Raw genomic sequence first — 144,179 nt, forward strand, 5'->3', positions numbered from 1 at the left:
ATGATGGAAGCAACAGTGTCAATACCAAACTGTGCTGAAGAAGTCTTGGACTGCAGTGTCTAATACATCACCAATCATGCAAAAAAAATGAGTCTCCACAATGCCTCCTCTCCAACAAAATGCCTCCGGTAAACAGGAGGCATTTAGGAATACCTGCTCTATTCCAAGGCCTGGGTTGGGAACAGTTGGGGATAAGAGTTAATGGAGAACGCCTTAGTAATGTTGCGATTCACAGGTGATATTGCTAAGTCACTGAAGAGATGAACTGTAAAGCAAGATCAGTGAGCAGAATGGTGGGTCTAAAGAATTAAAAGAGTATAGACACCCAACTTTCAGGTGCTTGTTTTTTGTTTGTAATGATTCGTAAGGCATTGTTAAACATGGATTACCACCTGGTATTCTTCTATAAACGGTAAATAATTTATAATCTCATTTCTTTCTCATGCTGTTTCCGTCTCAGTTTCAATAGCCGAATGAGGACTGTGACGCCAACATGTGCCTACAGTTCACGTGAGACATAAAAAAACTGCAATATAATCGCTGCTTCCACATTAGTTGTCATTCCAGCTCTTGAGGAAAGCTGGCTTCAGCACTGCAGTAAATTATAACGATGAAGCAGCGATTATATGGGCGTTTTTCGATGCCTCACGCGGCACAAAAGCACTCTTTGACGTCGCCGCCATTGTTCGGCTGTTGAAACCGAGATAGCATGGCAGAACCAAATTACAAATCATTTAGCGGCCGTGGGCAAATATTACATGATTCATGTGTAGAAGTATTTTCCACATCATTATAGAGAAGAAAACATGCGACCACAATTACGTGCCTATACTCCTTTAACATGAAGAAAACCAAATGGAAAATGCTCTTGGCCATTCCCTCCATGCAAATGCTGTGTGGTGTATAATATTGTGACGTGGTGGCCGGCCAAAGAGTGAGGCGCGATCAGCGATGGCAGAGATATGATTTGCATGGAGGGAATGGCCGAGTGCTCTGTACCGCGCCACTGCCGGCTTTGTCGTCTTTGTCACAATATTCCTTTTTTTTCATGAACATTGTCACATGTGGGAAACTCGGTGGTGTATCATCGTTTGCGTAAGAACTTAAGGACACTGACAAGTTCCCTAGGCAGCCGCTGACCACACACCATACTTGGCAAAATTACTTTTGAAAAGTAATTTTTACATATATACAAGTTTTATTCTCCACAAAGAAGTGGAAGGAGGCGGAGGGAAAAGCCGTACATTTGCGGCTTGAAAAATCCTCCGCCCCCTTACAGTGCATACAGCAGCAGAGCGGGACAATAGACAGTCACATTTTTTTTGTTGCAAAGAGGCAGAAAAAAAAATATACAGCCCTATATCGCATCACAAAATAAAATAAGCCTAAATAAGAGTTTCAATAGAACACTGGGTTTGGACTCCTGGAAAAACATTTTTTGTTTTTGAAAAGTAAACAATGCAATGTAATTGACCATAAAGATAGACCTGTGCGTTCATTCACAAAAAAGAGTATGAGTAGCAAAATATTTGTACATATTGGGAAGAGACATATTGGATACATCAGCGCCTTCTTTTTCTGCAGCATTCAGTAATCGCGGAAGGTTATACCGGAGTGTTTGTTGTCCATAGGCAGTACGACATTTTGGAACTTTCCATCGTTCTGGAGTTCTGGTGCTGTAGATGGGATAATTGGGTTTTAGTTCTGCCATTTCAGTAAAAACTGTACTCTCTCGTTGGACACTTAAACGGTACTGCCTGCATAATTTGTATTCGTAAATATTTCTTACTTTCAATAAATTAAGCGAAGCAAAGATATCTGAAGAAGGCGCTGTGTATTCAACGTTTTCAATTATTCGTACTATGTTTTTCTGTAGCCTTTCAAGCTTCAACAGATTAGTTTTTCTTGATGTTCCCCAGACTAAATGAGAGTAGTTTAGGTGGGAAACAAAGAGAGCGTTATAGACCATTAGTTTAACTTTTTTTGGAAGAGTATAGCGGTTGCGATTTAAAATTTCAGTTATGCAGCTCAGTTTGCTGATTAGACTGTTTACATGATCATTCCATTGTAAAGTTGAAGTAAAATATACCCCTAACACCTTGACAGTATCTACCACATCAATGGCTGCGGATCTAAACATTACGGTTCCTTGTAACGAAATTTGTTTACTTTTTGGTCGAAAAATTACCACCTTTGTTTTGTTTGCGTTAAGTTTTAATTGATTGCTGGAAATCCACGAGTCCAATTTGCGCAGAAAAATATTTGCTTTAGTAATTCCTTCAGCTTCAGAACGTCATGGCACCAAAGCACTCGTGTCGTCGGCATATATAACGAACTTGGTATCTGAGCAGATGTGTACAATATCGTTAATGTACAAATTAAATAGGACAGGGCCTAAAATGCTACCCTGTGGGACTCCTGAAATTATTTTTTTTCTGTGAGAAATGAAACCATTTATGTCGACATATTGAAATCTATTTGATAGATAACTTTGGAGCAGGGCCAAAACATGTCCCCGGATACCATAATGATGCAGTTTTTCAAAAAGGATAGTATGACTAATATAATCGAAAGCTTGGCTAAAATCAACAAAAATACCGATAACAATACATTTCTCTTCAAAATGTTTTAGAATATATTCCTCCTTACTTTGCTAGAAATCTCACAGCAGTAATTAAATTACATTGCAAATTACTGCTGTCAAAATGTAATGACCTGACATTGCAATTACCTGCCTTAAGTAACGAAAATTACTTCTTAGTTTTGATGCTAAAATGTTGCGCATTGGTCAAAGTGCAAAATTTTTATTTTTTTGTTTGCACCGCCGCTGAGCTTGAAAATGGGCGTCGGAAATTTTGCCCCTTTTTAGTCAATTTGAACAGCCGCTTTGCTGATGTAGATGAGTTCTTTGTCATATCAGTCTACAATCAGAAGTACATCGTTCAATGTGTAATATGGTCCCACCATCCTGATTTTGAAGAATTTGTCATCCGCGTAAACAGCGGGAGTGCATTGACTGCTTATCCGTGCATCATCCCAGAAGTGCACAGGGGCGGGAGAGGCTGCCAATTCTGCTGTTCAATCGATTTTTTTCTGGAGGCAAGTTAGTGGAAATACATTGCATGTCGATGGGACGCTGTTGCCTGTGTTGCCCTTGAGTTAGAAATAGGGCCTCAAATGAAGCCACAAAAACACGAAAACTCACGGTCAACTTTCTGAGATGTGTCAGTTGAGACTTCTTGTCAGTGCGGCGATGTCAAAGTACTTGCTCAAGCACTCGCAGTACGTCTGCGCGAAGGTGTCATATGACATGCCTTGGTGATGGAGCTCTCCTGGTCGCCATGCAGTGCGTTTGTATGTGAGACCGTATGCAGTGCAGGAAGATGCGTAGCAGTCCTGTGACTGATATGCAGACTCTTCACCAAAGCAGTGCTGACGCCTGCACGCACATCACCTCTCGTCCGCGTGCGCCGCTTCCCTGGGGTGCTGGCTATTACTGGTTGCGCGCTTTTAAGGCACAAGCCTTAAGTGGCACATTAACATCGATACCCGGCGTCGTCGTCGATGTCCAGGAAAAGTGGTACACAACCCCCAATTAATGACATCATCAGCAAAGAGAAAAATTTCTTCCGAGGGTGCAGAGAATTGAACCAGGAGCCTTCAGATTGCGAGGCGATCGCGCAACCCATGGGCCACAACACCGCGTTGCTTCTTGGCAAATAATGGTTCATTTAATGTATGTGTTGCCCTATGACTCTATGCTAATAAGTAGGTGTGTCATTAGAAAGGAAGGAAACAATATAAATTAAAAAGTGAATGTTTTTCGCCTTCAAAGCATGGAAGTAGTCTCAAGTGCCCTCCGTAATTTATTCTTGCTTTGGGAGTCGCCGTGGTGGCACATTAGTTATATGGTGATCGGCTGCTGACCCGAAACACTGTGGTTTGATCCCGAGTGCAGCAGTCTCATTACGGTGGAGATGAAATGCTATAGGCTCCTGTACTGTGCGATGTCAGTGCACGTTAAAGTACCCCAGGTGGTCAAAATTCCCGGAGCCCTTCACTATGGCGTCCCTCATAGCCCGAGTCGCTTGCTTTGGGACGTTAAACCCCGATAAACTGCATCTTTACTTTGTATATGCTCATCTACACAAACGTGAGGCCAAAGCATGGCATATACGAGAAGCATGGATTTGGTATGCAGCGAAATTATTATTGCTAGTAATTAATTGCTTTTCCGTGAAGTTACTGTTTGAAAGTAGTTAATTACAATACTAAATTACCAGGCCGCAACAGTAATGAATTACATTAGAAATTACCGAGAAAAGTAATTTAATTACTGTAATTTTATTACAGTAATTTAATTGTTGACTAGTCTGCCACTGATTTCAAGGTGATTGCACCCTGCTTTTCAATGAATGCGAAATCCTGACATCATAGCGTCTGCAAATGGTACGAGACAAGGCCTTTTGATTTTTAAGGCAAAGGTTTGTGCCACCTTACCTTTATTTTTTTCTCTCGCCCGCCTTTTTCCCCTTTCTATTTTTTTGGATGTTATGAATGCAATGTTTTAGCAACAAGCTTGAATTAGCATCTACGAAAAATTTTTTTGCTGTTCTGCTCGTGATTGCCTCTATGTCCAGGTTTTGCGCCATTTCCTGGTCCCTGGCATTTATTGGCACTTTCACTTCATTCAAACTTTTGTGAATGTGCTGGCACAAATTTTGAAAAGTTCCTTTTCTAGCACTTGCAAGTTGTTTTCATATTTTTTTTCCATGGGTCTGAAGTTTCATGGCACGTCCAGCCCGTCAACTATTTCTTACCGTTTTCAGATACTTTGTCCCGTTACACTTGTGCATTGTGGAACAGCCGCAGCTGCTCGTAAGATGCTTTGTGTCCTTGCCTTTGTGCAGGGCAGCAGCGGCGTCTTTTTCGCAGCGCTCAGTTGCATGTGGGCAAAGCATCCAAAAATGATGACTAGCTTGGCTGGCATTTTCTCTAGGTCTCTGAATGCATCATATGGTCAGAATTTGGCAACATTATAGACATGTATACCAGGAAATCGTTTCAAAAAGTTATCCAGGATTTGTATTGCGAATAAAAATTGCACAACACGCATAATTTTTAGTTTTGTGATACTGCAGATTACACGAACCAAGAACAGAACAGCAAGGTTCTACTGTATTTCTTTGAAGGGCTGTGACGGTTTTAAAGTGTGTCTGGCAACCTAGAATTGTCAAGAGGAGGAATTTCGTTTACCTGGAAAAATCGGCGAGTTGTGAGGGATACCATCAAGAAAGTGGTCAAGTCTCGGAAAAGGGCAGGCTGAAATTAACGCAGAGGTCTGCTGCGAGTTTTAACGATACTGTGAGTGTCCAGCACACGTTCCGTTCTTATTGGCATGACATATTTTTGCTTCTAATGAATATTAGGCATGGCAGCCTGTCTGTTCTAGCTGTCTTTTTCTTGTCTTCAATTAAGTGAGCATTGTATATACTGGTTGGTTCTTTACAGGTTGCCACACTCCTCATTAAATTTGGTCTGGTGCATATGAATAGACACAGCTACGTTCAAAAGTATTTTCTCTGGAATAAGCCTTAGTCATAGTAATGTGCAGAATTCATGCACTTACAGTATACTGATGCAAGGTGCCACGCCACCCCAGTGTGGCATCAAAATCGATCTGTAAATCTTGCTCTCAGGCCTCGTCAATCTTGCAGGCTATTGCAGAAACAAATAGAGGCTAGTTTCTCAGCGGTTCGAGCTGTGATGACGAGGTCGTAAAAAGCTGTTACTTTTTGTGGAAATCGCTTGGCGCTTGTCCTGTAGCATTGCTGCTATCGAAAGGGATGCCGGAGTGTGCCTTCATTGGAAAGGCAGTAAAAGGCAGTGCTTCTCAGTGATGAGCAAACCAACCTTTGTCAGCCCTCTTGTTCAAGGGTTCCTTCTTGAAAGCCTCAAATATTATTTTGCAGTACAATGAGCAGTGTATGAAGCCCCTGAAAGCATGCAAAGTGTTCCGTTAAGAAAATTTCCAGAATTTTCTCAAAGTAGAGTTTGTTCCTTTTGTGAAAGCACATGTAATGTCAGCACATATGGCCACCACTCTTATGAACCATTAAAATAAAAGCAAAAACTTGTGAGCATAAATTTAACAAACTTTCAAATTTAAGACTCCGGATCACCCAGGCAATTTTCATCTAGTGAGAAGGGAAACAGCTGCTGAAATTCCTGCACAGATTCCTAGTTGAAATGTGCCAGCATCTGTGGGTCCGTTACGGGCAGGGATTCCAGTGTGGTGAAACCCATACAGAAGAGTTAAGCGGGCCATGTCCCGACAAGAATGCTGCATCTGGGGCATTCCACAGCTGGAGGTGTCACAAGGGAGTGTGGAAAAGGTCGTCTTGTTAATGCTCTCACTCTTCTTGTAGCTTGAGCTGCTGTTCATCAATTTTTTGTGTCATTAATGTTTCTCAACAATGCCACATCACTTCATACGCCTTTTCAGTGTCTGAACTGTGACAAGAGTATCTCCACCGCAGCCGTGGCCTCGTGCTTGAGTGCTCGCCTCGGCTACGGGAGGTCGTGGGTACGATTCTCGCGGCCTCCGGTCCACCAGCCAATTAATCCAATGGGAACAGGCGGCCCCCGGCCTAGTGTTCGGCTCTCAAGGGGTGCACTGCGTGGGAAGGATAGCCTGCACCTAAAAATTCCCGTAAAATGTGGGCACAAAAAAGTCTCCACGTGGTTAAATCCCGCAGTCCAAAACTCTCGCCTTGTGCCAGTTAAAAAACTTACAACGTTCACTTCTTTAGCCTCAAGAGAGATGTGCCATAGCTCTCTCAGCTCCCAAACCCCCTTCGAGCAAAGTGCAGCGGTATTTGCTTGCTACCGTTGTGGCTGGCTCACAAGCGCCGGCAGGTGTGCATGACGGGTTAAAAAAAGATGGGCTTCTACCGCACGAGGTGGATTTAGGGTTGCTTGACGGCGGAACTTATCTCTGATCCGTCAAGGCAACGGTTTGGTCGAAGACCCTTCTCCCAAGCATCTCACCCTAGATGAGCCGAGCACCATGGCTGGGAAATCTTAAAACCGGTGGGTACCCGGCAGCACTGGGAATCAAACACAGAACCTCCCGAACGTGAGGCGGATGCTCTACCACAAGGCCGCGCTTCGGTGCTATGATCTTCGCCAAAAGGCCGAGAAATGAAAAGCCGAAAGATTGTCGTTCGGCAGCTTACAAAGTCAAGCTGTCATGTTTTTTTCCTGAACACAGTTATGGCTCAGACTAATTGTACCATTCTACATGATTATCCCTCATTCATTGAGATGCTCAATAAGCTTTAGGATGCGATAAATTATGAAGAGGAATGAAATGTTTCTTTTCGTCACTGCATTTTGTGCAAACATGTTTGTATTGTAATTTCAAATATCTGTTTTGTAATTGGAACTACTCCAAAATAAAGCATATCGCAGTACTGGCCGGCATTTCGAAAGGCCCTGATATGCACAGCATGTGTACGAGAGCAGGCGATGCAGCGGTCCCTGTGTCACTACTCTTGGAGCCCACATGACCAAGGTTGCTGCTCTTCCTCGGGAGTGACGTCATAATGCACCCCTGCACTCAGAAACCGAAATCGCTCAGTATAAATAATGCGATAATATTTAATGTGCATATTTGAATTGCAGAGCACGTATCACGCGCCGGGTGGGAGTATGCAATGTTTGAAACTAAGAACACTCCTACCAAAAATTTGATGTCTCCGCCCCTTTAAGGTTTTGGGTTTAGCGTATGGAACTTGTGACCTCCTGTGTGCCAGCGCCAGAAGCCTTTCATAGACCCTTTCGTTGTTTGTCTTGACTATTTTTATTCATTCTTGGTCTCTGCCTTGTACACACTTATTTTTCTGTGTGGTTTCTCTGGCACATCTTGAACAGTGTTCCTTTTATCCTTTTTTAAGGATCTTTCTAATGTCCATACGCAAAGCCACTACAGGAGTGCGTGGGCTGCTGCTGTAGCCTCCATTTTTTGTTTATTTGTTTGTGGGTTTCTCTTAGTGGTTTATTAGTTGCATTCCATTGTTCTGAGCTTGCATATCATGCGCCATTTCCTTTCCCCAAAAACCAATTTTCATTTGTTTCCATTGCGTTTCGCCTCCATCGAAACGCGGCCGCCGCGGCCGGGGGGCTATGCGTTGTCACTGCATATAAAAGATCTCCAGGTTGTCGAAATTTTTCCGGAGCCCATCGAAAGGCATCAAAACTGCCGTGGACCTCCCCCCGTACACATTCACCCGGAAAATTCTTAACATGGGGACTTCAAACACACTAGACGAGCTCATTAGACTACCAGAGTAGCACAAAAACAAGGACTCCTGCGTAGCCATTCGGGGCTAAAAATACTAGAGAAGTTAGGCTTCGAACCTCGAGCGAAGCTCGGACACAGACATAAGGAACAAACAGACGTTTCCCAACAGACATAAGGAACAAAAATTTGACTGTGCTTTAGCTCGGGTTAACCCTAGCTGAATTGCGAAAGTTTCGTTTCCTCTGCACGTCGTCTACACAGCGTCTCATTCCGATGCTAGAACTCAAACCGGTCTCCCGCAATTGAAGAGTCACTCCGGGACGTGGCACGACTTCTTCTAGCCGCATCTTCGTTACGACGCTTCTCGAGTCGCGCGGCGCGTTCTTCTGGCATCTCTTGAGCGCGTTCTCTCTTCCTCGCTTCATTCTGTCGTTGGTGCGTCTCTTTCGCGCTCTCCATATCGGCTACAATGCACTGAAAGCGCATATATATATATATATATATGTATATATATATATATATATATATATATATATATATATATATATATATATATATATAACCGCCGCGAGGCGACACCTCCTCTCCCTCTACCCCAGCGGAGCACACCTGGTGGAGCGAGCGGCGACGGCAGCATCGTCGACGGCGGCGCCATCTGTTAGAGCGCGGCTGCGGCGTTGCTAGGCGACGGTGGCTCAAGGTCGTTCGTCCGCCATCGCACAGGGCGCTACGAGCCGAAATGGCTCGCTGGCTGGTGTAGTAAAGCTTTCGCTTTAAAATCAAAATCCCACCAGAACCAAAGAACATGCATCCGGTACACCATGAGGGTAGAGGAAAGGACAGAGCGAAAGCTCTATAGAAAAAATTTCTAATGGCCTAGCTCTGTTAGGATATACGTAGCGAAAGCGCGGAGACTTCTGCATCGAAAGAGTGCATTCCCTAGATGCCCCTTTATTCATGGTCAAAACTTGTGCCCTGGTGGCGGACTGGTAGCGTCCCTACCTCAAACGCCAAAGTCCCGGTTCGATTCTGAGCCTCGGCACAGGTTTTATCTTTTTACTCAGTGAGTGTGCGGGGGAGGGTTCAGTGGCTCCCATAGATGCCTCAACCGTACACGTTGGTTAGCGGTTAAGAGCAGGCTCTGTGAAGGCGCGTTTATACTACGACGTACTACGTGCGCTGCACGGCGACGTCACGTCAGCCAAAGCGAGACCCTCTATACTCCAACTGCGTTTGACCGCCGAAGCTTTCGGCGGCTGGAGACTCAGTGCACGCCTCTATTTCGCGCCGAGGGCGCCGCTGCCAGCCGCCGCCCGCCCGGCCAGACCGGTTCGGTCCCGCGGCGAGGTGCGTGTTGTGACGTCATGTGCCTTCTCGGAGCATCGCCACGGCGAAATCGCAAGTTCGCGGCCAGTAAAGCTTTAGCTGTAAAAACTAGCCAACAGACAGGACGTGGTTTACACGGAAGCGGCGGAATACTAAGGCAGAACAGGTTTCGTAGCACTAGCAACCAGGGAGGGTGGAGGCCGAGTCTCATGCTGCAGCACCCGACAGTGGGACGCAACAGCGGCTGAGGAGGTAGCCATTACGCTGGCCTTAACTCAACAGAATGGCCGAGTGATTATAACTGATTTCAAATCGGCTATCCGCGGAACAACAGTGCAGGTAGGGTATCTGCCGAAACAGTCAAAATTCTGACTGCCGGCCCGACACCGGCAGAGCTAATTAACCTAATCTGGACTACAGCCCACGAGGTACTCCAAGGAAAGGAGACAGCGCACGCATTGGAAGTTGTAGAGGCATCCTTAAGTCCTGAATTTGCATACGCTTGCAGAAATTCCGCTCCTCAAACCTGTCTGCTATGTGCTCCGTCGTGTAAAAGTGATCTCTCGTTGGAATCGCATACAGTGAATGTCGCACGCAGCTAGGGCTAGATGATGATGATAATGATGATGATACCAACTTTATTTTCCACCAGATAAGGAGGCCCCCTACTCCCCCTCCCCCGCACGCAGGCCTGGGTGACGGGGCCGGGACCCCCGCGATTAGAAGCAGGCAAAGAGGTGTTGACTCCTCGCGGCTTCTTCCGCCAGGCGGATGGCTTGTTGCTGTGGAGCATAATAATAATAATAATAGGTGTTGGGGGAAAGAAAATGGCGCAGTATCTGTCTCATATATCCTTGGACACCTGAACCGCACCGTAAGGGAAACGATAAAAGAGGGAGTGAAAGAAGAAAGGAAGAGAGAGGTGCCGTAGTGGAGGGCTCCGGAATAATTTCGACCACGTGGGGATCTTTAACGTGCACTAATATCGCACAGCACACGGGCGCCTTAGCGTTTTGCCTCCATAAAAACGCAGCCGCCGCGGTCGGGTTCGAACCCGGGAACTCCGGATCAGTAGCCGAGCGCCCTAACCACTGAGCCACCGCGGCTGGTCACAGCGAGCCACAGCGGCGGGCTGATGAGCAGAGACCTCGCTCCGCAGCAGGCCTGGCTTCCCAGGTTTCTCTTAATTTATATATATTTGCTTTAGCGCCTTGAGAGCTGGCGTATTCCCAGATTATGTGGTTGAGGGTCTCTCTCGTCCCACAGTGCTTGCACTATCGTTTTCTCTCTCATCTTTCTGAACATGATATGCCCTGACCGTGTTTACGAAGCTCCCAGCTTGCAGCCCAGGAAGCTGTCGGAATTTATCTGAAGCCCTCTACAACGGCGCATCTGTCATTCTCTTATCTTTCACTGCCTCCTCCATTCCTTCCTATACAGACCGGTTCAGGTGCCAACCGAGAAGTGAGACAGTTACTGGTCCTTTACTTTCCTCACAGCTAATTCGGCCAGGTTTCCAAACGCGTAGCGCATCAAAAACGTGCAATACAGTGGCGGTGCGTGGCGAAGGCTAGCTACGAGACATGCTGTTGACTCCTGATGCGCGTGTGAATGTAGCACGTGTGAAAGCCGTGGTCTCACGCTATAGATGGCGTAGATTCGGGAGTGCAGCTGGATATGTGAGACAGTTACTGCGCCGTTTCCTTTCCTCAAAAACCAACTTTCATTTTCATTTTTCGTGAAAATCGGGCGAGGTCAAAACACAAAACGGAGCAGTTGCAGCAGGTGGTTACTCAAAAAGCCACATCCCGTATTTATACTGATTGCTTTTGAAGCTGCTCTACCTAACAGCTAAGATAGCAGACTAAGGTGTTGTTGAGTTGTGATTCAGCTGTGTCAGTGCGCCACATGCCTGTAACGCCGCGCTTCATCAACGCGTACATTTTTTCATTCCCTTAGCTTGCAGTCACTGCGGGCCTCCGGTCTACCTGGAGAGCTCTCAGTGAAGCACCGAATTCCCCCTATTCGCGTGCCACCTCCCCCTCCCCCGCAAGCAGTGGCAAAGGCGCAGGAGGCACTGGCTGCTTGACAGCCCAGCTGTGACGGCCGAAGACACCTGGCTTTGTTAAGCGCAACAGGAAAGCATGCGAGGCGCACACAACGAGCACGTGGTGCCGCTTGGTCTTAGGCAGCATTCCCACGGCGGCGGAATGCGAACCACCTCGGAATGCGAACCACCTCGCATTCCGCGATGGGCCCCTTTTTTGGCATGCTCGATGGCACCGAAGCGTCGCGGGTCTCCGCAGTCTCACATTCCTGCGGCGAGCCAGTGGATTTGTGGTCCCGCCAATTAGCTGGAAAAAAAAACGCTCCATCCTTCGAGAGGCGACGCGCGGGTGCGGCAGGCAAGGGGAAAGCATCAAGCACTAAGGGCGAGAACTCTCCCCAGGGAGAGTTTTCAGAATGTTTTCTGTATGTGTTTCTTTTTTTTTCTAGCCAAGCCCCGGGCTCAAAGTTGGGCCCAACCTTCAGGGGCTGTGGCTACCTCCATTGGTTATCGAAGCTTAGGGCGGGACTCGAAATATGACCGCCCAAAATTCTTTGTTTGCATAAGCTTTCTTATTGCATGTAAAATCATTGGAGGGCAGTCTTGTCTAGTTGAGCTAGAGGCTCCGTGCAGTGGCAGGTAATTCTGCAACCCTATACTCTAACCTCGCGTCGATGAGTAAGGGCTTGCAGAGAGTGTTTCTCTGTGTGAGAATATTCTTTGTCAGTTACAGCTTGACCGTCTGTGTGACTCAACTTGTAACGCAGTTTGCCCTTGTACATCCTGTAAATATATTTCCTCTTTGTCTCCATCATCTGGCGTCAATCATCGTCTGCTCCTTCAACACCGTCGAATTCAAGTTTGGAGAGGTCCGGTGCCCCTCCGAAGAAACGCAAAAAACCATCTTGAATTTACTATGCACAACTTGAATGTATTACCTAGTTAAAGAGAAGTTACGCTCACAACAAGCGCACATTTCCATGTTCTCTAGCACGGCATGAAGGAACGGCTGCGGTATCAAGCTCGAATTCGATATCACTACAGTGTCTTCTCATAGACTACCTAGCGTTAATAATAATAATAATTGGTTTTGGGGGGGGAAAGGAAATGGCGCAGTATCTGTCTCATGTATCGTTGGACACCTGAACCGCGCCGTAAGGGAAGGATGAAGGAGGGAGTGAAAGAAGAAAGGAAGAGAGAGGTGCCGTAGTGGAGGGCTCCGGAATAATTTCGACCACCTGGGGATCTTTAACGTGCACTGACATCGCACAGCACACGGGCGCCTTAGCGTTTTTCCTCCATAAAAACGCAGCCGCCGCGGTCGGGTTCGAACCCGGGAACTCCGGATCAGTAGTCGAGCGCCCTAACCACTGAGCCACCGCAGCGGGATACTACCTAGCGTTGCAGGTTTCGTATTCAGTGTAACAAGTTCTATTTGGATGAGATTGCATATCCTGCACAAAGAAAAGCAATAAGGCCGAACAGGCGTTGAAGTTTCATCTTTAGTGCCAGAAACGGTCACTTAATCCACTGTACTCGAGTGCTCCTTTTGTTCACTGCCTGCAATTGCCTAGTGTGAATGCTCTTGTATCGTGTCGCAGTTTCAAATATAGATAAGTATACAAATTTAGGCATCCAATAATGCGAGTCGCAGTAATTTCAATGTTTTTGTAGCGAAAGCAACAGTATGCGAGTCAGCAGCGCATTTCGGGTAGCGTCGCTAGTCAGCGCATGCGCCACTAGGGCGTTCCGCCGCTGCGGCGCGGCTTTCCTCAAAATTCAACTTTCTATTTCCTCTTCCTTCATTTCTTCTTTCCCTCCCTCCTTTATCCCTTCCCTTACTGCACGGTTCGGGTGTCCACCGACATATGTGAGACGGTTGCTGCGCCATTTCCTTTACTCAAAAACCAAAGAAAACAAGTGAGCCGCCGTCGTTCTCGAGATTCTTTGGCGTTGACAACGTTGCAGAGGCCATTCATTTTCCCAAAAGGCGCACAACTGGCTCCCTGGGTGAGTGGATAGCTAAACCTCGCTTTCATGTACGTGGAATTGTTGTCCAACTCCAAAAACCTGCTCTGATAGCGTTCCGCACACTGGATATACGCAGCGCGCCCACCCTGGCAGGTGGCAGGTAATGACATCGCAAGAGGTTGGTCACCCAATGAACGCTGCGGCGTATATAATGCTTCATATTCCGGAACCCTCCACTACGGCACCTCTTTCTTCCTTTCTTCTTTCACTCCCTCTTTTATCCCTTCCCTTACGGCGCAGTTCAGGTGTCTGCCGATATGTGAGACAGATACTGCCCCATTTCCTTTCCCTAAAAATGTTGTCAGCGCTAATGCATGCAGCCTACATCTCTCTATCACCACGGCAACGTATTTCAAAGAGCGATTAACGGCGTACACTGGCCCAGGGAGCTAGCTATGCGCCCTTTTTTCCTCAAAATCTAGAACGTTGTCAACGGCAACGCCAATGAACACAATGAAAGCCGAGAGATTTCGCTTTGCATATCCTGGATTAGCTGAGCTAATCCACATCCATTTTTGACGGACGGGCATCAATTTTAGATGCATTCTTGACACCAATAGTGTTGTACAAGGGCTTGACAGGGGCTAGCAAGCTGGAAATCTCTTGAACCTTGATGCACGGCTCACAGTTTTGTTGGACATGGCACCATGAGTCGTCGCCAGAAGGCTGGACCGCGCATATACTGTGGCTCGGGCGCTTTCTGCTTGCGTACCTTCTTACAGCGTACCTACAGACATGGCCACCGGCCAGCAATGCTCCCGCTTTCTTCCCCTAATTTTGAAACAAGTCGACCGTGGCATCTTGATCTCCACTCAAAGACTTCTCGATTTCCACTCGCAACATAAACACTTGCGTGCAGTGGGGTCCTGGGGGGCCTATGGTGTGCCCTGAATTAAATGCAGTTTTTCTTTGATTTCCTCATGCTGCACAAATCGCTTTCGCACGCGAGCCTATCACGTGCTCTGCGCGCTTCCCTGGTTGGCCGCAGCACGGTACGTGGTGGGCGCTGAAAGAACTATATCGCTTGTGTTGCTCAGTGGAGGGCCACGTGTTGCGCCGTGGCCTGTCAGATGACCTGGCAGACACAGCTGCGAAACTTCGAGTTGTCCAGTGGACAAACTTCCAAACTCCGCCATGCCCGCTTGGTATGACGAAGTGCAGAGTCAGTACCAACGCCTCATTGTACACGCCTTCATCCCTCTCCGCAGCGGCAGGGCGTTGTCGGCGTCACCCGTATGCCCGCCCCGAGATGGTACGCTTTGCAAGATGCCGCTACGTTCAAAGCTCGTGGTCGCACGGTTAATAGCATGCTGTGTCTTCGCAGGTTTCGAGATTCGGCGGGATTACTTGCCCATTTCGAGGATATATGGCGCAATGAGACGCCCGAAGATGCCGGGGCTATCGCAGCACATCCAATGATGACGGTGTTGCGGCAACTGGCCTCTGATGTGCGTGATGCGCTAAGTGCACTTCCCACTACAGATGAGATGAAACCTCTCCTAGATTCTATGAAACTTATATCGACTCCTCGTCGGGACGGGCTACGGGTTAAATTGTATTCGGCGTGCTGAGACAGACTGGGTTCGCCTTTAAACTCCGTTCTGCGCCGATGCTTCCAGTGTTTTGATATTCCTTCCAGTTTACGAGTTTGACGAGTTGTCCTTATCCCAGAACGACACACGGAGTCCCCTCTGCCGCAAAAGCGAAGGCGAATGACACTTGTTAACGCTGATTAGAAGGCTTCTACAACCATTGTGGTTCGGAGCTTGATGGGTGAGACGGCAACGCTCATCGGTAACCATTAGGCCTGCTCTCCGTGCGGGGAAGAGAAATTCACTGACTGTCGTTTCTTACACGTGACAACTTCGACTACACTGAGGGGCAGTTGGCAAGCGATCTCCCGGTTTTCTTGGAACAGGAAAAGGTGCTTGCGCTCCTCGCACGCGGGTGCATATTTTGCGCCCTTCAGGTCTCCAGGTTTCCTGTAGGTCTCCATCAGCTCGTTTGCACGGCGTACGAGGGTAACCACAGCACTGCGCTTAGAGAGGGTTCGGTGAGCTCCCCTCCCCCGTCACTCGTGAGGTAGGGCTGTTCCGTCTGATCTCTGCTGTCCGCATTGACCTTAGATCCTACCACTGTGCCATCGTTAAAAACCCTGGCGTGCACGGCCTTCAGCTCCCAGGCAGCATGACAATAAAGGTAACGGCTTTTGGGGAAGAACATATACCACTTTATTCGAGAGATGTCGCATGTGGGGCCTTCGCATGTCGAAACGCCTCCTGTCGGGGCTGCTGCAAAACGATTCCGATCCCGCTTCCACCGCGCTAGCGTAGGATGCAAACATGGGATGCGCTAGCGTGGGATGCCCAGCGAGCAATGTGGCGACGCCCAGGAGGCCGTCAATCGAATTGTCTACAGCAGGGTGTCTGGCGCGGCCCTCAACTTTAGCAAAAGCCAGTATTTGATAATTGGCCGGGCCGAAGTCTGTCTACGGCCCGTTTCACATGTTGCGACTAGAATGAAAATATTCGGCGCAGTCGGTCATGCCGCGGATCAAGTGCCACTCCTCCCTGCGTCTGCGTCGGCTGCTGCGCAGACGCGTGGCACGGCGCACCGTCGCGATGTGGCCCGCACTGTCACCCCCGCCGACTACAACTGTAGGCTACATCGAGGGTGCATCGAGTCACTGGATACGTTTTCACTCAGTGACTGTATGCGTCGAAAAAAGCCATAGCTGTGCCTTAATTTCGACCATCTGGGTTCTTAACCGCAAGAACTGACACCGGGCAGCACACGGGGGTTTTAAGCGCTTCGGCTGTCATGAAACGAGGTCGCCGCTGCGGCCATTCTACCCTGCGTGCTCGTGCTCAACACTCTAAAGCCGTAAAAACTGAGCCACCGCGACTAGACACTAGACACATTTAGTTGGGCGTACGCAGTGAGCTAGCCTACGCAGCGACTCTGCGGGAAACGACTTCGCATGCGCAGAACGCTATGTATCTCGCAGCGTCTGACGGGCGTACGCACGCTACAAACCACAGCGTGCGCACGCAACGGGCACAAGCGTTTGCGGGCAGGTAGGCTGGAAACGCTTATTGGTCAAAAAAACATGACTTCACATGTGTGACGTGTGACGTCATTGGTCAAGTGATTTTGAATGACGTCATGTCCGATTAGGACCAAAAATGCTTTCCTTGAATTTTTTTTTAGTTCCCAACATTTTCAGAGCGCGCGCGTCCTGCTCTCGCTGACATGCTTCTGTCCGGAATGGCGACAGTGTCCCAACGAGGGTCAACATCAACCTGATCGCGGTGACCGTGACACATCATGACAATCCTGATCGTTATAGACGTTTCAGCGTCTGCTACAAGGTCTTCACTAAGCGGAAGAACATGCTGCAGCATATTAGAATTGCCCAGAAGTTGGAGGCGATAGGAGCTTTCCGTAAGTGCGATCAGTTCAGCAGCGGGCTGCAACGCTGGAAAATTTGGTTCGTCACTGCTGCGTAGTACACCGATTCCCTGCCGAAAGTCTGCGACTTGCCTTTGGGAACGACAAAGGTAATTATTTCTATATCGTGTATGAATTTGCAAACAGTCAGCTGGCTGTGACGTCCCTCAGTCTTTTTTTTCTTGGGGCAGGGGGGGAGGGGTCTTTTTTGTTCTTGAGCAAGTTTGTGCGAATGTTTGCAAGCAAACTTTTGAATGCAAGCAAACTTTGCACTCTGCACACTATGACGTAATCTTGCTGGTGTTGGCATGGCAGTGAAAGAATGACAGGCTCAAGATAGCGAACAATTCTGAGAGGAACGCTTGAGGTTTTCTATCTTGAACTTAGACTCACGTGGTATTATCGCGAGAACTTCCGCTTCTCATAAATTGCCGGCTACATTTAGGAAGAAGTCTAGGCCACCACGCTTAGAAAGAAAAGTGTGGCTCCTTCCTGTGGCGCCACATTTGCTTGTAGACACCGCAAATAAATTTTGTGTATGGACACCTATCAAAATAGAATAATCAATTAAATAAGCTTTTTTAATAATGGAAGAGTGTAATATGTAGGAATCTATGCTTTGCTTCATTTTCTGGTTATGAAAACGATTGTCAAGCGCTTCGGACGAATTTATAGTGTAAACACCCACAAAGCCACACTGCCATGAAAACAGCTGCAGTGCGTCTGCGGTATGATTTGCCGGAGAAAGAGGAAGGAGCAACGTTTTTCTCATATAAAAAGTATTTGAGAGACACCAAAAATGGAGACCCGCGCGCTTTCTCCGTACTGTACGTAATGAAAACAAGTATAAAGGAACGCCACAGCTAGGCTTCGGAGAGAACGAGTAAAATCATATGGAGCGGCAAAAGAGGGAAAAATGACGGCCATAAAGCATAGCCGGCACTCTTCGAGAACGGGCGCGGGCAAACGCCAGGACGCTCTTAATGACCAGCGAGTAAGCGACTTGACAGGCAGTCGAGGAGACCGACAACAAGCAGATGCTGCTTTCGAAGCGGCCGCCACACTAGAGCCTCAAACCAAGCGCCCGGCCAATAACACAAACCAAAGTAAAACTAAATACACGGGGCAGTATGTTCGTACACCGTAACTAAATACAAGATCCCTCTTTCCTGAAAAGGCATTAGAGTTCCCCCCCCCCCGCACATCGCCGCCGTCATCCTCGCCCTGAGTGCTACTGCGACGCGCCTCCTCACTCGGACCGTGAGTGATGGCTGCGTTAATGGCGAAAACGTCCCTGAAAGCGCCGCACGCCAGGGGCTGCAGTGCGCTCAGCCAAAAGAGTAAAAGCAGCCCCGCTTCCATGCTTTGGGTCACACCTGCGAAGTTCAGCGTCCGGGCACGCGTCGTTCCGCCGTTTTCAAACGACGCCATCGTTAGCTCTGCTGAAGGGCGACCTGTTGCATGTATACAGGGTCACCGGCGAGCATGTGTATCGAGCCGTCTTGAGATGGGTGTCTGTTTCTTTGATCTCTAGAGAGATAGCGACACGGAGGCAGACAGTGCACAGGGCATCTTGTTTTCGCCTTCGTCGCTCGCTATAATCAGGATACGTTGGTACGCCGGCCACCGAACCGGCAACCATAGGGAATGTGCATTCGGCTGAGTGCCCCTCTGGGTTGAGAGGCCTCGCCACAACGGCGGCAGCCAGTAAATGATTCCGACCACCTTCCCACCGGCCACATGTTTCCCAGCACGTGCATCTTTGTACAATGAGAAACCATTTGGGTGGATCCTTGGCAAGCTCGTCTCCGGCAGAGTGGCGTTGCTCTATCTTCTGCGGGGTAAGCGTCATACACTAATAAAAATGAATCTAGCCCAAACAAGCATCGGCCTTACAAATACATTAAGAGCATTGAGTTAATGTTCGACCAAACAAAAATTAACATTGCTATAATGTTTTGGTGCTACCTGGAAAATTCACAAATGCAGAGAGAGAAGTGGTCGAGGAAAGGTAGGGAGGTTAACCAGTGAAATGTTCCGGTTGGCTACCCTGCACTGGGGGAGAGGGATGAGGGGAGCGTAAAAGAATAAGTAGAGAAATGCGGTCCGTAGCAAGCACGACAGGCAATGACACAAGCACTGTAAGTAACAGGCCGCCGCAGATGTAGCCAGCACACCTTGACGGCTGCCGACTGCTGCGACCTGAGTGGAATTAACAGATCGAGGGCCCTCCATCACAAGGCTGCGCTGACGTTTCAGTCTCAAGATAGGCTGCTCGCCGTTGAAGCTGATAATGTTGATGACAACGTAAGCATCGGACTTATTCTCTGAAGGATGAGGCTGGAGGATGCGTTGTGCCAGCTATTGGACAACTGCAAGCACTGGATTCAACAAATACAGCATCTGCAGTGCATTATGTGCAGCTGGCATGTGCATGCTGAAAAGCAGCACACGCATGGCATTCACGATTGGCTTTAGCATTGCAATCACTTGCTCGTCTGCGACCTGGTCCGGTTGCTGATCTACTACCCGACCAGCAGCAGTAGGCTCAACACACTGGGTGCGCGGTGCCGGGGTGGGTGCTTCGGTAGCGATGGCCAAGTCACTTGCCGGTCCCGGTCTTGGACCGGAGTTGTGATTTGTGCTTGATTAGCAATGGTCTTGGGACTCTGAGTTCGCAATACCTGCTTGGTCACTGCGGGTGTGTGTAGCTCAGGCAGGGATAGCCAAGGCCCGTCTGCGACAGCCGTCTGTGTCTTGCCAGTCATATTGCTCCCAATCCTTAAAGTATTATGCGGAGGGGCAGGACAAGTTGCGGAAATTCTTGGAAGATCCTTTCCAATGCTCGTTACACTTTTAGAAGGTCTGTGACGAGGGCGACGACGTCGTCGCACCTTAGCGGCAGCTTCTCTGTGTCTGGAATTGTCTCGTCATTTGTTAGAGTGTCGCACTTTCCCTTGTCAGGCGAGGACAATCTTTTGAGGCAGCGTCATGACGGCCGCGGCAATTGGCACACGTAAGAACTGTTGCCCGGCAAGACTCGCCGCTGTGTGGCTGAGTACACCGCGGGCACACGATGGGCAAATTGCCCACACTACTCACGTGTCCTATCTTTATGCATTTCCGGCACTGGAGAGGCTCGCGTCAACGGAATCATGCTCGAACGCTGTAACTAGACAACGAGCTCACATCCTCTACTGCGCAACAAAATCTCATCTTTCATCGTCTTCTTGCACACTGTAGGAAAGTACAGCGCTCGGCTCGAACCAGTTACGAACGTTCTGCAAGGTGTATCCATGGGCTTCCATTCTGTGCATGACCACATCACTGAGCTGCAACGTATTTTTCGCGGCCACCGGACAAACGCTGTAGAGTTATCTTGCATCATGAATGCAGCAAGGGAGGCAGCCAATCACTTAAATGTGGTGATACCTGTACCAATACAAGTCTCTCGTCAGGCCCACCGAGAGAATTACGGTTTTCAGTCGCCGGAGGAATACTAGCGTGCGGCAATATATGTGCCATACTTGGACTCACTGCTTATTTAGCTCGTCGCTTTTCTGAAAGCAATGAGAGAAGCTTCAAACTTCTCCAGCTGCATCCATTAAAAATGAAGCACTTGAGCCGTGTTGAGTTCGCTGTCCTCGCCGAAGAACTCCAATGCTTTTACGGCATCAACAACTTCAAGGTAGATGCCATCTCTTGGTGCGAGATGTGGTGCAACAAAACTGGGGAGCCATCAGAAATAACTTACTGCGAGCTTCTACATCAGGTAAAGACATTATTACCCGGTGTTGCAAAAGCCATTGAGGTGGCCCTGGCTTTGCCAGTACTGAATGTACGGTCGAGCGCTCCTTCAGGACAATGAGGAGAGTGAAAACCTGGCTACGCTCAACGATGACAAACAACAGGCTGGACGGCCTTTGTCGGATGAGCGTGCACCGAGAGCGTGTAATGAAGCACAGAAATGACTTTATCACCCGTAGCCGCCGCGGTGGCTGAGTGGCTACGGTGCTGTACTGCTGACCCGAAAGACGCGGGTTCGATCCCGGCCGCGGTGGTTGAATTTCGATGGAGGCGAAATTCTAGAGGCCCGTGTACTGTGCGATGTCAGTGCACGTTAAAGAACCCCAGGTGGTCGAAATCTCCGGAGCCCTTCACTACGGCGTCCCTCATAGCCCGAGTCGCTTTGGGACGTTAAACCCCCTAAACTAAACCATACCGACTTTATCACCCGTGTCATCACGCAATTCACCCAGAAAAATCCGAGGCGTCTGCAGTTGCTGTTCAAGGAAGACTGAATGAGTGGCTGTAGTTGCGTGTTTGTGAACATGTTGTGCAGTGTGCTGGTCATCAATTCAGCAAGACTGAGCACTCTTCTCCACGAAGTGATAGTATCTTTTTGCATTTTTTATTCAGACGCACCGGATTTCTTGTAGCCATAAAGGAAAGAATGGTCAACACAAGGAGCGTGTTGAAAACGGTCAGAGAGGCAGCCAGTGTTTAGCTTCTAGTCACTCGAGATCAGTGAAAGTTAGGACCACGAGAATTTTCATATACTAAGCGTGGCGCTAGGTGTAGAAGAGCCTTTTATTTGCCGTCAAGTTCTTCTGAAGGAGCTTTAATGTTAGGGAAGGTCAGTTTCACCTTCGCGGCACTTCATGAAGCTTCATGAAACGAACATGGAGGCAAGATTACTAATCACTTTTCAGTCGAAACGCCGCGCATTCAAAATACCCAGTCTCAAATGCCCTGTACTGATTAAACGGATTCTCACAGATTTCTTTAAAGAAAACCGCATAGCTTGCTCGTACTGCCGAGGTTTATTGCTATTAGGCTGTAAAATAAAGATGACGTCTCGATATTTCTAATATTTTTGTTCATGTACTCTACGCGTATAATAAAAGCTCACCTAAAACATACAGATGAGCGGTATGTTTTAAGTAGCCTAAAAAACCAAACATCAACCTTTCGCGTCCCATTACCAAACGCAGCTGAAATGCATGCAGTGACGCACTGCTGAACGACTTGTCCCAACACAACGCTGTCTGATTCAATTGCGGTATTGAGTGACTAATGCAGAGTAAAACAAATGTAAAGCATAAATGTTGTTCACCCTCATTTGAGCTGCCAGGAATACAACTGACTATTCACGCATAATTATAACCGGTATATACGCTTTAGTTTGGGAGGGGGGATGTTATTGAAGGAAGGAAAAAAAATTGAAAGTTGGGGCCACGCGACGCGTGCAGTAATTTCTCTCTGGAACGAGGCAATGGTCTCTGCGCCGCGCTGGGGGAGGGGGAAGGTAAAGGAAAGAGAGTAGAAATAGAGGGGTACGTGCTCGCCGAGGCGAAGTCGCAATTCCCGCAGTCGAGCAGGGAAGGGAGGCCGAGCCGAGAGCAGAGCGCCGATGCGCACTCGGCTGGGTGATGGAGCCGACTGAGCTCGCGGGGGGCGTGGCTTGAGGCGCGCGGACCGCAGGGAGGCGCAGGCTTCTGGGCCAATGGGGAGGCACCTGAATGGTGGTGTACCGCATAAGCAGATGGCGGGCAAGGAATTTGCGCGCAAAGGAAGAAGTAGGATGCCACGAAGGGGATGGGGGCATGGAATGCCCGTAAAGAGATACAAAGTCGACCCAAGGCGGGAAGGGGTGGCGAGCGAACCAGCCCGACGGCAAGAGAGCGGGAGGCCACGGGAAACGAGGCGCCCGAAGGGGCGAAGCGGTGGCGGCAGAAGCGGATGAGTCCGGGGGTCCCTGCCCATGAACAGGACAACGCAGACTACCGCCTATCGACAGTGTAGGCGTGTCAATGCACCCCACCCCGTGTGTGCTGACAAGTTCGGCCAACCCCGTGGAGCCCACGCCACCACGAGAAAACCCACAATACGAGCAGATGGGCGGTTCGCTCGAGTAGGGAATGCCTTAGAGGGCGGACGTAAGTTTTACAAGGAAATGCAACAAGAGAGGCGCAAAAGAGAAATTAGAGGGCACGAAGTGCGCTCGAAGGGTGGGGGTCTGATGGACACAAAGAAAAAGCAGGCCGTTGAGGCGCGCCGAAAAGGGCGAGGTGTGAACACCCGCAGGGAATGCCTTGACGGCAGGAAAATTTGGGAGTACCACGTGGGCGGATGGCAGGCAGTGTAGTTGCGCGCACTGAAGAAAGGGAGCGAGGAAATCTAGAAGAGAGTATAGCCCCGTGCGAAAAGAGCGCGCGAACAGAATCGCAGCGTGGCGAACGGACCGGGAGGGCAAGTGCAGCGAGGCGCCCGACGGAGCGAAGCGGTGGCGGCAGAAGCGGATGAGTCCGGGGGCTTCCCATCGCGAACGCGCAACGCAGACTACCGCCCTTAGATAGCGAAGTACGCGTGCACGCACCCCGTGTGTGCCGTCAACTGCGGCCAACCCCTGGGCGCACACGCAACAACGAGAACGCCCGGAAAATGCGCCGAAAAGCGGACTGCCCGCACGCTATAGCCACAGAGGGGCAGAATTGAGATTAGAAAAGGAGGGCGACTGAATAAGAAGCCGTGAAAGTGGAATGCGGGAAAAAACCGCATTAAGGGGGCATAAGTAGCGCCCGAGTGAGGAAAGCGGGCCGGAGAGGGGCGCGGGTAGGGGGAGTAGAAATTACTCGCAAAGGAGTGCTGTGAAGGCAGGAGAATGAGAGCGGGCCAGAATGGCGCGCGGGGAAGAGGGTATTAGGAAGCCCCGAAGGACAAAGTTGCCATTGAGGCAGGAGGGGAAAGCAGGCACACGAGGTGCGCGCGAAAAAGTCCCCGTTCGTCCAGAATCCACAGGGAGATGTCCGAGCAGCAGACACACGCGGACACAGCACCGTGGTAAACCGTTCGAAGGAGGAGGGAAAGTCTGCTGGGTAAACCGCTGCAGTGCAGGGGCGTAGGAGTTTAGCTGATGTAGGACCACAGAATATGAGGCGCCGCAAGGTTTCTTGGGTTTCTTGAGTAATCCAAGGTAGCGGGCCGAAGTAGGGCGCGCGTAGTGGAAGCGAGGGCCTCGGAGGACGCCGACGGGCGAGAACAAAGGGCCTGGTGAGAGACCCCGGCCGCCGGCGAGTGCACTCGCCGGCGGCCGGAAGGAAACTCACGCTTTAGATTGGGCTCGTTCTGTATAATATCACAGAGAATTCAGTAAAACATGACGTTAAAACTCTGCTTATTCGGTATAATAAGGTTGTCGCTAAAATAAAAAGAAAAACTAAGTGTCTTTCATTTATTTTTTAAGTAAAGAAGCACAAACGAAAAAGTAGACAAAAATCGTGACGTATCTGCCATATTGACAGTTGGGAAATTACCGGGAAATCAAATGGCCAGAAACACGAACATCGTCTGAACAGGTTAAAACGCTTGTATCGGCATGCGCAACAAAGTTGGTCTGGTAGATCACGGGAATGTGGGGCAAGCGGGTTTTGATCAAGACCTGCACCACTGCAAGCTGACAACTGCAGCGGCCATGCTGCGCACACGAGCTGCCCGCGTCGAAACAGCTGCTACCATCTTAGATGTGCACCCGCATCGGGTTCCTTTAGCAAAATGTGTTAAATACCGCTAAGGAAAGCTACTGCAAGCAAATCAAAAGCGCTTCAAAGCACTAATGAATCGGGCTGCTGCTCAGGTGGCGCGGAGAAGGACTGTAGGTAAGATGGCGGCTTGGTCGCTTCCGGTAAGCGCATGCAGGCGCAGTGCGCTTTGTGAAATCGGTCTAATACTTTTTGCCGGGCGCCGGGCGTAAAATGGACAGCAGAACTTGTGGACCAGTTGGACTATGTGGGGCCGCCTTTACTGCTGTACAGGCTCGGAAGTAAGCGGCGGGTCCTGGTACCGCGCGGTCTCGGCATCAGCGCACCAACGGCGCTCACTCCTCTTGCCTTCTACGCCGCTTCGGGAAGAGATGTTTCCGGGTGGGGCTTGACGCGCCATGAGTGCATCCAGACTTCGTGCGGCCCTCTGTTTCTCTGAGTCACCGCTGGGCATTCGGCAGACGGGCGCGCCTGACCCGAAATCGGCGGACGCCCTTTGTAGCAACCTACCGCACGCGGAGAGGGACTTCCGGTGGCGCGCCGAGTGGGGCATGCTCCCCACCAAAGACAGGCTCCACTCCTGGCGCTTGGTTCCAGACTCGCGCTGCATGAACTGTGCTCAGGCTGAGGCACAAACAAATATCCTTGAAGAGTGTGTTGTGGCTAGCACATTGAGCCGTTTAGATTCACGCGCTTTTTCCATCCCTGTGTCGCGCGAAGGAAAAATAAATAGCTGTTGTTTAGCTCTGGTTAAACCTGGAGTTACGCGATAGCTGCAGCTGGCCGAGTGCAACTCGCTCAGTCGAATTGCAAAGTCAGTCTTTCGCCGCTGTGTTTAGCTTAGAGTTCCTTTTCCATCTTCGTCCCTAGACATGGATTCACCCTCTCCCCCTCTCCACTCCTCCCCCACTCGCTTTCGCCGGCGCGCCACGCCGCCGGCAGCTGCCACGGCAGCCATAGCGCCGCTTGCTTGCTTGCTGTTGTTGTCAGGAAAAATGTAGAGGAAAGTGCACAGGCCTGCCCACTAGCTCTAGTTGAGCCACAATCGCTGCCACGTGCTGAAAGTAGGAGAGTTAAAGATAGGAGAGCAAAAAGTGATAGAAAAGACGCGCGCTTTTATGCCCCAGGCCGATACCGGAGGCAATGCAATACCAGGCCAACCTGTGGCAGAGGTGAAGCAAGCTTCCAGCACTCCGCCACATTTCCAAAAATGAGTTTAATATCTTGGGCCCAAATGGGACCCGTAGCAGATATTAAATCAGATATTAAATGCCAGCATAATGCTAGCTAGCAATGCTAGCATAATGTACGCGCGCGGCGCGCACACCAGCTGCGTGCTCTGTCTTCACTCCGCGCATGCGCACAACTGACGAGGCCGCCGGTGTCTGCTCTGCCGTCGGCACAGCGGCGAGCACACCAGCTGCGGGCTATGACGTCACTGCGCATGCGCACAGCTGGCAGACCAGTGGTGCCACGCTGACCTCGCGAAGTGGCTGGCGTATTGTAGCTATCGCTAAAAAACCGCGCGGGAAGTTCGAGCCTCTTGACGCGGCTCATCGGTCTGATCCTTTGGAAAAACAGGAATGCTGCCGTATAATTGCGCCAACCACGTCGGCTCATGTTCCTGATGGTAGCACGTCCATCTCTCGGTGATTTTATGGGGCTACCTAGATAGCCAACTCCTTACCCTTGGAGAGCAAAGCTTCCTCCGCAGGTGGTTGATGCCACACATCAAACTCAGGAAGGGTGCCGTGCCACTAGGGGCAAGATATTAATCTATGCATTTGCTACACTTTAGGCGAACCCTTTCTCTCAATTGCCCTGTAGGTTTTTACAGCTAATCTTGTTTGGCTTGTGAAGTCACAGGCCTGCGTCTCTCCTTGTTTATGTGAGAGCTCAAAGGACCATTGACTGCGCAGAATTCAATATGCTCTGTGGCCGGGGCTCCCGCGGGAGTTTATTTCATTTTCTTTCCTTCATAATGTATGAATGAAGTCCATAAGATCTGCTTGCACAAAGTTGTGATTTTTGATTTCGAGACTTTTTCCTCCTGTACCGCACTACCTCTGCATGCCCCGTGTCCTCTGTTTGCTCGACTCTTATTTGAATCCTTGTAAGCTACGTATTCGTGTTTTTCAATAAATTTTCTTTATCTCTTATTTTATTCCATTACGTAACCACGTCAGTTACCGCGGCAATCACTAGGTTACGATTTGCCATTATAACGCATTACCCAGGGTTACAAAACGCGAGAAGTAGTCTCACGCTCTAAAATCACGGGCATTGGTCCGGCAGATGGTGCCCAGAAAGCAACCATGGAGGCTGGTGGGCCTGGGAGGTCTCGTGACCTTACAATGTCCTCACAGCCTGCCAACCAGATTGTTAGCAAACTGCCTACCGTGGCAGGTGGTAGTTAAATTAACTATTGGTTGCTCGGAAAGAGCAACCTATAGCGCACAAGGCTCAAGAACATGGAAGCGCCTGCCATCGTAGGGCAGTGGTGGATCGCTTAACCGCCGCACCACTGCGCCAGGAGGAGTATGAGGACTACCAGGGGTCTGTGAATGTAAAGTAGAGAATGACCGCTTGCATATATGGGAAGTAATCCATTACGCTTTCGCGTTACCTGTCTCTTCAATTTTTTGTTTTGCCGAAACAGATGGCGCCTGGTTGCAGTTAAAAATTTGTAGCTGGCCATCAGTAACCGTCATAGATTCAGTACATGCTATGATTAACGCGACTAACTGATTGAAGCCCATGTTTATTCCACATTAGAATGCGCCGAAGGCGCTACGGTGGAAGGGAATGTTGTTAAGGAGAAGGGGTAAGGCTGCCTCCTTTTTATTAAAACTTCCTGGAGGCAGCTAAGTGGAGGCTGTGTGCCTCTCGAGAGCGTTGCGGAGCCGTTCGTCAACCAGCTACGCCTCAGAGTCATGGATGAACACGAGGAGTGCCCGCCAGAGCTCGATGGCACAATCTGGAGACGAGGTATCGGGGCAGGCCCAGGTCCAAATAGAAGAAGTCCACGGCTCCTGCTTAAACGTGGCCAGCACTCGAAGGCGAGGTGGTGTGTACAGAGGACATTCCCAGAACAGGTAGTTCATATTCGCACCGCAGTTGCACCTCGACCAGGAACCAGATACAGGTGGCATCCTGCCGTCCCAATGAAAACGGTCCACCAAGATAGGATTAAGAATGGTGCCTGTTTGAATCCGCCGCAGCAGGACCGATTCTCTTCGCGTGAATACCACCAGAGCAAGCGCAGGTATAGAGAGGGGGTTGCCCACAGCAGTGAGGAAGGCGGCGCAAAGTGGTTTCGTCACAGGCCTCTCCGCGATCAGATCTGCTACCTCAGGTGGGGTAGCGACGGAACGAGGAGTATCAGATGCGAGAGAGATCAGCGCGTGCTATACTCTATGAGCCTTCTCGTTTCCATGGATACCGAAGTGCGCGGAAAGTGCGAAGTGCGCATGTTACCGAATGGATGATTACATGCTGACCGCGTTCGCGAAGCAGGCATGCGTTATGCCTTATGTTCTGCATTATAGGGTCCATATAAAGAACGCTGGCGCATGCCCGGTAGGCAGCTTGAGAGTACGTGCACAGACGACGGTGAATGGGTTCAGTTTCAGAAGAAAGTGCGAAAGCCGACTGCAAATAGTCTAAAATGGCCATTAGTTTGGCTCAGCTACTAGACTGCGCTCCTGCCGATGTATGGAGGGGGGGGGGATCGGCCCTTATTCTCTGTTGTCTGGTCGTACCACGCAGTCGCATAGCAAGTGTGGCTGCTGCCGTCTGCAGGAAGTGCAGCGTCCGTGTACAGAACACGTTCAGTTGAGGGGAGTGAGCGCCGCGCCGCATTCGCAGATGCGCATCGATATGTAGTGGAAGTGGCTTCCCTTCAGTGAGTGGCGTGGTTTCCTGCTGTGGCGTCTTGCTCGGCAAAGTGGGAAATGTGTGTACATGGTGCCTGAGGATCCGCCTGCGTTTGTGCCGCGAAGTCGCGTTTGGTGCGTGTGCGTGCGCATGTCGAGGAGCTCTGAAGGGTCATTGAGCTTGCTGAAGCTCTTGAGCGCATCAAGGCGTGTGTACCCCGAAAGTCCTCTGACAATGTAACTGGCCTCATTAAGTAAGCGGTCAAGCGCGACACTCCGTACAGTTAACAGGATGATATGGCAGCCCGTACATGATGCGGCGACGAGAAAAAGTATTGTTGTGTTTAATGGCACGTAGGCAGCTATGGCCATCATGCGCCAAGCACAAGGTATAGAAAATTTTTCTGCAGAACTTTATAAAATTTGCAAAAAGTGATTGGTGGTGTAGACGGCCTAAAATGTTTGTTTTTCTACCTAGTGATGCCAAAGAAAAGACAAAGCTTTAACGAAAGTCGAGTAACCTCTGCAACTATCATTGCATGTGCAAGGACGTTGAGGCTCCCAACCAATCGAATAAAGACCACAGCCTTCTTCTCAGAAATGAGAAAACAGCTGAGGTGGGGTTAAAAATGTCTCTTCTTATAAATTACTCAATATTATCAGATCTACAATTTGTTGAAAACTGCTGTCTTTAAAAACATAAAAATATGTGAAATGTGAGCAAGTGCATCTTCACCTAAGAGTGGAATTTCACCTAAGGGTGAAATTGCCTGTGTTCAGTGTAAAAAACTTCAAAATACATTTTCCTCAGTGTTCCAAGTTTTCTACATGAAAATAAAACATGGTTTATGGTTAGCTCATCTTCGCATAATTCACATTTGGGCTTCTCTTATTTCGTCAGTAGGAAATTATGTGTTAGATGTGTGGGTGTTATACGGACACGGCAGATAATCACTTCCTTGAAACGCTCTCAGCGGGTGCAGGACTTCCATTCTCATAAAACTGGTTTTACAAAGTGTATATTGTAATTCGCTTCATTGTCCCAAGCGGACTGCCATTTTTTGCTTTTTTTACAATTTACCGAGTTCATGCAATCCCTAAAGAGAATATTTTCTTTTTTATTTGCTTGCCACGAGCCTTTGAAGCGCAGAGTTCTGCTCTCTCGTTGTGTCAATTCCGAGATGACTCGGCACCCAGCAAAGTTTTATATTTTTTCCTTGAGCTATGACTTTTGTTATGTTGTGTATGATGTCACCGTGCATCGGAGTGATTGCATTTGTTAGAGTGGAGAGCGGCAAGTAAACTGAGAGAGTGTGTGTAAATAATACTGTTTCTGAGGTTCTCATTCAGTATTTTTCTTGAACTATGACTTTTGTTATGTTGTGTATGATGCCACCGATCATCCTTCTCTTCATAAGCACATCATTTAATACTATACTTGCCAAATGTCTCATTGTTTGTACACCATGAAGTTACTTTGAATGGCACTGAGACAAAAGTAAAAAGAAAGGAAATCAGAGCTAATGCGACAGTGCAAAGCAGACGTTCAGAAGAAAAGCCGTGCGCGTTGTTGCGCTAATTAAGGATTGGTCGGCAGCGTTCTGAAGGTCACACGTTCCCCTATGAAATGGAAACGGCCAAAAACCATATTTATATTTGGCTATGAGGCCTTAGCATGCCTGAAATGTCATCATAACACGTAGGAATGTAAATTAACTATGCTTTATATAAACTGCTGCAATATACTGGAAATCGAAGCCATGACCCATGGGTTGCAAGTCAGATACGCTACCCCTAGGCCAAAGAGGCACTTTCGTTCTACTTGGTTAAGGAAAGAGTTCGAGTGTCTTCATGTGTTTCACGTGTTCTAGTGTGCCTGCTTAAGCATGCTAATGAGTATGTGTGATTAGAAAGAGGCGTTAATTACGAAAGATTGCAGCAAATAACCATTAACGCTGTGGCGTCATACCCTTAAGGGATAGCTTTAGCGTCACCCTATTTTTAGCACGTTGCCTACAAGGTCCATTCGGCGGTGCCAGTTTCCTAATTACTAATAATTTTGCGACGACTGAGTGTCACTGGGTCGGACGCGCCAAGGCAGAATGATAGCTTCGCCTTACGGCACTTGGACAAGACTTGTCGCAGTAGCGGAAATACTGATGTCCGAAACCACAAAATCCGCACCAGCGCTGGTAGCGCCAGTTTTAGACGTGTTCGCTATGCGTGCTTCTCATTCGAAACTTCCAGCATAGAGTTCGATTAACAACACACACATATACCTGATCAGATGTTTAGGGGAATCCACCAAGGTGGAGTATATTTGTAATAAGGGTGCATTACTCACTGGCATCCACCCATGCACAGCCATACGACTACAAAGAAAAGCTATACAGCGTTCTCAGGAACTTCGCGGTTGAAGAAAAATTCGTCCTGGTCCAGGGTACGAACCCGGGACCACAAATTAAGCGGAGAGTCACTCTATTACTGCCGTTTCGAGCATGTCGAATCCCCCCGTCCCCCTCTTTCGCTACCTCTTGCTCGCGCCTCCGCTTCGGTCCTTCCCCAGTGCTTCCTACTGCACCACTACTCCTGGCTGGCAGAAGTGATGACGGAGAAACGTTTCCTCCTGCTTACAACCTTAGCAGACAGGATGCCGAGCCACCGAGTTACAGCCAGCGTCTGCAGCTCAAGTCGCCGGATCTTATCGCACTCTTTTGTGGCATAAGAAGTTTTCGGAGCATACAATGCCTGGTCACATAGCATCTCCAAGCCGAGTGCCACAACTAGGCTTCCTGTAGACAAAAGCACACAAAACCAAAAAGCACGCATATAAAGAAGCATAAACGCAGCCAACTGTTCTCCAGTTTCTGTTTTGGCATGCTAGAAACACGATGCTATTCAACTACCCCACAATAACAATGATGCTTGCACTGCACGCCTGATTTTACAAATCTTACAATGATGATACAGCTCTCGACAAATCAGTCGCACGCTAACACAACTAAAATTCTAGCAGCGATGAGAAACTATAATTAATATGATTTAACTTTTAGAACGAGTACAAACTTTCCTTTCCTTTATTGATCCATCTTTTTCGACGTTCCCATCGTAGCGCTTCTTGACGTCATCCGGGAGTTTGCGCCATGTTTCGTCCGAGAAGTATGCAGGCTTCCAGCGATAGTATTCTCCGGTGGGCACTTCTGATAACAAAATCAATAGAAACGGAAGAGCATTGATAAATGTCGCACACGAGATTAAGTGTTTCCTTACATTGCAAAAAATACGCGCGCAATGCGGCCCTGATGATAAGCCGTGCCACTGCTTCCTGGCAGCTACAGCTTCTCAGTCAACAGTGAACCTATGCTGCTGCAGTGAAGCAGGGTAGAGTCCGAGCGGGAATCTCTATTGAATATCCAACCACATGCAGCCTTTCTCGCATGCAACACTCCTGTGCGCTTATATCGCTATGCATGACCCAATCCTTTAAAGGACACGAGCTCACATGACAGTTCCCGCAATGAAGACGACAGCAGCACGGTAAGGGGTTGTCTGAGGAGAAGAGGTTACGAACAAAGGAAAGCCGTTTTAATCGCGGGCACCTGCGTCTACCCTGTGGTAGTTTGACGGAGAAAAGTGTTGAAAATTGGAGCGCCACAATATCTGGGAAACTCAAAAACCATGCACACCTTAGGACGTATGTGCTGGTAACGCTTTCACCAGTCATCTTTCAAGTGGCTGCTGTCGACACACAAAAATGTGGAGCGTAAATGGCATCAACTGGATCTAACTGCAATGATGTAAATTTCAGACATAAAGTATACCTGCTGTGCACTGTTTACAGCTAAGGAAGCTCTTTTGATGCATGAAGTGTGCATTGTTATAAATCAACAGGCCTCGTGGAGAGAATAGTAATTCTAGACCTCACTCTTCTGAAAATTCGGACTTACACAGACGCTACAAAAGCCCCTGTACGGAGATTAAAAGCAGACCCCATGTGCTCTAAAATTTGGACAAAGGCTGCACCGGTAACGGCGCCACATCGCCACCATTACTTCTCCACCTGCTTGCTCGCTTCCGCGCCGGTTTCTGCTGCAATTCATCGTTTAGATTGAATACATTTCAAACCTAGCGCTCGCCTTATTCGGCTCGAGCGCCGATGCCCTAGCCCCGCCTGTAGGAACCAAGTGTAGTCTCTCACATATCTAATGTGTGGTGCATGTCCGTAGCATTCCTTATAAGCTCATGCCGAACACAACCAAGGGAGGAGACACGGAGAGGACAAGAGAAACAAGTGTCCCGCCTTTGCCACACGCCGCGAGCTACCGGTAGCAGCTTTTCCGGCAAGCAGACAAAGCGATGATGTCGATGATTACAATGGCTATTAATGTCAATAAATATCATGAAGATAACAGTACTGCTGGATCATGATGGCGTGTATTGATAGATGAGTGCTTGTGCAAAGGGGCTCAGAATGCGATTTCGCAGCGATAGCTCTTAGTGCCAATTCTCTCGTTTCGTGGCATGCAGATGTGTCCTCACAGCAAGACATATGAAATCATTTAAAGAGCGGCAATACTGTTAGAGGCGCGACAGGCGACATCAGGGTCGATATAAAGGCAAGCTTTAACTGCGCATCGTCTAATGTTATCGACATGCTTCCATGCTCCTCTTGTCCGAAACAATATATCGGGTAAACCGGGCAATCAATGAGCGCCAGAATAAATGTCGTCGAGCTGACAGCAAGGAGCCTACAGAAGGCAAAGGCTGAACAATTTATTCATCATCATCATCAGCCTGACTACACCCACTGCAGGGCAAAGGCATCTCCCACGTCTCTCCAATTAACCCTGCCCTTTCCCAGCTTCATCCACACTTTGCCTGCAAAATTCTTAAACTCATCCCTCCATCTAACCTTCTGCCGCCCCCTGCTACGCTTACTTTCTCTTCGAATCCACACCGTCATCCTTAAGGACCGGCGGTTATCTTGCCTGAACCGCGCCGTAAGAGAAGCGATAAAAGAGGGACTGCCAGCAAAAAAGAAGGGAGAGGTGCCGTAGTGGAGGGCTCCGGAATAATTACGACCACCTGGGATTGTTAACGGGAAAGGAGGGGCTGACAGAGGAAAGGAAGGAAAAGATTGGTAGTGAAGGGCTCCGGAATATTTTCGACAACCTGGAATCTAACGCGCACTGACATCGCGTTTGCCTCGCCGTGATGGCTCAGGGGTTAGGGCACTTGACTACTGATCCGGAGTTCCCAGGTCCGATCTCGACCGCGGCGGCCGCGTTTCGATGGAGGCAAGACGCAAGGCGCCCGTGTGCTGTGTGATTTCGGTGCACGAAAAGAAAGAGCACGCGTCTGTCGACTGGTTCCAACTGGGGCACTAGCACTGCTACAATAGTGCGGTCGAGCGGCTGGCAAGAAATCGAAGCAGCCACTGTGCAATACAGTTTAAGCGTCAGAGGCATCTCTGGGAGTCCAATGTGCGCTCATCCATACGGCAGTGCCATAATCACCACAGGCGAAAAACAGGATACGTTTCAACTGTTTTTTGTTCGCCTTACATACCTTCCAAGCGACACGAACAGATTAGTCGAGGAACAAATTTTGTTTCAGCTGTGGATGCCTGATTTCCGGTTTCACACGGATTATTAATGCGTTACTGCAAACGGAAAGGGCGAGCGATGTCCGTCATATAGTAAGTGGCAGGTGGCCCATCCGCCACATCGCTTAGCCCAGAAATTCTGTGCAAGCGCAGGTTTAAAGGATTGCACCTACGCACTTTCCGCCCTGGTGGTTTAGTGGATAGAGTGCCCGGCTAATGAGCCGGATTTCCCGGGTTCGAACCAGACCGCGGTGGCCACGTTTCGATGGAGGCGGGACGCAAAGGTGCCCGTGTGCTGTGCGATTTCGGTGCACGTCAAAGATACTCAGGTGGTCGTAATTATTCTGGAGACCTCTACTACGGCACCTCTTTCTTCCTTTGTTCTTTCACTCCGACTTTTATTCCTTCCCTTACGGCGCGGTTCCGGGGTCCACCGAGATATTCGAGACAATCACTGTGCCATTTCTTTTACTGAAAGACCAATTTTCAATTTTACCCACGCACTGATCCAACGTAGCATGCATGACGCGCAGGTGGAGGCGAGCGAGGCGTTCCTCGGCGAGCTACGCTCCCGGAAGCGCGTAGCCCTGGAGTTGTCGCTGTTCGGCTACGCCTACAGGCTACGCAACACTGGGAGCTACGAGCTGCGAGCCAGCGTCCGTGGACCCGCGCCCCCGAGACCGTTCATCGACGAGCGCGGGCTTCTCGTCTATTTCGAGGTGCTTATGTCACGTCTTTTCTACGCAGCCACCGATCCTGGTCGTCGCCTTGGCCACTGATCGCTTCTTCGCACGTTTCACAATACCACCGCAAATGGCACTTATCATCGATAGATATACAACTGAACCTCGTTTTAACGAAGTGGTTCTTCATAGCCCATATTGACCGCGCTCCCAAGGAGAATCGCCAGTGCTTAGTTGTATTCAATTTTTCGCTATAAACCGTTTCGTCATAACAAGGTTCGACTGTCACTTTCTAAAATGGCCGTAGAGGATCTGTGTCCAGGAGGGTTTCGTTTCGTCCGGTCTATAATTCGGCTAAGATGCGTGCGCAACGGTAGTTTTCCTTGCACTGTCAATTCTAGGGCTGATATAGCCTGCCTTATGGCAAAGTCACTTCTCTTCACTATGTAGAGAGCATAGGAGAGGTGAATATGTTAAAGCGTTGTCGTTGTTAACGCCGCCATGCTTGTTTAGCCATATTATCCGTGCGGTTGGAATTACCGTAGTTAGCGTGCTTACCGTACGGCGCGGTGCTAAACACTGTATTACCAGATGCAACCATAATAAACGTGCTACAGTTACACACACTCACGGCGCTTTTGCACAATGTCTATGCACACAAGATGCCGACTGACCACGTGCATGCGGTGCACGCGTGCGCAGATCTGCCTCGAATTCAGCTCCGACCTATCGGTGCCACTGTACAACAAGGGAGCCGACTGCAAGATCGCCGTCAACCGGGACAAAGGACAGTGGATTGGCTACGACAACAATGCCACCATTCTCAACAACGTCTGTGCGCGTATCCTATCTCGCAATGTTTCTGATTTGCGAAGCGTCGCACTCAATCTACTGCTTGCCTGTAAAACATATCCGTGAAGCACGCCTTGAAAATCAGGGCGGCGCATGCATCAGCACATTCCGGAGCGGTGGCTTGCACTCACGTCACAGGTAGTGGCCGCCGTGCTTGAGACCACGTGTACAGCGAAAACCTACACAATTCTTCCCTTATCGTCACCTGCATTCTGTAACCTATACCCCGTGCTCTTTACCCCTGTCTTGTTATTGTAGCATCTGAAGTTCCGCAACGCAGAATTACGGCCATAAAGCTTTCACGGACGTATGCTGGAGCAGCTGTTCAGGAGTGGAATTACCCTCACGCACTATTGCGATATGCTTAAGCTGGGTATAGACAAAGTTATGTTGTCACGTCGTCTCTCACATGACCAATGCATTGCTGACACGTTGATGCCACATCTCATAACTGAAAGCGCAAGTCACTGTGCTGCGTTCACGGCCTGAAGGTACGTTTCTGAGTTATACGAGCTTTAAAGTAAGTCCCAAACTCTATACTATCAGCCATGAAAAGAAGGAAGCTGAGGTGGAAACACAAATAAAACCAACATATTACCTCCTGGAGAGTAAATACAAGCGAGGTTGATTAAGATTTCAGCAAAAAGTTTTCGCACCTTCGAAATTAATAACAGGAGCCAGCATTGAGCTTCCCCTGGCTAGCAGCTTCTTACAGTGCTGTTTGTGGCTCAGTTGTCTTGTTTGCGTCTCATTTCATGCTACGAGGGACACTGCAGTGGAAGGCTCCATAAATTCAGGCACCCTGGGGTTCTTTAACGCGGCCCCCAGTCGCACAGCAGACGGTTTACAGCGAGAGCTGTCGGTAAAAAGACCACCAAAAAAATGGCGTCGTGCGCCGTCCACACCGTTAACCACTGCGGAAGAAAGAGAGGCACACCACCTTCCGCGCTCGAGGCGGCTGGCGAGACGCGCTTTGAAAGTTTGCGGGAGAGGAGAAACGGCGCGTCAAGAACAAGCACTTCAGAAGATAGAAGCGAGAAAGAGAGCGCTGTCGCCACTGCACGGGAGTAAAACAGACCGGAGACATTTCCAATCATTACAGTGACCGCAGTGGTGTGCTGTTCGTAGCGGAAGAACCGGTGTTAATGTGGAATGAGGTAAACGCACGGTACGATCGACAGCGCATTCAAAGCAGCTGTGGGGGTGTAAAAACACTTCATGACAAATGAAGGTCATGCACACGTTAAGTTGTACTAGTTACACACACCATTTAAAGAATTGCCGTTTACGCTGAGCTGCGAAAATTTGGACACCTAATCGTTATAAGCTGTGACAATGCGGGAACATAAGGACCTCACTGTGAGGTGCCATGCATGACTTTGCACCTGCCAGCCGTGGCATAAGACAAGGTTCTTCCAACAGCGGTCATCTTGCTGACTTTCTCACCTCTCCCCAGGAAAAGGAGAGGGTGATGCTCATTTCTGCACTGCCGTCTGCCAACAGTGGCATGCCGCAGCTGTCTCTTCTATGTTCTTGGCAGGTGGCTCTAGCATATGCTAAGCTGCCAGTTTTTACCTTGCTGGTCCCAAGGTGTGACACCATTGGCGAGTGCGGGGACATGGGACTCTTATGCTATCCATAAAAACGCTAAACGCAGCGGTAGCTAAACTTTGCACATGGCTAGTAAAACCACGTGCAAGCACCACATGCGTGAAACGGGCTAACAGCTGCCACAGAGTTTAGCGTTTCTCACCTTCATTTAAATGCGGTCGACACAGCTGGATTCAAAATCGCAACCTTGGGCTCAGCAGCCGAGGCCAAAGTGAGTGAGCCGTCTGACGGGTACGCCTTCCGGGTTTGTGGTGTTTACGCCTGCTAGGCAGTTAATGGTCGACAAATACCGCGCAGGTGCTGTTCGCCAAGCGAATCCTTATGGGCAGTATCGCCGTGGTGACCGTTGACATGGACGACTACAACGGCAACTGCGGCCAGCGCAATGTGCTGCTGGGACAGCTGCACAACGCGCTCAACGAACTGGACCGGCCCATCAAGAGGCTATCGGCGAACCTCAGCCCGTCTGAGTCAGCGTCGTCGTCAACGACCGCACCCGCCGCGGTGGCTCAGTGGTTAGGGCGCTCGACTACTGATCTGGAGTTCCCGGGTTCGAACCCGACCGCGGCGGCTGCGTTTTTATGGAGGAAAAACGCTAAGGCGCCCGTGAGCTGTGCGATGTCAGTGCACGTTAAAGATCCCCAGGTGGTCGAAATTATTCCGGAGCCCTCCACTACGGCACCTAATTCTTCCTTTCTTCTTTCACTCCCTCTCTTATCCCTCCCCTTACGTCGCGGTTCAGGTGTCCAACGATATATGAGACAGATACTGCGCCATTTCCTTTCCCCAAAAAACCAATTATTATTATTATTATCAACGACCGCCGCGTCCCAGAGGACTGCTGCTACGCCGAGCACCCAGATGATTCCGGTTAGGCCCAGAGGGCACATGACAATCGCTGGGTTCAGCGACCGCGAGAAGCGTTCACACTGCACAGGGATTCATTCAACTGCATAGGGCCTCGCTTACATCGTGGGCCAAGATTGAATAAATACCATGTGGATGTAAAATAAAAGTTTTACATTGAAGGCAAGATGCATGTCGGTCTTTGTAGTATGCTGGCGTGTTTGAATGTATCCAGAGACGATTCATACAGCAAAAGCTGTCTGAGCAGATGAACAACGAGATTTTACACCCGTGCACATTGTAATAACGAGTACTTTTCTTCACTGACGGCAGACGAGAAGGGTCTGCTAGCAGATGGGGGAAGGCTACTGGCCACTGCCTTTTTATGCGCCCAAAATAGACAGTCGGTTGTGAGGCAGATGTATTGGTGTACTCCAGACTGTTTTGACCATATGGGGTTTTGCAGTGTGCACGGAAATATAAGAATACAGGTGCTTTTAACGCGATAGCTTTAGGGAGTTCATGTGGCAGAACATTCGACGTCGGCATTGGCCACAGTAAGCGAAAAATCCCCAGAGAAGCAACTTAGAAGGTGGGTGGGTCCGCTAAGTCATGTCACCTTGTGGCGGCATCACAACATGCCCACAGGACTGTGCACAAACTGCCCACCGTGGCAATTATATTAATTATTGGTCGAGAGAGGCTGCTGAGAAGAGCAACCTGGATCGCACATATCCCACCAGTGGCAGCATCGGCCTTCACAGGTTAGTGGCGCATTGCGTAACCTCTGCCCTACTGCGCCAGGAGTGGTATGAGTACTCCCAGGGTTCTATGAATGCTAAGTACAGGATGCCCAGTTTTGTATATATGGGGCATTGATCCATTAGCTTGCGCATTATACCTTTATGGTGAGGCTTGAGTGCCCCCCGGTTTTTGAATATATTTTTGCCTCATTTGAAATATGGTTATTGCAGCTGGGATATAACTCTCAAACATTGCCGCAGTGGTCAGATAGTACAGCAACCAAAACCTATGATCATACATGAGAACCTTCAACAGTATTTATTATACTTGCAACAGAAGTTGCCATCGATACTCTGATGGCAGTATCATGTGCAGGTTGGTTTGCATCCGCCATGTTACAGCATGTTGCATCGCTTAGCATTTATGTGCACCACGCAGGAATGAACAGGAGCGCTATATGCACTGTTAACATGCGCAATGCTCAAAGTAGACAATGGACCAAGCACCATGTTCATGTTCCGAAATGAGATACCGTAAACAAGTCATTTTTCTCAAGGTTAATATTTCACACATTCAGGCAAACTCACGATACCGGAATATTTCGAGAGTGCTAAATTTTGGAAAGGATAAGTGAGAAGCTCCTTAGTGCTCCGTTTTACCACATTATTCACGGCAGCAATTTTTTGCAATGTGCTGTTTATGTGATTCTGGACAAAACGAGAAAATTAGGCATTCACAGAAATTAAAGGTGCACAATATAGGAATCTGAACTCGTCTTTTTATCACGGGAACTCTATCTACACATCCCGGGCATTCTTAGAAACTTTGATCGGATTAAGCGTCCCGGCTCCCCCCTTTTTTTGATCTTAACGCGCTAAGTAGGCGGAGTTAACCAACGCGTCGAGTGCCTTTGAGTGAGTACAGTGGCAGCTCACTTTCGCTTTTATTTAGTTTTTATGTTTTTGTGAATAAACAGTTTAAGTCACAGACAATATACCCGAAAATTAGGCCCGCGGAAATAAAGATACACGTGGACTCTGATTTACGTATCACTCCACCAATGCCAGAGAGACAAGCCGCCGCGGACTCGACGCGTTAGTTGACTCCTCCTCCCTACCGCGTTGAGTTCAAAAAAGGCGCGAGCCGGTACGTTAATTCCGATTTAATTAGGGTAATTGGAAGCACAGGACAATAAATAGAAGTTTCTAAGAATGCCCAGAACGTGTAGATAGAGTTCCCGTGGTAAAAAGCTGAGTTCAGATTCCTCTTCAGTGCAACTTTAAATCGTTTTACAACATAACAGAGGCGAATGGGGCAACTTGTCCCTAACGGTGCTAAGTAATCTCTGATCTTTATGATGATACTCATGGATAAAGCTTGAGTGTGCCCACCCACTCTCTCAGCACAGACAAGAGCCAGAACTTTTGCAAAATATTTTTATTCCCAATGCATGGCGAATGGCTGAACAGGCTTAAGCAATGACAGGGGACAAACCATCCTCCACACCACCGTTATCTTTGGTCAGCGCAGATTCATAAAGGTCTCTTAGAGGAACAGCCAGACTCTTAACCGAACAAACCAACACCACTATATGAAATAAGGGGCAAATACTTTACACAACAAACGTACATAGAAGACTGTTTCATGATTAACAAAAATATTGGTGTGCTCATAAAGTGCATAAAATATCACAAACACAACACAAAATGTTTGTATGGAGCCCATTTAGCTCATGTTCATTTCAGTGGCATGCAGCATAAGAGCAAAGCTGTCACCACTCGTGTATGTGGCATTCGTAGTTGCATGTCAGCCATAAGGTAAACCATCAGTAAAAGCTTCATCGCTCACTCTTTCAAAACTCCTTGCAAGGCTGGAAACCTTCCTCACAACCAATTCATTCCCTGTCTCCTACTCCCAAGCCTGAGTTACCACAGCTCGGACTCCTTGTCGGCTGAAGGCACTTCGAGCACGCATGGAGAGTCCGTCAGCCTTGCTACCCGCTCCCCTTCAACCACATCCCCAATGATCCACGCTGGGTATCCCTCCTGCTGCTCACTTTCTTAGCATTATGCTTTGGCATTCTCCTTTGGAAGGCACATCAGCAGACCACTCGAGAAAGGGAAAATGCAATTCACTAATGCCATACATTTCAACGGTATAAACTGTCACTGCAACAAACGAAATAAACTTGAAATAAAATTGCCGCTGTTTTGCCGCAATTCCTCTATTGCTGCTAAATTGCTGCAATTCCTGTGTTATGATGATAAATATATTATTATTGCACTCCACTCCTTCTCTACCGCCACAGGGGCCTTTTAGTTATTGAAATAAATAAATAAATAAATAAATTCTATATCCTAATATATTGGCAAGAGGATTTGAGAAAACACCCAAAATGATGCTTTAACACGTTCATTGCATCTTGGGTGACCGGTGGGTGATCCAAGATACTGAATCGCACGATGAATCCGTCGCTATGCTCTGATTTATCAAAGAGCCTGTGGAAAGGACACACGCCACGTCGCTGTAGCCATTTATTGGCGTTTCCAGGAAGTAAAAAAATTGCCAAGTAAAAAAAAGTTTGCAACAATAGCACTAAGGGCAGCGTTATCTGTGTGAAGACAAGAAATTTTCTCTATGTGAAGCCTCAAGAAGTGCCAAAGACCTCCCTACTCTGCCCTCCACAAGAACCATGCATCCATCACCAACCCGCCTGCCTCCACACACCAGAAGCCCATGCAGCAGCAGAGCAAAAAAGCAACAGTAAAATCAAATCCAAAGACACAGTGGGAAAGTCAGCTGCCCTCCAGAAGCATCGCGAACCGGCCACAGCCTCACCATGCCCCCTAGCTAGGGGGCTGCCAACCTAGACACCTTCAAGAAAAATTCTGTTGCCGGTGCAAAGCATCAAGGCAATCACTCTAGTGTTCCACCGATGGCGTTCTTCTCCCGCTCGAACGCGAGCAAAAGCACCTCGCGGAAAGACGGGTAGACAACGATCTCCTTGAGGCGCTCCAGCGCCCAGCGGCTCCCGGTGACCATTAGCTGGAGAAACCACTCGTCCATACGGTCCGTCTTGAGGTCACACTGGATGTCCTCAACGCCGGACCAGTCCATCAAGATCTTCTTGATGATGTCCTCGTAGCGGCGCAGGATTTCGAAGAATTCTTCGTCTTCCCGGTTGATGTAAATCCTGGGGACAGCCAACAGGTTGACAGACTACTATTAACGCATTTCAGGATACTGCGGTGAATACAAATATCGATGCACTGCGAGTAAGGGTGCTTTAAAAAAGCTGTAAATTCGCAGGTTGGATTTGCGTAACATGCAGTGGCTGTTTCTGTTAACTTCCTCAATAAATGGCACTGAGACGGCGTATGCCGATTTTATAGCACTTCTCCAAGCATGCAGGTAACGTACACACGTAACAAATGGCAGTCACAAAGCCTGCCAATTGGGGCTCATGGCACGGTTCGTTAGCGTTTCCTTAGAAAACACCTCAAGGAAAGCATGAAAGCAAGGCATTGAGGAGGGTAATGAATATAGACGATTATCGCCGATTGATGCAATATCTGATGACTGTGCGGTGTATTCCCAAGCAACAAGGCCTCACCAATTGGCCTACATCTTTGCTCTCCTTAGACTCCTTGTGAACTGCGTAAGCATGTAGCGGTGCGCACGGAAAAATGTTCACAGACTCACGGACGTCTTTCCTGTGTCAGTGGTGTTCTACGTTAAGTTTCCGTAGAACATGAGCACAACGTAAGCCCTCAACAAAGGTGACGCGAATGTTTAACGACCAATTCCGGGTTTGAGTCAATAGGAGAGAGGAGCATTACTGGTACAGAATTCCCAGCAGTACCCTTGCTCAAAACAGGAATCGATACCTCCGCTGCTGCCTGGAAATCTTTAGAAGCTGTCTGCTACGTATTTTGATTGTTCTCCCCTTTAAAGGGTAACAGAAAAAATTCTGTCAGTTTCTTTGCCTTGAAAGAGGTCCGCAGGCCTAGTAATCATGACAGTGAGCTCGACCCACCGCTGCACAGAGACAATAATTATTTGCAAATAATTTTGTACAGGCAGTTTTAATCTCCATCTGAGGCTTAAGTGCGCCTCGATGTCAGGATTGCCTGGCCAACCCGGACATATGCATACCTGATGATGTCGGCGACACCGGAAAGCACCAAACACTGGTTGTTCACAGGTTTCACAGGCGAGTTCGGTAACGTCACAGCGTTAAGGGCAAATGCACCTTGACGTCACTGGATTCATTCAGTTCTTCAAACGACGTCACTCCTGTTTAGAAGAAAGGTGTGAAATATACCTGATCAGCTCTGTGGAGGGGCACCCCTCGGGTGCCCTGCGCAGGTAGGCAAGGTTGCCGGACATGGAAAGTCGGTTGAGCGTGATCAGGGCCAGGTGTCCCAGCCGGTAGCGGCGCCGGCACTCCTTGGAGATCACCTCCCCGTCGCTTCCGCCCTGGAAGATCTTGAGGCACCATGCGCACGCAAAGCGCAGGCACAGGATCACCAGCTTGTGCGGCGGCATGTCCCTCGAGATGGAGCGGGACACCTGTGATGGGAGGTGAATAGTGAGCCTCCACCGATAACTCCCCCACGCTGAGGATGGCACACAATATTTAAGTGCATTTATCTACGAATACGTTTTTCTTGGTAGAGCGATGACATTCGCTTACTGTGTTACCACATAGAGTCGCCTTCACTTCATACTGGGAGCGTGCGAAATGTCTTGAAGGAGCATGTAAATACCCTCTCAGCCTACTTAAGCTCTCGGGATTTTCACAAAATAAACCTCAATCCAGGTTACGTGCCCAATCGTGCACATTTCCCGGTTGTTTGAAAAAAAGCCGAACATAAGGCAGGAGAAATCGTCAGTGTAGAATGACTGCTCGTTATTACTCAGTTATGACAGCGGAGACGTACTATCCCAGTCGTGATCGTACCAGCCGATTGTCTAATGCAGGTGCGTCTACTTTACCGCTGGCCAAGTGCAGCTCATCCGGTACATGCGCAGTACATGGGTGCTATGTTAAAACGTTATATTCATACCACACAACACAAATTGGCGCCTATACCGAGTTACAAGGTCGTCATCATCATCCTGGTAGACCATCGACGCAGCTGTGATATCAGAACACGAAACAAAATGCCACCACTTCGCAAGCTTCCCATACAACAGCACATGGCGCCTCCTTTCAAAGCTGCCACATGTAGCTGTATGCTACGTTTATGTTTAAAAAACAGACTGAGTTTTGTTCAAACAGGCGAACCACATTGCTGCCTCTACCCCGCTTCTTACGGCCGTTGGATGGCGAACTCTAGCCAGCAAACGGCGATGCAGAAAAGAGCCTTATGCACGAAGCACATAAAGGAGCCAAGCCCTCTAGCTTGTAGGTCTACTCTTTGGTCTCGTAGCCCAGGAAATCCACCCAACGCAGCTTTTTTGCTGGCATCACGCACCTTAAAACAGGCCTCGCGCATGATACTCTTGTAGACGCCCAACTCCTCTGTGTTCTTGACAAAGAGAAACTCGCGACTGGAGTCGATCCATTCGTACATGAGCCTGAGCAGGTTGGTCAGCACCTGCGTGTCGCCGTGCTGTGTGCCGTCCTGGTCGCCGCCACCAGGGTGCGGCAGGCCAAGCAGCAGCGCCCCGAGTCGTTGGCAGAAGCTGTTGCGCGATGCCGGCACAGGGAGGCAAGAGGACGTGTTGACCACGATGCGCATGAGCACATCGTACACCACCCAGGGGAAGCTCTGGATGCCACCTTCGGAGGACTGAAGCTCGTACGTCACCTGCTCCCCGACACAGCATAATACATTTACAATGTGTCTTCCACAAGGTGTTAGCCTTAAACTAGTCGCCGTAAGGTGTTCAGTATGCAGTCGCGTCGAACGAAACACGCCGAAGCAAGACCATGGACCTTTGGCAAAACATGCATCGCAGTGAAATATCTTCAAAAAACGCTGAAAATTTTGCGGAGACACTGCACCTCCACCTTTAAAGGCGTGATGTGACATCGGCTCCTTTTGCACACGCAGACACGCACACTCAACCGCAAATGAAAGTTAATTTGTAATACAGATATATCTCCTATCTTGCATTGTGACACCGCCCGCAAGCTTAACACGATTTATCGAGCGTGTCTCTTCGAGTGACATCAGCACCGTTAACGACGATAGAGACGGCAGGCCATCCTATGGCCACCCGTTATCGTCAGCCGCTGCAAACACACTGTGCAACATGGTCTCAGACATAACGGCCAACGCTCCGTGGCACTGGGGTCAGTCCTCCAAGCCACATGCTTCACCATCCGCGTTAAATCTGCGGGTGCTGGTATTCCTCCCTGAGATGTTATTTCGGCCATTAAGTTCTACATATGGCTAAATAACAAAGCGAAGGACAAAGAAAGTGAAACGACTACAACACCGTTGTCAAGATTATAAAGCGGCAGCCTTTATCGTTGCGTTCATGAGCCATATCTTTTTTCGGCTCGTTTGTTCGAATGACCAGCTTCCCTCCATATGCACTGACGATAGCACAGCTGAATACCAGATTGAAAGCGCAGTACGCCTCACCTGGTACCAGGCGGAGGCCTTAAGCTTCTCGTGAGCCTCGTCGAGCTGCTCAGAGAAAAACTCCTCGCGCGTTCGGCGCACCACATGCTCGACCTGGCTCTCGAGCACCATGGCCATGTCCGTAGGGTCGTTCTCCTTCATATATTTGCTGAGCTTGGACACAGCCCCGGAGAAAGCCTCGCTTTCGGTTTCGATCCGGTACGACTTCAGCAGTGCCCGAATCTTCTTTGCATACCTGGAGCAATGAAAAAGGATGAAGCACTGTCACTGAACTGTGATTTGTGACTGGAAACGAGGAGGAAGAAGTTTGCTTGGCTGATGTGTTTTGCTGGCAGCTGCTGTTCTCTGGTTCTCCTGGTGGTTCCGGCTTGTTCATCATTGGTGAGCCCGCACTATGTGAGGGGGTTTTGGCCAAGGTGTAGGTTAAGGCACAGTTCATGTGAATCTGAAGGTGCGTTTTGCTGAAAGATGCCGTTGACCTCCCCAGGTGAAAGGTTGGCAGCTTGGTTTGCCAGCTTGCCAGCCCAAAGCCTGCCGCTTGAGTCCTTCCAAAAAATGGCATTGATGCAATTCCCGTGGTTCTCGTCCCAATCGGTGAGGGTGCAAACAAAATGAAAACCCCCAAACTAAGTCAACAGGAGCTAAGACCATTGACAGTCCATTATCTGCAGATCTCTGAAATGCGTCAATTTGGCCATTCAGGCATTGTGTGCAAGCCCTCAGGCGCCTATTGTGTTGCTAACTTGCTTTAGTGCAAAATTTCCAGCTCATTGCCGGTGAAAGCATTCATTCCTGAACAGCTTGCATGTTTCAAAGGTATCGTACGTGGTGTTGACCCAGCACCATTTCTTCACGAAATTCTAGAAGAATTTCCGGATGCAGGACTTGGGGTTCCTTCAGTCTACCGCTGTAGTAGAGAGGCAAATGGCTCACGTCTTGCTGCTGAATCTGTAATAACAACTTTTGCTGGCTCTTCCTGCCCTTCTGAACTAAAATCTGGCCAATTGTTTACCTTGTGGACCCACTAGAACCCCGCACTCTTCAATGCATCAACTGCTCTCGGTTCGGGCATAGCGGCAAAGCATTCAAGTCGGAGACCCCTTGCCGTTTATATGGAGAAGGTCATTCTGCTGATAACTGCACCTCAGAGCAGCCTCACTGCATCTGCAGCAACATTCACTCAGCTGATGATGCCAATTGCGCAAGACGTAGTGAAGAGCGCAGCTTGTTGGACATTATCAAAGAGAACCGGTGCTCTAGAGTCGATGCCTACGCTGCTCTTAACAGGAAAGTCTCATACGTTAGTCATGTGCGCGCTTCTGTTGGGGAGATTGAGTCCAACTTGACTGCCTCAACTGTGACCACAGTGTAAAAAGCCCTAAATGATGTGGTTGAGCGAATGCTGAACACATTTTCTGAGGCGGTGGCTCAGTTTGTTGTAGTTCAATCTGTGTCACCATCAACAACCGTCCTTTCAGCAACGTCTGCATCTGTTTCAGCTTGTGCAGGACCACTCAAAATCACCTCCTGATGCACCTCAGGTCCCACCTAACATCTCTGTTCCTAGCAGTGCATGTCGCACTGACACCTGCACACAGATGTCGAAATGTCGTGCCCTACGCTCAAGCGCCTTCCTTCCTCGTCACTAATTCTAGTTCTCCACAGATGAAAGCTAAAAAAGGACCACCCAAACTTCTTCCCCATGTTTACATCCTTAAAGAGACGGTTTCTACCTCTTCAATTGGTCAATAATCATGGCAGGTATTAAAGTGTTAAAATGGAATTGCCGATCCGTATTGTCTTCTCTTCCAGATCTAGAAATACTTATTCACAAACATAAACCTGATATATTGTGCTTCTACAAGAAACTTGGTTATCATCTTGTAAATCGTTTTAAATGAGGAACTTTCGAGTTTTCAGGTCAGATCGAAATGTTGGCAGGGGAGACGGATTGGTAACCATGCTATATAAACATTTGTGTCATCAGGCATCTATCTCTAAGAAAATTCTCCCTGACTGTGACCTTCTAGCGATCAAAATTTTATTTCCGCATTGCGTCGATATTACAATTGCTAACCTCTATTTTCCTTTAGGTGCACAGAGGACAGACTCTTTAGACAGCTTGGTGACAGGCACAAGCAGTGCAGCCATCGCAGGGGATTTTAACTCTCACCATGGTGACTGGGAAGTCGTACTGATTCCTGTGGCAAGCTTCTCTGGTCGTGGCTGTCTGCAAATTCTGTACGCTGCTGCAATTCTAGAGAAATAACCTTTATGCGAGGGGTTTCTCGCTCTACCATTGACTTAACAGTATCAGCAGGTAGGCTAGAGGTGACTGACTGGTCGACAGAGGATTCGGGTACATCTAGTGATCACCTTCCTATAACATTCACTATCCAGTTATCTCCGCTCAAAGCTAGTTGTGTAACCCATAAAATTGTCAACCACCATATCTATAAAAATCTGACGTCTTCCTCATTTAACTCTATAGTACAAGCTGGGAAGACAGAGCTCAGCAGACGGTTTCATTTTTGTAAAATGCAGTAGACCTCTCAATATTCGCTGTACCCACAGCAGTCTCTAATAAACAGCCGTCTCCTTGGTGGACAGAAGAAAGTGAGAAGGCCTATCGTCGCAGAAAAGGGGCCTGGCACCGGCTATTCTGCAACCAGAGTCCAGCTAACTGGTTTAGTTACAAATTCTTCTCAGCATCTTTCAAAAGAACAACTGCAAAAGCCAAGGAGGAACATAACCAAAATTTAAACACATAACTTTCAAATCCTCGCAATCGGAAGGCCCTGTATAGATTCATGGCGCATAACAAGAGTTCAGCAGTATCTCTCCTCACTAGTTCAACAGTGTTATCACCACAAAGGCTCAGGAAACCGTGGAGCGTATTGCTCAGGGATTGCCATTACGCTTCCAGATGCAGAGAAACGTCCCTTTGTGCACAATCTCACCATCTTCGGATTATACCGAGGTTGATGCATCAGAGCTCCTCTCAGTCCTGGCAATGTTGCATCCTGCAGGTCCTTGACCAGATGGTGTCACTGTTGGTACGATTAAAATTTTACCCCAAGATTTTACAAGCGACCTCTTAGATATGGTCAATGCTTCGTTGGAAAATGCATCGATTCCAAACATTTCGAAGACAGCGGAAATGATTTTATTCATGAAACATGCAGGAAAAGGATACGTCTTAGATAATGTTTGGCCAATTGAGCTGACTTCAAACTTAGTCAAATTATTAGAAGGAACAGTGCACAGTCACTTCACAAAACATATTCATGACGTCAATGGTCTCAGCTCAGCCCAGATTGGCTTTCGCCGCGGATGCTCTATATGGTCCGCACATGTGGATCTAGAGAGCAGAATTCGGCTTTCGCTACACAGAAGGGAAGTTTCAGCTTTGGGCACTCTTGATGTAGCACAGGTCTATGACAGCGTAGAACATACTTTTTTGCTTAACAGACTTGCTCAGTAACAACCTCCAACCTACATTTATGCGTGCATATCTGAATTTCTCAAGGACATATACCTTTATTGCACTGAGTGAACCCTATGTTCTAATACATATTATCAATGAAGAGGTTTTCCGCAAAGATCGGTGCTATCCCCGCTGCGTTTTAATATTTTGCTCAGTGGCATCAACATTCGTCCTGATATAATTCGTCCATTCGTCCTGATCTGTGATGTATGCAGATCACATAGCTTTTTTCGCCTCGTCCAGGGATATTCATTTGCTTTACCAGATTCTGCAGGGATATTTGGATGCTCTTAGAGTATGGTTGCAGGGTAATAATTTAACCCTGAATGTAGACAAATGCAGCGTTTTGGTATTTCCTCCAGACACGCCTTTGCACATTTCATTAGTCCATCACTCTAACCTGATTCCACAAGTGGAATCCGTAAAATATCTAGGTGTTACTGATCACCCTGCATTAGATTGGAGCCTTCTTAAAGGATAACGCGCTCCAGGCCGGCTGACAAGAATCGCCAATAAAAAGTTTGGGATGCGCCGCGAAACATTATTGTTACTATACAAAGCCTATGTAAGACCTATACTTGAATTTGGTTGCATTCTGTTCTCTGGTAGCGCAAACTACAAGATTCAATCCTTAATATTACTAGAAAGGCGAGCTCTACGTCTCTGCCTTGGCCTCCCAAAATAATTTTCAAACGCCCTGCTTTATCTGGAAGCTCATATCCCTGATCTAAATTCCCGCTTTCAAATATTCACGGTGCGAGCCTTCCTCAAGTCGATGGACCCGGTGACTAATGTCAGCACTCCTATTTTTGTGTCTCAGCCGGCCGTATTCTTTTCTCATCATTGGCCACGATATCAAATGCCACAAATTATGTTAGTACAGAACTTTTTAACACCGATTGCTGTTGATCGCAGTTCTTTCCAGTGGGTTGACGACACGCCGGCAGCTGTGGAATTCCATTTTGACCACATCTTCCCATCTCATGCAAAACACATTCCAGCAAACATTTTAAATGGTCTTCTCTCTGATCACATAGAGGAATACCCCTATCATACGGTGCTTTCAACCGACGCCTCCGTCAACTGCCAAAAAGCTGCAGTTGCCATCTTTTCACAGCTTCTGGCATGGAACTATTCTGCCCGCATCCCAGATTATATTCCTATATTCTTTGTGGAATTTTTGGCTCTTGGAATGAGCCTGCACAAAATTCCATGTCATGTGTCTGACGTTAATATCCTCGCTGATTGTTTGTCAGTTTGTCTCCCTTGAAACTTCAAAAAAGATTTTTTGAGCCATTTCCTGCGATTTTTGTCACATGCACGTTGAAGGATGTCCGTTTTGTCTGGGTCCTTGGCCATACAGGTATTCATTCAAATGAGGTGGCTGATTACGTAGCAAGGTCGGCTCCTGACGGCTCATTGACACTTATATGCCCCGAATGTCAGCCTGCTGGCGATTTCCAGGTTTCAGTGGTTCCAACACATATCAGCCAGGTTACGTGATCCCCTACTAAATAACACTAATTATCAGCACTTAGCATATAATTAGAAAGTCCGTTCATGTAAAACCAGGCTGTGTAAGTAAATATGACGCAGTTGCGGTGCAGGATTCCCAATTTGAATTTATATCTATGCAGGTGTGGGTTGACACCGAAAAACCCATGTGACTAATGCGGGGAGGTTGAATCTGTTTAGACCATTTTCTCCTCTACTGTACAAAGTTCACACTTCAGAGAAAGATTTACCTGGAGGTCCCTCTCTCCAGGTTAGGGCTCCCATTATCTCTGCCAAAGTTATTATCGTTTGGTGCGAGCGCCAAAAGATTTGCATTGGGTTCAATTTTTGGGATTCTCCATGAATAGATAATTGCAACTGGTAGGTTGATTTGCTAATTCTTTTAATATTATTCGAGCTCTTCTTTTTCTCACCAAAATACTGTGTTATTTAACTTTAAATATTCTTCCGTCAATTTGATTCATACATTTTTCAAAATACATGCTTGGTGCTAAAATTTTGTCGTAATCTCCCGTGGAAATTTCTTTGTTTATGCCACTACACCTTGGCCAATCCCCCCCCCCCCCCCGCGTGGGTATGTGCCATGTTTACTGAGGTAAAGAAGAACTGTGAAGGTGAAGCAGGCCACTAAAAAGGATGAGGTACTAGCACTGAACTATGAAGCTGACACAAACGAAATATGATGGTGTACTGTCAATGAACTGTGCAGGTGGTGCAAGTAATGGAAAATGGAAGCAACCGAAAACGATAAGGTACTGTCACTTAACTGTACAAGTGATGCGAGCAAGCACGGGAATTTTTAACAAACGGTCCTAGTTCGGACGGCTGCAACCATGTGGAGATAAAAAATAAAAATGAGCAAGGAAATTTTGGTCGTTCGGTGCATCCCATTATTTTTCTACGGCTGTCGCAAATAGTTGGCATGAGCGCAGGAAGCATTTTTGCAGGTCAGAGTTTGCAGCCAGAAGAAAGAGTCGGCCACGATAATAACTATGTTCGAGCAGAATCTCTCAGGACTCTCCAGTTTTCACAATATTACAAGCTTAATATATTCCCATTGAGTTACGCCGTGTTTCCTGCCGGGGGATAAAAGAGGGCGCTAATTGTTGAATGCCTAAGACCTTCAACATGTTGCAAGAAGCTGTGTACTCTCCATGGTATATAAAGTTGTCATTATGAAAATATTCAGCACCCTTCGTTGAAGCAGTTGTGGTAAGGTCAGTATGAAGCTGCTGGTGCCTTCTATTATAGAGACTTGGCATTACCGTAGAGACTGTTAAATAACAAAACCTTGTCAATGAAATAGAACTGTGAGCACTAAATAGGGGTAATATTTCCCCACGTGCTATTTTAATTCCTTACAGGCCTCGCTAGTGCAAAAACAGATTATTCACAACCCATGGCTCCAAAGCAGTCTGTGCTTCAACTAACTGAGAGAGGCCTAATACGACAAGTGATTTCCATGGTTTTATGACCGCATTTTTACCCCACAGTAGTCAGAGCACATTGGCCTAATAAGATAAAGGGTGCAATTTCAGCCATCTCCTTTAGTGCAACACACTTCGTATAGTGTAATGTTCAGAGGCATTAAAGCGTACCGCTTATAGGCGGACGTGGCTTCTTTCAGGAACTGTTCTCTTCCCTCGAGCAGCAGTCGGGGGTCCGGAAGGCTCTCTTCCACCACTTCAAGGCCCTCGGTGCTCAGTTCAACCTGTTCATCGGAACCACACAAGGATGACACAACAGTGTGTTGCGCGCATTCAGCACATCAAGACTAAACAATGCAAACAGCATCCGTGAACGTACAATCGGGGACAAAAATTAACTGGCCTTCTTTTTCAAGTTCACCACCATGCCACATTGCATGCGAGCGCGCATGACTGCGCACTGGCGGTGTCGATCCTCGGCGCGAGGGACAGGCCAGTTACTTTGGTCCCCGATAGTCGAGGAGCACTGGTCCTGAGACCTCATAACTACTGCTAGATGCGACAAGTGACAAGATTTTCCCCGTGATAATACTGAACGGTAGTCGGTAGAGAGCAACCGAGGGCATGTTAAACAAGTCAAAACGCTTCTACCTAGCAACACTGGCATGTAGTATACAAGCTCATTAATTGCACCCTGATGGTTGGTGCTCCAGCAATGACACACAGAACGAAAAACCCAAACAGGCCGCCAGAGTTCAACGGACTTCTTGAGCATCTCGAATACAAACAAACGCTACAGTTCTACTCGTCACTGTCGATGAACAAAATGTACAAAGTACATCGCCAGAAGCAGCCATGGGGTATATCTCGAATATACTATGTGCTATGTACATAGAGCAACGTATTCAGTTCCGACCGTCAAATATATTGCTAAATATCATGTAATAAGCACGGCCGCAACAAATTAGTTGCTTATGCAATGATCGACATGCGATCATTCATGAAAACATATAACCTTCATGTCAGAAGCTTCACGGCTCTGTCATAGTTGATGATGTTATAAATTGAACCTGCGTAAAGACCGACAGGTTCATGCAAGAGCTCCAGTGGCCCTAAGCTACAGGTTGATGCAACGTTGCTCATGTGTTTTCAACCTGGGATCTTGCAGATTCCAGCTTTGAAGCAAACATCGACACTTTCAGAAGTCCTGTCGCTCATTTGAAAACGAGAAACCTAAACATCTTGGAACAGTCACAGATGAGGCCCTGAGATCTAAAACCTGAGTGAGTAGTCAGGGAGTAAAGGCAGCGCCAAACAACACAAGCCAGGAGCAAGCACGAGTTTCGGAAGAGACGTGTGCATTATGAACTGCACTATCCTCGCAAGCAGAGGTTTTTGCTTAATTCCGCCGTTTTCGCCATAAGAGTAACTGCAGTCGCCTGAGCCACAAGTTGGCAAACGCGGAAGTATACCTTTTTGCAATTTCGGTAGAGCTGCCCGAGAACCTTGCGCGAACAGTAGGTGTTCTTCGTGTCCAGCTTCTCCATGAAGTCCGGGTACATGGGTGGCTTCTCAGAGTTCTGAAAGCCCTTGAGGTCACCGCACTTGGCGAAGTCAAGATTGACGGCACATTTGCGTGCCAGTTCGCGGCAGCGGTGCGAGTTGATGCCGCTGTCCAGTATATCAGCCCAGACGAGGTGCGCGTTGGCAATCAGGCCGATCTTGTCACCCTTGATGTACTGGCAAAAGAAGTCCACCATGTCCTGGACCTGTGGCCACCGTAAACGAATGGCAAGTTCTCTCGTGAGATGGAGGATATACAGATTTCATGCCCCGTCCATTTACATTCGTCTGAAAACTGAAGGTCAGGGTCTTTACACGTGTGCAAAATATTTGGTGGCACCTTTAAGGGAACGAGCACAAGCGGGAACCTTTTAGGCCTGTGCTGCTCACTTTACTTTTGAGCCGGCGAGAAATGTAGACTTTTAGCAGCCGTCCCCTCCCAGTCAACTACGTATATACTAGCAAAGCCGCGGCAATGCGTTACATGTGCTTGTTTTCTTACACAAAGGTGTCATTATTTAAAGTGAGCCATGCTGCACACTCTCTTGATGTCTTCACTTGCATCTCGCCGGAACTCAGACAAGTTTGTTCATAAGAAAGTTTTGGATGATTTCCTTAGCGAATAATCATCTGCTTGGATCGGTTTGGTTGTGTCGACTTAGCTGCGCACAGTCATATTGGTTAACATCCAGGACACACATATTAGTAAACCTCAATACTCAACAAGACACACATACTGGTTAACCAACATGATACAATAAGCCCGACAGCTCGTCTTATTCAACTATGGACACAGTCCGATGGTCAAGCCACCGCTCTCAATCTAAAATGGTCAAGAAGACGCAAGGTTTGCAAGGTAATGTCACCATTGAGCAAAGAGCATTGCCTCTTGCGAGCGAAAAATGAGCTGCCAGGAGTCCTTTATTTCTGCTTTCTACACGGAAGTAAAATTTCGGAACGTAGACAATAGGTTCACCGCTGTTACAGTCTATTGTACAATGGAACCAAAACTCAACTACAGCCTCTTTTCGAACCAAAAGGCCGCATCTAGCAAATTATTACTCCATTACAACCCATTTGTGATCAATGTTAAAAATACAGCGACAATCCAGATTTCGTCGTATTCCACCGCTGACCGTTGATGTAGCTGAAAAATTTCGAATATATTTCATTATAGACAACACTGCAGTCGGTACAACTGGACTAATAGCACCTAAAATAGTTTATCCAGAATTATGTAGCCCTTCCCCAACCCCACCCCCAGACTAAGACTAAGCAGACTAAGAGACCACAAAATAAGCAATATTGCTCACCCCAATGGACGCCTTTCGTTCCTTTGGCGGGTCGCTGTGGTAGTGCATAGGATTGCAGTTGTTATTGAAGATAAGGTCCTCGTACCACAGCACTGAGTACTCGTCACCATCCAGGTCAGAACCTAAGCACAGGTAGAGACCACATTAAGGGGTACCATTGGAAACAAGCTGCGTCCGGCCGTCTGTCAAAGCAGTGATGGCGAAGGTCCTTGCTTAATGACCCAATTAAACGGAGATCAGTGAGTGGAGGAATAGTTGCGACGCCGAAATGAGAAACTGAGAAATATTTTATACCTCAGGTAATGGAACCTCACAGTACGTTTTTTCTCACGCTGTGACTGTGCTCACAACATACATCAGTCAAAGCCCGCAGAGTCCTGGCCTTGGCAGAGCCCTGACCTAACGCGCACGTAAACTAAGGCACGCTATCCGTCACAAGCGCAGAGAGCGACGGTTACATCCGTCTCCGCATAGCACAGTGTCAACAGGGAGCGTGCCAGGAAGGGTGCGTACCGGCCATCTCGTCGGGGTGTGGCCGCTCCCCCTTTTGAGGGAAGACAATGCAGTCGCGCACGTGATGCAACTGCGGCACATTCACCGCCTCCAGCTTCCGGATGTCGCCCGGGTTCATGCACGGGTTCTTGGTCACGATCACGTCGCCTGCGTATCCCACCGTGCATGGAATACTCAGTGACTTTAATGCAAAGTGCGGCTGAAAATTCAGGTGAAAAAAAAACAATCTCATGCGTCAACCTTTCGGCTCCTCTGTGCGATGTAACGAAAATAGAATATTCCTTTCATTCCAAGCCAATGAATAAAATGGATATACTCGCGGACAGCTTTTTGTGGCTATGCAGTGAAGCTACGAGGGCGACGCGCAAGGCTTTCCCATGCGCAGTCTTACCGCGCTCTCACGAGAAAGAGAGATAGGCATTTAAGCTGGCGGCGAGTATAGTATGCTGTTTCGGCTCCAGATGCCGGTTCCTCAAGATTACCGCGATTAGCTGCGCACAAAGCACGGGTACCTCACCACTGTATATATCTATTGCGTATCCGGTGCTGCCAACATAGAAGCATCGATCCGTGCAAACCACGGATATCTCACAAGATATATCCGGGACATTTCTTGGACAACTGAGCATTAGTAATTCCTAGCTTCGGCTTCAGATATGAGAATGCCGTAACCAGAGAAGGAGCTCGTAAGCGAGGCCAAAACAAGATAATTTCGGTCAGAATCAGCACACGAGAAAACTAGACGTGCGTTCATGTATACAGACTACAATAACGTGGTAGCACCGTCGGAGAATTCTACTTTTAGATCCGACTACAAGAATCTATATTTCTGCGACAACAGCCCTCGAACACGCAGCACGTTTGCATATGCCTTCGAAGCATGTACTCGGGCACTTTATTCCCCTACCATTTCAACCACGTTCACATTAATGGATCCTTTCGAATAAAATATGAAAGGTGCTGCCTAAACGCACCGAGACAATGCTGCGCTATGCTTGCTAGCACGAAAATAGGTTGCTGTGGTACCTTCGAGGATGGTCGCAGGGTCGTTGACCTTGTACCGCAGCATGTCGTTCGAGTACTGGACAAACACCTGTCCGTACTCGAGCGTGCCGGTCTCGTCCAGCACGCCGAACATGGTGCGCCCGTAGTTCGGAGGAACCAGAATACGAGCCTTGGTCCTCAGTTCCTCTGCAAAAGGTGTATACATTATCCGGCGTGAAGAGGCAAGGGTTCGTCGTTCACACATGCTGTTGTAGAGAAGTTCAGACAAGCTCCCTGAGGGCCATTCAATGCCTTACGAGCTGAAGTTCTTTGCCTCAGGAAACATTGATCTTTATGGGCAATCTTTGACTTGGCCATAATCTTTGTCAATTCGCTGAATGTTAAGCCCGTCATTTCGCTGCCGTATATGCGTTTGTGGGCTATTACAAGGCTCGTACGCGGGTCCAAAACATCTCTGCTGTTCACTGTGACACTGATTGAAGGCATTTAAGACCAGATACTACCTTCCAGAAATGTATGGTTATGCTAGATGCAAAGGAAACGACTGTAACGATAACCACAATAGGCTGGTTAATGCAAGCGACAGGTTCTCGATGGTGTCACCTATAGCATTTAATCTATTTTCCGTAACATTAACATTAGCCTCATAATAAGAACCTTATTTTTGCGCTAAACATCGCACAAAACTGACAAGGAGAATCCGGTGAAGAAATTGGAAATTTGAGATAACTTTGAAAGATCCCGGAACTTAGCGTAATTAATCGGCAAAAGGACGAAGTCAGGGCCAGGGTGCTGCTTCTCTACACTTCTTCCCCGACGACAAAATGAACAAAAGCGGTTAAGCTCATGTGTTGCACTCACTCAGGACCTTCTTGTTGACGGCGCGAACTAGAGCCCGAAAGAAGGGCTCGACTGTCAGGTCGATGCCCACGCCGGCCAGCTCCTTGTACGGGAGACGCAAGGCGCAGTAGGAACGGAGAACCTGCACAATTAGTAAGGCGCACAGTTTCGTTATCAGTTTACAAGCACCTTCCCACTTCATAGGTCGTTGACCCTGTCTCCAAAACCCTGAATCCATCCTTCAATGCGACTAAAATGGGATCGGATGTCGAACATGGGTTTCAGTAATTCGACTAAAATAGGATCAGCTGTCGTATATAGGGTTCAGTTATTCGTCTAGTATGGGATCGGCTGTCGTACATGAGCTTCAGTTATACGTAGAACAGTGCACTGGCACCACACATGGCACAAAAGCTGCGAAGATGGAAAAAATTTCTCACATGCGCGGCCTCATGGGGATCCATCATGCTGTCGATGAAGGAATCGAGGATTTTGTTCTGCAGCATCAGGAACACCTCGGCCTTTATGCCGCTCTGCTCCAAGATGGTGATCATGGGTCGGTTCAGGTAAAGAACACCTGTGAGGAGCACGGTAAATCATCACGGGCGTAAATATACTGTCGCGGCAGCACGCTCAAAATGTAACTCTGTTGCAGTAATCTATTCCTACAATTTGCAATGCATGTCACGGATTATCCTCACTAATGAATCAGCGACGTCCACCGCAGAGGGAAGGCGTGCCCTTTCACGCTTTGTAACATACTGTGGCTCAATGACTATGCCTTTTGTCTACTTGTGGTAGCGAGGAGCCAAGTACAGAACAGTGCACAAATGCCAAAATTTCAAGCTCTAAGTCCGCTGTGTAACTGCAACACTCAGAGGCAAATGTACATTGAAATTTTCGCGCAAATAAGCAGTCTTTCGTTGCTCTGCTCCAAGATGGTGATCATGTGTCGGTTCAGGTAAAGAACGCCTGCGAGGAGCACGGTAAATTATCATGGGCGTAAATATACTGTCGCGGCAGCACGCTCAAAATGTAACTCTGTTGCCGTAATCTATTCCTACAATTTGCAATGCATGTCACGTATTATCCTCACTAATGAATCAGCGACATGCACCGCAGAAGGAAGGCGTGCCCTTTCATGCTTTGTATCATACTGTGGCTCGATGACTATGCTTTCTGTCTACTTGTGGTAGCGAGGAGCAATGTACAGAACAGTGCACGACTGCGAAAATTTCAAGCTCTAAGTCCGCTGTGTAAGTGCAACACTGAGAGGCAAATGTACATTTAAATTTTCGCACAAATAAGCAATCTTTCGTCGCTATCCATTCATTTGGTATTCATTCCAGTGGGTAGAGAATAAGTACCCCTCCCGTATTCTGGCCTTTCAGTTATCAGGTTTATCTGACCCAGAGGAAAATTTCGTCTACAATCCTGCTTCACGTAAACTTTTCTCGATGACTGTTCGTGGCCACGTGAAAAAACGGCACTACACTTCAACAGAAATTGTGGGATACTCTGCACGACAATTCATTGTAAGCGTGGAACAGCACCCCGAACTATGGATCCCTGAAAATTCGCTAAGATGCTCATAAGGAGCCCAGCGCAAGCCCACTAGGACACAGCGTAACTGCAGTCGGATACAATTGAAGAACGAAGCGGCTTTCTCCCATAAAAGGACCCCCTTCCAGCCAATGGCATCAGCAGATTTCCATGACCCTGCTAGCGTGACATGCGGGAAGCGCCAGATGAAAAGAGATTGTCCACTCCCTCTTTGGTCGGGGACAGTCCCCTCCCTGCATTGTCACGCCGCTCCTTGCGTTGTCTAGCTAGCAGGGTCATGAGAGCCGGCCGTCGCCAATGGCTGGAAGGGAGTCCTTTAACTGACAGGAAAAAGTCGATTCGCTCTTCAGTTGCATCCGACTATAGTGGACTGCGGGAGAGAGCACGGGAGAATTATGTGTCTCTGTGTCCAACTGCTTCTCTAAGCGCTTTCTGTCGATGGTCGCGGTCATAGGACATGAAGACAACGCACGCGGCTTGCTCGTCTTCAGCACGTATAGGTCGGAGTGGTCCGAGTGGAACTTGCGCATGCTCTCGCGGAAGACGATGCGGCAGCCGCTCAGCGTCGGGTCCAGCAACAGCATTCCCTTGCAGCCACCGTAGCGGATTTGTACAGCGCACGGCTCCTCACCCTCCTCTAGCTCCAAGGCGTGGTGGACCTGCGGAAGGGCGGACAATGAAGGCTTCTACGAACGGCTATGTACTTAGGTCACTCCATACATTATATTTTAACAAAAATAGGAAAAACCGCCAGGACCTTGTCTTATGCGGGAGCTGCGGGATTACAAGATAACCAGTTCCGTACCAGTACAAGCTTTCTCCTGGCGTTGTGCTCGTGTTTCACGTAATTAGGGTCACAATGGCCAGATCCGCTGGGTCATCATAACCACAAAGGACACATTGCCGAGAGCACCGGCCCTGGACTTTCTAAACGGCAAAGAGGCGAGTTTTAGTCAGGACATAGTAGTCACCACCGATGGCGACACTGCCTGCTGCAGAGGAAGTCTCGTATACAGATATCGCTGCAAAAATACCGTCCTATGCATCACAGGTTTCTGTAGTTCATGGAGCAGAAACGTATCTCATGTATGGTGGATGACTAGACATTGGACTTGGGCAGCATTTGGACATTGATGACACGTCCACTGCTCACAATAGACAGGGTTCATGCTGGTGTATATGACAAAAATTCCAGGGTTTTCAAGGACTTTCGAAGCCCTCTGCGTGATTTTCAAGGACCACATTCGCAGTTAGAAATCCAAATAAGACAGATGTTCAGCGGTAGAAAGAGGTGTGAAATGATGAGAATTCACTGAAAAAGGGGATTGTCATTGGAGCCAATATTTTAACAAAGAAACTTGTCTTCGGATAAAACGATGGCAACAGCATATTTTCTTTTTCAACCACTTCTCATCATTGTTTGTTACACGGATGACCACTTTCAGTTTGTTAGATGATGCAAACATTTATTCGCTAATGAAGCAAAGCAAACACTCAATCAGTCCTTAGGTGGCCCCAATTCGCTTCTCCTCAATTTTTTGTCTATGTCCAAGACCTCCTACTGCTTGCTCTTGGCAGTCTTCCTTAGGATGTCCGACTTCATGATGCAAGTCAGGCCACTGGTTGCCTCTGCTTTTTCTGCATACAATTCTGCTGAAGCTTTCAATCCTGCAACTACGGCTTCTAGTTTCTTTTTCCTCCTTCTGAGAGTTTCAATCTCTTCATCAATGCACCGTTTTTTCCGCTGTTTCGCATCTTCGCGCTCCTGCTTTTTATGTGTTTTCAAAAAGGCACGGTATTGGCTCTTTGGAGAAGTCACAGATGCTCTCAATTCCTTAGTGATGGGAACATTGAAAATGCCACCTGCTACGTGTACAGCATCACAGCTAATCCGCTGTGAAATGCCCTGCGTCCATCACAAGTCCATGCTTCTTGCACGCATCCATCAAGTTTGACGACTGCGATGGCGCTGTCTGTGGTTCATTAGCTTGACATTCAGATATCATCACGAAGCTCCTTACCATACAGCTACTCCCGGCGGCTTGCATGTGCTCTCTATGCTTTGCACTTTTTAGATGGCTTTCTAGTGCCGACTCCCCCATGGCAGTGATGTCGAAACACTTACAGCAAACTTTGCATTTTGCCTTGTGCGGATTTGACATGTCCGACGCAAGCCACTCTCGTTAGTCGTCGTTGTGCAGCCATGACCTCTGAAATTTGCATTTTCCGGGTATTGTTTCCACGCACGTTGACTGGCACACACTACGCTGCAGATGCACAAAATGTCACGATACCGCCGCACACGCACACCCAAGCACTACACGGGCAATAAATCTCGCGATACAACCGCGCATACACATATCAGCGCTACGCGCGCAGAAAATGTTACGATGGAACAGCACACGCGCGCATAAGCGTTACACGTGCTCAAGACGTGACGATACAACCGCACACGCAAGCGCTAAACGCGCACAAAATGTAACGCTTCGACCGCGCAACCACACACACAATGGCGGCCATTTATCTACTCAACTGGAAAGTGGATTAGATTATATTGGATCTTGGGGCTTCTAACCGGAGGACCTTACACTGAAGTCCTAGCCAACTTTTTTGGGACGCTACGACAGAGTCTGCCCCGCCGTGTCGTCACCACCACCCATCACTTGAGCCTATTCCAATTTTCAAGGCGGCGTTTAGTTGTTTCGACTGCTCTGGCCTTGGAAAAGGCTTCTTGCTCATTCACCTCGCTGTCGGTCGTTCCGCCCTCTGTCGGCTGACCTGAGTCGAAACCTAGCGCCTGCAGAAGGGTACATGTATTCGGTTGGCAGGGGTGGAGTGATCTACACAACAGAATAACATGCTCTATCGAATCCTCATCCTGCCCACACATTGTGCACATGATGTCCGCATTGATCTGGCCGGATACCGGGCTTGCCACTTCTTCGTGCGCAGCACCCCCGCTCGAGCCCCGAAGAGTAGTGCACTCCTAAGGTACCACTGCCAAGGGAGTTGTCGTAGAAGCGCTCAAAAAGGCTGCGTTCCAATACTCCCAAGTAGACGGCTACTTAGACGTCTAGCCGGACAGCCGCCATCTTGGGACGCTTTCCATTTCTCGGCGAAGCAGTCTCATAAGACTGCTTCGCCGAAGTCCACATCGATGCAGGCTAACTTGCTGTCTAAAGATGGCGGAGTTGATGTACGCGGATGAGCGAGTCGTGCTCTTGCGGGCGTCGGACTGTACACGGAGTATAGGAAAGGAAAAATGCGAGTCATTCTATTATGTTATTTGGTACGCAAACTAGTGGCTAATTATTCTTTGTGGACGTGCGATTCCTAGAAGTGAATCACGCAGGAGAAAATCGTGCAGTTGAGAGCTTTGCTACAGCAGCGGACGCTGTAGGTCTGTTTACGTGATCCGGCATCTGACGATGCCGGATCTTAATTAGCACCTTTATTTTAGAGAATACTGGTCGCTGTCGTTGGTTTCCTCGACGGGCGTTAAGACGGCTGGCGTGACGGTTAACAAATGTGTTCTTCTGTTGCTGTATTAGTTGCATCAACTCTTTCGCGTGCATTCTTTTTTATCTCTACACTCTCAGAACAAATACACCGGCATGTTGCGAATTGATTTTAGTCTTTGCAGGATTAAAGATCGCTGCTGTATTTAGGTCTCTCGCTGTCTCCGAGTGCCACGTAGGGCAGACAGCAGGTTTAATGTCACGTATGTGTTTTCCTTTTGCAGTGTACATTAGCCGTATCGCATTTCGCGCATATTGATTACAGTCTTTCGTATTCTTTCTTATGTTTACAGGACCGTCTGAACGAGCACGTTCGAGGAGCATGTACAGTTGAGCATCAATAATAAAAGAATAATCGCATATCTCTTTAGCGTCGTCTTCGGAGAGCGGCCCCGTCTGCTACAAGTAGACTGACCGATAGGCACATCCATCAGTCCGGTTTACGCGCAAAGTCATTGCAGAAGAAATGTGTAAACTTGTTGAAAACACGTTTTAATTATCGTTATTGCTCACTTTGTGAAAAATAGTGAAAAAACTGTTCATAAGCTTTAGTTACATTATTATGCCGCGAGGCGGCGTGAGCAGTAGACAAGTTCCAATACATGGACATGTAGACTGCTTCCTAGACGTCACACTAGACGTCTTGTTAGACGTCTAGAGTATTGGAACGCAGCCAAAAAGTACGCAGGAAATGGTTGAGAGGAAACGGTAAACAAGCCAGCGTCACTGTGGCTAGACGTTCACGAGCGTCCGCTAGGCACGCGCTTACTTGACTGTACGAAACTTACACTCTATTTTTAACAAAATCGCAGCGGGATTTCAGGTGGGTTGATATTTTATTATATACAATCACTTAATGTTTATTAAAAATAAAAATTTTAAAAATTCAAGGGTTTTCAAGCATCTTCAAAACTTCCATGACCTTCAAGGCCTTGAAAACAGTCCTATCAAATTCCAGGGTTTTCAGGTGTTTCAAGGACCCGCACGAAATTATTTAGACATGCGATGGCCCCTCCTGTCCAAAAGAAGCGAAGCATTATCATGGGCGGCAGAGTTTTGGTATATTGTTCCTGTCAAGAAGTTGGATCGGATGAGATGGCTGTGGGAGGCGCAAGGCATGAAAAAAGGCTTCTGCTATTAACAAAAAAAAACTCGCAGGACTGTGCCCCCCCCCTCCCGTTAAGTGCAAAGTGAAACCATCGGTCAAGCTCTGTCTGCTTCCGTGACCTTCGGGATCCCGGCCGACGGACAGACACACTGCGGAGGATGACTACTTTGAAGTGCGGATTTGACCCGAGGTAGTGTTTTCTCTCGCTCCCTATCTCTGTCTCTCACACAGGACAGTTACCGGGTGTCCAAAGCGAATGTATGAGCGTTGGCAGCGGTGTCACAACAATGAATTTTTCAGAAAGCCCTGCCGCTACTTGGCATGCTGCCAATTTCTCTAGTCGATTCATGTCGAGGCATAGTAATTGCGCGGGAGCGTGTTGGCACCTGCGAATTTCGTCGCTACCCGCGCGGGAGCAACTTAATTGGCGTGCGGGCAAAATCGCCGCCGGCACAGCCACGCTTGTCTTGGTGACCTGAGCGACACATTAGCAAAGGTTGTAAGTTTAGACTGGTTGTCGATAAGGACGATAATATACATACCTTGCGCAGCAGGCCGTGCGATATTCGCCCTATGCCATCGCTGAAGATGTACTCGCGATGGGAACCATCGCTGCTGCGGCCAGGGGCTGCGTGGCGGATGTCCGGTTCCACAGACGTGTTTTGGCTCGGGACCGTTAACAGACCCAACGACTGCGAAAAAGCCTGCATGCAGGAAAAGAGGTCTCCGAATGGGCCATTTTGCCATAGCTGGCTGGCTATAATAATGGTGATACAGAATTCATGTTTGTGCAGCTGGGAGTTGTGAAATTTGTGAAACCTTTCGCAAATATAGAGAACAATAAAGAGTGGCTTCTCAGCAGTAGAAAGTGTGTAATGGAAACAACACCTCCATAATGGGCATTGGTACTCCGAAAGGAGGCTGATTTGCCTGGATAGATCTCCGGACACAGTCCGTGCAGTGTCGTAATTATTTATGAACGCTAGTCTTACTTTCCATTCCCCCTCTGGAGCATTTTAACACTCCCACATTCGATTCGAAAACGCGCAAGGCATAACTTATGATGTGGATAATTTCACAGTCAGATATGAGTCACTGCACATGGCGCCTGATCCCTGCGGACCGCTGATCAATGAAGGGCTCACATAGCTACAATGCGATCCAAACATATATGGATTGACGCAATGCACCTGGCCATGAAAGTGTGATGAATGATGGTGAATGGCAGAGACACTTGGCTCAACCTTCTTGAAAACAAAAGCTCTGTTACTAAACGTGAAGAAGAGATTCCCTCACATACTTTCGTGCGATTTAGTCGCTTTTCCCGTCACCTCTCTCAACAAGAACGTGACTGGCCTCTGACCTGTCCAAGCCGTGCCATGAACTTGGGCACGCTGACGATGGTAGAGAGGTCGCCGATACCATCGCGTATCTGCTCCGCGGTGCGGCCCTGATTGTCGTGCGCGTAGAACCAGACGCCATGGCTGCGTAACTGGCTCGTCGAGCAACCCAGGAACATGAACCGGCGGCCACCAATCTTCAGGCCGGACGACAGCGGAGGCTTGATCACCTACAGAAAACAAGCCCAAGGTAAAAGAGAGGAACTAAATTGACGGTTTACATTGTCATTTCAAGGAGCCCATCCCATGCATAACTTTCCTCAGTGTTCCTATCAAATATCTTCATGCAGTTTTGTGCCCTCCTCTGCACTCCAGCTACATGAATCCATACAGCAGCGGAACGAAAAAGCGACGGTGAAATCAAATTAAAATAGGCAAATAGAAGCTCATCAATGTGAGACTGAAATGTAGCACTACTGCCAATATAGATTTGTCGCATGGCATTCTGATTCCCTGTGCCCTTCAGTGCGAAAGGAAGTAGCCGCAATCCTCGGGTATCAGCGGTGTCTGTGCGTGTGAAGCCTTTCAGTAGCAAGTGTATTACCGGCTCACTAGGTGAGTGGACACGCCAGTCGCACTGTGAATAGGCGGCGCTGTTCACCTACAATTTGAGGCAGTTACATGCCTTTCCTTCTCTCAAAACTGGTGGCATGTTTAGAATGCCAATTTTGAGTAAAGGGAGGAACATAACTGGATCCCCGAGTAAGAGGACACCTCAACAGCGCTCTGAGCTACGTGGCGGTGGTGTACATGTGAAAAAACAGTGCTTTCGCCCAGTCTTTTGTGCTTAGCAATGCTAAACCGCCAGCCATTTTTTTTTCCTTGAGACTTCAGATACTGCATTTTTCCAAAAATTAAGCACGCTACGGCTACTTGTTCACAGGGCGATCATGAACCCCCCAACAGCGTACCGCGCTGAGAAAGTCGTCCTTGCAGGCACCCAGCGAAAAGGAGATGAGCTTGCAGTCGTCGTCCCGCACGACGATGCGCAGGGCGTAATCTGGGTCGCAGTGCTGAAGCAGGCGGCTCTTGCACACAAGTTGAGGGGGCATGTAGACGCGCCGAGTGGGCGTCAGGATCACCTTGTGCACCTTGACCATGTGGGATGGTAGCTCCTGGGCGATCACCGAGCCCGTGAAAACGTCGATGCGCTGCCGGTGCGCCCGATACCGGAAGTACAGGTGCTCCAGGGCACTGCGGAACCAGAACACCTGCGCGGTACCGCGCCACAAGGACACTGTTCTTGATATGCTGGATATATAGAAGCGTTGCACAAAGATCGGTAGGAAAAAGAGGCAATAGTGTTGATGTACATAAAGCATTGAAAGGAACTGTAGTCCGAGAAGAAATGAAAAAAATTTAAAAACACGATTATGTTCAGGGTTCACCGGCACTTCTTATGTGTAAAGTGAATTTTTTTCCTCACTTTCCGCTTAAAATGACACCTTGAGATCAAGCTCCACAAAATTGCTAAGCTACACACCGTTCACTTATTTGTGTGCCCCTATTATCACACAGTTAGCATACTGCATTTCTGCATGCATTCTTTAACCGATCACATGTCTTAATACCGAGTTCCTTGTGTATCAAACTGAGCTCCTCGTTCAGTTCTGTAATATCGCGCACTTGTATCCACCTTAAAGCAGCGCAGTCTACACCATGTCATGCAGCTCTGCACGAACATCAGAGGTCTCCCAGGCGCCCGCGTGGTGTTACGCTTAGACCTTTTGAATAAGCGCTCCCTGAACGTCCGTATGCACCGTACGCTAGCACAGTGAAAGAGATAGAACGACCTATCCCCTCATTTGTTCGCAACCGTTCAAAGAGCAGCTATATTAATATCAGCGTGCACACATTCCTATGCTATTTATCCGACGATCAGGCACACAATAAAAAATTTCCGACAACGGTGGCTCCCATGCATGAAAGCAAGCGTTATCCACATTTTTTTGCGATATGCTGGGAAGACACAGGAAACCAGACTTTGAATTTTCTAACGAAAATTCTCGTGAGCAAGCTTGGTCACGGCATGCAAAGTGCCGACAATAATGCAGACACAACATCTTTGGAAGGCTCAAGTGAAACTTTGCTAAGAAAGCAGCATGCCACTTTTCGATGCAGTCTCTGGTAGTCCCCACTTCCGCTACCATTGCCCTATATAGCCTGCAAGCCGCCGTGAAGGAATGAGGCCGAATGCTGATGCCAACAATGCACTACACTTGTAACAACTTCATCGGGAAAGAAGCAGGTGCCTCTCAGGTGTTCATCTTGCGGAAACTCGAGGAGGAGTTCAGGAGAACAACCTGCCGTGCTATTTGTTTATGCATGTGGTTTACTGGGAAGCGCAAAAAACGGACGAGGGACGGAATAGGGGACACAAGCGCTCGTGAACGTGTTTCTGTGTCGCCTAATCCGTCCCTAGTCCGTTTTTTGTGCTTCCCAGTAAACCGCATGGTGGAGGAGGTCCATCGCTTCTGGTCGGTCGCGCGTTCCCAAGAAAGAGGATATTGCAAACTTGAATATAATTTCTTTCAATTTAATTTTATATTTCGTTACACTGGCTTCCTAACGTTGCCACTGGCCTAATTTTACCGTCACTATAAAAAAAACAGGTTCCACTACTGCACACGAGCGCGTATAGTGTTGTCATGGGCACGAACTGAACATGCTCTGCTACATAAAACACATCTGAAGTTACACTCTTCAATTTAAAAAAAAAGCTAACAGAGGTTTAGCGCTTGTTTAACCTAGTGATACGAGCGAAAGAAATTGTTAAGCAAGGGTACATATGGTTTGGCCCTGGAGTCGGTCTGGTGCGCGTTATCCATGGCAAGACAGAGACCAAGCGCCAGCGAAGCAACTGTTTTTTGCAACCTTTTGCTAGACACGTGGCAGAGCAGCGAAGAGGCCCGGAGCGAGCGCAGCTGTGGCGAATCCACAGCGAGTTACGTATTATGACGTTCCTTGCTACGCCTTCGTTGCGCCGGTTCAAGGTGAGACGCGCAGTAAACTTGACCTTGCGAGTTGTGGGAAGAGTCGAGCTTTCGCTCTAAGAAAACCACTGTTCTGCTGCTGCCTTCAGTACAGAATTCTGCAATAAAAGCTTACTTAACATAGTTCAGAAAACAAATCTTACTGAACGCCAGGCCAGGTGCGAGGCGAGCGGGCTGCGGACGTCAAGAGGGCCCTTAAGCTTTTGTTGTTAAAGCCAGCCTGAAAAACCGGGCTCTCACCTTTCCCTGGCTAAGCGAGAAATAGATCTCGAAGAGGGCTTCTTCCAGGGCACGGGGACACTCCTCGGCGCGCGCAGACAACTCGAGGAGCGTTTCCCGGCAGCTCTGAGCGTCCATCGCCAGCTCATCGGTGACCTGCAAAGGCGGTAATCCAGGTGTTGCTCGTCCGCGTTCGACAGTGCAGTTTTCAAGCGCCGTTCGAGTCGTGCGCCCGCTTAATTCTACTTCGCTTCGGGAAGCTCCCTATTGAAACCCAAAATGACACCGTAGGTCCGCAAAAATGCGCGCATGGAATAGTGACGCAGTTTTATATTTACGCCAGGTCATGGCACAGCGCGATATGCCAAAACCGCCAACGCAGCAAATCCCCGAACGAAGGCCATCTTCATCCGTCAATAGCGTAGATCCGACCCATCGGAGTAACCCTTACTTTGGAAGCAATATGCATTCACTCGTGATAATCCTTATTGATTCTGCATTTAAAATGGTATAGTGTGGTATGGGGGGAACGTCCCGAAGCGACTTAGCCTATCAGGGACGTTGAAGTAGGCGACTCCAGAGTAATTCCGACCACCTGGGGATCTTTAACGACCAACAACAGCGCACACCGCACGGGCGCTTTTGCGTTTCGCCCCCACTAAAGCGTGGCAGCCGCGACCGGAATTGGAACCCGGGTCCTCCGGGTCAGTAGCCGAGCACCGTAACCACTGAGCACATGAGGCAGCTACGTTTAGAACGTACTTGACATTAATCTTGGAGGTCCTGTACATGGAAATTATGTGATGTACTTGATCCAATTCCAACGGATATAGAGACACGCAAAGGGTGTCTTGTACTGTCTGTTTTGTATGTCTTTTACCTTATTCTACAGAAAACGAGAAGTTTGAAAGTGACAAGAACAAGAAATGTTCAAGAGGATCGAAGGTTTCACGCCGACGTCCTGGAACATTTCTAATTCGTCAGCTTTTGACCTTTGTTCTTGGGGTTGAGCTTACAAGAAATCCACGCAATGAGTTAAATCCCTACCTGAAAGCTCTCGGACCAGACGCTGAGCAAGGCGTAAACGACGCCGAAGTCCTGCACGCTGGGCCTGGCCACTGCCTTGAACTCGCGCGCATGCAGCTCGCGCACCGGCGCGTAAAAAACCTGCGCGTTTTTGCGCGTGCGCAGGATCAGGTTGCAGAGAGGTGCCCAGTGGCGTGGTCCACTGAGCGTCAGGCGCATCATGCGACTTCTGCCCAAAACGTCGGAACCGCACTTGAAGGGTCCTTCACCGAACTCGACGGCCCGGTCCCACGGGGTGGTGTCGGACAGGTCGAACTGCGACAGGAAAGGTGGTGGGTGAGCAAGCTGTAGTGCGGCTTATTTTGAGGCTGACACGAATCAATTTATTATTATTTCATGGATCAAGGAACAAACTCAGGTTACTGATGTTCTTGTTGAAATCAAGAAATCAAGAATAGCATTGCAGTCTATTGGCAGAGCACGTAATGCGAATGCACGATGACGGATGGTCACTTAAGGTAACAGAGTGGATTCTAAGAGAAGGCAAGTGTAGCAGTGCGAGGCAGAGACTAATATGGGCGTATGAAATTAGGGAGTTTGCAGAGATAAGGTGATCGCAGCTGCAAAAGACAGGGTTAATTTGGGATAAGAGCAAAATCCTCTGTCCTATGCTGTCACAGTTACACTACTGCTGCTGCTGATGATGATGACTGACCTAAGTTCAGCGCCCATCATCTACACTAATGGCTGTATTAAGAAGGAGCTTCTAGAGCCACCACTGTCATAACTTTATGTTTGTGTAGCAAAAAACAGTGAGGTCACGACTGTACTGCCACACTATCACTATGCCCTGTGAATGGGATAAGGATATATGGGCTCTTGCCCCGTCAAATTAAACTATTGGCATACCGGCGTAGTCGTTTTGGAATTTTTGTGTGGATTCCCATTCCCCGATGTCCGTTACTGCCTCTCGAGAAAGAAGGGGAGCGGGACACGGTTGAAAAAAAAAATTCAGATACCAGTAACTGGAAAACAAAGGCTAGGCGGTTAGAGTGAAAGTACACAAGGAGCAGAGGACGCAGAAGCGAAAGGATGTATGTCCACTCTTGGTAGTGGTCGTGAAGCTTTACACCGCGCTCTTTTAAGCAGCAGAAGTCCGGTGACGCCTAAAATACGTTTTACGCCCATTAACATCCCCTTCACCACAGCAGTCAGTGGTCCAGTTTTCTATACAGCTTTCCTTGCAGTCCTGCAATTTTGCGTGTTGCCCCACAGCTGCCCTTCTACGCAGTGATGTAGAACTCTACGACTAAAGGAAACTGTAGCGGAAGGGGAAACCGTAAGAGTACAGGAGTGTGTTTGTCGGCAGGTTTTTTCTTTTAGTCCATTGAAAGCAATTAACGATATAGCGCTGCTCACCTGTGGCAGGTAGTCGCCCTCGCGGTTGCACTGGCTGGTGGCGCTGTTGCCAGCGCACACCTTGTAAAGCAGCGGCGGGTGCAACAGCTGCAGGTAGACAATAGTGGATGTCGGCGACGTCTTGCGCAGAATGATGCGGCAGATGGTCGAGTACCGCACCAGCAGCCGGAACAGCGTGGAGCTACGCTTGCGGACATCCACGAAGTACAGGTACAACCCATTGTAACAGTGCTCAAAGTGCGCATTGCACTGCGTCACCTGGTGGAAGAGAAGGCATTCAGAAGAAGGGCCTAAACCGAATTATTCCGCTCCGACTGCGAAACTGCCGTACTTTTTAAGTACGCCTATCCATGTTGGTACAGTTTTGCACTTGCCAATTCATGCAGCGTGGCTAATACGTTCCAGGCCCTTGAAGAGCTTTATGTACTGTAAGCACAGTATATCAAACCCCTTCAGAGTCCTCTTTTAAGACTGAGGATACATTTCCTCATCATTTGCGATGTCATGCAACCTAGCCGCGTCACCCCAAATCGCTGCACCGTAAGAAAAATTGGACGACGAATTGCAGGTCATTGATACAGGAAGGAGTACATAAAATTGGTTGTTTGAAATCATCCACGCAGTGTAAAGCACTCTCCCTTCACCTCTCACTAGTGTTTCTAAATCTTTCTGGATCCGCTCTCCACAGAATTCAATCCCCACAACAATTTAGGCTGCGCGCCAAGCAAGCAAACTAGACATGTAAGGAACCAGATGAATTGATAAGGGGCCCATGTGCCAAAGTGCGTGACCACCAGGCCCGAAGCTCTGCTTTGCCATCACGTACCCAAAACCTGTCCAGGAAAAAAGGGTTAGATTTAATGTGCCTATGAGCTGCCACTGCTTTCCAGAAAAATGATGCATTGACAAGTCCTGACTACCCTTCTCATATCCCTCTTGCGACTGGGGCTCTCAGCATCATGAAAATATGTGCACAGCAGAAAAACACGCTGCTTTTAGAATACGACACTTTATGTCCTCACAGACTGCAATGCAGTTTATTCCCATGACCTTCCACCATGCAACCACCACTGCCATAACTCAAACTTCTGGACGGACGCCGTCAGAAAACACCCTACAGGAACATCATCTCACCTTAAAGCCTTCAGATGAGGTCAGCTCACTGTTGGGACAAGACGTCTTCGCAGATGAGCTTGTTCCATCTGAAGGGGAGCTAGACTTGACCGCTCTTCCCTTCTTTCCCCGCCTCACAGACATTGATTTGCCGGAGAGGGAGGACGAAGACTTGGCAGACGAGAGTGGCGATGGAGGAGGCGGCATGGTGTAGGTGCTGTCAAAGTGCGCCACAAAAGTGTTGTACCCGAGGAAGCAGCCGAGGGCGAACGCGTTTACGGGTACGTCCTTGTGCTCCGTGGCTATCTGGGTGCTGTACGGGTCGCAGAACTCCTCGAGCTCCTCGGATGCGAGCCACCATTCTGGCGGGCCGGACTTGCCCGCAGCCGCGCCGTTATTAGAGGCGTTCTGGCATTGGTCGCACCTGCGGAAGTGAATGTAAAATTGACGCGCGGAACCAAGAGCTGGTACAATCTTAAGAAGCCATATGTTCGAACACAAATGGCGGTACTCTCACCACCCTAGCCACCTCAATATGGCGGCTATGAGCCCGCAGAAGCCGATAGTTCATTAATTGCACCAGGCAAGAAATTTTGAATTGAAATGTCTGCATAAACACGCCCCCCCCCCTGATTTCTGAGACTGAATAGACAGAGAGGCCGATAATAATTTCCGCAGTAAGTTGTTTATGAAGCTCTACAACCTCTTCCTCTCGATCACCATATTCTGAGCAGTGCTTCACAATTCATCTGCATTGCTCAAAAGGCACTGCAGTCACCTTAGTTCCAGTGCGCACAAATCTGCAAACCTCCGAATTTTGAACCCATGTCAGCGCATATGAGGAGTTTCTCAACTTACGCGACAGTAGAGGCCTAACAATATGATTGTTGAGGCCGACCGAAGACTGGCTAAGGGGAAAGCCAGAAGTACTTGTCGCGCACTCACCACTTAAGTACGATATGCATGAACGAGTCCTTGGGTGACCGCTGCAGTTGCAGCGTCACGTTTGCCGTCCAAGTGGGGCTCTCGTAGACTGCGACCTCGCCACAGTCTCCGGCCACCACTTGGCCCACGGCGCACTGCAGACCGAGAAGCCGCCGAAGCTGAGACGCTGTCGGCGTGCCCCAGCCGGAGTCCAGACAATGGACGCGCAGCGCCATCTCCCGGCAGTTGTCCTCCCGGTCGCGAGCGCAAAACGCGGTCGTCGGTGCCATCGGCCCCGGAAGAAACGGCTTTGCAGGAGGCTCCATAGTGGCAGGTGACTATTGTGCCATTTCAAACTCGCCGACTGGCTTCTGAGTTGAGTTCAACTATGTCTTCTGCTTGAGCGGTCACACCAGAAGACGGACGGGTGGGCCTGGAGCTGCTCGCTGTCTTGGCCTTTGGTGCGAGCTGCGAAGAGGCTTTGCATAAGTAATTAGGGCTGAATACAGCAGCTGCATTATGGGCATGAGTGACAGCATCCCTGATGTTGGGCACCACGACTTCATTCTTGCATAAAAACTGTGATTGCAGTTAACACACACCCGCCGCTGTGGCTCAGTGGTTAGCGCACTCGGCTACTGATCCGGAGTTCCTGGGTTCGAACCCGACCGCGGCGGCTGCGTTTTTGTGGAGGCAAAACGCCAAGGCGCCCGTCTGCTGTGCGATGTCAGTGCACGTTAAAAATAATAATAATAATTGGTTTTTGGGGGAAAGGAAATGGCGTAGTATCTGTCTCATATATCGTTTGACACCTGAACCGCGCCGTAAGGGAAGGGATAAAGGAGGGAGTGAAAGAAGAAAGGAAGAAGAGGTGCCGTAGTGGAGGGCTCCGGAATAATTTCGACCACCTGGGGATCTTTAACGGGCACTGCCGCCGCTGCGTTTTTATGGAGGAAAAACGCTAACGCGCCCGTGTGCTGTGCGATGTCAGTGCACGTTAAAGATCCCCAGGTGGCGGCGGCTGCGTTTTTATGGAGGAAAAACGCTAACGCGCCCATGTGCTGTGCGATGTCAGTGCACGTTCAAGATCCCCAGGTGGTCGAAATTATTCCGGAGCCCTCCACTACGGCACCTCTTTCCTGTTTTCTTCTTTCACTCCCTCCCTTATCCCATCCCTTACGGCGCGGTTCAGGTGTCGAACGATATATGAGACATACTGCGCCATTTCCTTTCCTCAAAGACCGATTATTATATTGTTAACACACCGAAAGCACATACTGACACATTAAGCACCGCATCCTTCTAGTCTCTTTCGGAATCGCAGAGGGGTCTAGCCAATTGACGAACAACGAACATCTCGCAAAACGCCCTATATGACTTCTGCAAAAACCAGAGGGTATCGGGATTCTTGCACCAGAAAGTTGGGCAATCGGCGCGTCGGATGAGGGTTCTTTTCTTCCAAGTAGTCTCCACCGATCAGGGAGGTGACCTACCAAGGTCTAAGGCCTACGTAGACTGCGAAACGGCATCGGAGCGTAGTGCTTCGGATGAACGACTGCCACGTGGGGCACTGCTATGTCTAGGTGGCCTAAGCAAGGCACCGTAGCGGAACGCTTCCGAAGGATGACAAACACGCGAGGCAGCATGTTTAGGTGGTATAGGTCGATTACAGGCCGGCACCTTAGCGGAGTGCTTTCGATGAAAGATTACCGTACAGGGCAACATCATGCCTAGGTCGATTACGGGCCTGCACCGCAGCGAAGTGCTTCGGGTGAATAACGAACACATGGGCACCTCGGCATCGCATCGGTATGCTTAGAATGAATTAAAAACACGAGCAGCCCCACTCGCCAATGGTTGCCCAGGGCCGACAACGGCGCCACACCGCCGCGGAAAGCTTCGGATGAATGAAAAGCTTGTAGGCCAGAAATACGTCAAGGGGCAATAGGTCTATTATGGGCCAGCACCGTCCTTCCGATGAAGGACGAGCGCGTTGAGAATCGCAAGGACTTAGTTGATTACGGCTCTTCATCGCAATGGAGTGGTTCGGAACAACAGCTACGTAGCGCATAGTCAGTGAGCGCCGAAATCATAGCTTGAGACCATTTTCCCACTTTCGTCTGCATTGGCATGAGCCCGAGCAACGAACCGGAGATCTTGTCATCGAGCAGGGCGCCGCTAAATTCTAACAAGCCTTGCGGTTCGACTACCTCTCCTGCCTGGCGCTGCTTCCATTGCTATAGTTTCAAAAGGGCAAGGATTCATGAAGGCTCAGATTAGCATTTGTTCACACTCTTTGCAGCACAAAAAATTTGGCCGAGGATTTGCTTAGCTAATCCAGGATATACAAAGCTGTTCATTAGCGTTGCCACTGACATCGAAGTCTACGTTGATTTTGAGGAAAGGAAAGGCGCATAGCTGGCTCTATGGGTCAGTGGACACCTCATTCGCGCTTTGAGGTACGCGGCGGTGGTTAGAGAGATGTGGACTGCAATAATTAGCGCTGACAACGTTGTGGCAGACACGCGGCACTGCAGCAATAGGCCGCAGCGTTCATTGGCTGAACAACCTCCCGCGATCAACCAATAACTGCCACCTGTCAGGGTGGGCCATGCCAACGTACATTCCAATAAATAAAATTGTAGAGCTATGCTTACGGGTTTCAGCGGAAGCCGACTGCCCCTCCCCCACCCCCGGCATACGAATTCTTTCAACACTCTCTTTCTTCCGATAGATATGGCCGCGTGGTCGACCAACGGCGCCGGCATATCGGTCGAAGTAGTTCAGTAGTTCCGTCTTCGCCACCGCTAACGGTGTGTTCTTGTTCAGCTCGATATCACGATGCTTTCGACTTTCCCGTCGGAATGTAAATATTCACTTCTGCCGGCATGGCGAATATCCGAGCACCCCACAGCACACACCTTTCGCAATATCCGACGTGGACTACCACACACCTCGTTAACGCGGCATTCGAATGCGGGCACGTGCGCACGGCTGCGTATTTTGAGGAAAGTGCACAGTAACTTTCTCGTATTGCTGTGCAGGACTTAGCAGCAGCCCTAGCTGGAATTGCGAGGAGGACAAGGAGGAAAGGAAAGACGCAGTATGGAGCCGCAGGGGCGTGCGTAGGCAGGAATGTGAAATTGAATGAAGAAAGATAAAAAGACATGCCACGGCTTGCCGAGCTTGCTGGCGGAGCCCTCCGCTACGCCACCTTTTTCTCAGTTACTTGTTTCACTCACTCCTTTATCGATGCCTGACTGACACATGTTCTGAGCACTGCAAGCATAGGTTGTTCTCCATATATACGTTTTGCCAATGTCAGTATTACAAGTGGCAATTTATACTGCACGTTAAAGTACCCCGCGAGGTCTGAATTATCAGGAGCCCTCTGCTAAGGCACCTCTCTCTCTTCTTTCACTCTCTACTTTCTCCCTTTCCCCATTGCAGGGTTGAGGTGTTCACCGATATGTCAGAGATTTAACCTACCTTTCCTTCCCCCCCGCAATTTTTCTTTCTTTCCATCCCGCGTCCTAGAACTCAGCAGCGGCACACTGTAACCACTATGAAAATGAAAATTGCTTTTGGGGAAAGGAAATGGCGCAGTATACGTCTCACATACCAGTGGACACCTGAACTGCGCCCTAAGGGAAGAGATAAAGGAGAGAGTGAAAGAAGAAAGGAAGAAAGAGGTGCAGTAGTGGAAGGCTGCGGTATAATTTCGACCACCTGGGGATCTTAAACGTGCACTGACATCGCAAAGCTCACGGGCGCCTAAGCGTTTCGATGGAGGCGAAACGCTAAGGCGATGTCAGTGCACTATCCCTGCCCCGGATTAGGGGCGTAAGGTTTAATAGTTTTCTTCATAACCAATAAGCCACAGCAGCAGATGGGTTTTGATATCACGTGCGCAGCTGCACCAGCATCAAAGTACAGGCAACAGCATCGAAGAAAATCTCGTGGACAGCTCGTTTGGGAGCACGTTGCTAGAGCACACCGCAGGGTAAACGGACGGGAGGCCGCCCGTGTCCAGTACCTTTTAAAGCTCTAGCTTTTAAAGCGAAGAGTCATGGACCTAACCGACGATCACGCGACCACTCCTTGCCCATAGCCGGCGACTCGCGCTAGCTTGGTCCTAATCACTCGGGGCAACAAAAGAAGTCACAAAAAGGGCTATAAACAACGACAAATGCGTCCCATAATAATAATTGGTATTTTGGGGTAGGAAATGGCGCAGTATCTGTCTCATATATCGGCGGACACCTGAACCGAGGGAAGGGATAAAGGAGGGAGTGAAATAAGAGGTGCCGTAGTGGAGGGCTCCGGAATAATTTCGACCACCTGGGGATCTTTAACGTGCACTGACATCGCACAGCACACGGGCGCCTTAGCGTTTTTCCTCCATAAAAACGCAGCCGCCACGGTCTGGTTCGAACACGGGAACTCCGGATCAGTAGCCGAGCGCTCTAACCACTGAGCCACCACACCGGGTACAAACGCGTCCCAAGATAACCTGCTGTGACTGGACGACGCAGCGTTCTGCGTTCCTGTGCAGTACCAACCGCAGCAGTAATGATAGAGCTACCACAGGCGAAGTGGCACATAAGACTCGTTGTGGAAGGGTCATAGATGCAGCCGAGGCAGAGCGACATGCCCGGAACGCTGCACGTAAGTGGGAAACGGGAGCCACAAACGTGCTGCGTGTCTAACAGAAGACGAACGCTGTCGGGACGCTGCAATGCATCTCGAAGTCCTACTGGCCTCACGTTTTCTGGTGGCATATTTTAAAGAAAACTGTGCGGTCATTGCAGCTGGCGCGAGCAGTCTTCCACGCAAGACTAAATAGGCATTCGCGATAAAGGGCGCCGCTGTCGCGGAGTAAAAATTACTCACCTTAGGCAAAACAAAGATCCCTCGTTGAACTCAAGCTTCTTTAAGAGCAAAATAACGCAAGGCTGGCCACCCGGCGCCGGTCGTGACAGGGCCTTAGCGCAGCCAGGAAGGCTTGAGCACAGGACCATCCAGAGAACAAGCGATAGGCCTAGCGGCCGCAATCCGCCAGCTGCCGTGACACAACGTGCGAGCGTTCTTGGCAGCAGCCGTTCTACGTGTGTATGAAAATGTTGATGATGATGATTATGATGTCATACGAGTTTATATGTCATTGTTGTTAGCCTATCAAAGTATCAAAGGATAGCACATGCCCACACTGGGGGATCGGCCAAGAATCGGGTGGCTGTTCGCCTGCACTCAGTTATTAAAAACGAAAAACACGCGGCAATGCAACACCGGTAGATTCTACCTCATGAGCAGAGAAAGGACAAGAGTTTTGATTTCGAAATAAATAATAATACTAATAATAATAATGTGGGGATTAAAAAGAATTATTAAGTCAAAATGTAATGATTTGTAGAAAAGAAAATTTTGTTACACATAGCAAGGCATACGGTCCTTGCCGATGGTACGTGGTCCTGAACCGAGCCATAAGGGAAGGAATAAAGGAGGGAGAGCAGCGATGAAGCCACTCACTCCTTCACGGTTGCCATGGTAACGGCGCATGAGCACAATTGGCCTCTCCCATGTAACATGGTATCGGCGCATACGCACAACTTTCCCCTCGCGTGTACCACGAAATGCTCGACTGGTAGCCTAGTGTAGCTCCCGCTACAAAACATTTAGGACACACAGGTCCTTGAGCCCCTGCACGGCCTCACTGCACTCAAACGTTCATGTCCCGTATAACAAGTGGCAATTTATAGTGCACATTAAAGTACCCCGCCAGGTCTGGATTATCAGGCAGCCTCTGCTACGGCACCTCTCTCTTCCTTCTTTCACTCTTTATATACTTTCTGCCGTTCCCCACGGCAGGGTTGAGGTGTTCACCACAGGGTTGAGGTGTTCACCGAGATGGTACGCTATCCTTTCAAAAAACAAAATTTTCTTTTCATCCCCCATCCTAAAGCTTAGCAGCGGAACACCCCTAACCACTATGAAAATGAAATTGGTTTTTGGGGAAAAGAAATGGTGCAGTATCTGTCTCACATATTGGCAGACACCTGCACCACACCCTCAGAGAAGGGATAAAGGAGGGAGTGAAAGAAGAAAGGAAGAAAGAGGTTTCCTGATAGCCGTGCACTGTGACACCTGCATCAAAGTACAAGCAGCAGGCATCGAAGAGTCTCGGGAGCTCATTGCTGCAGCATGCCATGGGGCAAACGGAAGGAAGGCCACGCCGCGTCCAAAACGTTTAAAGTGCTAGCTGTTAAACAGAGCCATGGACTTCACCTATGATCACGCGACCACTCCTTGCACGTAGCCGGCGCCTTGCGCTAGCTTCGTCACAATCACTTGGGGCGTGCAGTGGCAACAAGACAGCGCTAAAGACAACGCCACATGCTACAGCAACCAAAGCCCATGATCAGATATGGGAACCTTCAAGTGTTTAATGCACTTGCAACCGAAGTTCCCATTGTTACTCTCACTGATGGCAGCATCATGTGCAGTTTGGTTTGAATCTGTCTTGTTACAGCATGCTGCATTGCCTAACATTTATGTCCACCACGCAGTAATGTGCAGGAGCGCTATATGCACTGTTGACATGTGCAGAACCCAAAGTAGACACTGGACCAAGCACAATGTTCATGTTCCGAAATGAGATGCTGTAAAAAAGTAATTTTCCTCAAGCTTAATATTTCACAAAATCAGGTAAAGTCCTGAGGAATAAATTTTGGAAAGGAATAAATTTTGGAAAGGATAAGTGACAAGCTCCTTAGCGCTCTTTTTAACCACATTATTCAGGGGAGCAATTTCTTGCAATGTGCTGTTTATATGAGTCGTGACAAAACGAGCAAATTAGGTCTTCACAAAAATTCAATTCAAAAGTCGTTTTACATAAAATTGGATGAAGCAACCTGTATCTAATGGTGCTAAGTAATGTCTGCTCTTAATGATACTGATGGGTAAAGCTTCAGTGTGCCCACACACACTCTCAGCAAAGACAAGAGCCAGAATTTTTGCAAAATATTTTTATTCCCAATGCATGGCAAATGGCTGAGGCTTAGCAATGAGAGGCTGTGAGAGATGCCCACGGGAGACAAACCATCCTCCACACCACCGTAATATTCAGTCAGCACAGATTCATGAAGGTCTCTTCAAGGAACAGCCAGTCTCTTAACTGAACAAACCATCAAAACCACTACTATATGATAAAAGGGGAAAATATTTTACATAACGAATGCTTGTAGAAGACTATCTTTCATGACTAACAAAAATATTGGTGTGCTCATAAAGCGCATAAAATATCACTAACCCAACACAAAATGTTTGTTTGGAGTCCATTTAGCTAACGTTCATGTCAGTGGCATGCAGCATAAGACCAAAGCTGTCGCCACTCGTGTATGTGGCATTCGTAGTTGCATATGACAGCCATAAGGTACCCCATCAGTAAAAACATCACAGCTCACTCTTTCAAAACTCCTTGCAAGGCTGGAAACCTTCCTCACAACCAATTATTTCCCTGTCCCCTATTCACAAGCCTGTGTTACCAAAGCTAGGACTCCTTGTCGGCTGAAGGCACTTCGAGCACGCGTAGAGAGAGCCTTGCTACCCGCTCCCCTTCAACAACATCCTCTATGATCCACGCTGGGTATCCCTCCTGCTGCTCAATTTCTTTGCACGATCCTTCGGCATTCTCCTTTGGAAGGCACATCAGCAGTCCACATGAGAAAGGAAAACAGGAAACTTGTAACTCACTAACGCCATAAATTTTACGAGTGCAACCTATGAAATAAACTTGAAATGAAATTGCTGCTGTTTTACCACAATTCCTGTATTGCCGCAAAATTGCTGCAATTCCTGTGTTATGATTATATATTTTTCATGCACTCCTCTCCACTAATGCCCCCAGAGGCCTTGGAGGTACTGAAATAAATAAATAAATAAAATAAATAAATAAATTCCTATGCTAATAAATTGGCAAGAGATTTTGAGAAAACACCCCAAATGATGCTTTAACTTGTTCATTGCATCTTGGGTGTCCGGTGGGTGATCCAAGATACTAAGTCACGCGATGAATCCGTCGCTATGCTCTGATTTATCAAAGAGCGTGTGGAAAGGACACACGCCATGTCGCTGTTGCCATTTATTGCCGTTTCCAGGAAGTTCGCATTGCTAAGTAAAAAAACATTTTTGGCTACAGTTGTACTAAGGGCAGCGTTATCTGTGTGAAGACAAGAAATTTTCTCTATGTGAAGCCTCGACAAGTGCCAGAGACCTCCCTACTCCACCCTCCACAAGAACCACGCATCCATCACCAACCCGTTGCCTGCCTCCACACACCAGAAGCCCATGCAGCAGCAGAGCAAAAAGAGCAACAGTAAAATCAAATCCAAAGAGACAGTGGGAAAGTCAGCTGCCCTCCAGAAGCATCCCCAACCGGCCACAGCCTCACCATGCCCCACTAGCTAGGGGGCCGCCAACATAGACACCCTCTAGAAAAATTCTGTTGCACTCGGCTTTAAGTAAAAGCATTCATTAAAGTAAAAGCATCAAAGTAATCACTGAGCGAAAATCCAACTGCTATTACAGCGTTCTCGCATCAGGTTTCATGATTGTCCTGTCAATTTTGTTTACTTTTCTCCTGGTACTACTCAGAGCAAAGCATCTGAATTACATTAAAAAAATCTGAAAAGAGTTTCACCCAAAAGGAGACAACAACATATCTTTCCAAGGAACAACTGGGGATTTCCGACAGGAACACCATCGCTTTCATGTAACTCTAAACTCTGCATACATTTTAGCACTTCCTGACGGTGAAAGTTTAAAAAATTGTGTTGTATCTATTTTCAAGAAGCTGTGAAAGACATGAGAAGGAAATCCTACAATAGAGAAAAAAAAATTCGACTGATTGTCAGTCAGTGGCTCAACAGAGGTCTCGGCCGAATGCCCGTGCGTTAGTTTGAAGAAGGTGCCCGTGGCGGCCAGCAGGGCAGGAAATTGGCTCTGATGGGCAGCGTGTGGATCACAAACCGCACTGAGCGCTGCTGCATCTGCACCAAGTTCTGGGTGTGGCCGAGCAGACCGAAGCCTGTCACACCTGTAGCACCGTGGCAGCCATGCTTGTGCATCAGCCGAGCTCCTGGAACAACAAAGGCAAAAAATTTGTTTTAACACAGTTTCTGCACAAGCAGGAGTGAAGTGAAAGTCAATGCTCACTTGGTCACAAAATACACAACTGATGAATAGTCGTACAATGCCTCTCATTTCATGATATAAAAGGAAAGAAATGTAGCTGGTCTGATAAAGACCTGCTTTGATCAAAATGAAAAGTTTTCCTCGTCAAAAGTCTGCAATTTTGTGGTAGCCTTCTTGCATGCAGACAGTGAAGTACTAGTAAGTGGAACACACATACTTGCACTTGCAAAATGTGAGACTGCACAGATACTACCAGCATACCCTGTAAGGTGGTAGTAACTCAATTACTGCAGTCTTTATTGTTGGTCGCCAGGTTATCACTGTCCCCCTTCCCATGGGCTGCTAACAAGCTAAGATATTTCCATGTAATAAACAAGGAAGCAAAAACCAGATGGGCCAAATACAGTACTTCCCAGCCCCACCACCTTCTCAAGGTTAGTGTTTTCCAATCTAATCTAACCTGTATCCTTGTTTGTACTATCCAGACACGACTTTAATTATTTTCTTTTTTCTTTTCCTTATTTGTTGGCATAACACTGGACTGAACGGCTGTGGTAGTAAAGAGACAGCCACAAGGATTGGATGCTTCACAACAGAAAACAAACAACTGGTGGTGGGGGAAGCCTCAGGCCCTTAACCAATATTTCAACAAGACGACTTTCCTTTTCTCCCACCTCTTGCCTAGCTGCGACAGCATCACTCTTCTTGCGTTCATCTTTTCACAACTTATCTTCTTCACTTCTGCCTTTTTAATCCTTCTCCCTGCTAGCCCATCCCTTCTTTTTCTCCAAATGAACTCCCCAATTTCTTTGTGCATTTACATGCCATGATGTCCTTTGCTCTCGCATATTTTGCAGAATCTACCAAGTGCAGCAACATCTCCTAAAGTGCGTGATCAAATTCTTGGAGCTTCTTTTTATTTGTTTGCACTAATGTCCTGCACTTTTCGTTTTCAATGCTATACCATATCTCATCTCATTATTTATGTTACGATTACTGTAGTGGAAGCTGTCTTCATCATGGGACACGAATTTATTATTGTTGCCCTGACCACTGCGCTGTACTTCAATTATCAACTATTTTGTTGTCACCTTCTTAAAGCATTGCTCACAGTTTGTATGCACTTTAGTATCTGTCCACTCTCTTTCTGTGAGTGCACATGTTTCACCTCTACAATACCTCAGGAAGGCATTGCAGAGACTGCCGTAAATAAGCACATAAGCAAATAGGCAACTAAAAAAAACTGCAGACACGAACAAATCAGCACCAACCATTGAGATTGAGACGTGCCATGGAGTCTATTGCATGGAGGTAGACCCTGCGTACATCTTCTTCACTGATGCCAGCCTTGCCCAGCTAAGCATGGCGCTCCGGCTTCTCCAGCCACTGGGGAGCGTTCACTGCCACCTGGGTGCCAAGGGGCTTGGTCAGTACCAGCACGTCTCCAGGCTGTGCATTGTCTGGCCTGTAAAGGGAGCATAACATTTAGCAATTAGGTTAAATGGCCAGGCTGATGAACATTCCAGTTTTTGTCTAGGGCCTTTCCTGTTGTTCTGAAATAGCTTGCCTTTAATGACGCAGTGACTACTTCTGTAGCAAACCTTCTAAAAGGATAACGTTGAGACAGGCATAGCATTACTATTGCTGTCATTCTTTGCTCCGGGGGAAGGCATATGTTCAAAGGTTTTTGCTGCAATTCTTTTTCTGTTTACATTATATTGCCATTTTCAAAATTTCACTGTCTATGCGACTGACCTGCTGGGCCTTTGCTACAAGTACTCTACTTGCAAAAAGCATCAGCGTTGACTTTGTGGAGTGCAAAATAGTATCAGAACATCTTTGGTGGGTGCGGGATAGCACTTGATATAATGACCACAATTCCAATAAGACATGGTTTGAACTTGTGCAAAAGTGAATTGTACAGTACAGTGAAAGCTCGTTAATAAGAACTCGATGGGGACGACGGTTCAAATTGACTGAAGTTCGAACAAACAAAAGTGAACAGAATATGCATTTGGGAAGCAGTCGGGTAGCGAGATTAGCCATTTCATTGTCCGAAAGTATTCCTTCATCACCTCCTACCTTTTATCTGAAGGCGTTTTTTAACCTTCAAAACTGAAGAGGTGCGTAGCATTCAGTGCATCCAAACTACCGCAGCGGAGGGCCCCACTGAAGTTGCAAAAGGCATACAACCACCACTGAGCATGGTCAAAAGAACTACCGTCTCACGTCTGGCGCTTTTTGACCAAACCATATAGTGCAACCTCTGTGACTTTCAAATTCACACTTGTGAGTCGCGAGGTTGCGTAAGCATTGAAGTCGACAAGCAAAGGTAAACCGAGCGACCACACGTATATTGCCCGATTTTGCAGCCTCCCCTGGCTCAAGGCGCACACTGCCAAACCAATGAGTGTGCTTTTTGGTGATATCCTGCTTCGATAATGCTCTGGCATTGACTTCATGCATGGTTCCAACCTTCTCTTCAAGCATTTTGGCACAGTAATTACCGCAAACGGAAGACAATTCTAAATGCGGTACACCGTGTAGGTTGACTGCTCCGGCCGCAACCAATCACATGCAAAGGGCACTGAAAAACCGAGACAAATACACACAGCAAACATCAGCCAAGCTCCAACTCATTCGTTTGGCACACGTCGTCGTTTCGCGCACGACCGCATGGTTTCGGATTTGGAGTGCTGGAGACACTGCGACATGTCTGATTCACTGTAAGCATCTCGTCGCTGGCCATGTGATCGATTTCTCAACAGCAAAACCAAACACAGCAAGCTACTGAATCATTCGAGACCAACACATACAAGCAAGCCGGCTCAGAGGTAATGCAGTTAGTTGCTACCACTAGCACAGAGAGAAACCCCTCCCCCGTTTACCCAGCCTCTCACGCCATTTTAACCCTGCCCACTTCTCCAAAGAGGTGGTGAAGCCTAGTGGGAATGTTTCTTGGTTCACCGCGTCACCCGCCCTCCAGGCACGGTGGTGGTTGTTCGAATTAACAAATTAATGGGCTTTGTTTCACACAGACCCAGTGGAGCATGGCCAGACCCAGTCGTACAGTTCGAATTATCCAGAAATTCAAATTATGAGCTTTGCCTGTACAGTCAGGTATTTCCACGGGCAAACTACATCATCAGTGTGGTGATTATTTGGGTATTAAGTAAGGTTTATCTGAACTTTGAAAACGACGCTCATGCTGGAAAAATTCATCATAGTACCCAACAGACAGAGCCTCAAATGCTCACATTTTGCATTTCATAAATGCTAACACAGACAAAAATAGCATGGAAAACTTAATTCATTGGAAAAAGAAAAAAAAAGACAAACGATTACTGCACTCACGAGATGATTTCAGACTCTGCAGACTGATGATGCCACACCACCAATCATAGGCCAAGGATTGAGCATAGTCTGCCCTCCTGTGACCCTTGTGTCTGCTTGTTCAGCCAAGTCCTGTGGAGAAACAAATGCCATTTAAGCTATTTGCACCATGCTTATCACTTCAGTACTGGGGCATGACCTCAGGCAGTGAAAAGAGTTAAAAGCTGAAACACTTGAACAGCTGCTGTCTGACATGGACATCTCTTGTAGATCTTCTCTCAAGTTGTCTCTTCACCATGCTAAGCGCACGAACTTGAAAAAGAAATCTGAGACTGCATTCAAATTTTGAGAGCTCACACAACTAGTGCCCTCACACTCACATTAGCTCTGATAGGCAGCCATGGCCTACACACACCTCAAAACATTGATGCAAACATCTTAGGCTTTACTGCAGCAGGGGCCGATCCTACCTTGACTCCCCCTGATGAGAAGAGGCACGACAATGTCCCTCTACTTTCAGTGAGCTTAGTGCTGACAGCCATTACCATCAGCACGTTATCGCAGTGGGTCATGCCAAGTGCATAAAGATCAGACAGCACATTGGCACACGCTATCTTGCCCTGCAACAAACAAAAACAATGAATAAGAAAACATCCTGTACACATGGTGCCAGCAAAGGACACCAACATGAGGCCTGTCACCTATTTGATTCATTATTGTGTAACAACGAAGATGTGTCAACGCAGTAGCGGCAGTGCTATCGCTGAGCGCGCGCTGCTGGCTGGCTCTAGAACAACCGCCGACGTAAGGTAACAAACGCTGCTATCGTATTGACACATCGTTACAATCAGATTTATTTACACGCTTATAGAAAGTATAATTATAGTGTGGTTTTGAGCCCAATAAGACTGCTCAGTAAGTGACCTGTTATCCAGACTAGCCAATAAGTGAACAAACTTAGCACTTAGAAACTCAGATTATACAAAAAGTTTGGTGATACTCTTACAGCTACAAGAATATATATTTAATGCTGCTTTGTTTCGTTTTATCGCCTGGTATTAAAACTACAGACACATAACTTTCTGCAAAAAAATAACACTTAGTATTTTTTGTACAGTTGACTGAAGTGACAGCAGAGCACTGTGATGTTGAAGTTCGAGTATACAATCTGCCACCAGGTTACTAAATGCAGGTAAGCATTTTTTTACAATGTTGAACACTTACAGCTATGTAGGGGTCTTCAACAGATGGATAGAAGTAATCAATAGTTTGAACCAGAGAATAACCAGAATCTCCAAGGGGCACACCACTGGAATCCATGCCAATGTCTGAATGGAAAAAAAAATATGTATATTAGTCCGGTTGTTATGGGCAGCTTCTTGAAGAAAGGGAAATTTTCAGGGAAGTTATCAGAGTTACTACATTTAAAAGCACTGTACAAGGCACCCAAAATGTCTTCAATGAGGTTAAACTGTCCGCACACCATCAGTGTTGGGTTTTGTTCCCATTATGACTTAGAGAACTATAGACACCCAGCATTAGTTCGTTTTATTCTTTCAAATGATGCGTTAAACATTAGAATACTTATGCCACCATGTGGACAACTATTAGCAATAAGTAATTTGTATCTTAATTTCTTCTTTCATGATATTTCACTTTAATCAACCGAACGAGTGCTGAGACATGGGGTTCACACTTAGGTAGCATGAGGCACGAAAAAAAAACCTGTAATATAAATGCTGATACATAGTTTTAATTCACTAAAACAAATAAACCAGCTTGCTTCAAGAGCTGGAATGACAACAAGCAACATATCAGCAGTTAAACTGCCGTTCTTTTCGTGTCTCATGTGTCCTACTTGTCACACCCATCATTTGGTTGATGAAACTGAAACTTAAACAGGGCCAAGAAGAAATTCAGTTATAAATTTAGCAGTCACAGGTGAGTACCAGGAGGTGATCTATGTATTCTAATGTCTAAATCATGACTTGAAAGAAGAAAAAGTGCAAGCAAAAACTTTATTGTCTAGAGTGTTTAAATGTGAGGCTAAATTTGTACTGAAAGGAAAGATCATTCATAATCCAACACAAATACTATGTTGGGACAGACAAAAAGGAAAGAAACAGTCTACCGGCTTGTACCCGAAAGTGTAATAGCTTTATATCCAAACACCAGAATAAAGCTGGCCACACATCTGTAAATGTTTAGTCAATCTGCTGTACCAGAAGAGAGTGTCACGCATGTCTTCAGCTAGTAAATTCTTTAATTAATTATTAATCGGTGTGTATTGTAAACCAGAGCACAGCTACTTGAGCGTCCGTGTTCAGTTTGTAAAACTAAAGTACACTTGGATATTTATCAACATTAATATCATCTCACTGTCATATTTCAGTCACTGACAGCCATTGTCCCTCCCTCATGCTTTTAGTGCGAAAGCACTATTCCACATGTACCAACCCCTAGCAAGAATCTTGTCTTGTGCTTGTACTATCCCAAGCTCGGGTCAGTTCGGAGCAGCATCACGCAAGCTGCAGCCAATAGGATGAAGCTCAGGTAAGTTTGGAGAAGCATCGCGCCAACTGTAGCCATTGGGAGGAGGGCATCTCACCACCTAGGTCACATAAGCTTGTGGCAACATCACATTCTGCGCATTGGATTGTGAGAAAACTGTCCACCGTGGCAGTCAAAATAATGATTGGCCGCAAAAGGTTGCTCGGGAAGAGCAACATGAGTCGCACGATCCCTACCGGTGGCTATGATAGAAACAGACACCTGTCAATGCAGTGGCACATCCCTTAACCGCTGCGCCACTGCGCTAGTAGTGGTACGCCGCCATCTATGAATGTTAAGTAGAGAATTACCACCTCTGCCTATATGGGCATTATCCTACTAAACCCCTCAGAGTGGCACTTAAGTGTCCCCTGCTTTCACACGTGTACTTGGTTTAACTACGTTATACCCCTACCACTTTTTTTTTGTTTAAAGGATACTGAACTAGAAACATCACTTACTTTATGTGTCACGTCACTAGTGAATTTTAGGCACGACAGACTGAACAGAGTTCACTGAATGCCAGAGGTATTCTCTCACCAATGACTGATTCAAGAACTGCAATTTTATAAAACAGCAGAAGCATGGAACAAAACAGTCAATAAGTATATCCTGCATCAAATAATATGTTCATTTCAATGCTGGTACAATGAAAAATCGTTAATTCCATCATGACATAAATGGCAGCCTTGTTGAGTGGCTGCACTGTTCTGAACTGAAAATAGCTAGTCATCAATTAGCTAGTCAGAAAATTACAGTCATCGAATGCCAGCGCTGCTTCTCAGAGAGGCAAAATGTTTAAAACCAAGCACCTGAGGCACATGTACACAGCCAGATCTCAACGAAGGGCATTTCAAGAAATTTGAAATAAGCAGTCACAACTTGCAGCTTTGCAAGAAAGGAAAAGCCTTTATTCGATGCGCTCTTGAAAAGCCTATAACTTAAAATTGCAAAATACAAGCGACAGCATCAGGTAGTAGCCAATAGAGATATATTGATACTGGTACTGACTCAACTTAAAACCAGCCAGAAGACACAACACAGGAGAAGACATGAGCTCAAGAGGCTGGACTAACAACTGAAATTTTATTGAAAGAAAGCCGCAAAAGAAGATCCGCAAAGACATGCGTGCGCACAGTACCCCAAAGCAGTGAAAGGAGGATATGCAATCGAAAGTCACTGGCATACTAGTGAATCTAAAAAAGCAAATTCCTTACGGCGAAAGTTTACCCACAGCTTAGCCACACGTGTCCTTAGCGTTACCGATGTAGTAAACCTCAAGTATCTACCGACAGATTTCTCCCTTCCGTAAACCACTGATGTGTTGCGGAAATTAGGCGTTCAAAGAGATAGGTCATCCTCATATTTGCGTTCAAAAGATTGAGTGTGTAGTGCCAGATTAGAATTTGCCTTCCCTCCTGTAGATTGAAAGTGCTCAGTCAGGTGCAAAATCAGACATCTGCCTGTCTGCCCATAGTAGTTGCAGCCATAAGGCAGTGGAACACAATAAACTTTATTACTTCTGCAAGTGGTGAACCTTTTTATACGTGACACTGTCCATTGTGGATGATTACCGATAGTTTTATCAAGCCTATTTTAATGGCCACGCAAAAGCCTCTTATCTTGCACTTAGCTGTTAAGACGACAGCAACATTACACTTTGCCGAGACTTTCTTGAGACTGTGTGAAATACTGTAGAGGTAAGGTATATCAGCATCATCCGAGTATGTGTTCCTTTCCCTCGAGCAAGTGAAAAGACGCTCTGACAGGTTGGTGAGATGGGCAAGTGGGAACCCAGCTGCCATTAGCTTGGAAACCTGCTATGAGAATGCGTCCTCAGCAGAAATGGCATGACTTAAGTAAAGCTGATGTCATGCATGCGATTGCACACCCATCAAGTGTTTCCATCTTTACTGGCCTTAGCCAGAGACAAGTACACCTCTTCACCACCCTTCCCTAGCCACGAGTGGCCTGACTCGTACCTAAAAAGAGGCTTCCCGGATCTTGGGCTGTAGCCCCAACAAACATGGTCGTCCACAAAGCGCAGGTCTGAACCAAGAAACTGCTAACGGTTCTGCTTAGACAATTCTGACGTAAAAAAGAGGCCTTGACTGCACACCTGCACTCCTGCACGCCGGACGTCGTCATGCGGCCGCACAGCACCATTCCCCTCTCTTTGATACCCAGGGTGTAGCTTACACGGATGCCTCCTTCGTGGCTCCTCGAGGTTCCTGCGGCTACGCCCTGTACCATCCACACCTCCCTTCTCCTGAAACCCACACCAGCGGGCCGTATCTACACCCTCCAGACGCATTGTCCCTCGAGGTCCTCGCCATTGCGCATGCCCTCCAGTCATTTGCCCTCCTTCCCTCTCTCCAAGAGTACACAGTCTATTCAGACTCACAAGCCGCTATACACCACATACAGAAACGCACCCTGACCCCTTCTCTCCAACAGGCGGTCGAACGAGCGGTCTCCGCACTGCAGCCTTCCATCGTTTTCCTCCGCTGGGTCCCTGGGCATTCAGGGATTGACGGCAATGAGCTGGCCCATCAGCTCGCCCGCGACACACTTTTCCGGGCACCGTTGATCCCCTGGCCCAAGCCCTCGGAGGACGGTGGGAGGCTCACCCTTCGCCGCACCATAAAAGAGGTCTACCTTGAGCTCCGCCTCGACAAACGCCTTTACCCTCCTCCTCATCCATCACTCACGGTGCCGGAGTCTCGCCTTCTTCGGCACATTCAGATGAATGCAGTTATCACCCCGTCCCGCCTCTTCCTCTATCGCTATCGATCGGACCCTTCCTGTCCCAACTGCCCCTGCATCTATGCGGATTTGGCCCATTGCCTCTTCTATTGCCCGGCTGCTCAGCAGTCGGGTTCCTTCCCCCCACCCTTTCTATCCATCACCACCTGGCTCGACTGGCTTGGCGCTGAAGGGGAAGAAGAACAGCGGCTTCTGGTCGCCCAGGCGGTCGACATGCTCGGCCTATAAATTATGGTCGAATAAAAGTCTTTACTACTACTACTACCTCATATCTAGTACTCTGTGGCCGTCTACTTCATGAGGAATCCCACTGCCATCACAGTATCCTGTGGATCCCAGCCCACGAAGGATAGAGGAAAATTAGGCGGCTGACAGGCTAGCTCTAGGCCATACATTCCGAACCCCGTCGCCGTCCACCTCCGAGCCTTCGCCTCCACTAACATACGGTGAAATCATAGACTACCACCGACTTAGGCACAGAAATATGCAGCCCCCCTCAAAGACCTCACTCGTCAAGAAGCCACTATATGGCGAAACATGGTATCCCGCACACTACCAAACTTAGACCGATCTGGCCCGCGCAATACCCAATAAACGCCTATCAGGCCTGCGGAGAGATTTAAAACGTCCTCCACATGGCTTGGAACTGCCCCGAACAACTTAAAGCGCATGGTTAACAGAAACTCAGCCATGGGCAGTGAAGCAACCGCGGGTGGTTTACGCGGGTGGGTGAACCACCCGCGTAATTTTATAAAGTTTACTCTCACTCTCTCTCTATTTGTCTTTTTGCGATGCGTTTCGTGGCATTTCCTAAAAGCTTTGTAAATAAATTAGTTAATGTATATAGAATATATTTTCAATGTAAAAAATACCATGCTTAAAAATGCTGCGGCAATGGCGTAGTGGGCTGAAGCAGCGGCCAGCGGAAGTGATTTCTTAGCGCCGCCGCAGGTTCGGTTCCAGCTACTCCAGCTATAAAAGTCTTTTACATCTTCAGTGTTTTCCAACGGTGCGATGCCGGCTTCCCGCTACAGTGAGGCTGTTATGCCATAACTTAAGATAAAACATCATTCAGGCCACTGGAAAATCAAGCGGCTCATTATAATGTAGCATTTCGGCTGAATATTGGTAATCACTAAGTCCACGAGTCTTGAGTTGACGATTCCTGTGGTAGTCATTTTAGTGCTATAGAGCCTCCAAACCGCCGAAAAGTGGTTGTCTGCCTGTATGAAGCCTGCTTGTAGCACGTGGGCCACTTTGGTCCCGTGACGTTGTGACGTCATCACAAGCTTCCTACCGGATTGTGAGCAAACTGCCCACCTTGGTAGTTCAATTAATGATTCGTCGCGAGAATTCCTCACGAACAAGATAGGTGTCGCAAGCCCCACCAATTGCAGTACCTGCCATCGCAGGGCAATGGCATGTAGATTGACCGCTCTGCGCCAGGAGCCTTATCAGGACTACTAGGTATCTGAGAGTGTAGAGAACGACCAATTCTACCATAGTACAAGTCTAAAATGATGCAATGTGGCAAACTTACATCATATGATATATCAACCAAAGTAAGCCGGTTCAGACCAAGCAAAAGCATAGAAAGTCTATATAAACCATGCAAAACCAGGGCTAATGGTTCTAGTGCACAGTAATTCGTGGTTAACAGCAAGCTAAACCACCCGTGATTTTTTCGCTTGCACGTCTACGTGTTACCCAAACGTTGCGTGTCCATTACCTACCATGCCTGCACGAAATTTGGTTCATAAAACCAGGCGCGCGTTACGTAGTCACACGTCTCGCCAGGGGGAGAAATAAACCAAGAGATGTTCCTCTTATTTGAAAAGCAGTCCAACTTTTTCTTTTTTAGCACATCACACAATGCAAGGCGGAGCAAGCGATGATTCCTACCAAGGTGGTTAAGCTGCTGCTTTATTTCCATGCTAAGATCACAGTGGTTGGCTTTGCCCACCCCATTGCGGCACCGCTTTCCTATAGCTACATTTCAAACAGAAGATACGACTATACTGGACTGCTCAAAGTGTGAATTAAAAAATTGCACACCAACACCGCCAACAGGCTTTGATTTCACAATGGAATTTCGTAGTATTATTTGCGCTGCAGCCAGTTCTTTAGGACTTCACTGAGCTAAAATCAGACTTCGTTCCGGGAAACATGGCTTCGAACTTGGGAATTAAACAGCCTTACTAGGAATAGTTTCTACGTGTTTATTCTACACAAACTCAGGATTGAAAATGAAAATGTTGACTGCGGTACCAGGATTCCCGTTGGACCGGCGGCCAACCGCACGGTCCGGCCAGTTCCCTTTGTTAGCGCCTATACATGTTGTTTCACCTACAGCGCTAACTTTCTGCGGCGTCGGTTGTGGGTCCGACGGCAGGTCGCATCCAGCCGGCTCTGTTCAATCCAATGCTCAGGCCTGTCCGAGCGAAGGGCCCTCCGCTCTGCCCGGCGCCGTTGTGCTCTACGCTGGAGGAGGAAGAGATCCGGGACGGGCTCATTAGGGAGAACCTCAAAGCGGACCGTGGCCGCCTCAGAACACCGTGCCACATGGGTCAGGATGGCGTCTTGCATTGGGAAACTGCGGAGGTGGTCCCGGAACTTGTTTCAGTGGAAACCTTGCATCTGTCCATCCACTTTCTTGCCCAGTTTAGGAACCAGAGTGATAGAAAAGTGGTTCAAACCCCAAGCGTGCGACGAGGGGTGCCATCCATAAACACATCACGACGACCCAATGGACAGGTCAATGCATATGTGGATGCGCCCTCGACGGGCAAACATTGGGACCCCAGTGTTCAAGACATGCAGCCCAGTGCCGCGAAGAGCCGCAACCAGATCACGGCCAAGATGGTCCGCCCTGCGATATCTTTATCGCGTGAGTGCCGTGTTGAAGTCCCCGCAGAGCAAACAGTCGCCGCCAATGAGACTGACCAGCTGCGGCAAGGATTCAGCATCCCAAGGTGTCCGGGGACGCACGTGTATATCTGCCACAGCTGTATCTACTCGACGCAGCCTGACCCTCACACAGACGAACTCCATGGGGGCAACAACCGCATCACTCACCAAAACATCTGCCTGGACCAGATTCCTGCGGACGAAGATGGCTACCCGGGAGGGTCCGCGAGGATGACTGTCCTTCAAGCATGGGTCTGCCAAACAGGAGGCTGCTGGCAGGAGGACCCGCTGCCATAGCCGATGAAGCCAAGCAGGTGAAGCTTGTCCCGCTGTAGATGAACCTCCTGGAGGGCCAGGACGTCATATTCCTCCAGCCGGAGGCGTTCGTGAAGCTCGGAGAGACGGGGACGGAGTGCACGGCAGTTCCACAGGAGGGCCCGTGGTCTGGAGGTTATCTGTGGAAAGCTAGCCGTGGTGGTTTGGCTGCTGCGCTGGGCTTGCACCACACTCAGTGGTAGTTGGCTGGCTACTGGGAAGAGCTGCAAGACAGCTTGTAGCGTTGTAACCAGGGTCCCCGTCAGCTGTTCCAGCTGGTCGCTCAGGAGGGGAGGTGGTGTGGCGGCCTGGGGAAGGGAAGGCCCTGGGCCGCGGGCTGCAGGGCCTGCGGGGGTGGCCTGGTGGAGTCAGCTGTTGATTGTCTGGTGGCCTGGGCATAAGATTTCCCCCCTGTGCGGAGGTTCGACAGGATGGCCCTCCGTGACGCAGGCTCCGCTGCGGCTGAAACTGCCACTGCCACGCATCGTTCCTCCTGCCATCCGGGGCTGGCAGGGTTGTCAGCTGGATGGCCTCCACCGCAGTTCATTCACCGTGGAGCAGAGGCATCACAGGCACCGGTCAAGTGGGGCGACCGCAGCGGCGGCACCGCCTGGGATGTATGCAGCGGGCCGTCACGTGGTCGAGGCGGTCGCAGCGACCTCCTCGACCACATATTGCTCTCGTATTTTCTGCCGTCCGTTGGGTTGAAAACTTGACGTAAATGGAGGGGGTACCACTCCCTATTTATCCGCCAGACTCTTGGTGCGTCGGGCCTACTTGCGTTTACCCACCTCAGGTGGACATACTTGAACTGTAACCGCGCCCAGCCGCCCTCCTACATTTCGAAACACTGCCGTGAGCTCCAATGTCCAAACCTCCCACCTCTCTCTGTCGCGTCTCCAAAGCTTGGCGAGTCACAGACGATAATGACTGCGTTCCCGAAAGCAATTCCTGGTGACCGCCACTGCCTTCTAGAGCGATCGGTTGACTTCAAAGCGGTTGAAAGCCCATAGGGCCCGTGAGCGCGGGAAAACCCGTCGTCCGATGGTCTTCGTTCGGAGTCGCTTCTCGAAGTCCTGTACATAGTTTCGGTCCACCGAGATTTCTATTGCCAGGTATCTGTAGGACGGCAACCGAAGGACACTGCTATTCTGAAGATGCAGGGGTGGGTCTCTTGTCCACTGTCCTCGGAAGCCTCCGGCTGGAACCTGACTGCTACAGACTTCGTGGCGTTGAAACGGAGCCCGAGGTTATCGCCCTCAGATGAGCACATGTCGACGAGGCTCTGGAGATCTCCCACGCTTTCCACAAGCAGTACTATATCATCTGCGTACAGGAGGACTGGTAGCCTGTGAGTACGAGTGGTGCCATCCTTCATGCAGGTGAGGTTGAAACCTACGCCGCACTCAACAAGGCGCCGCTCTAGCCCCGAGGTAAACAACATGAACTGGATCGGCGGCATAGGGCAGCCCTGGCGCAGTCCAATATACACGTAGATTGGCCTGGTGGTTGAGGCCCTCTAGTGTATCAAAGCCTGAGTTTCAGTGTATAAGGCCTCAACAAGCGTAGTAGTGGCTCCGAGATCGCCTGTGCCTCCAGGACCTCCCACAGTCGATTGTGTTCCACTGAGTGGTATGCCTGGGCTATATCAAGAAAACCCCAGTACAAGCACTCGCTTCTCTTTGGCGGCAATCTCAATGGAAATATCACAACGAAAAGGTTGTCTTCCAGTCGGTGATTAGGTAGAAAGCTATTTTGCAGTTCACCCACAATTTGAGCACCTTCCGCCCATCTCTGTATGCGAGCTCGCAGAATGTGGCAAAACAAGCGATACAAAGCTGATGTTACTGCATAGGTCTATAACTTGTCAAGAGGGCCTTGCCTCCTCCTCTCTTTTTAGGGCCAGCCGTATCGGTGAGCACCACCACCTTGGTGGAGCAGTGTCCGTGGTCATTACATCGTTCAAGTCGTCCCTGAGCTGGTCCCGTGTTCTTTTTTCTACCTTGTTTTATTAACAATGGTGGTATGCCATCGAGCCCTGCTGCCGAGTTTCCCGCCATGTGCCGCAGTGCTCTCTTCAGCTCCAATTCTGTGACTGTGCCACATCCAGATCCGGCAGGTGGGCTTGTGGGTGGTAGCGCTGCACTATCATGGCTTATCAGGGATTGGAACTGGTGGGCCATATGCGATTCAATGTAGTCCAGGCAGGCTGCTTCCTCGTACTCCTCCCCTGTGGTTGGTTCTCCCAGGGTCACCGTGTCAGCTTTATCTCCTGGCTGAAGGGTTTGAATATATGGCCAGAATTTTGCTGGACCACATCTGCCAGGTGATTTCTTTCATGGAGGAGGTTTCTGCTAACTCTCAGCATCTTCTGTTGTACCAAAGCTTTTTCGCTTCAATGTATGCCTCGTACAGCTTATCTCTCATTTCAGGTGTGCCCACAGTGTGGCATGCCGAAGCTCTCTACAAGCAGCTTTACGTTGCTTTGGGGATTGGACACCTCTTTCCCCCACCATGCTTTAGGTTTATGTTCTCGGCAGTAGTTCTGGATTGGCCGTCTTGCTTTCACTGAAGCTATCGCCTTTTTTATCCAGAGTTAAAAGTCTTCATTAAATTGCACATTTCCACTCTCAGCTTCGCTCTCCAGCAGTGCCACAATGTCTTCAATTTCTGCCGGCGTCAAATCATTCCGATGTTCTGGGTATGCCACGTCAACATGCGTATGTCCCTCTCTTCCAAATGACAGCACAAAACTGGTGTGATATTGTAGAAGCTTGGGCAAGTTGGCGACATTGTATTTTAGCAGCGCAAGGGACAAAGGACGAGACCCTTGCGCTCGTCCTTTGTGCCTTGCGCTGCTGAAAACAAAACTGTTGTGGTCGCTTCCGGTACTTTGGGAGCCTGCGGGATCAATCACCATCTCTTGAAGCTGAGGCAGAAGGGCATGTGCTATTAAGCAGTAGTCTATGCTGCTGGTCTTCTTGTGCACGGTCCAAGTGCTCTTACCCCAACGCTTGTCTGCGGTATTGAAAACCACTAAGTCTTGTCTTTGGGACCAGTCCAAGAGCAATCTGCCCAATATGTTCATCACGCCATCCAGATCCTCGATTTGGGCATTGAAGTCACCTACAATAAACACTCGCATACTGCTCATGGCAGCAATATCGGCCTTTAGGCACATCAAAGTATCAGTGTTTTTTTTTGTGATACGCCCCTAGCCCTATCCACTGGTAAACCAGGCCTAGTGTTGTCTTGTCGATGGCCAAATTTCCTGTCAGCCACATGTGTTCCTAGCATGTCCCTGGAATCCTCTCCAATCGGAACCAACTCTGTCGAGAAAGCCTAGGCAACCAGCCTCTTTTCTTCATCCAGGCGGTTTATGCCTCCCCATATATAGCCTTTGTTTTGCGGTGGGGTTTCTTCCCTGCAACTGTTATGTGTTGTTTCTGCAGATTGTTGTAAAGTTCTTCCCTCTTCCCGTCGACCCCCCTCCAAACATGCAGGGGGGTCAGAGCAGAGGCATAAGTAACAGGCAAAGGATTTCCTTCCCAAACATGGGTAGAAAATTCCTTGCCTGTTACTTATGCCTCTGCTCCGTCGCTGTCTTCTCTTTATTCTCAGTGCGTGAAGTTTAGTAACATCACCTCTATCCCCAAGAGGGCCTACTCTTTCAACCTCCACCCTTTTCTGCTGCTTACTGCGCTGTTCAGCATTGTGTTTTTCTAGGGGTTGACTCGCCCATAACCTGTTCCTCCCTTTCAATCGGTTTGGTGAGTCATGGCCAGTCTAGAAAAAGCGCGCTTTTCTTTTTACTGCCTTCTCAATGGGGTCTGTTTCCGCCTCCCGCCGAACATCGGTGGGGTCGCCACTGCCCCACCACTCCACCACCCTTCACCCGGAAGTAGAACGCACTCTCGCTCCTAGTTCGGCCTTCGTCAGTGGTAACCGTCAAGCCTTTATATTTTACCTCTTACACTTTACGCAAAGACCGCATAGTCAGCGCCCTTGCAATAGGAGAAATATGAAATAACGGATTAACGTTTGCGCGCTCTCTGCTTTAGCCCGACTGTGTATGATAGAATGTTTGCCTCGAGCACAGACGTCAGCTCGTTCTACCCTTATATTTGGCTAAAAAGCAAGGCTATCAACCTGTAGTTCGTGTTCCGGCAGTTATTAATGAGTGTGTAGAATGATATGCGACGTGCCACACCTGGATGACAAGTTTCAGAGATTAAAGTATTCTGCGGAGTAAATATATAGCTCATGAAATTCCAAGCGCATCTTCTTTGATTTTGCACAGCAGCGGCAATAAATATTCATGGTGCCCCCGGGAAAACGCATCATGTCATTCGCGAAAGGAACGGTTATAGACGGAGCCCAACACTGGCCGCAGGAGCAGGGCACGTTGCACGCACGAGACGTCCAAGAACTCCTCTTGGAAAGGCATTTTGAAATTTGGCGGCGTTTTAGGACCGCCCGTCCGAACCGATGACAACGAAAAAACTAAGTCAGTTGTTCACAGTAACTGCAAGCATAAACTAACAGCCAGCAAAGCAAAATTAGTTCGGAACTGTGCTCTGTCTCAATAAACTCGGCCTTCAGGAGCCAAAAGACTTGTCTGAGAGTCGAAGACTACCAACTTTGCACTATACTTCTGCATTTCTGCAGCCTCGTAATCGCTTTTGATAAACCTCCCGAGAACTCGAACTTTCCTCACGTCATTCAGGAAACGAAGTCCTAAAAGTTTTCCCCAAAAAGTTTTCCGCAACCTAACTGGGCTGCACTAACAAACATCACATCAATGAGCGTTATAGCAGCTAGCTTAGCTTAGAATGTAAGGAACTAGAAATAGAGATTTGGGATGCTTACATATTAATAACAGTCCTTGATTTTAAGAGAACAGAGGGAATTGGACATTCAACTGTAAATTCTGAGAACTTTTGCAAATGTTGAACATACGTGAACAACAAAAAGTGGCGCTCTTTATCGTAGCTGAAGTCACTCATTGGGCATACATAATTTCTGGAAATGCAATACTCAGTATGCGCCAGTATCTGTGGTAGCATACGCAGCTAGTACTACTTGCATCTGTTACGTTCTGGTGACGTTACTCAGGCCAGAATGATGACCAGAAAGCTTGCCTCAAACTCGAAAACTTCATGGGGCGAACTCGTGTCTCAAACAGAAAGCAGTTCACCGGCGCAGCGATAAAATAAGTGCTCGGCCAACTAAGGTCAAAAGGACGGTAGCTTTCGGTCTTGCAAAATTTAAAGGTGACAAGGAACTTGAAATATTAGACGCCTAATGTGCTTACGAAAATGTTGAATATGAAGAGAGACTTTCACGTGGTTACTGTCATTCCAGAGAAATCTGATGGCCTCTCTTTTGACAAACAAAAGCGGAAAGAGCGCGTGCCAAACGTCTTCGAGCAGAGAACAATGCATTTCAATGCTTTTTGACCCTTGAACGCAGATTTGTAGTTAGTATTCTTTTGAGCTATTGATACAGGCCTCTCGTTTAAGGAAGTTGTGACGTATATGTGGGTAAAAATAGGCACGTTCAGGAAGTGCGAAAAGCGATCTCAACGTAACTATACCTCCCAGCCATCGTTTAGTTTGACAGTTCGACGTTAGTGTACATGCGTCTGACTTTCACCTCTACAAGTGTCGTCTCAAGCCACCAGCTACGGCACTATCGGATTTTCGGCTCACGCGTAGTAAAAAACTTTCCCGCGATATAGAGTACATTTATATGGGACGAGCGGAAAAGTTTTGTTCTCTGAGTTTTCACTACCTTTCTAGTAGAATTACCTTGTCATTTAATCACGGACCATGAGACATACAGAGAAATTTATCACCGTATTTCCTCGTCGATTTAAAACCAGAAATGCTCGACATAGTTCTAAGGAATGGGAGAGTACGTGATTCCTCATTTTAAATGTTTTAAGCGTGCAAGTTTGCTATCAAGAATCTGTGCACATGTGGACTGCGTTGAAGAGATTCAGCTTAAGCATCTGCATTTTGTTTTCTGATTTCTGTGCTGCACTCACCATGAACCAGCGGGCTACAGAGCGTCGCCAGCGGTTGGCACTCTAAAAAAACCTCCGTTGCGTGGGGCCATCAGTCCACGACCAAGAGAAGCACAAGGAGCGGCGAACATGATGGTCGCACTGTCGGACGCAGTCAGCACGGTGAAGCTTGAACAAGCGCAAATATTGGAGGGCGCTTAAGCTTCCTCTTTAAGAGTGGGACGCGATAGCGTGTTGCTGCGTTGCCAACTAGTCCACGGAACGCCATCGCCCGGTCGGAGCGACGCCTTCCCGTTGGACAGTTGAAGGAACGGAAATGCCCCTGTCTTGGTGGGCACCCGTACCGCGCCGTAAGGGAAAATGTAAATCAATTTTTGGGGAAAGGAAATAGAGCAGTATCTGTCTCACATATCGGTGAACACCTGAACCGCGCCGCAAAGGAAGGGATAAAGAAGGGAGTGAGCGAAGAAAGCAAAGAATATGTGCCGTAGTGAAGGACTGCGGAATAATTTCGACTACCTGGGGATCTTGAACCTGCACTGACATCGCAAAGCTCACGGGCGCCTCTTGCGTTCCGCCCCATCGAAACGAAGCCGCCGCGGTCGGGTTAGAACCCGGGAACCTCGAATCAGTAGCCGAGCGCTCTAACCACTGAGCCACCGCAGCAAAGTAAACGCCGTAAGGGAAAGAAATTGGAATCGAAATTCGTTTGAAGGAAAGGAAATGACGCCTGTCTCGCAAATCTCGGTGGACACCCGAACCGCGCCGTAAGGATCTACTACTACTACTACTACGATGCCGACGGATTTTCGACCGTTCGAGCTGTATATTATACGCTATCGAGCGATATGAAGCGTGCGTAGAGGCTGCTATTCATTAAAAAATGCGCATGTTACAAAATTGAAATAACAGACCAATAAATGTCAGCAAGTGCGATGCGTCTTAACTACCGTAGTAACTCTCGCGCTAAGTTTAAAAAATTATCTCAACACCAGCAGCAGTCAACCCGGTTCCACTGTGTGTGTCTGTATATGTACTATGGTAACAAGTAGCCGTGGCTTAGTGGATTACGTAGTGGTAAGAGCGCGGAATGATACCTCAGGGCGCCGTGCCCTAATATAGCGTATGCTCGCACGCAAAACCTTCATGTGTAAGCGGCCCATATTTTGAATGGTAACTATGATAGACCACAATGACTTGTGCGTTTATAATCTAGAGAGGCATAACAGAATGTTGCACGAATAATTTCCGCGCTATGTTACCCACACGCGCGCGATTTTTAACTTGTCGGCCAGGTGATTTAATCAACAATAATAATAATAATTGATTTTGGGGGAAAGGAAATGGCGCAGTATCTTTCTCATATATCGGCGGACATCTGAACCACGCCGTAAAGAAAGTAATAAATAGGGAGTCAAAGAAACAAGGAAGACAGAGGTGCCGTAGTGGAGGGCTCCGGAATAATTTCGACCACCTGGGGATCTTTAACGTGCACTGACATCGCTCAGCACACGGCCGCCTTAGCGTTTTGCCTCCATAAAAAAGCAGCTGCCGCGGTCGGGTTCGAACCCGGGAACTTCGGATCAGTAGCCGAGCGCCTTAACCAATGAGCCATCCTGGCGGGTATTGATCAACTATCCTCTTAATTGTAAAAAAGGGGAAATAAAGAACAAATTGTTATATCCCCTCGATATTAACCTCGACTACAAGCTGTATCCCTTTCACTGGCAACTTCAATGTCATTTTAATCAAATGGGAAAGGGAATACAATAGACATCGGTAACGTTTTTAATGCATTCGGCCAGGAGACGGACACGCAGGAGCAGTTTAAACCCTTCGATATTGAAAGTAGCGCATTTCTGTGAACTTTGCCGCCGCGCTGCGGACTCTCGCACATCCTCCTCGCAAGACTCTCCATTGGGCGATTTTGGTCCCTCTCACCGGCGCGCAGGCAACGCGGAGGAAAGGATCGTTTTCGTGTGTTTGTGTTTTTCGTCGGCGCCATGCGCAGGCCGTCTGCCTCTGCAGCTGCTCCAGCTCCGTTGAGTTACGCGCTGACTATTCGAACTTTACTTTAAGTGCCGCGTGATGTCCGGGTGCGGCGCATTTCAGTGCACAAGCAGGAGTGAAAATGGTGTCGTGCACTTCGCGATTGCTCAAGGAAAGAAGTGACATCAGCCGAAGAAAAAAGTTGATCCACAGCATCGATCTTAAGGACTTTGTTCCGATAAAGCACACCGTCCTCGGCGAAGTCCTGTGCATTTTGTGGTACCTAAACTAGTGTGCATACCTAAAACTTCTGGCGAGGTCATCAGGAAGCTGATAATCTTGCTTAATTCGCTGGTCATTGTGCGTCGCTTCACCAACCAAGGCTCCTTGGGAGAAAAACAAGAGAAACTGCAAGAAGCAGCAAGCTGCGTGGAAGATTCTGTTAAAGAAAGGGGACTAGCCTGCGCCACGGAGAAATCCGAGCTCCTGAGAGTAGGAAGACGCCCCACCTAAGCAGAGCTAGAAGTGAAGCTCGAGGGACAAAACATACCAGAGAGAAACATGATACGAGTATTGGGCATGTGGATCCAAGGAAGTAATAAATGCAGCCACACGATCAGCCTGCTCCAAAAGTCAACGGAGCAGGTGAGTCGTAAGATAACCAGGGTCTCCCAAAGAAGATACGGAATGAAAGAAGCTGATAAGATAAAACTGGTCAGAAGTTTGGTGGTCAGCAGAGCTACCTACTCGGTCCCGTACCACCCCATGAACAAGAAGGAAAGGAAACAAGCTGACACGCTCTTAAGAAAAGCATGCAAGACGGCGCTACACCTGCCTAGAAACACGCCATACGACATGCTGCTGCAGATGGGGCTCAGCAACACCTTCAGCGAACTAGCGGAAGCACAGCTCAAGGCGCAGAATTCCAGACTCCGAACATCAGCAGCCAGCCGAGCACTCCTAAAGAGGTTAGGTTACGACATGGAAGAGCATTTTGAGTCTGTCCTATAGCAAAGAACATGGACCCGAATCCCCACGCGGCTAGAAGACAGGCGCGGGCAGATTATGTGGAACGCCATTTGGCTAAACTATAAAACACAGTGTACACGGACGCAGCGCATTATCCGTGGGATAAACGCACAAGAATAATCAATGCCGCCGCAGCAGTCGTGGATTACGCCGGCAAACCGATCACATACGCAACCCTACGGGGCCACACGGTAGCAGAGGGGGAGGAAGTCGCCGTTGCACTAGCCGCGGCCGAAGGCTATAGGAGAACCCGCGGTGCGGTAAGTCGCAACCACGGCGGGTTCGGGCCAGAGGGGACAAACACGAGTATGCTACTCGGATGAGGGTTTATTGCTGCCGAGCAATACAAGCAGCAGCAAGTAAGAAAACAACCGCCGCAACGAGGGAGTGTTCCGCTCGCGTACGGGGGTGAAATGCACAAAAAGGGTGGAGCACACACAAAACGGTGGGGGAGAAAGGTTCCGCTCACCTCGCGTGGCTCCTCGCTCGCGGCCCGCGGCGGTCAGTTCACACACGGTAGCCGGGCGATAATGGCAGCGGTCTCCGTGGCAGGTCTGCGTCCGCGCGTGTGCGCGGCTCCCGCCAGAAGACCCCCGGACCCCAGGAGAACCGCGCGACCGCGCCTTCTCCAGGGATGTGGAGACGAGGTCTCTCCGTGAAAGAGGGGAAAGAGGGAAAGTCTCCGCGGCGGCGTCGCTGCGGGGGCGCGAAAGGAAGCGGGTGTGGCGCGAGTGCCCTCCCTCGCAAACCACCGGAACAGCGCGCGCATAACATCGCGTGATAATTACGCGCGGCCGTTACCATGGAACAGGGGATTCGCGTGTATCCCCACATCCTCCCCTCCTTAAAACTGCTTACGGCCAAGAAGGACAGCGTTCACCGAGGGGTGTACCGAGTGGGGCCGGCGAAACGCCGTTTAACTTTAAAACGAATTAAGAAAAGTTTCAGCTCACAGCCACAGGTGCCGTCGTCGAAGGCCGTGGACGACAGGACAGGAAGGTAGTGCAGACGACCGCCATGGACGCCCGTGGAGCCAAGCACTGAAGGGGGTCGATGACCGCTGGTCCCGCTTCAGAGGGTCACTAGGCCAGGGCAGCCTTCCCGGGACGCGCGGTCGGCAGGCAGAGTTGCACAGTCCCGTTGCACAGCGTGCAGCAGGCCTCCATTCAGCTGGTTGCACCGTTCGCTCTTGGCTCGCCTTCTTTTCCTCTCGGCGGGGCCGGCAAAGGCGCGTCGACCCATTATCTCGCGGCCTCCGAGGGCCTGCGAGGCGGGCCCAGCGGGGTGCCAAGCTGCTTTCGAGGGCGAAGCCTCTGCCGCGGGGAACGGGGGACTCAAAGGCGGCTTCTTTGCTGCAGCATTCGCTGTGGAAGACACTGGCGCCGGCTTCCCCTAATTTTTGCTCGCTCGTCCCGCGGCCGACCGGAAGCTGTTTGTTTTCGGCCTGGTTGCCTGGCGGTGACAGCGGGATCTTGGCTCTGGAATGCGGCCGTTCTCCGAACGACCTGGCTTTGGATGTTCGAAGCAGCAAAGGTCGTGTCTCAGCGTCCGTCAGCTCTCCTCCGGGCTCGCTGCGAAGGCTGGTCTGCGGCTGCAAGGCTGTCTTTTGTTTCTAGTTATTTTTACATTTAACATTTGTTTTTAGTTTAGGTCAATCTAACCCCGCTCGGTCTTTTCCAAAGAGAAAGCGTGTGCTCGCTCTGGAAGCGACAGTGCGAAATATGGATGGGGTGTTCCGTCCATATTAAGCAGGAGAAATTACTCCCTACGCGATGGCCAGAGTTAGTTCTGCCGTGGGCGCAAGTTGTAACGAGGCCCTGGTCTCTGTTGTCGAGCCTTGCCTCTCGGTGCGGCTGCCTGCTGGCGGGGGAGGGTGTTCTCCACCGGCCACTCGTTCCCTCTGTCAAAGTAGGGTTTGAGATCACAGACATGCACCGGTCCGCCGGTCGGTCTTAGCGTCAAGTCCACCAGCCTGTAGACGTGAGAGGAGAGTTTCTCCCGAACTAAATACGGGCCCGTCCATTTCGGCGCCAGAGAAGCAGAGAATTTCTTACCGGCGTCGCTCAGGACGTGATTGCGCCTCAACACCAGGTCACCCGGTTTGTAGTGAATTTCCCGGTGAGAGCGATCATACTGCGCCTTCTGCTGGGCCCGAGTAGGGCTCAGATTCCGGCGGGCTTTGTGTAAAGCCTCCGTCATCCTCGCGCGCGGCCCGGTCGCGTAGTCGGCGCGTGCCGACGAAGCAATCGGGGTGTTGCTGCGAACTGGAGAGTAAGTTCTACCGGGTTCGTCAGCTCCCTGCCAAGGCTGAGAGCGGCAGGTGTGTACCAAGTCGAGCGGTTCACGGTTGACCTGAGAGCAAACCCAATCTCGGGGAGACGGGTGTCCCAGTCGCTGTGCGTCTCCGCAAATGCAACGAGCATGTGCTTGATGTTGCGGTTCACGCGTTCCGTGGGATTCGCCTGGGCATGGTACGTGGTTGTTCTCATGTGCTTAATGCCAAGGGCCACACAGGAGTCCACGAAGAGTTTGGCAGTGAAGTACGATGCGTTGTCCGTTATCAGCTGCCCGGGGTAGCCGAATCGTGTGAACACCTCGATCAGCTTCCCCATGATTACGCGTGCCGTCAGCTTTCGAATCGGGAAAAGTTCCACCCATTTGCTGAAGTGGTCTGTGACAACGAGCAGGAAGTGGTTTCCACTCGGAGTCCTGGGGTAAGGTCCCATGACGTCACAAGCCGCAATTTGCCAAGGACCCTGGCTATTGATCGGCTGCATAAGCCCGGGTGTGCGTCCACCACGCGGCTTGACCCTTTGGCACACGTCGCACGAGCGGGCGTAGCGAATCGCATCCCGCTTCATGCCAGGCCAGGTAGCGAGGCGGCACAACTTGAGGTAAGTCTTAAGGCGCGCTCACATTAGCGGGAAAACGCGCAATGCAGGACGTTTTCCGCTTGCCGCTTCCCGCACAAGCCGGTTTTTCTCCCGCGGACAGCCTGCTGTGCCGTCCCGCAGAGCGATGGGTTCGGTACCTATTTTTCCCGTGCCGCTGACGAGAACAGCCAATGGGCGCCGACCGTGAACCGTGACGTCGGTCCCAGTTGAGTGACCCCGTCGGTGGAGGCGGAGGCTGCGCGCGTCCGGCCGGCCGGCCGGCCGGGCACTGGCGGCTGCTTTGCCAGCATGAACATGCCACTTGAGACGGTGCAGAAGCGACGGTGCAGAAGCAGCGAACAAACAAGTAATAAGTACGTTTACTGTAGCCAACAGCTCATCGCTCGAACCAGTCATCCTCGAGACAAAAAGGGCGACGGGAGGGGAGCTAGCAGACGATCAAGACGACGACGCGAGAAAAGGGTGCGCTTTCCTGTCTTCTCTAGTGTCACGTGACTATCCCTTTCTCTTTCTGCTCGTTCGGGTCCTCCCTCAGCGCCTCCTTTCTCCACATTCCAAGACAACCGCAGCGAGAAAATACGCGCAGTGTGAGCGTCATTCCGAGGAGCTGCGAGGCAGCGTGGACGTTGACGCTGTGCCGCTGCGGGAAGCTTCCCGCTAGTGTGAGCGCGCCTTTAGGGCCACTCGCATGCCCGGCGATGCACGTGTCATGAAAGTAGCGTAAAAGTGCTCCTCTCATCGTGCGTGGTATCACCACCTTGAAGGACTCGTGTGTATCCTTCTCGGAGGGGATATATCTCAGCAGGATGCCATCGGAATCGAGCAGATAGGAATCCATCGCGCTCACAGCATTACCAGCTGTGTTCGAGCGCCCCGCACGGACAACAATACCAGTTGCCTCCATGTACGCCGCGGCCGCGCCGCCTGGCTCCCTGAGTCCGTCGAACACTTTTCGACAAAATGAATCCTCCCGCTGTGCCTCCAACAGCTCCTTTCTGCTGATAACGCTCACCACTGAACTGTCGAATTCCAAGTGGTTCACGCTTTCGCCCTGGGAAGGCAGGTAGTCCCTTCCCTCGGGGCGTTGGGTGAGCTTCGCGGCAGTCGCGCTGCTCCGGCTCTCGGGCACGGCGGAGTGGGCAGTGTTGTTACTTCCCACGCTATCAACGGGCGCGCGCGAAAGTGCGTCCACCACCACGTTGTTTTTACCCCTCCTGTAGCGCACGGTAAAGTCGTAACGCTGGAGGAGTAGCGCCCATCGCGCTAGGCGTCCGCTCGGCTCGCCTAGGCGCCTCAGCCACGTGAGTGCCATGTGATCAGTCTCAATCACGAAGGCGACTTCGTCGACGTAATAGACGAACTTCCGCAGAGCGAAGATAATCGCGAGACATTCCTTTTCTGTCACGGAATAGTTTCTCTCTGCGGGAGTTAATGATCGGCTAGCGAACGCCACCGGTCTCAGGCTACCTTCGTGCTCTTGAAAAAGGACTGCTCCTAAGCCCAGGTCACAAGCGTCCGTGTGGATCACGAATTCCCTGTTCAGGTCAGGCAGCCTCAGCTCTGTGGTTTCCGCGAGCGCGCAAGTGAGATGGCATAGTGCCGCCTCTTGCTCGGGTCCCCAATGCCACTTCACACCTTTCCTCAACAATGCCGTTAAGGGGGCTTGCAGAGCTGCGCAATCTGGGATAAACTGGCGATAAAAGTTCACCAGCCCCAGAAAGCGTCTCAGTCCGCCCATGTCTGCCGGCGACGGGAACTGCAATATAGCCCGCAGCTTGTCCTCGCACGGCAAAAGGCGTCCTTTGTCTAGCGTGAACCCCAACAGTGTTATTCGGGTCGCCGCTATCTGGGTCTTGTTCGGATTCAGAGTGATTCCCGCTGACCTCAGCATTTCCAGTACATCTCTGAGATGGCGTAAGTGTTCATCAAAGGTGGCCGAATACACCACAATGTCATCCAGGTAAGCAAGAGCGTGTTGCCACCTTGCATCGCCTAGGATACGGTCCATCAGACGCTGGTACGTCGCGGGCGCTCCGACCAGGCCGAAAGGCATTCGGGTAAACTGGAAAAGTCCCCTGTGACAAATGAAAGCTGTTTTCTCTCGGTTGCGTCGCCGCTCGTCTGGGTCTTGTTCGGGTTCAGAGTGATTCCCGCTGACCTCAGCCTTTTCAGTACATCCCTGAGATGGCGTAAGTGCTCATCAAAGGTTGCCGAAAACACGACAATGTCATCCAGGTAAGCAAGAGCGTGGTGCCACCTTGCATCGCCTAGGTCACGGTCCATCAGACGCTGGTACGCCGCGGGCTCTCCGACCAGGCCGAAAGGCATCCGGTTAAACTGGAAAAGTTCCCTGTGACAAGTGAAAGCTGTTTTCTCTCGGTCACTGGGAGTCATCTCCACCTGAAAGTATCCTCTGCTGGCATCGAGCGTAGTGAAGTACTTCGCTCCACCAACATTAGACACGATTGAGGGAATGCTCGGAAGTGGGTATGCGTCCTTCCGTGTCACCTCGTTCAGGCGTCAATAGTCCACACAAAGGCGGGTAGTTCCATCCTTTTTGGGCACCAGCACCCCTGGAAACCCCCAGGGGCTGTTTGAACGTTCCACAACGCCTGTGTCGAGAAGTTCGTCCAGAGCGTTATCGAGCGCTTTCCTCTTAGCCAAGCTGACTGGTCGAGGATTGCACTTCCACGGAACGGCGTCGCCTGTCTCAATTTTGTGCCTAACCAGCGTAGTGCAGCCAGGCCGCTCCGTGAATACAGCGTCGTATTTGTGGAGGAGCAGAGACAAACGCGCTTTTTCCTCCCCCGACAAACCGCCTGAGTTGTTCAGGAGCGGGTGGGAAGGCCTGCATGCCGCCGCGGCGCAGAGTGCCACCGCGGGGGGGAAAGGGGGTCGCACGGGAAGGGAGGGGTTTCCTTCTGCGCTTATCCTCTCGGCGCGGTAGACCGGCTGGTTTGGCAGCTCGGCCGAAGGCGTTTCGAGGGGCTTTTTCGGGCGATCGCTGCGTACGTCTGCGCGCGTAGCATCGGAAAGCGAATGTGCTTCTGACGCTTTTAGGGGTTTAACGAAAGGTTTCAGGGTGCCACATGCTCGCTCCCTGTATCCTCCGTTGCAGACGTCAATAACAATGCCCGTCATGGCGAGGAAGTCTCACCCAAGAATAATGGGAACCGATAGGCTGGGGAGGTGAGCGAAGAGCTGGCGCCTCACTCGTTTCTCCCAACGCACCACAAGCCGCGCGGCACCGCTCGCGAGCGCTGTGCCGCTGGCTAATCGGAACGTGAGGTTGCTCGCTCGCAGTCGGAGTCCGTTCCGACGGAGATGCTCGCATACCTCGTCGCCAAACAGGGATGCGCTCGCTCCTGTGTCTAGCAAAGCCATGAACTTACGTCGAGCAACCGTAAGCTCAATAAGCGGGACTGGCGTGTCGCTGGGTGGTTCCAAACGACAAGCCAGCGGGGCTAGGAGTTCGTGTGACTCACTGAGCACCGCTGTTGACGCCGCCGGCTGTGCAGCATTGCTCACCGGCGGCTCCGTTCGTTTCCCGAAAGCGCGTGCTCTCGGTTCACGGGGCGTCTGCATTACCGGGCGTAGTGCCCTCGTTGGTTGCACCGGTAGCAGAGGGTGTTCGGCCATTGCCGGGCGGGGCAGTTGTCGCCTAGCGCCGGTTGACCGTTCCTACCTGCCGGGCATACCGTCGCAGTTGCCCTTTGCTCTAGCGTCCTCGGGTCGGCATGTCGGTCCCGATTCTGCGTACCTTGGCTACGTGCAGCGTGTGCTGCCCGCATAGCATACGTGTACGGGTCGAGAGCTCGGTCAGACAATTCCCAACCGTTTCTCAGTTGCCCGTCACTGAATGCAACCGTTTCGGCACCCCGGGAACGAATGCGAAAAGTGTCTCCGTTCCAGGCGCATCGCGGCTCAAGTGCCTGCGACGCTGGCGGTGGTGGCCGATACGCGCAGGAGGCGAGTATGTCCGCCTGTATGCGCTTGGCTGCCAAGGCGAGTTCGTCCAAGTCCCTGAACTGCACTCCTCGTAGGTAGGCTGCGAAGGTAGGGTGAGCTTGTCGCATGACGCGCTCTACCTTCTCGCCGTTCGGAGCTGAGGGGTCTGCGATACGATAAAGTTCTTTACTTCTTCAGTGTTTTCCCACGGTGCGATGCCAGCTTTCCGCTACAATGAGGCTGTTATGCCATAACTTTAGATAAAACATCATTCAGGCCACTGGAAAATCAACAACTCATTAAAATGCAGCATTCCGGCTGAATATTGGTAATCACTAAGTACACGAGTCTTGAGTTGACGATTCCTGTGGTTGTCATTTCAGTGCTCTAGAGCCTCAAAACCGCCGAAAAGTGGTTGCCTGCCTGTATGAAGCCTGCTTGTAGCACGTGGGCCACATTGGTCCCGTGACGTTGTGACGTCATCACAAGCTTCCCACCGGATTGTGAGCAAACTGCCCACCTTGGTAGTTCAATAAATGATTAGTCGCGAGAATTCCTCACGAACAAGATAGGCGTCGCAAGCCCCACCAATTGCAGTACCTGCCATCGCAGGGCAATGGCACGTAGATTGACCGCTCTGCGCCAGGAGCGGTATCAGGACTGCTAGGTATCTGAGAGTGTAGAGAACGACCAATTCTACCATAGTACAAGTCTAAAATGATGCAATCTGGCAAACTTACATCATAAGATATATCAACCAAAGTAAGTCTGGTCACGTCAAGCAAAAGCATAGAAAGTCTACATAAACCATGCAAAACCAGGGCTAATGGTGCTAGTGCACAGTAATTCGTGGTTAACAGCAAGCTAAACCACCCGTGATTTTTTTGCTTGCACGTCTACGCGTTACCCAAAAGTTGCGTGTTCATTACCTACCATGCCTGCACTAAATTTGGTTCATAAAACCAGGCGCGCGTTACGTAGTCACACGTCTCGCCAGGGGGAGGAATAAACCAAGAGATGTTCCTCTTATTTGGAAAGCAGTACAACTTTTTCTTCTTTAGCACATCGCACTATGCAAGGCGGAGCGAGCGATGATTCGTACCCAGGTGGTTAAGCTGCTGCTTTATTTCCATGCTAAGAACACAGTGGTTGGCTTTGCCCACCCCATTGCGGCACCGCTTTGCTATAGCTAGATTTCAGCGAACATAAAAAATAGAAGATACGACTGTACTGTACTGCTAACAGTGTGAATTTAACAATTGCACACCAACACCGCCAACAGGCTTTGATTTGACAATGGAATTTCGTAGTATTCTTTGTGCTGCAGCCAGTTCTTTAACATTTCACTGAGCTAAAATCGGACTTCGTTCCGGGAAACATGGCTTCGAACTTGGGAATTAAACAGCCTTACTAGGTATAGTTTCTACGTGTTCACTCTACACAAACTCAGGATTGAAAATGAAAATGTTGACTGCGGTACCAGGATTTTCGTTGGACCGGCGGCCAACCGCACGGTTCGGCCAGTTCCCTTTGTTAGCGCCCTATACATGTTGTTTCACCTACAGCGCTAACTTTCTGCGGCGTCGGTTGTGGGTCCGACGGCAGGTCGCATCCAGCCGGCTCTCTTCAGTCCGATACTCAGGCCTGTCCGAGCGAAGGGCCCTCCGCTGTGCCCGGCGCCGTTGTGCTCTACGCTGGAGGAGGAAGACATCCGGGACGGGCTCATTAGGGAGAACCTCAAAGCGGACCGTGGCCGCCTCAGAACACCGTGCCACATGGGTCAGGATGGCGTCTTGCATTGGGAAACTGCGGAGGAGGTCCCGGCACTTGTTTCGGTGGAAACCTTGCATCTGTCCATCCACTTTCTTGCCCAGTTTAGGAACCAGAGTGATAGGAAAGTGGTTCAAACCCCAAGCGTGCGACGAGGGGTGCCATCCATAAACACATCACGACGACCCAATGGACAGGTCAATGCATATGTGGATGCGCCCTCGACGGACAAACATTGGGACCCCAGTGTTTAAGACATGCAGCCCAGTGCCGCGAAGAGCCGCAACCAGGTCACGGCCACGATGGTCCGCCCTGCGGTATCCTTATCACGTGAGTGCCGTGTTGAAGTCCCCGCAGAGCAAACAGTCGCCGCCAATGAGACTGACCAGCTGCGGCAAGGATTCGGCATCCCAAGGTGTCCGGGGACGCACGTGTATACTTGCCACAGCTGTATCTACTCGACGCAGCCTGACCCTCACACAGACGAACTCCATGGGGGCAACAACCGCATCACTCACCAAAATCTCTGCCTGGACCAGATTCCTGCGGACGAAGATGGCTAGCCGGGAGGGTCCGCGAGGATGACTGTCCTTCAAGCATGGGTCTGCCAAACAGGAGGCTGCTGACAGGAGGACCTGCTGCCATAGCCGATGAAGCCAGGCAGGTGAACTTGTCCCGCTGTAGATTAACCTCCTGGAGGGCCAGGACGTCATATTCCTCCAGCCGGAGTCGTTCGTGAAGCTCGAAGAGACGGGGACGGAGTGCACGGCAGTTCCACTGGAGAGCCCGTGGTCTGGGGGTTATCTGTGGAAAGCTAGCCATGGTGGTTTGGCTGCTGCGCTGGGCCTGCACCACACTGTGGTGGTTGGCTGGCTACTGGGAAGAGCTGCAAGACAGCTTGTAGCGTTGTAACCAGGGTCCGCGTCAGCTGTTCCAGGTGGTCGCTCAGGAGGGGAGGTGGTGTGGCGGCCTGGGGAAGGGAAGGCCCTGGGCCGCGGGCTGCAGGGCCTGCGGGGGTGGCCTGGTGGAGTCAGCTGTTGATTGTCTGGTGGGCTGGGCATAAGATTTCCCCCCTGTGCGGAGGTTCGACAGGATGGCCCTCCGTGACGCAGGCTCCGCAGCGGCTGAAACTGCCGCTGCCACGCATCGTTCATCCTGCCATCCGGGGCTGGCAGGGTTGTCAGCTGGATGGCCTCCACCGCAGTTCATGCACCGTGGTGCAGAGGCATCACAGGCACCGGTCAAGTGGTGGCGACCGCAGCGGCGGCACCGCCTGGGATGTATGCAGCGAACCGTCACGTGGTCGAGGCGGTCGCAGCGACCGCCTCGACCACATATTGCTTTCGTATTTTCTGCCGTCCGTTGGGTTGAAAACTTGACGTAAATGGAGGGGGTACCACTCCCTATTTATCCGCCAGACTCTTGGTCCGACAGGCCCACTTGGCGTTGACCCACCTCAGGTGGACATACTTGAAATGTAACCGCGCCCAGCCGCCCTCCTACATTTCGCTAAGGCGGCGCTCGTAGGTCACCCTGGCTACAGCTTCTCTAGCCTCAAAGGAAGACGACCCCAGACCAGCATGTACCGGCTCGTTCGGAACCCTGCCGTGTGCTCCAATGTCCGAACCTCCCACCTCTTTCTGTCGCGTCTCCAAAGCTTGGCGGGTCACAGACGATAAATAGATGACTGCGTTCCATAAAGCAATTCCTGGTGACCGCCACTGCCTTCTAGAGCGATCGGTTGACTTCGAAGCGGTTGAAAGCCCATAGGGCCCGTGAGCGCGGGAAAACCCGTCGTCCGATGGCCTTCGTCCGGAGTCGCTTCTCGAAGTCCTGTACATAGTTTCGGCCCGCCAAAATTTCTATTGCCAGGTATATGTAGGACGGCAACCAAAGGACACTGCTATTCTGAAGATGCAGGGGTGGGTCTCTTGTCCACTGTCCTCGGAAGCCTCCGGCTGGAACCTGACCGATGGAGACTTCGCGGCGTTGAAACGGAGCCCGAGGTCATCGCCCTCAGATGAGCACATGTCGACGAGGCTCTGGAGATCTCCCACGCTTTCCACAAGCAGTACTATATCGTCTGCGTACAGGAGGACTGGTAGCCTGTGAGTACGAGTGGTGCCATCCTTCATGCAGGTGAGGTTGAAACCTACGCCGCACTCAACAAGGCGCCGCTCTAGCCTCGAGGTAAACAACATGAACTGGATCGGCGGCATAGGGCAGCCCTGGCGCAGTCCAATATACACGTAGATTGGCCTGGTGGTTGAGGCCCTCCAGTGTATCACAGCCTGAGTTTCAGTGTATAAGGCCTCAACAAGCGTAGTAGTGGCTCCGAGATAGCCTGTGTCTCCAGGACCTCCCACAGTCGATTGTGTTCCACTGAGTGGTATGCCTGGGCTATATCCAGAAAACCCCAGTACAAGCTCTCGCTTCTCTTTGGCAGCAATCTCAATGGAAGATGTCACAACGAAAAGGTTGTCTTCCAGTCGGTGATTAGGTCGAAAGCCATTTTGAAGTTCACCCAGAATTTGAGCACCTTCCGCCATCTCTGTATGCGAGCTCGCAGAATGTGGCAAAACAAGCGATACAAAGCTGATGTTACTGCATAGGTCTATAACTTGTCAAGAGGCCCTTGCCTCCTCCTCTCTTTTTAGGGCCAGCCGTATCGGTGAGCCCCACCACCTTGGTGGAGCAGTGTCCGTGGTCATTACATCGTTCAAGGCGTCCCTGAGCTGGTCCCGTGTTCTTTTCTCTACCTTGTTTTATTAACAATGGTGGTATGCCATCGAGTCCTGCTGCCGAGTTTCCCGCCATGTGCCGCAGTGCTCTCTTCAGCTCCAATTCTGTGACTGTGTCACATCCAGATCCGCCAGGTGGGCTTGTGGGTGGTAGCGCTGCACTATCATGGCTTATCAGGGATTGGAACTGGTGGGCCATATGCGATTCAATGTAGTCCAGGCAGGCTGCTTCCTCGTACTCCTCCCCCGTGGTCGGTTCTCCCAGGGTCGCCGTGTCAGCTTTATCTCCTGGCTGAAGGGTTTGAACATATGGCCAGAATTTCGCTGGGCCACATCTGCCAGGTGATTTAATTTCATGGAGGAGCTTTCTGCTAACTCACAGCATCTTCTGTTGTACCAAAGCTTTTTCGCTTCAATGTATGCCTCGTACAGCTTATCTATCATTTCAGGTGTGCCCACAGTGTGGCATGTCGAAGCTCTCTACAAGCAGCTTTACGTTGCTTTGGGGGATATGACACCTCTTTGCCCCACCATGATTTAGGTTTATGTTCTCGGGAGTACTTCTGGATTGGCCGGCTAGCTTTCACTGAAGCTATTGCCTTTTTTATCCAGAGTTAAAAGTCTTCATTAAAATGCACATCTACACTCTCAGCTTCGCTCTCCAGCAGTGCCACAATGTCTTCAATTTCTGCCGGCCTCAAATCATTCCGATGTTCTGGGTATGCCATTTCAACATGCGTATGTCCCTCTCTTCCAAATGACAGCACAAAACTGGTGTGATATTGTAGAAGCTTGGACAAGTTGGCGACATTGTATTTTAGCAGCGCAAGGGACAAAGGACGAGACCCTTGCGCTCGTCCTTTGTCCCTTGCGCTGCTGAAAAACAATACTGTTGTGGTCGCTTCCGGTGCTTTGGGAGCCTGCGTGATCAATCACCATCTCTTGAAGCTGAGGCAGAAGGGCATGTGCTATTAAGCAGTAGTCTATGCTGCTGGTCTTCTTGTGCATGGTCCAAGTGCTCTTCCCCCTACCTTTGTCTGTGGTATTGAAAACCACTAAGTCTTGTCTTTGGAACCAGTCCAAGAGCAATCTGCCCATTCTGTTCATCACGTTCATCAAGTTCTTCCCACTTCCCGTCGACCCCCCTGCACACATGCAGGGGGGTCAGAGCAGAGTCATAAGTAACAGGCAAAGGATTTCCCCCCCAACCATAGGTAGAAAATTCTTTGCCTGTTACTTATGCCTCTGCTCCGTCGCTGTCTTCTCTTTATTCGCTGCGCGTGAAGTTTAGTAGCATCACCTCTATCCCCAACAGGGCCTACTCTTTCAACCTCCACCCTTTTCTGCTGCTTACTGTGCTGCTCAGCATTGTGTTCTTCTAGGGGTTGACTCGCCCATAACCTGTTCCTCCCTTTCAATTGGTTTGGAGAGTCATGGCCAGTCTAGAAAAAGCGCGCTTTTCTTTTTACGGCCTTCTCAATGGGGTCTGTTTCCGCCTCCCGCCGCACATCGGTGGGGTCGCCACTGCCCCACCACCCCACCACCCTTCACCCGGAAGGAGAACGCACTCTCGCTCCCAGTTCGGCCTTCGTCGGTGGTAACCGTCAAGCCTTTATATTTTACCTCTTACGTTTTACGCAAAGACTGCATAGTCAGCGCCTTTGCCATAGGAGAAATGTGAAACAACGGATTAACGTTTGCGCGCTCTCTGCTTTAGCCCGACTGTGTATGATAGAATGTTTGCCTCTGGCACAGACGTCAGCTCGTTCTACCCTTATATTTGGCTAAAAAGCAAGGCTATCAACCTGTAGTTCGTGTTCCGGCAGGTAATAATGAGTGTGTAGAATGATATGCGACGTGCAACACTTAGATGGCATGTGTCAAAGGTTAAAGGATGGCGCAGAGTAAATATATAGCTCATGAAATTTCAAGCGCAGCTTCTTTGATTTTGCACAGCAGCGGCATTAAATATTCATGGTGCCTCCCGGGACAACGCATCATGTCATTCGCGAAAGGAACGGTTATAGACGGAGCCCAACACTGGCCGCAGGAGCAGAGCACGTTGCACGCACGAGACGTACAAGAACTCCTCTTGGAAAGGCATTTTGAAGTTTGGCGGCGTTTTAGGACCGCCCGTCCGACCCGATGACAACGAAAAAACTAAGTCAGTTGTTGACAGTAACTGCAAGCATAAACTAACAGACAGCAAAGCAAAATTAGTTCGGAACTGTGCTCTGTCTCAATAAACTCGGCCTTCACGAGCCAAAAGACTTGTCTGAGAGTCGATGACTACCAACTTTGCACTATTCTCCTGCATTTCTGCAGCCTCGTAATCGCTTTTGATAAACCTCCCGAGAACTCGAACTTTCTTCACGTCATTCAGGAAACGAAGTCATAAAAGTTTTCCCCAAAAAGTTTTCCGCAACCTAACTGGGCTGCACTAATAAACATCACATCAATGAGCGTTATACCAGCTAGCTTAGCTTAGAATGTAAGGAACTAGAAATTGAGATTTGGGATGCTTACATAATAATAATAGTCCCTGAATTTAAGAGAACAGAGGGAATTGGACATTCAACTGTAAATTCTGAGAACTTTTGCAAATGTTGGACATACGTGAACAACAAAAAGTGGCGCTCTTTATCGTAGCTGAAGTCACTCATTGGGCATACATAATTTCTGGAAATGCAATACTCAGTACGCGCCAGTATCTGTGGTAGCATATGCAGCTAGTACTACTTGCTTCTGTTACGTTCTGGTGACGATACTCAGGCACGAATGATGACAAGAAAGCTTGCCTCCAACTCGAAAACTTCATTGGGGCGAACTCGTGTCTCAAACAGAAAGCAGTTCACCGGCGCAGCGATAAAATAAGTGCTCTTCCAACTAAGGTCAAAAGGACGGTAGCTATCGGTCTTGCAAAATTTAAAGGTGACAAGGAACTTGAAACATTAGACGCCTAATGTGCTTACGAAATGTTGAATATGAAGAGCGACTTTCGCGTGGCTACTGTCATTACCAGAGAAATCTGATGGCCTCTCTTTTGACAAACAAAAGCGGAAAGACCGGGTGCCAAACGGCTTCGAGCAGAGAACAATGCATATCAATGCTTTTTGACCCTTGAACGCAGATTAGTAGTTAGTATTCATTTGAGCTATTGATACAGGCCTCTCGTTTAAGGAAGTTGTGACGTGTATGTGGGTAAAAATAAGCACGTTCAGGAAGTGCGAAAAGCGACATCGACGTAACTATAACTCCGAGCAATCGTTTAGTTTGACAGTTCAACGTTAGTGTACATGAGTCTGACTTACACCTCTACAAGTGTCGTCTCAAGCCACCAGCTACGGCACTATCGGATTTTCGGCTCACGCGTAGTAAAGAATTTTCTCCGCGATATAGAGTACATTTATATGGGACGAGCGCAAAAGTTTCGTTCTCTGAGTTTTCACTACCTTTCTAGTAGAATTACCTTGTCATTTAATCACGGACCATGAGACATACTAGAGAAATTTATCACCGTATTTCCTCCTCGATTTAAAACCAGAAATGCTCGACATAGTTCAAAGGAATGGGAGAGTACGTGATTCCTCATTTTAAATGTTTTAAGCGTGCAAAGTTTGCTATCAAGAATCGGTGCACATGTGGACTGTGTTGAAGAGATTCAGCTTAAGCATCTGCATTTTGTTTTCTGATTTCTGTGCTGCGCTCACCATGAACCAGCGTGCTACAGAGCGGCGCCAGCGGTTGGCACTCTAAAAAAAACCTCCGTTGCGTGGGGCCATCAGTCCACAACCAAGAGAAGCACAAGGAGCGGCGAACATGATGGTCGCACTGTCGGACGCAGTCAGCACGGTGAAGCTTGAACAAGCGCAAAAATTGGAGGGCGCTTAAGCTTCCTCTTTAAGAGTGGGACGCGATAGCGTGTTGCTGCGTTACCTACTAGTCCACGGAACGCCATCGCCCGTTCGGCGCGACGCCTTCCCGTTGGACAGTTTAAGGAACGGAAATGCCCCTGTCTTGGTGGGAACCCGAACCGCGCCGTAAGGGAAAATGTAAATCAGTTTTTGGGGAAAGGAAATAGAGCAGTATCTGTCTCACATATCGGTGAACACCTGAACCGCGCTGTAAGGGAAGGGATAAAGAAGGGAGTGAACGAAGAAAGCAAGGAATATGTGCCGTAGTGAAGGACTGCGGAATAATTTCGACTACCTGGGGATCTTGAACCTGCACTGACATCGCAAAGCTCACGGGCGCCTCTTGCGTTCCGCCCCATCGAAACGAAGCCGCCGCGGTCGGGTTAGAACCCGGGAACCTCGAATCAGTAGCCGAGCGCTCTAACCACTGAGCCACCGCAGCAGAGTAAACGCCGTAAGGGAAGCAAAATGGAATCGAAATTCGTTTTAAGGAAAGGAAATGACGCCTGTCTCGCAAATCTCGGTGGACACCCGAACCGCGCCGTAAGGATCTACTACTACTACGACGCCGACGGATTTTCGACCGTTCGAGCTGTATATTATACGCTATCGAGCGATATGAAGCGTGCGTAGAGGCGGCTATTCATTGAAAAATGCGCATCTTACAAAATTGAAATAACAGGCCAATACATGTCAGCAAGTGCGATGCGCCTTAACTACCGTAGTAACTCTCGCTCTAAGTTTAAAAAATTATCTCAACCCCAGCAGCAGTCTACCCGGTTCCACTGTGTGTGTCTGTTTATGTACTATGGTAACAAGTAGCCGTGGCTTAGTGGATTATGTAGTGGTAAGACCGCGGAATGATACCTCAGGGCGCCGTGCCCTAATATAGCGTATGCTCGCACGCAAAACCTTCATGTGTAAGCGGCCCATATCTTGAATGGTAACTATGATAGACCACAATGACTTGTGCGTTTATAATCTAGAGAGGCATAACAGAATGTTACACGAATTATTTCCGCGCTATGTTACCCACACGCACGCGATATTCAACTTGTCGGCCAGGTGATTTGATCAACTATAATAATAATAATTGATTTTAGGGGAAAGGAAATGGCGCAGTATCTTTCTCATATATCGGCGGACACCTGAACCACGCCGTAAAGAAAGTGATAAATAGGGAGTCAAAGAAACAAGGAAGAAAGAGGTGCCGTAGTGGAGGGCTCCGGAATAATTTCGACCACCTGGGGATCTTTAACGTGCACTGACATCGCTCAGCACACGGGCGCCTTAGCGTTTTGCCTCCATAAAAACGCAGCCGCCGCGGTCGGGTTCGAACCCGGGAACTTCGGATCAGTAGCCGAGCGCCTTAACCACTGAGCCATCCCGGGGGGTATTGATCGACTATCCTCTTAATTGTAAGAATGGGGAAATAAAGAACAAATTGTTATATCCCCTCGATATCAACCTCGACAACAAGCTGTATCCCTTTCACTGGCAACTTCAATGTCCTTTTAATCAAATGGGAAATGGAATACAATAGACATCGGTAACGTTTTTAATGCATTCGGCCAGGAGACGGACACGCAGGAGCGGTTAAAACCCTTTGATATTGAAAGTAGCGCATTTCTGTGAACTTTGCCGCCGCGCTGCGGACTCTCGCACATCCTCCTCGCAAGACTCTCCATTGGGCGCTTTTTTGAACGATCATTGGTCCCTCTCACCGGCGCGCAGACAACGCGGGGGAAAGGATCGTTTTCGTGCGTTTGTGTTTTTCGTCGGCGCCATGCGCAGGCCGTCTGCCTCTGCAGCTGCTCCAGCTCCGTTGAGTTACGCGCTGACTATTCGAACTCTACTTTTAGTGCCGCGTTATGTCCGGGTGCGGCGCTTTTCAGTGCACAAGCAGGAGTGAAAATGGCGTCGTGCTCTTCGCGATTGTTCAAGGAAAGAAATGACATCAGCCGAAGAAAAAAGTGGATCCACAACATCGATCTTAAGGACTTTGTTCCGATAAAGCACACCGTCCTCGGCGAAGTCCTGTGCATTTTGTGGTACCTAAACTAGTGTGCATACTTAAAACTTCTGGCGAGATCATCAGGAAGCTGATAATCTTGCTTAATTCGCTGGTCATTGTGCGTCGCTTCACCAACCAAGGCTCCTTGGGAGAAAAACAAGAGAAACTGCAAGAAGCAGCAAGCTGCGTGGAAGATTATGTTAAAGAAAGGGGACTAGCCTGCGCCACGGAGAAATCCGAGCTCCTGAGAGTAGGAAGACGCCCCACCTAAGCAGAGCTAGAAGTGAAGCTCGAGGGACAAAACATACCAGAGATAAACATGATACGAGTCTTGGGCATGTGGATCCAAGGAAGTAATAAATGCAGCCACACGATCAGCCTGCTCTAAAAGTCAACGGAGCAGGTGAGTCGTAAGATAACCAGGGTCCCCCAAAGAAGATACGGAATGAAAGAAGCTGATAAGATAAAACTGGTCAGAAGTTTGGTGGTCAGCAGAGCTACCTACTCGGTCCCGTACCACCCCATGAACAAGAAAGGAAACAAGCTGACACGCTCTTAAGAAAAGCATACAAGACGGCGCTACACCTGCCTAGAAACACGCCATACGACAAGCTGCTGCAGATGGGCTCAGCAACACCTTCAGCGAAATAGTGGAAGCACAGCTCAAGACGCAGAATTCCAGACTCCGAACATCAGCAGCCAGCCGAGCACTCCTAAAGAGGTTAGGTTACGACATGGAAGGGCCTTTTGATCGATCCGCCGATATCCCCAACAACATCCGTAAAACCCTCCAAGTGTGTCCTATAGCAAAGAACATGGACCCGAATCTCCACGCGGCAAGAAGACAGGCACGGGCAGATTATGTGGAACGCCATATGGCTAAACTATAAAACGCAGTGTACACGGACGCAGCGCTTTATCCGTGGGATAAACGCACAAGAATAATCAATGCCGCCGCAGCAGTCGTGGATTACGCCGGCAAACAGATCACATACGCAACCCTACGGGCCACACGGTAGCAGAGGGGTAGGAAGTCGCCGTTGTACTAGCGGCGGCCAAAGGCTATCGGAGAAACAAATCACTGATCATATTAACAGACTCGAAATCCACATGCAGGAACTACGCGCAAGGTAGAGTCTGCAAGGCGGCCCTAAGAATCCTCCTCGAAACAGGGCCCCCTAGCCAAAAAGTAACCCACAAGATACTCTGGATACCAGCACACACGTGGATAGAGGGAAACTAAAGGGTGGACAGATTAGTTTGCGAGATCACGTTCCGAGCTGAGCTGTTGGAGACCCTAGAGAACCCTACCATAGTTGAGCCAGTATATGCGGAGCTGCTGAATTGCTACACAGGACAGAGGCTCAAGTACCCTCCGCCACACAACTCATTAGCACAACAAGGAGCAGTGAACTGGCGGAGACTGCAAACAGGAACATTCTTCAACCTATACATTCTACACAAAATTTACCCTACACAATTCAGGGACACATGCCCGTGGTGCGGGGCAACCCCCACGCTATACTACATTACATGGGAGCGCAAACGCAATTATGCATTCCACAAACTCAAAATCCCGAGTGCGGAGCAATGGGAGGGTCTGCTCACCAGCAGCGAGCTCACAGCCCAAAGGGCCCTTGCGCAGCACGCATGTGAAGCAGCAAGGCTCAGCGGAGCCCTGGAATAGGGGCCCGACCTTGCGAAGAGGCCAGACATCAACGATGTAGACGACGGCCCACCGCTAATCTCATTGAGATTTCAATAAATGTTTTTCTCTCTCTCTCTCTTCCGTTTGATGGCATGCTTTGTCTGTTCAATTCGCGTCTGTTGACTTGCGGATTACGTCTATTATAGCCATTTTAATTTCTGAATCTGAGTGTGGGTTTCCGCAAAAAACGTTTGCATCGTCTAGGTTATTTTTTTTTGCTAGTAAACACGCGTGCTTCTGACCTGGTGCAGAATAGAAAACATGTTGATTTTCGTAGCGTGTACGGCAGTCTCTCTCCTGTGTGCCGCAGAGCTTTAGCATAGTAGCTTTAACGACCTTATACTGTCTTCTGTCTGGGGATGATAAAGGATGTTAATCTTAAGAGCGATTAAGGCACTCGTTCCACCCTCGCGACAGTGCCCAACTCTACCGCGATTCCCAGATCTAATGCCACCCGAAGAGCGAGTCACAGAAAAAGCGAGCGAGTTCTAACTTGTCGTAGGGCAAGTTGTTATGATAACTGCATTGAATGGTGTTTTAAAATGACATCAGATTCTTTAACTCCGTAGTTTATAATATATATTACGAATCGTTTCCCTGACACTCACTTAGTCACGGAATGAATACATCATTTCTGATCGCGCTTTACCGTGATGAATATAGATTCAGCACGGGCATCCGACCCGCCGTGGTGGCTCAGTGGTTAGGTGCTCGGCTACTGATCCGGAGTTCGCGAGGTCGAACCCGACCGCGACGGCTGCGTTTTTATGGAGGCAAAACCCTAAGGCGCCCGTGTGCTGTGCGATGTCAGTGCACGTTAAAAATCCCCTGCTGGTCGAAATTATTCCGGCACCCTCCACTACGGCACCTCTTTCTTCCTTTCTTCTTTCACTCCCTCCCTTATCCCATCCCTTACGGTGCGGTTCAGGTGTCCAACGATATATGACAGATACTGCGCCATTTCCTTTCCCCCAAAAGAAATTATTATTATTATTATTATTATTATTATTATTATTATTATTATTATTATCACAGGCACCTGAAGCATTCCTTGCTTTTTAGGGATTAGCGTAGATGAGTTATCAAGAAAATATCGTCTTTCCGCCACTTAATAAACTCTTCCGTTGGCACCAGCAATCACCCCAAAATTTTAAGCCAATTAAACCCTTGGCCAGGCTCACTTCTGCCCATTAGTTGAAATGGTTAACGAAAAAACTAGAAAAGAAAATTTTTCTCTTAAGCTTTCGTGAAATTTGTAATGAGCCAAATAAATTAAGCTTAATATTTTCGGCCCGAAACCTGCTAAAAAATGCAGAACGCCCGTTAAAGAAAAATTCAAAGCATTTTCGCAGCCACTCACTTACTTGGAAATCATCTTTACCTAAATCACCGCAATCTTTACCTCGCTCGACTGCGAAAGAACAACTTCATAAACAGTACTTCCACGAAAATGTAGTCCTAAGTCAAATTTACATTTAGCGGAGAGTCAGTGTGCTGAAGAATATTGAATACACAGAAGTATTACAAATCTTATGATAATATAAACTGCCGTATTGAGGAGGACGGAGTGCGCTTTGATTGTTCATGCAGCTGCAAGCGCTCACGTTTAGTGTTTTCATTAATCGAACGAGAACGTGATAAATGTGCCTCGTGGTGGAGTCACGCCAGTCGCATCACTTTCTAGCAGTTGTGTTTAATAATATAGGGTGAAAAAAATTGATGACGGCCTAGTTCTGTTAGGCCACGATATAAGTAGAGCCAGGATATACTTACTGAGAGGAGGATGTGCTCCCGCGTGCGATCGAGTAGCAACGGAACTACAGTGAACTAGAATGTAACCGAACCGGACGACAAACCCCCCAGAACCGGAACGAACGCACCCCCTCGATGAGGTAGACGGGCGTTCTGTTATAATTAATTAAAAGACTAGCGCATATAATTAGGACACAGACATAGAAGACAGCACGACATAATAATCCTTCTATGTGTTTTTCTATGTATGTGTCCTAGTTATATGCGCTAGTCTTTAATTTAATGATGACATACCAACTAGCCCAGATTTCTGCCTTGATGGATCATTTATAGTGTCTTTGCCTCCTGTTCTCTCCCTTCCCTGCCAAGCAGCACGCTTCGTGGGCACGGTCCTTGGGCAGAGTCGATCAATCAATCTTTATTTCAGGTTGTACATGCAAACTGGGGATGCAAGGTTTGTACATGCAAACTTTCACGACACCGAAAAAACAGTGAATGACACCTCTTTACGGGCATCACCACACTTACAACTCAGCAGTTGGCACGAGGCAAAAACAACCACTGCTAAAAAGTGAATGCAAGTGCGCTTATGAAGAACTAGCTTGACCGACACAGGTATCTAGGAATTGCAGCAATAATTATAACGAAAAGACAATGAAGATATAACCCAGAGTTACAAAGTACACACAGACACTTGGCATCACTGTAGCACAGATTATTGGATAAAGCTTTTCCAGAAGACAGAAGACAGAATATTCACTTGGTCACTGAATGAGGTATTGAGGAACTTTATCACGATATAGCTTAACATAAAAAATCCACAGTAGAATCCATAGTTGGTTCTCCATTTCCGTAGTGCAGACCTACACTGCAATCTGATGTGCGATGAGTGACGACATGTAATTGGTACAATTCGAGAAATAAATGAATCACCCTTTTAATCCGTTTTCTAAAAACATGCAAATCTGTAGTTAAATAATTTGTTGACTGGTACAAAATTAAAATGTAGGTAAATGTGACGAGTAGCGAATCATACGAACCGTTGAAAATTGCACGAAGCATTTTCTTTTGCAATGTTCATACCTTTAGGACGTTATATACCGTTGCGTTTCCCCAGACGAGGAAACAGTAGCTTTGGGGGGAATAGAAAAAATGCCAAAAACAAAGTAATTTTAATTTTGATAGATAATGTATGCCTGTTACGCAACGTAATTAAGACGATTCTAGAAAGTGCTGATGCAAGGTTACTAACAAGTGCATCCCATCTCATCGTACAGCTGAAAGTCAAACCCAATGAGTAAAGGTGTCCACGTACTCGATTACAGTGCCGCTGAGGTATAGCGAAAGTCGGTGAAATACTTGTCTCCTTTTAGAAAGGAAGAGTACCACTTTAGTTTTCTCTTTGTTTAACTTTAGGGAATTAACTGATGACCATGTGGCAAGTGATAAGGGCGTATGGTTTGCGGTATCTACTAAGTGGTGTACCATTGCCAAACCAATCGCCATATTCCTCCTTTCATAAAGATTCCCTCCTTCTCAAATATATCCGCTGATCTCACTCCAAATTCTTGACCCCCTACCACATGAAGCCTCACGTATTTCCTTATATCTATACGATTTCCAAACCGATCCTCAGATTCCTTCCTTAAAAAAGTTTCCCTGTCTCAGAAATATCTGCTGATCGCACACCAACTGTTTGATCCTCCACCACATGAGGCCACACGCATTTCTTTATGTGTATACTATTGCCAAAGCGATCCCTAGATTCCTTTCATAATAAAGATTCCCTCTCTCTTAAGCACATCTGCTGAACGCACACAAACTGTTTGACCCCCTGCCACATGAGGCCACGCACATTTCCTTATGTCTATACCATTGCCGAAGCGATCCCCACATTCCTTGCTTAATAAAGTTTCCCTCTCCCTCAAACATATCTGCTCATCGCACGCGAACTGTCTGACCATCTACCACAATAGGCCACACACACTTCCTTATGTCTATACCATTGCAAAAGCCATGCCGATTACTTCCTTATTAAAGTTTCCCTTCGTTCAAATACATCCGCTGATCACACACGAACTGTAATAAAGATTTCCTCTCTCTCAAATATACCCGCTGATCGCACACGAACTGTTTGACCCTCTACCACATAAAGCGACACGTATTTCCTTATGTCTACACCAATGCCAATGCGATCCCCAGATTCCTTCCCTGATAAAGTTTACCTCTCTCTCAAATAGATCTGCTGATCGCACAAGAATTGTTTCACCCTCTGCCACATTAGGCGAGAAGTATTTCCTTATGTCTATATCATTGCGAAAGCGATCCCCACACTCCTTCCTTAATAAAGTTTCCCTATCCATCAAACATATCTGCTTATTGCACACGAACTGTCTGACCCTCTACCGCATGAGGCCACACCCACTTCCTTATGCCTATACCATTGCCGAAGCGAACCCCAGATTTCTTTCTTAATAAAGATTCGTTCTCTTTGAAACATATCTGCTGATCGCACACGAAGTGTCTGACACTCTACCACATGAGGCCATACGTATTTCGTTATGTCTATAGTATTGCCAAAGCGATGCCCAGATTCCTTCCTTAATAAAGTTTCCCTCTCCCTCAAACATATCTGCTCATCGCACGCGAACTGTCTGACCATCTACCACAATAGGCCACACACACTTCCTTATGTCTATACCATTGCAAAAGCCATGCCGATTACTTCCTTATTAAAGTTTCCCTTCGTTCAAATACATCCGCTGATCACACACGAACTGTAATAAAGATTTCCTCTCTCTCAAATATACCCGCTGATCGCACACGAACTGTTTGACCCTCTACCACATAAAGCGACACGTATTTCCTTATGTCTACACCAATGCCAATGCGATCCCCAGATTCCTTCCCTGATAAAGTTTACCTCTCTCTCAAATAGATCTGCTGATCGCACAAGAATTGTTTCACCCTCTGCCACATTAGGCGAGAAGTATTTCCTTATGTCTATATCATTGCGAAAGCGATCCCCACACTCCTTCCTTAATAAAGTTTCCCTATCCATCAAACATATCTGCTTATTGCACACGAACTGTCTGACCCTCTACCGCATGAGGCCACACCCACTTCCTTATGCCTATACCATTGCCGAAGCGAACCCCAGATTTCTTTCTTAATAAAGATTCGTTCTCTTTGAAACATATCTGCTGATCGCACACGAAGTGTCTGACACTCTACCACATGAGGCCATACGTATTTCGTTATGTCTATAGTATTGCCAAAGCGATGCCCAGATTCCTTCCTTAATAAAGTTTCCCTCTCCCTCAAACATAACTGCTGATCGCACATGAACTGTTTGACCGTCTACCGCATGAGGCCACACGTACTTCCTTACGAGTATACCGTTGGCAACGCGATCCCCAGAGTCTTTCATTAATAAAGATTCCGTCTATCTCAAATATACCCGCTGATCGAAAACGAACTGTTTGACCCTCTGACAAAAGAGGCCACACGTATTTCCTTATGTCTATGCCATTGCCAAAGCGATTCCCATATTCCTCCGTTAATAAAGATTCCTCCTCTCAAGTATACCTGCTGCCTGCACACGAACTGTTTCACCGTCTACCAAAAGTGTCACACGTACCTCTTTATCTCTATACCATTGCCAAAGCGATCTCCAGATTTCTTCCGTAATGAAGTTTGCCTCGCTCTCAAATATATCTGCTGATCGCACACAAACTGTTTGACCCAGTACCATATCAAGTCATACGTATTTCCGTATGTCTATAACATTCCCAGATCGATCTCCAGATTCCTTCCTTAAAGTTTCCCTCCCTCACAAATATATCCGCTGATCACACTCGAAATGTTTGACCCTCTATCACATGAGGCCACACGTATTTCTTTGTCTATACCATTGCCAAAACGATCCCCAGATTCCTTCCTTAATAAAGTTCCCCTCTCTCTCAAGCATAACTTCTCACCGCTCACAAACTGTTTGACCCTGTATCACAGGAGGCCACACGCAGTTCCTTGTCTATAGCACTGCCGAAGCGATCCCGATCCCCTCCTTAATGCCGTTTCCCTCTCTGAAACATAACTACTGATCACACACGAACTGTTTGAACATCTACCTCATGAGGCCACACGTATTTCGGTACGTCTATACCATTGCCAAAGCGATCACCAGATTCTTTCCTTAATAAAGTTTCCCTCTCTCTCAAACATAACTTCTGATCGCACACAAACTGTTTGACCCTCTATAATATGAGGTCGCGCGTATTCCCTCATATCCATAAATTTGCCTAACATATCCAAAGATTCCATCCCTAAAAAAGATTCCCTCTGTCTCAAAAATATATCTTTATCGCACACGAAGTGTTTGACCTTAAACCACATGAGGCCACACATATTTCCTTATGTCTATACCATTGCCAAAACGATCCCCAGATTTCTTGCTCAATAAAGCTTCCCTCTCTCTCAAAGATATCTGCTGATCGTGCACGAAGTGCTTAAACCTCTACCACATGAGGCCACTTTCATTTTCTTATGTCTATATCATTGCCAAAGCGCTCCCCTGATTCCTCCCTTAGTAAAGATTCCCTCTATCTCAAATATACCCGCTGATCGCAAACGAACTGTTTGACCCTCTACCACAACGAGGCGACAAGTATTTCCTCATGTCTATATCATTGCCAAAGCGATCCCCACATTTCTTCCTTTATAATGCATCCCTCTCCCTCAAACATATCTGCTGATCGCACACGAACTGTCTGAACCTCTACCACATGAGGCCACATACATTTCCTTATGCCCATACCATTGCCAAGCCATGCCGATTACTTCCTTATGAAAGGTTCCCACTCTCTCGAATATATACGCTGATCGCACACGAACTGTTTGACCCTCTACCACAAGCGGGCACACGCATTTCCATATGTACATGCCATTCCCAAATCGATCCCCAGCTTCCTTAATAAAGTTTCCCTTTCTGTCAAATATATCTGCTGATCGCACACGAACTTTTTGAACCTCTACCACATGAGGCCACACGGATTTCCTAATCACGATACTATTGCCAAAGCGATTCCGAGATTCCTTACATAATAAAATTTCCCGTTCTCTTAAATATACAAACTGATCGCACACGAACTGTTTGGCCCTCGACCACATGAGGCGACACGTATTTTCTTATGCCTACACTATTCCCAAAGCAAACCGCACATTCCTTAATAAAGTATCCTTCTCTCTCAAACATATGTCCTGATCGCACACGAACTGTTTGACCCTCTATCACATGAGGCCACACCTATTTCCTTGTGTAAACACCACTGCCAAATCGATCCCCAGATTCGATGATTAAAGTTTCCCTCTCTCTCAAATATACCACTGATCACACACGAACTGTTTGACCATCTACAAGGGGCCTCACGTATCTCCTTATATCCATAAATTTGATTAACCGACCCCGATTCTTTCCTTAAGAGTTTCCCTCTGTCTCAAACATATCTGCTGATCGCACACGGACTGTTTGACCCTCTACCACATGAGGCCACACGTATTTCCTTATCTCGATACTATTGCTAAAGCGATTCCTAGATTACTTCTAAAATAAAGTTTCCCTCTCTCTCAAATACACCCGCTGATTCGTGTTTGACCCTCGACCACATGAGGCGACACGTATTTCCTTATGCCTGCACTATTGCCAAAGAAAACCGCACATTTCTTAATATAGTTTCCTTCTCTCTCAAACATATATCCTGATCGCACACGAACTGTTTGACAGGCTAACACATGAGGCCACACCTATTTCCTTGCGTGTACACCACTGCCAAATCGATCCCCACATACGTTCATTGAAGTTTCCCTCGCTCTCAAATATATCCACTGATCACACAGGAACTATTTGACCATCTACAACAAGAGGCCTCACGTATCTCCTTATATACATAAATTTGCCTAACCGACCCCCGATTCTTTCCTTAAGAGTTTCCCTCTGTCTCAAAAATATCTGATGATTGCACACGAACTGCTTGGGCCTCTACCACTTGGCGCTACACTTATATCCTTATGTCTATACAATTGCCAAAGTGATCCCCAGACTCCTTCTTTAATAAAGATTCCCACTTTCTCAATTATATCCGCTGATCGCAAGTTAACTGTTTGACCCTCTACGACAAAAGGCCTCACGTACCTCCTTATATCTATAAATTTGCCGAACCGACCCCCCGATTCCTTCCATAAGAGTTTCCCTCTGTGCCAAAAATGTCTGCTGATCGCACATGAACTGTTTGGCCCTCTACCACATGAGGCCACCCGTATTTTCTTGTCTATATCATTGCCAAAGCAATCCCGATTCCGGCCTTAATAAAGTTTCTCTCTCTCTCTCAAACATATCTGCTGATCGCACACGAACTGTTTGAACATATACCACATGAGGTCACACATATTTCCTTATGTCTATACCATTGCTACAGCTATCCCCAGATTCCTTGCTCAATAAAGACTCCCTCTTTCTCAAAAATATCTGCTGATCACGCAAGAACTGTTTCACGCTCTAAAACATGAAGCCACAAGCATTTTCTTATGTCTATATCTTTGCCAAAGCGATTCCCAGATTCTTGCCTTAAAGTTCCTCTCTCTCTCAAATATACCTGGTGATCGCACACGAACTGTTTGACCCTATACCACATGAGGCGGCACGTATTTCCTTATGTCTATACCATTGCCAGTGCGATCCTCTGATTGCTTCCTTAATAAAGATTCCTTCTCTTTCAAAAATATCTGCAGATCGCTCACGAAATGTTTCACCCTCTACCACATGAGGCCAAACGTATATCCTTATGTTTATACCATTTCCAAAGCGATTCCGAGATTCCTACCTTAATAACGTTTCCCTCTCTCTCAAACATATCCGCTGATCGCACACGAACTGTTTGTCCCTCTACCACATGTGGCGACACCGATTTCCTTATGCCTATACCATTGCCAATGTGATCATAAGATTCCATCCTCAATAAAGTTTCCTTCTCTCTCAAACATATCTCCTGATCGCACACGGACTGTTTCCCCATCTACCAATGAGGCCACACGTATTACCTTATGCCTATGCAATTGCCAAATCAAACCGCACATTCCTTCCTTAATAAAGTTTCCCTCTCTCTCAAACATATCTGCTGATCGCGCACGAACTGTTTGACCCTCTACCACATGAGGCCACACGCATTTCCTTATGTCTATATCATTGCCAAAGCGATCCCCAGATTCCTTCCTTAATAAAGTTTCCCTCTCTCTCAAATATACCTGCTGCTCGCAAACGAATTGTTTCACCATCTACCACAAGCTGCCACACGTACTTTCTTATGTCTATTACACTGCCAAAAGAATCCCCAGATTCCTTCCTTAATAGTTGCCCTCTGTCTAAAGCATATCTGCTGATCGCACACTAACTTTTTGACCCTCTACCACATGATGCCATTTGTATTTCCGTCAGTCTATACCATTTACAATGCAATCCCCAGAATCCTTCCAGAACAAAGTTTCTCTATCTCACAAATACATACGCTGATCGCACAAGAACTGTTTCGCCCTGTACAACATGAGGCCACACGCATGTCCATATTTCCATATCATTGCCAAAGCGATCCCCAGCTTCCTTAATAATGTTTCCCTCTTTGTCAAATATATCTGCTCATCGCACACAAACTGTTTGACCCTCTATCACAAGAGGCCACACGTATTTCTTTATGTCTATACCATTGCCAATGCGATCCCCAGATTCCTTCCTTAATAAAGTTCCCATCTCTCTCAAGCATATCTGCTGATCGTGCACGAACTGTCTGACCCTCTACCACATGAGGCCACACACATTTCCTTATGTCTATACGATTTCGAAAGCGATCCCGATTCCTTCCTTAATAAAGATTCCCGCTCCCTCAAATATACACGCTGATGGCACACGAACTGTTTTACCTTCTACCACTTGAGGCCACACGCATTTCTTTAACGTATATACTATTGCCAGAGCGATCCCATGATTCCTTCCATAATGCCGTTTCCCTTTCTCAAACATTACTCCTGATCACACACGAACTGTTCTGACCTCTACCTCACGAGGCCACACGTATTTCGGTGTCTATACCATTGCCAAAGCGAACACCAGATTCCTTCCTTAATAAAGTTTCCCTCTCTCTCAAACATAACTGCTGATCGCACACGAACTTTTTGACCCTCTGCCACATGAGGCCTCACATATTTCCTGATATCCATAAATTTGCCTAAACGATACAGATTCCTTCCCTAAAAAAGTTTCCCTCTGTCGTTCTTTTTTGCGCTCCTGCATCCGCGACCAAAACGTACTACATATTTTGTGGTGAGCGAAACACAGTAAATGTGTTCCCTGCATGCTTACCAAATGACACATTTTTCATGATCTGTATTTAATGCACTGTTATTGCTTTCAACACGCTGTCGCTTTTTCGCATCATAGACCACTCGGGCACAGAAGAAGCGCGGAGTAACAAGGCTCTCTTTATTTCCCCGTCAGGACTACTTCTGTACATTTCACAGCGTTGTACCTGATGTATGAAACAGAGAAGAGAGAGCCCTGTGTCGTTTGCAAAAAAAATGGGTGATCATTATCGTCATCACACTGAATGGCACGCGACGATGCTGCTGGTCAACGACTGCCCGCCCATGCGTTGCCAGCAAATACCAGGCAGAACTAACCCTCCGGCTGAAAAGCGCTGGGAACAGCCCCGAAAAAACTTGCACACTAGCGAATAGCTTTCCAGCTGCCGCAGAACAGGACACAGCGTAGGAAACTGACTGGCTTCCTGCCGTTTCTCCGAGGCCACAGGTGTTGGAGAGAAGTAAGCAGAGTACACGAGACGTGTCAAAACTATAGGCCGAACCACGGGGAGCGGGAATAAAATCACGAACTCGGAAAACGCCACAATCAGCGGCTGGCGCGCGGACAACGCTGGGCTGTTGGCAGAGTCAACTGCGCGCAGTTGCCTTGAATCGTGGAGCTAAAGGAGCGTTCGCACTGGCGAGTCGCGGAGGTCGCGCGACCGGTTTAATTGATGCGCCCCCTCTCCACTTTCCTATGGCTGAAATCTGTGGCGCGATGTTCGCGACTCGACAGTGTCTCCCGCTAACCACAACGCGTTTGTCCGCTGTCTGAAATGCCGATGCGTTGGAGGCAGACGCGGTTCACGGCATAATCTTTGCAATTTATGCCGCATCGCGGTTAGACTCCAGTCTCTGCGTGCGCATCCAACGACAAAAAGCGGTGAGATGTGGTCAGCTTGAGCTACTCAACATGCTAGCGAGCGTCTTTATCATGGCTGTACATTTGTTTTTGTCAGGCCTCCTTGTGATTTTTTTCTTTTTCACTTAACGGCAGTAAGTAACAGTATTTCCGAAGACCACCAGTATGAAAGAGGCCCGCGATGGGGCCTTGCATTAAGCGAAGTAAATGAAAAAAAAACATATCTGTAGGTAAGAGCAAAGAAGCAGGTTTCCGTGTTATTTTGTAAAGGCACCTTTTATCAACCGGTAAGAATTAGGCATAGCCAAGTCGACTCGAGGATCCTCGAGGTAAATTCAAGAAACTGAAGTTTCAATAGCATCTCTTGAGAACTGCGGCTTGTAGCGTTGCTCTTCCAAACGAAAGGAATGCGAGAGCTGACGTATTTGATGCTGGCGGAGTTGATGACCCGATTGACGCGCGTGTGGAAGAGTGCGGGACCGTTATCCTGCTTACAAAGTTAACAACAAATTGCCTTTAAACTACTGAGCATGAAGGCGAAATTCTCCCAGCAAAGTTATGATGGTTCTTCTCCTTGAACCAGGGGTGCGCCATCGGAGACGGTAGTTGACTGGAAAGCTCCTTGCACCTGAAGTGCTCCGTCGGTGACGGTGTAATGACGACTTGCAACGACGGGATGCAAAGAAAAAATGAACGCCAGTTTATGTAAAGGAGATCTACAGAATGTACAGCATGTTAAACAGAGTGACAAATAAAACAGAAGTGGCTAAGAGAGAAATATTTCTTCCTCGGCACCGCCGAAGGTGCAGAACGTCTAAACCAAGCCCAGGGCGACGGATTGGCCTCCCAGCCGCCGCGGTGCCTGAGTGGTTATGGCGCTTTGCTGCCGGCCCGAAAGACGCGGGTTCGATCCCGGCCGCGGCGGTCGAATTTCGATGGAGGCAAAATTCTAGAGGCCCGTGTACTGTGCGATGTCAGTGCACGTTAAAGAACCCCAGGTGGTCGAAATTTCCGGAGCCATCACTACGGTGTCTCTCATAGCCTGAGTTGCTTCGGGACGTTAAACCCCTATAAACCAACCATTGGGCTCCAGGGCTCGATTTCAAACCCTCGGGAGTCCGTCTCACATTAAGGAAGCATCCAATAGCAGCAAGCCTCAACACGATTGGTTCTTTACTGCGTGCAACCCCCTTCAACTTTAACGGTATTAAAACTCTTACCCAAAAGACAAAATCCAAAAAAGTGATTAAATTAGTTACAACATGCGGAGCAAACAGCGATCTCGGCAAAAGCGGCTGGCTCGCCTTGTCGAAACTTCTTCGGTGAACGGGACGTCAGCCGCTGTCGCCAGCGGTTTAGGGACGGTGTCGGGTCGAGGGACGTTTTTCGGTTTGCATGCACAAATGTAATGGCCCTGGAGTCCTGACAAACCGTTGACCGCCAGCCACACTGTTGCGCCCCTTTTCCAGTCCTTCGGAAACCGTAACTAATTGGCCGGAATCGGTCGCGCAACATTTGCGACTCGCCAGTAGCCTCGTATAGATGAGGCCGACTTTGTGCGTGGAGCGGGGCGCGCCACATGTCAGCCCCGGCCGCGTTTTAATGAACCCGTTTTCTGTCGGGCAGAGATCGCCGCTATCCCTAGCGTCGAGCATGCAAGCCACGCGCGAACGCTAGAAGAGGAGGAGGAACGCCCAGGCTTGCGCAGCGCCGCCAGACCAGATGGGAGAGGAAGCGCTAACCCAGCCCGACACCCTACTCGACCAGACTTTTGTCGGGCTCTTGTAAACTCCCCAAGTGTGAATCCTGAATCCGCCTTTACTGCGACGGAGCGCTGTATACCGTCCCTCAACCGACCGCAATTTTTTCAGTGCGCCACCGCCTGAGCGAGCGTCGCCGGCCCCCAAGTCTGACTCACAGAAGCCTCCCAATCTGTGGGATTTTTCTTTCTATCGAGCACCATTAAAATGCACGATACACTTAAAATGCATTTTCGATGCCGATACTTTCATTTTTTCGGCAAGAGATACCTAATACCAATGCACAAAATGCATCGAAAGATAGCACGGAAGATTCATGCATCTTCGATACTGTCAATGCCTGCTGCCACAATGGGCAGGTATGTGGCAATCGAAATGAACTTTTTAAAATTGTTTTCATAGCGCGGGGAACAGGTATCTCACAACCCGGTGGGCATGTTGCCGTGTTCCATCGTGGCGAGGTTGTAATGACGTCGCAAGGTCACGTGAACACTCCCCACCAATAATAAAAATGTCACTTGCCACGCTGAGCAGTTTGTTCCGTCCTATGGGATGGTTGTGATGATGTCATAAGGCCACGTGACCTTTCAAGGAATTACAACCAGAGGTGGGCAAATGCGCTCATTTTTACTTTTCTTCCCTCGCCCTCACATTTGAATCCATGGTCCTAGCTCACCCTCACCCTCACATCATCGGCTCTCCCTCGCTCCCACCCTCACTTCTAGTCAATTTTAAAACTCGAGTTTACTTTCTAGTCGGCAACTTCTGGCGATATTACTGAGTAATAAACATACAAGACTAGCCCTCAAGGTACTATTCGACGAGAGGCTCGATGCTCATACTGTTGTATGTGTGCGGGCATGTGTGTGAGTTCTTTGAACTAATCCGTGAGACAAAACCGAGACTGTTACGAGCTGAGCCCCGAAATATCCCTTTGTATTTAATTCTGGCACGCACTGCATGCATACATGCGCCCTGCACTTATAACAGTTCACTGTTATCTATATGAACTGCTAAAATGAGTCAGCTCGTTGCTGTGTGGGTGTACAAAAAATGTACGCCAACAATATCTAGAAAACAATTCAGGAGCGTTTACCACGACAATTACATTAAGTGCTAAGCACAGAGTAGACTCCGAACAAGAAAATGTTTACAATTACTTTAATTACCATTACCCGATGTCATAGAGATAGCACTGGGTCTTCTGAATTTCACTGCTTCGAATTTCCTGCCATTTCGTGAGGTTTGCTGCATGCTTGTCTGATGCTTCCACGCGCAGGGATGGAAAATGATGAAGTCCACGCTTTCAAACTACAGCTAAGAGACTGGCAGTTTAACACGCGTGACCACAGCTCCGTGACGAAAACGGCGACATTGCAAGCACAGCTTGAGAATTTGGCAGTTTTTTTATTGTTTTCGAAAAGTGTGCCATGAGGCATTAGGTGAAAAAAGGGGAGGGAATGTGGGAGATTGAAAGTCAAAAAAGGAGTGGAGACCCGTTGCGCTCAGGTAGTCGCAGAAGTTGCTAATGAAACGATTGTTCATAGTCCACTTCACGTAGTCACGTTCGCGGTTCCACCGCAGGCCGTTCGTACAAGCAGGATGTTAAGATCTCTCCCAACTGATTGCTCATCTGGGGGGAGTGTACGAGTCGACCGACATTAACCAACCGGAGTGGCACGCCCTCTTGGTGATGTGCTCAGACTTACCTCATATCGAAAAAGCCGCTAGGTGGCGCCGCCCTGTTTAGCTGGCTGCCTATCGAGCTCCGCTTTCACCTGCCCCTGGCCTAATCCAGGGCTTCGCCCGCCCCTGGATTTCCTTTCCATCGTTTCCGGAAGGCTTCCGAAGCACGTGGATACCATCGGCATCACGGCCCGCTGCCGCGCTGGCCCTTCAAGCGCCTCCAAAAGTCTGAAGCGGCGCGGCGCCTCGCTAACCCTAACGCGCCGCGCCTGCACCTCTGCAATGCAGCGTCTCGCGAAGCCCCTGCAGCCCAGACCCACTGATGCCGCCACCGCGGGGCCTACTCCAACCGCCCACGCCACCGCGCAAAATCCTGTCGCAACCAACACTGTGAGCGACGCTGGGAGCTCCGGATCGACGGCCGCGGCGCAGCCGGCAGCGTCCACTGCTCGCCAACTCCACGCTCTAAGAGACGTCAACACCTTTGGGCCCATAGACGCGTCGCAGCCGCCTGCGTTCGTCGACGCCGCCGGTGCCGCCGCGCCTACACCAGCCACATTACCCGCTGACACCAAGACCTGCAGCCCGGCACCAGCGTCGCAGATTGCGCCCCAGGCTGACGATTCGTCGGCAGACATGGACTTCATGGCGTCCCCGGTAGACGACACTCCATCCCCGGAAATCGGCTGGAGCACCATCGGTGCCAGCCGTAAGCCTGCTTCCGCCACCCGACCCCGCTCCGAGCTCATCACTGTTGGCATACAACTCCCTCCTGGTACCCTCAATCCCAAGCTGCCTCTCTACGACGTGCTCGCCGCAGTCACCTCCGCTGCACAACTTTCCTCCAAGACCAGTGCAGACATCACCCTTCAGGCCAAGCCAGCCCAAAGCCTTGTGTTTTTAAAAACTCATTCTCCTCTCACCGCCCACCTCCTACTTTCTATCACGCACCTTCACCTTCACGGTAAGCCTGTCAGCATCAAAACTTATTCCCCCCATCCTCCCATCTCATGCCTCGGCGTCATCCATAACGCCGGTGGCCACTTCACTCCTGATGAGCTCATGCATGAACTAGAATCTTTCAAAACAGATATTCTCGCTGCTCGCATGATGGGATCCACTCAATCAGTGCTCATAACGTTCGCTGGTACCGTCATCGCCCACTTTGTATATTTCAAACGCGTTGCCTTCCGGTGCCGTCCTCATAAACCTAAGCCTCCCACCTGCACCCGTTGTCTCACTCTAGGCCACCGCGCCCACCAATGCCCCCAGCACAGCGTTCCGGCAAAGTGCCGTCGCTGTGCTGCTCCTCTACCCGCTGACCCTTCCGCTCATGTGTGTGCCCAGCCCTGGTGCGTTCATTGCCAGGTAAATACCCACCCCTCCCTCGACCCCACTTGCCCCTTCCTCCTTGCTAAACAACGCGAGTGTGCTAAAGCTGCATACCTCCGACGCCTAGCTTTGCGCCGGGCCACTCAACCCACCACCCCCTCCTCCTCCTCCTCGTCCTCCTCCTCTAATCATGAATATCCATCAGCTCCGATCACGTCACCACCAGGCTCCTTCGCCGCCATAGTTAAAGGATCCTCGGTGCCAGCGTCCCTCTCTTCCACTACACCACCCTCTCCATCCTTGACTGACGCGAGCCGCTCCTTCGACCTCCGGCTCGCAATGCTGGAACGCCAGCAGCGAGAGCAGCAGCGCATTTCCCACGATCTACAACAGCAGATACATGCCTTGACTCAAACCCTCCAGACAGCCACCTCCTCTCTTACCTCCCAGCTTAGCAAGCTAAATGAGCACCTTGCCACGTTCCCCACTCCCTCCTCCAGCGCCCAGGTCGCCCCTTTGGCTGACCTTGTCGAAACCACCACACAGGCACATCACACTCGCTTGGTTCAGCTGGAAACTTCGGTTCTCCAAATTCTTACCACCCTCCAAGCACAATCAAAGCAATTGGAATCTTTAACATCTATGCTCCAATCCGTCCATGAGTCACTGCCCCCGGCAAAAAAGAAGGAACGCGTACCATCGCGTTCCTCTCCACTCTCATAATGGCGTTTGGCGAGGACCTCGAAATTGTGCAGTGGAACTGCCGAAATCTTTGCCACAATAAGACCCCCCCCCACCAGTACCTACTCACCCGCCCCTCTCTGCCTCATTTTCTCCTTCTCCAGGAGACCCGGACGGCCCGCAATGTCCCAGGCTACCGCGCCTACCATGCCACTACGGCCACGCCACTTGGGTCTATTTATGTACGCAGTGACGTGCTCGTAGAGCAAATTGACATCCCCTCCACCCTCCTTAAATATTTAGTTTGTGTGGTTTATTACCACCCTTCTTCCCGCATCTCACTCGTCCTTTTGTCTTTTTACAACCCCCCTGTCACTTCCTCTTTATTCTCTGCTCTGGGCAAATTCCTTCACTCTCTTCCTTCTACCTCCCATCTCCTCTTTGGTGGTGACTTTAATGCCCCTCACACACTCTGGGGCTACCCAAAAACCCTCAAACCCGGCCGCCTCCTGCATTGTCTGGCCCAGGAACGCCACCTCACCCTTCTTAATACTCCTGGCTCTCCTACTCGAGCGGGCATTGCCTCACAACGCCCCACGACGCCCGACCTCACTTTCTCTCGGGGTTCACTTTCCTTTCACTGGCAGGTGACAGCCGAAACTCTTCTAAGTGACCACTTTCTCATCCATATCACCACCTCTCTTTCCCACATCCCTCGCTGTCATCCGGTTATTCACACTGACTGGCATGCTTTTCGCACTAATCTCGCCTCCGACTCCTTTCAATCCTACGACGACTGGACGTCGCGCATCTCTGCAGCGCTCACGTCCAGTAGCCGTCGCGTTCGCTCTCGTTACCCAATCCAGGACACAGATCCACACCTTATCCGTTTATGGCGTCGCCGTAAACGTCTTCAACGCTCCTTTCGCTCCCAACCACACAATGCCCAACTTTCCTCCCGGATCACTGCTCTGCGGGCTGAGATTGTCGCCCACTGCGCCTCCCTCGAGCATTCTCGTTGGAGTGCTCTTTGTGATGGCCTTGATTCTGCATTGCACTCGCGATCCGCATGGTCTCTCTTTAAATCCCTCCTTGGCAATAAGCCTGCCCTTGCTCCCACTCTAGATAAAGCCCTCACTCAGGGGACTCCCTCCGAAGTTTTTGATCAACTCGCCTCTCTCTACCTCCCGCCCCCTCTGGCACCCTCCCACCCGGTGTACTCAGGTGGACCTAACCCCGATCTGGACCAATGCTTCACTCTCCGGGAGCTCGAATCTGCTCTGGCTGCTAATTCTACACGCTCGGCTCCCGGTGAGGATGCCATTACATACACCACACTTCGTTACCTTCCTGACTGCGCCAAAGAATTCCTCCTTCAAACCTACAATGAGGCCTGGGAGAGCGGCTGCTTGCCGAGCTCCTGGACATCCTCCCTTAATTCTATGATTCCAAAGCCGGGCAAACCACCCTCTCTCTCTAACCTCCGCCCAATCTCCCTGACGTCGTGCGTTGGTAAGACCCTTGAGCGAATGGCTCTGACTCGCCTCTCTGATTTTCTTGAGGCACGGGAGTTCTTCCCCCATTCTCTCATTGGCTTCCGACGCCGCGTCTGTGCACAGGACATGTTTCTGATTCTCCAGCAAACGTTCCTGTCCCCTACACCCACTCAAATTTACGCACTTGTGACTGTCGATGTTCGCAAGGCCTTTGACGGTGTTTGCCACGATCACATCCTTTCTCAACTCGCCTCTTTGGATTGTGGCTCCCGCATGTACTCCTATATCCGCTCATTCCTCTCTAAACGTGTGGCTCGCTTTCGAGTAGATACCCACTTGTCTAACCCACACCACCTCACCCGTGGCACTCCTCAAGGTGCTGTTCTCTCTCCTACCCTTTTCAATCTCGCTATGGCCCCTCTCGCCTCCCAGCTAGCTGAAATTCCCGACCTGCATCATATATTTTACGCCGATGACATCACTCTCTGGTGTTCATCTGGCTCTCCCGGTCACGTACAGGACACCCTGCAACGTGGCCTAGATCTCATCGACTCCTTTCTCACCACCGCTGGCCTCTCTCCTGCTCCTGAGAAATCCGAGCTTCTCCTTCTCAACCATTCCTCCTACCAGCGCTCACACAACCACTTCGTCTCTCTCCACCTTTCTGGCTCTCCCATTCCTGTCGTCACACAGTGCAAAGTTCTTGGCTTCCCTTTGCATGCGGCTAAGAATGTGCAAGCCCTCCACCGCGCTGTCACCACCTGCCTAGAGTGGGAGCAAGGGCAGGCTTACTGCCAAGGAGGGATTTAAAGAGAGACCATGCGGATCGCGAGTGCAATGCAGAATCAAGGCCATCACAAAGAGCACTCCAACGAGAATGCTCGAGGGAGGCGCAGTGGGCGACAATCTCAGCCCGCAGAACAGTGATGTTGGAGGAAAGTTGGGCATTGTGAGGTTGGGAGCGAAAGGAGCGTTGAAGACGTTTACGGCGACGCCATAAACGGATAAGGTGTGGATCTGGGTCCTGGATTGGGTAACGAGAGCGAACGTGACGGCTACTGGACGTGAGCGCTGCAGAGATGCGCGACGTCCAGTCGTCGTAGGATTGAAAGGAGTCGGAGGCGAGATTAGTGCGAAAAGCATGCCAGTCAGTGTGAATAACCGGATGACAGTGAGGGATGTGGGAAAGAGAGGTGGTGATATGGATGAGAAAGTGGTCACTTAGAAGAGTTTCGGCTGTCACCTGCCAGTGAAAGGAAAGTGAACCCCGAGAGAAAGTGAGGTCGGGCGTCGTGGGGCGTTGTGAGGCAATGCCCGCTCGAGTAGGAGAGCCAGGAGTATTAAGAAGGGTGAGGTGGCGTTCCTGGGCCAGACAATGCAGGAGGCGGCCGGGTTTGAGGGTTTGTGGGTAGCCCCAGAGTGTGTGAGGGACATTAAAGTCATCACCAAAGAGGAGATGGGAGGTAGAAGGAAGAGAGTGAAGGAATTTGCCCAGAGCAGAGAATAAAGAGGAAGTGACAGGGGGGTTGTAAAAAGACAAAAGGACGAGTGAGATGCGGGAAGAAGGGTGGTAATAAACCACACAAACTAAATATTTAAGGAGGGTGGAGGGGATGTCAATTTGCTCTACGAGCGCGTCACTGCGTACATAAATAGACCCAAGTGGCGTGGCCGTAGTGGCATGGTAGGCGCGGTAGCCTGGGACATTGCGGGCCGTCCGGGTCTCCTGGAGAAGGAGAAAATGAGGCAGAGAGGGGCGGGTGAGTAGGTACTGGTGGAGGGGGGTCTTATTGTGGCAAAGATTTCGGCAGTTCCACTGCACAATTTCGAGGTCCTCGCCAAACGCCATTATGAGAGTGGAGAGGAACGCGATGGTACGCGTTCCTTCTTTTTTGCCGGGGGCAGTGACTCATGGACGGATTGGAGCATAGATGTTAAAGATTCCAATTGCTTTGATTGTGCTTGGAGGGTGGTAAGAATCTGGAGAACCGAAGTTTCCAGCTGAACCAAGCGAGTGTGATGTGCCTGTGTGGTGGTTTCGACAAGGTCAGCCAAAGGGGCGACCTGGGCGCTGGAGGAGGGAGTGGGGAACGTGGCAAGGTGCTCATTTAGCTTGCTAAGCTGGGAGGTAAGAGAGGAGGTGGTTGTCTGGAGGGTTTGAGTCAAGGCATGTATCTGCTGTTGTAGATCGTGGGAAATGCGCTGCTGCTCTCGCTGCTGGCGTTCCAGCATTGCGAGCCGGAGGTCGAAGGAGCGGCTCGCGTCAGTCAAGGATGGAGAGGGTGGTGTAGTGGAAGAGAGGGACGCTGGCACCGAGGATCCTTTAACTATGGCGGCGAAGGAGCCTGGTGGTGACGTGATCGGAGCTGATGGATATTCATGATTAGAGGAGGAGGACGAGGAGGAGGAGGAGGGGGTGGTGGGTTGAGTGGCCCGGCGCAAAGCTAGGCGTCGGAGGTATGCAGCTTTAGCACACTCGCGTTGTTTAGCAAGGAGGAAGGGGCAAGTGGGGTCGAGGGAGGGGTGGGTATTTACCTGGCAATGAACGCACCAGGGCTGGGCACACACATGAGCGGAAGGGTCAGCGGGTAGAGGAGCAGCACAGCGACGGTACTTTGCCGGAACGCTGTGCTGGGGGCATTGGTGGGCGCGGTGGCCTAGAGTGAGACAACGGGTGCAGGTGGGAGGCTTAGGTTTATGAGGACGGCACCGGAAGGCAACGCGTTTGAAATATACAAAGTGGGCGATGACGGTACCAGCGAACGTTATGAGCACTGATTGAGTGGATCCCATCATGCGAGCAGCGAGAATATCTGTTTTGAAAGATTCTAGTTCATGCATGAGCTCATCAGGAGTGAAGTGGCCACCGGCGTTATGGATGACGCCGAGGCATGAGATGGGAGGATGGGGGGAATAAGTTTTGATGCTGACAGGCTTACCGTGAAGGTGAAGGTGCGTGATAGAAAGTAGGAGGTGGGCGGTGAGAGGAGAATGAGTTTTTAAAAACACAAGGCTTTGGGCTGGCTTGGCCTGAAGGGTGATGTCTGCACTGGTCTTGGAGGAAAGTTGTGCAGCGGAGGTGACTGCGGCGAGCACGTCGTAGAGAGGCAGCTTGGGATTGAGGGTACCAGGAGGGAGTTGTATGCCAACAGTGATGAGCTCGGAGCGGGGTCGGGTGGCGGAAGCAGGCTTACGGCTGGCACCGATGGTGCTCCAGCCGATTTCCGGGGATGGAGTGTCGTCTACCGGGGACGCCATGAAGTCCATGTCTGCCGACGAATCGTCAGCCTGGGGCGCAATCTGCGACGCTGGTGCCGGGCTGCAGGTCTTGGTGTCAGCGGGTAATGTGGCTGGTGTAGGCGCGGCGGCACCGGCGGCGTCGACGAACGCAGGCGGCTGCGACGCGTCTATGGGCCCAAAGGTGTTGACGTCTCTTAGAGCGTGGAGTTGGCGAGCAGTGGACGCTGCGGCGACGACGAACGCTGCCGGCTGCGCCGCGGCCGTCGATCCGGAGCTCCCAGCGTCGCTCACAGTGTTGGTTGCGACAGGATTTTGCGCGGTGGCGTGGGCGGTTGGAGTAGGCCCCGCGGTGGCGGCATCAGTGGGTCTGGGCTGCAGGGGCTTCGCGAGACGCTGCATTGCAGAGGTGCAGGCGCGGCGCGTTAGGGTTAGCGAGGCGCCGCGCCGCTTCAGACTTTTGGAGGCGCTTGAAGGGCCAGCCCGGCAGCGGGCCGTGATGCCGATGGTATCCACGTGCTTCGGAAGCCTTCCGGAAACGATGGAAAGGAAGTCCAGGGGCGGGCGAAGAACTGGATTAGGCCAGGGGCAGGTGAAAGCGGAGCTCGATAGGCAGCCAGCTAAACAGGGCGGCGCCACCTAGCGGCTTTTTCGATATGAGGTAAGTCTGAGCACATCACCAAGAGGGCGTGCCACTCCGGTTGGTTAATGTCGGTCGACTCGTACACTCCCCCCAGATGAGCAATCAGTTGGGAGAGATCTTAACATCCTGCTTGTACGAACGGCCTGCGGTGGAACCGCGAACGTGACTACGTGAAGTGGACTATGAACAATCGTTTCATTAGCAACTTCTGCGACTACCTGAGCGCAACGGGTCTCCACTCCTTTTTTGACTTTCAATCTCCCACATTCCCTCCCCTTTTTTCACCTAATGCCTCATGGCACACTTTTCGAAAACAATAAAAAAACTGCCAAATTCTCAAGCTGTGCTTGCAATGTCGTCGTTTTCGTCACGGAGCTGTGGTCACGCGTGTTAAACTGCCAGTCTCTTAGCTGTAGTTTGAAAGCGTGGACTTCATCATTTTCCATCCCTGCGAGTGGAAGCATCAGACAAGCATGCAGCAAGCCTCACGAAATGGCAGGAAATTCGAAGCAGTGAAATTCAGAAGACCCAGTGCTATCTCTATGACATCGGGTAATGGTAATTAAAGTAATTGTAAACATTTTCTTGTTCGGAGTCTACACTGTGCTTAGCACTTAATGTAATTGTCGTGGTAAACGCTCCTGAATTGTTTTCTAGATATTGTTGGCGTACATTTTTTGTACACCCACACAGCAACGAGCTGACTCATTTTAGCAGTTCATATAGATAACAGTGAACTGTTATAAGTGCAGGGCGCATGTATGC

General features: G+C 49.1%; 1 protein-coding gene and 3 pseudogenes across 1 annotated transcript; all 4 read right to left on the reverse strand.

The window, feature by feature from the left end:
* Nucleotides 1-25,818: 25,818 nt before the first annotated feature.
* On the reverse strand, nt 25,819-25,995 carry LOC144116633 (U2 spliceosomal RNA; annotated as a pseudogene).
* A 1,569-nt stretch (nt 25,996-27,564) lies between these two features.
* LOC144129370 (uncharacterized) lies at nt 27,565-33,538 on the reverse strand (annotated as a pseudogene).
* An 8,210-nt stretch (nt 33,539-41,748) lies between these two features.
* Nucleotides 41,749-72,510, reverse strand: LOC144129423 (uncharacterized). The gene is made up of 20 exons (XM_077663611.1): nt 72,483-72,510; nt 71,559-71,961; nt 70,425-70,682; nt 69,027-69,320; nt 68,001-68,135; nt 65,679-65,978; nt 64,731-64,937; nt 63,910-64,071; nt 59,214-59,400; nt 57,619-57,755; nt 57,200-57,320; nt 56,360-56,524; nt 55,334-55,480; nt 54,821-54,942; nt 53,417-53,713; nt 52,116-52,228; nt 45,516-45,750; nt 44,397-44,732; nt 43,241-43,488; nt 41,749-42,109 (listed from the first exon to the last, which is right to left on the reverse strand). The coding sequence occupies exons 1-20, from the start codon at nt 72,500-72,502 to the stop codon at nt 41,833-41,835; spliced, it is 4,164 nt and encodes a 1,387-aa protein (XP_077519737.1). The 5' UTR covers nt 72,503-72,510; the 3' UTR covers nt 41,749-41,832.
* An 8,787-nt stretch (nt 72,511-81,297) lies between these two features.
* LOC144129491 (inactive selenide, water dikinase-like protein) lies at nt 81,298-86,306 on the reverse strand (annotated as a pseudogene).
* Between the last annotated feature and the right edge of the window lie 57,873 nt (nt 86,307-144,179).

The sequence above is a fragment of the Amblyomma americanum genome, chromosome 1 (assembly GCF_052857255.1).
Source record: "Amblyomma americanum isolate KBUSLIRL-KWMA chromosome 1, ASM5285725v1, whole genome shotgun sequence".
Classification (NCBI taxonomy): Eukaryota; Metazoa; Arthropoda; class Arachnida; order Ixodida; family Ixodidae; genus Amblyomma; species Amblyomma americanum.

What these genes read in the sequence shown, in the direction of transcription:
- LOC144129423 (XM_077663611.1), bottom strand. Translation starts at nt 72,502, where the DNA reads ATGCATATCGTACTTAAGTG. An exon ending in CGTCAACAAGAAGGTCCTGA is followed by an intron (nt 56,525 to 57,199) that starts GTGAGTGCAACA and finishes CACCTTTTGCAG; the next exon opens with AGGAACTGAGGACCAAGGCT. An exon ending in TGCGCGAGGCCTGTTTTAAG is followed by an intron (nt 43,489 to 44,396) that starts GTGCGTGATGCC and finishes CTCCCATCACAG; the next exon opens with GTGTCCCGCTCCATCTCGAG.